Raw genomic sequence first — 144,179 nt, 5'->3', positions numbered from 1 at the left:
TCTATATGCCAAATGTCATTTATCTAAGCGAGTTCCCGAGTTTTGTCATTTGCATATTCGCAGCTTGACAGACGATTAACCATTTCGTGGATTGGTCACAGAATTTAATACAAATCAACAGTTCCATCTAATTTATATATAATTTCCTTCATCTGGATGAATGTTTTTGAGTTATTGTGTTTATACAGGGGGGGGGGGACATTTTAACGACGGAATTGTCAAACAGTTGACAACAATCTGCAATGTGTGGATTATTGCGTTTTTGTTCAAAGTTGTCATTGTTTTTTCATGAATATTTTATGTAATCTATAAACATACATGGTTTTGTTAGCACACATGTTTTTCGACATTGGGGACATCCAAAATATCAAGCTGCTTCAACTAGTTAAATGTTTCGATCTCTTCGGAAAATGCGTATCTAAATTTTGTCGCAAAAATTGAGCGATGACGAGTACTCTCGTCAAACACAGAGTATGTGTAACATGAAATTATGTTGTCATTAAATGACTTTTATTTTTTTAAATTCAATAATCACATTTATTTAAACTAATCTACAACTTTTGCATAGAAACAAAATACACATAAATTTATTTTAATTTGCTGTTAGAAAATGGTACTGAGAAAAACATGGTTCAACGCATAATCATTTATTTGTTCCTTTGATTTCGACTTGCCCTCAAAATATGTTTGCCATCTTGAAATTTACGAATATATTTGTTTTTGCTGACCGCGGTGGCCTGGTATTAAGGTCTCGGCTTCGGAACCGGAGGATTTTTAGGTTCGAGACCAGATTCCATCGAAAAACCATCGTGTACGCTAATCTGTTGCACATAAAATCCATCGGAGTCAAACGTCCTCCACTGGTGTGAAAGTTTGGTGAGGGGATGCTAGCTCGGGTGTGGTCCTCGTCATCTGACAGCGGTTTGAAATGACGAGGTCCATCCCAAAATAGCCCTAGTGTTGCTTTAATACGTGACGTTAATATGACTAATCTAAACTAAAAACTGGAGTTTAAACTAAAATTGTAATTCAAATTACTTATTACTCCTGACGAATCAACTCGTCTTAAGCAAAATATTTTACTTTTTCCCATGATCAGGATACTTATCAAAAACAGTTAACTGGTCGATGTGAACTGTCTTGACGATTGCAATACTCCGTATGAGAGAAAGTAAAGCATGATTGATCGTAGCTGAGTAATTGACAAAACAGTTATTGTCTCAATTATTTCAATTTGAATGCATTCAAATCATATGAAATGGAATTTAAATAAGTACTGAGCACTCTTGTTCGACTTCAAACCAGACGTTTCGCAAATTTTTAATTGGTTATCGAAAAGGAAAGCAAACTCGTCCAATCCCATTCAACATAAGCACTTAATTTCTCCTACAAAAAGGGATTGAATCTAAATAGACAGAAATGTATTTACTCTGGCTTCTTAACGATTTGCTGTCCCAATTTGTTTTCTGCAAAGAGCAGGACGTGAATAATAGGCGCTCTGGAAAAGACGTGAAACAAAGGATGTAAAGGGAAGTAATTAACTGACTCCAGTTTCTCCGCAAAGTTTGGACCCTCTTCTCCACTTTCGAAAAGAAGACGACTTCTCTTTAGCAGTTAATTAAGCGCCATTAATGATTTATACTTCTGAAAAAATGGTTCACGGACAAGACATCTTTTCATTTCGAGAGTATAAAAAAACCGTCACTAATTGAGTGTACTTAGTAACTGTTCCTTGTGGCTGATATAGAGCTCGAGCAATTTAGTTTTAACGTTAAAAATGGAAAATGGGACTTTCGGGCCGTGTTGTGTTTTGGGATTTCAAAGTAATTAGTTTAAGAATTTGATTAAAAAAATAGATTGTGTGTGTGGAGGGGAGGGGAGTGCTTGAGGTTAATCACCCGTGGAAAGTTGTCGTTGGCACTGTTGTATTTTAGAATGATTTTTTTTTTAAATTCCAAAACCATTTTTACAGCCGTAAACGTATGAAATTAAATTTTAACTTTGTGAAAATCCGCTAACGTTTAGTGATGCGCTAATGAGTTTGGGAATTATAAAAGGTAACATTTTCACCGTTACATTTTTATCTAAAAGTTTGGCGTTTAGTTATCAACAAGTCCGTCATTTGACGATGGAAAAATGATTTTGCATTTTTATAATGCCCATAAACTTGTTGTGTTTAAAATTCGGGTCATATTTTGTTCATCTTAAAGTTTGTTCAAACTGTTTTGAGCACTTTTGAAGTAATAAAGAGTCTAGATTGAACTCTGAAATGCTCATTTTTCCGATCCATTTTTCATTAATTTAGGCAAGTGTTGTTTATTAACATTTTACGATTAAACATTTAGATAAGTTTCAGAGTTCTGTATGCATTAAAAATGTTTTTATTTCTTCATTTAAAATATTTAAAAATCATACTTTAAAAATATGGAAAGTTACAAACCTTCCGTGATATGAGCTGATATGTTGGAAATTTTAAAAATGTTCTTTAATCTGAAATTTTAATAATTTACCCATTAATCTGACAATTATCGAAGAATTATTATATTTTGGTATTTATAAAAACTTCATACACAAACATGTGCTCTACAAAATCGTTTAATTTCTTTAATATTAAATGTAAATTAAAGGACTCTGGAAAATTTTCCATTTTTAAATTTCTAAGAGCATTGCAAATATTATAATTAGGGAGGTGATTCCTCATTTCAAGTCTATGTAAAATTAAAGTTCGAACCTTTTCAAATTAGGAACATATATAAGTGAAGCATTAATATAACCAGTTTAAGTTCAGACACTGTTATATTCTGTGAATTATCTTCAGATGGATCGATTCAATTTAACTTTATATCTAAATACTTAAGTCCAAATTCCATCTTTCTTTTCTCTTTTGTAAATCGATTTGATAGCTATTTATCTAAATATTGAATATAAGAGCAGTAGTATACTTCTTGGTTCCAGACATGCTTTAAATTTCTATGTTTATAAAGAAAATTGCCTTCCCAGACTGAGTTCTTGAAATTGAGAATTTTATGCTAATACTATTCTTTCCTATTCAATTAAGTTAACGCCTGTGTTTATTTTGCATAGAATACTTTTCATCTTTGCAGTGTCATGTTTAATGATTTCCAATAATTTAGCGTGACACACCCGAGCTACCATTATGATAGCTTGAATGAGCAATTGCTTGTTATTCAATACTCGGTTGACACATTTGAGGTTATTTTATTTGGTTAAATTTAGCAAACAACTTGCAAGATCGTATCACGTTAATATTAAGTTATTTTTTGGTGTGGCAGCTATTATTTCTGTCAACTGCACTGCGAATTAGAATACCCTAACCAAAATGTAATAACTGTATTACATTTTAGTCTAAGTTTGCAGTTTGTTATTCTATTTTCTTATATATGAAGTATAAAAATAAAAATTATTGTAATCGCTGAACAATTCACTCTAGAAATTTCGGTGAATCTATGAAGTTCACCATGAATAATATAAAATCATTTTCGGAAATATGTCTGTCGATTTGAGAACCATGAATCAATTAAAAACCAGTGGCTGTGGCCTTCTCAAGACTTTATTGCATACCCTCTAATAAAGGTTATATTCTTCCCCACTCTCGCATAAAATCGTGAATCCTTAACTAGGCAATGAAATTTGAGTTTTCAGATTTTTATTTTTAGAAGTTATAATCATGCTTTTAGTATGTAGTGTTTATATCAAAATTGTAAATCCTAACAAAATTTTAACAATCCATTTACTTGGAATATCTGTCCATTCATGTACATGTACGTACATTACTCAAAAACGCAGTGAGCACGATGAGCGAAAGTCGGGTGAGAATTAAATATGGCGAAAGTCGAATTCTACTATAAACAAAATAAAAAAATGTAATCTGCTTTTTTCTGCTTTTGTATAAATTTGTATAATTTTTCTGCTTTTGTATAAATTTGTATAATTTTTCTGCTTTTGTATAAATTTTTTGCTAAATACATCGAATTCTTTCAATTTACTCGTGGGTACGGGATCATCATAATTCGAAAATGCATATACCTAGAAGAATGGAAATGAGTTTGTCGTCTTGCCTTCATATTTGTATGTGGTCTACAAAAGGAAAGTTATTTAGCAGCCAAAAGGATTCCTTTTAATGTATTTGGAAAAAAATGCGCTGTTTTCTAAAAAAAATATATACAAGAAATTAAAAGTTTTTATTAAATAGCAAAGGAGTTTGCGAGAAAGATTTATTCAATATCAACGATTTAGAAAATATGCCAGTAAATAATAATAATAATAAAAAAAGACATATTAGCTTCAGAATTATGCATTCTAAGTTTATTCTCACCTGCAGGAAGTTTTTGGCAACCAGAAAAATGTGTCAATAGAATACCATTTCACGCCTTTTTTTCTTTTTCTACGTAGCTTTATTTTTGAGGGATGGCTTAGAATTCCAAAATGGAAGAAAGGATATTAAGAATATTTTGCTGGAAAAAGAAAATTTCTTCAAAAATTTATAGCTTTCAAAAGTGACAAATGGCTCGACTTAAAGCATTTTCAATTTCTTTTTAGCTCTCTGTATACTTCCAACAAATACATTCTTCTCGCAACAAAATAATATAAATGTGTTACAAAATAATCAGTTAAGGATTGTAAAATGTTTTACATTATGAAGGACATTTTGGAACGTTACCTGTCTGATGGGAAAAATGATTCCAAAATCCAAGGTAAATATCGGATAAGAACGTGCGTAAAATGAAATATTTTACAAGCCAGCAAGCACTGAATTTTTATCACTTTTATTTGAAAAAGATAGAACATAAAATTCCATTTCTAAAACAATCATTCTCGGTATAATAATACTTGGTTTCATTGCAAAAGCATCAGTTAAAAAAATATTCAATTCGATTGTTTTTGAATTATATAAAGCTTTTTAAACGTATGTTTTAAAAAAAGCGTAAAAGTAATATTTGCATAAGTATAGAAAGTTCAAATGAGTCATGATCCAAGAACAGAAGCATTAACATTTTTTAATTCTCTAACTTCTATGATTTATTTAATAGCGTTCAGTTTTTTATTTGAATAGATCTTCATTGGATTAAAGAGAGAATTAATGAGAGCCTGGACTAGTCTATGACATCGGTTTATGTTGATAAAGTGAAACAATGCAATAAATCTATTTTTCGGTAATGTTTTTTCGTCATCTGACCGTGGTTCAAAATGACGAGGTCCTTCCCAAAATAGCCCTAGTGTTGCTTTAAAACGAGACGTTAATATAACTAAACCAAACTAAACATTAATGTTTTTTTAGAATTTATAACATATATAATTTTTATTTGAATCGTTGCTTTTTACGACATGTCAATTAATAGATTACGCGTGTTTGTAATTATTATTAGTAACAATATTATAAATTTATCTAAAAGAACATTAAGCAGATTATGAAGGTGTGAAAGGCATCCTTCGAATTTTTTTGGTCCCAGTTATTCAAAACTCTGAATTAAGTTGATGCTTGTTCTGGTACTGTAAAGTCGCACCGATTCTCATTTTTTAAGCAGTTGGATTTTAAAGTGAAACCAGCATCAGTAGTCTTTTCGAAAATTTCTCGCTTACTTCCTCATAAATTCGTTATTCCATTACCACCGTATAAAAAATGTGCACACACATGGCGAACAAGGAATTGCTAATATTTTTATTGTGCATTTTGGAAGTATTTTTTTGTATTGATTGAAATTAATATTAAGTATAATATAGAACTGTAATTAAACAATATTAAGTATAATATAGAACTGTAATTAAACAATATTAAGTATAATATAGAACTGTAATTAAACAATATTAAGTATAATATAGAACTGTAATTAAACAATATTAAGTATAATATAGAACTGTAATTAAACAATATTAAGTATAATATAGAACTGTAATTAAACAATATTAAGTATAATATAGAACTGTAATTAAACAATATTAAGTATAATATAGAACTGTAATTAAACAATATTAAGTATAATATAGAACTGTAATTAAACAATATTAAGTATAATATAGAACTGTAATTTTAGTAACATAATCGCATACCAAATTTTATTCATCGAAATCTTCGTGTTTTTGAATTACCGCATTGACATGCATCCGAATATTGATCACTCTTCAACGGATTGATTGATCAATCCGTTGATGGAATAGGTTCTAAATCTTATATATATTTACACTTTAAAATGCTGAAACTGTATATGAAATTTTATACATCCAGATCATTACTTTTGTAATTATGTTCTTGTTCTGCCTGATAGATTCTTGTCATGCGACTCCTATTGCAACGAATGTACGGATTTGGTGTAAAGGCCAAATGCAAATTTCATTCATCTAGTTTTTCTGAATCGATCAGATATAATTCCAAAAGTGTTTTCGTATTCAGAGAAGCTGAAACGTGAAGATTCGTCAAAATCTTGAGTTCAAATATTTACAAAATATTCTTGTGTACTTCGTATACGAAAAAATAAAAATGAATAATTCTAAGCTACAACATTACCAATGAATAGCCATTTATTATGACTTTTTAAAAGTCGGCATGATCTGTCTTGCTGGAGTAACTAAGAGAAAATTAAACATATTCTTTTGAAAGGATGCACTACATAAAGGCGTTCCAATAAATACGTGTGGTGGATTGAAGAGCATTATGATCCGTGCAGTGGAAGCAAGAGGACGTATGTTTTCGAAAATGTTTCTTTAATGACCGCATTTCACACAAAGACAAGACGTGCGCATATCTTTATAGAATAAAATCTCATCTTCTTTTAATAACAATCGCAGTGCATTATGGGATGCATACCTAATAAAGATCCCCATCTATTATCCAAAAGAGAAGACAGTTATGCAACTGCTACATAAGTCTTGAAAGATGTTTTTTTTTTAGAAAACAGAAAAAATCGAGTATTGCTTTTCTGAAAATCTCATTATAAATCTGATATGGAATGCAAAAAAAAAGTGTTCAGTAAGCATTATACACTTGGGATCTAATTTCAGTAACCAAACTACTTGAGATTGTGATTAATAAAGTTTGCTTCCAAATATAGTACTTAATATATAAAATCCGTTAAGTATCGGAGACAAATAATCGGCTTGGTTTCAAAATCATCCAAGTCTAAAAATGAAATGTTTTGGGAGAAACTAATATTTATTTCAAATGTGAATGAATTGAATCTTGAAGGTTTTTAAATATTTCTCAGTTTTTTCTATTAAAATCCAAGTGAATCACATTTTCATAAAGATTTTAACTTACAAAATTTTTCAAGCAAGTGGATTAAATATTAAACTTTATTTGCAAACATAAGGCTTATATATGTTTAAATAAGAATTTGGGAAAGGGAAGAAAAGGATATTGAAAATAGAAAGTCCCCGGATCCATGATTTGTTGTCATCTTTTTTAGGAATTTGTTCACAATAAACGATTAGAATAACATTCTCTGGAGTAAAATCTAAAAGCTTTCTGAACGAGAAGACCGAAATATTTTGAGGCCGAACACAAAAACCGCTTTTACGACACACGAGGACGATAGCTTTGAAACCACGAGATAGTTAATGTCAAGATAACTGGGGAAGATCCATTTCTGTCGGAATAAAAAATTACGCTGGCTCGCTAGGATTGCCTGAAGTGCTAAAATTTTTCTGTATTTGAAACGATAAATGGAAGACCATAAGCCACGGTCTTTGAATGGGAAGAGATATATGCTACCTCTTTCATAAATCAAGAATGGCGAAATAAATTTTCTGAAAAGAGGCTCTGTTCACATGCGAGTGTTATTAGAGACTAGTGAGTAATGTGGGGACTTTTGCGTTATCCATCCATAGTCGTGACAAGGTAGCTAACGGAATTTTATTTTGAAAAATGTTGTCAATTGTATTTTCTTGGAAAGAAAAGAAATATTTTGATTGCAAAAACAGTTGTTTTTTTGTGCTTTTAATGTCTGCCGACTACGTTTCAGGATTAATCTTTCGAAAAATTATATAAAATATACAATATTTTATAGAATTTTGTACACGAATAAAATGTACAGTTCTTTTTTTTTAATTTTTGCATAAAATGGAATTGAAAAAACACCTATAAACCAAATAGCTATTAAAAACTTCATAATGTTTTGAAAAATAGAGGGAAAAAATGTTTTTGCAAATATTGGGAAAAAAGGTACACTGCAAATAAATATTTTATCATATTATTTGTTCAAAGTTAAGGCGGTAATTTGAAAAAATCAATATATTTTTATAAATTAAGAAAAAGCTGTATTGTTGTTGTACCATCTTTAAATACTTGAATTGAAGTAATAAATAACATGAGATTTTTTTTTATGCTTTATAAAATATTTATATACTGTTAAATATTTCTAAACGGGAAAAAATGTTTATTATGTAGTTAAAGATCTGCAAAGTATTTTGAAAAGTTATAAAAATTTAGCATATTTAAAGCTTTTCGTAATAAAGTTTTTAATCAAAATTTTAGCTTAGAAAGTAGTATTTAAAGATTATAATACATGTTTTAATACTATTGTAAGTAAAGAAATGAATGTAACTTAGTATGAAACATAAAATTCAAAGGCTTTGGTAAAGAAAATTGGCCAAAGGTTAAGAAAGAGTAACCAAGAAAAATACTCCATATTTAAATTGAAAAATACACTTTTGAATGCAATCGCCTATTTTAAAGTATAAAATCAAAAATAAAATCCTTATTTATATTGCTTATTAACAATGGAAACCGGCAAAAAGTGCTCCTCTTTTTTCCTCCTTTGTAAACAAAACATGAAAACCGGAAAAGAGTGTTCTCTTCTTTTTCTTCCTTTGCAAACAAACAAAACAAAGCCTTAAAGAATTTTTTTAGACATTAAGGGGAATCAAATACAAATTTTTGGTCATCTCCAAATTTGATTTAGGTATGTAATTTTGTTGTCTAAAGCCAACTAAAATTTTGTGTATTCATTCAGTTAGCTTGCTGTGTTTACGAATTGTATTTATCACTTTGTAAGCTACCATTTAGAATGTTGCATTCACAAAGTCTGCCTATTAACAAACACATATGAAATTAGATCCTGATATGGTTTTAATGTGATATTTTAAACTAAAATTGACTTCTCCAGCTTGAGTTATCTTTTTAATATACACAGATATACAAACAGTGAAACCTTTGACGCATTTCGCCCGAAATGTAATAAAGATCTTCAATTTTGGTTTTCAGAACACAATAGGCTGCGGTGTTTTGGTGGTAAGGTATCGGCTTCGGAACCGGAGGATTTCATGTTCGAGACTCGATTCCATCAAAGAATCGTGTGTAAGCGCATGTAGTGCATGTTAAACCTGTTGGGGCCAAACGTCCTCCCCGCTGGTGTGGCGTGGAAATTTGTAGAAGTGGGGAGAGTGTCAGCTCAAGTGTCGTCCTCGTCATTTGGCCACGGCTCAAAATTACGAGGTCTGTCCCAAAATAGCCCTAGTGTTACTTTAAAACGAGACGTTAATATAACTAAATAAAACTAAACTTAAGAACCAAATATCGCTCGTATTTCTGAAAATAAGTTTTTTCAGTTTCAGGATAATCTTAAATTTTAAATTCCGTCAAAATATTTCGATCTTGTATTGTGACGCAATCCTAAAGGTTTTTCTGGAGGGGTTGTCTGAATCTATTGCGTGAATAGAATAAATATGTAAGAATTCTATACATATTTGTAATATGAAACATCACCTCCCTCCTCATTTAATGAAAAAAGAGAATTAAAAAGTGAAGTTGGCAGTTTATAAATATAAATATATTGTCATGAAGACTATTTGTGTCGATTATTTAATTCTTTAGATTATCTGGGCTCCGATAAGACCAAAAATTTACTCTCCCCCCCCCTTGGAAATGTATCTTACTAATACCATTAATTATTCTTCATACTAATACGTTAATGACGGTATGCTTTAGAAAGCATACGATCGTAGGTCTCATCTTTTTAAGTCATGAAGATTAGTCAAAAGCATATTTTAAAGGCATTAAATTTTAGTATAATAAAATTCTAATTAATCGGCGCGTGTAATTGTATGTTAATGAAAAACAATACAAAGTTTAATTCTGGTATACAAAGATATTAATTCTAATTTTTTCTTAAAACATGCAAATTTTATATTCGGTGTGTTATGTAACTTTAAAATGATTTCAACTTGCTCTTTATAATGCGCATAGAATTTTTACTCGATTTTTCCATTGAAATATTTAAAAGGATATTGTTCACGCTGTAATGCTTCAGATTCTACAAAAACTGCTTAGAACAGCCTTAATTTATTGGGAGACATTTTAAACTTAAAGTATTTTTTATATTCTTTTATAACTAAGTAGAGAAAACAAGTTTTTTTTCTTCTTTGTCTACTCTCTTGTGAAAGGAAGTTCTTTGACCACCGTTGCGTGAATTCCACCAAATTATACCTCCCCATCGTTTTTCAGATGCGTGTCAGACTAAAGCATTAATTTTGCTGTTAAATTTTACGGATTAATGATCTCACTACGTTTTCATTCTACTGAATATTCCTAACACACTACTTAATTTCAGGACTTTTTTATATACTACACATTTTGGCAAGGATCTAACGGAATCGCCCATTACGTATGCTATATGTATAGGCTGTGTACTACGGAGAAGCATTTAAAAATCTTTGTATGCAAAGTTTATAACGTATTGGAATTCTTTACCCTACTTTTGTAATCGTTAAGAGAGACTACTTCTACAAAGACAATCTTTTGATGAGAAGTTTAGGCTTTTTTATTTAAGTAAGATAAATGGAAATGCTGAGAAGCCTTGTTAATACTTCTTTCTGCTTTTTGTCTCTATTAAATGAAGTAAAATCTTCACAAACATCTGATAATTCGAACTATAGGAAAAAACAGCGGGCATGGTGTCCTGAGAACTTCTTCTCTTTAATAAATTAATAAATATCAATTAAACTTGTAGCATTATTAATTGCATATTGTTGCCATCAGCGGTAGTTTTCATATGTTTGGCGGATAAACAGCGAGTTGTTGAAGCACTTAGAGCATGAAATGTTTATTTCTAATTCTTTTTCCGTTCGATTAAAACAAAATCCGGACAGAACTACAACTATAGTCACAAAATCACATACCAAATTTCAAGTCATTGCGTCTTTGAGTTATGACATTATAGACAGACAGACGATCAACCCCTTGACAGATTTGATAAATTCGACAGGATCACAATTTAGATCGTAAATCTATGTTCCAAATTTTTACCCATCTTGCTCTCTCCGTTTTCTTACTATCGCGTTAGTTTATGCTCGAATAACCGGAAAAATAACTTCCTCTGAATACGTTTCTTTCTAAGCTTCATAGACTTCTACGAATTAAGTATAAAGATCTTATACTAAATTTCGTACGTCGAGCACAAACCGTTTTTGAGTTGCCATGCTCATAGACAGTTATTGCCCTAAAAATGGTTTCTCAGGCTTGAATCTAAAATGTTAAAAGATTCGTCAAATTTTCGAGTTCGAATTTTTTGACAACTACAATATTTTGTCTTTTGTATACTTTTATATGCGGAAAAAAATAACGTGTAACAGCATTAATTCGTTTTGCATTATCATAATCCAAATTCAAAGTGCACGACATTCCAAAATAACACGATAGATAATCAGAAGCTGAGTGTTTCATTGTAAATTTCGCTTTGAAGTTGAAGGTTTCCAGTTTGGAGATGATTTTGCAGAAGGCCCACCATAATTGCTTACATGATACATTCTGAATGTAACATTATTAAATGTGATATTTCTCCGAAGTGGACGATTGGAAAGGATTGGCTCGATTGAGAAATTTGATTCTTATTTCCGAGTTCGGGATTCAAGCAAATGGCTGCTTGAAAATGAGAATTTTAAATTCAGTAACTTATTAAAATTACCTTGAAATGAAACTTTATATTTGACCATAGGCAATCATTTTGTCACTCTTTGTTTTCCACATTCATTATATTCTCGATAATGAAGGCTTATCATTTAAAATAAGTATTCTGCTGAATAAATGAGAAGTAAATTAAGTATTAAATAAGCATCCAACTGTAATTCTTCCTCTGGTATCTTTGGTTTCCTTTCAAGAAAGAGCAATTCGATGGTCATAATTGCTTCCGAAGAATTATTCCGTTTTTGTAATCCGGTTTCCAGCTTTAATCACGGCAAATCACTTCACCAATCCTGGAATGGATCAAAATTGTATTAATCTTTTTCTCCGAAATAATTGTGCCCACGAACTTTAATTGCGAGGAAACCGACTTGAGTCCTCAAACGAAACGAGATTGTTTCGACTTCCATCAAATCGCTTCGCCAATCTAATCTTGCCCATTTTCAGTCATTAACCCACAGTTCGGACTACACCATCCCCCGCATTCAAAAGGTAGAGTCCCATTAAAATAAAATTTGGAGCGAGTGATCCGAGGTGGATCGTCTGCAAACTGATGGTTAATATCGTTTGATGGCCACGTTAAAGGAGGCGGTGGATTTCCATAAATTTGCATGGATAAGCTCCTCCTCTTAGAGGAGACGAGGACTTTAATGAATTCCGCCCAATTTCCGCCGTGTCGGGATTTACGACAAACAACATTTTCCAGGATTTGCGAGAAAAGTTTAATTTATTTTCAGAGCAAGTACCTGGAAGTGGGATGGAATTCCATTTCTAATTTAGAAGATGGGAGACACAACCAAAAACGAACACGTTTCCCAGGGTTTAAAAGGGCGATGATAAGGTAATCGGGAAATATGTCAGAAAACGTTTGCCATCAATGATGATGACTTTTTGTGTTAAATTTTCTAGCCCTAAAGTAATTTTCTTTAATTTTGACATATAAAACAATTTTATTTACTGGTAAGATTATGATGCATTCCTGTATTATCCAACAATTGATCCAAATAGGTTTTATTCTCTAATCTATACTTATAATAAAGCTCAGTGTGTGTGTGTGTGTGTTGGCGCTCTACAGGCCAGGTCATTTGACATACAGCTATCAAATTTGGTACATGTATACCTTAGAGGTCGGGAATGTGCACCTGGGGTCCCTTTTTTTTGAAATTTTAATTATTAATTAAAAACTAACTTTCCCGCCAAAAAATCTTCCATTTCCCCCACCGCCAACTTTTCCGCCAAAAAAATCTTCCATTTTCCCCACCGCCAAATGAGTAAGGCTTCAATTTTTTTTTTTTTCTCCGAACAGCAATGAGACTAGGGTTAACATTTTTCGGCGGATTATTTCAAACGATTCTGTTTATTTTCTTAATGTTTGATGCCTTTAAAATTAAACATTGTTAATTAATCCATGTTTCAGATTCATTCTGAAGTACTTTTGAATTAAAATAACACAGAATAAAGGAAATCAAAAATGTATAATCTGCATAGCGTTACCCCAACTGGTTTAGAAAAATTCACGCATTTGCGTTACCGGAGCTGGCGAAGAAAATTCACGCATGCGCATTCGGATTGTTGCCATGACAACCGTTAACAACGGATGATTTAAATTATTTTTAGGTTAGTTGCATGCTTTTGTAAATAAATTGTATTTATGTTAGTTATATATTTTTTTGTATATGCTTATAGTTTTAAGTACATCGTTTTTTAAGTAGTTTTTTAAACCTGTTTTCGACCTATTATTTTAAACGATTCTATTTATTTTCTTAAAGTTTGATGCATTTAAAATTAAACATTGTTAATTAATCCATCTGTTCATGACGAATCTGAGAAAATTTTGTTGACAAACTCTTGAGATATTACATAAATTAAAAAAGATATTCTTTAGTGCCCATAAAGTTTAAACGCTCAGTGACTCTATTATCAGTAATCATATTATTAAAAAAAAATGCTTTGTTTCAGTAAAAAATATTATTATATTAATTGCAGTTTAGTCATTTCCATTTTAATTTTAAGCATAAATTCTACCGGAACTAACAGAAAATTAGAGAGATACATATTATGTTATGGCTGAAGGACTTTATATTATTATGAGTGAATTACATGACTATCAAAATTTGAAGCTTTAAAATATTTGAAGAAGCTATTAAATTAGGAATTACATAAAATATTTAATTATTAAAATTTTAATGAGCATTAAGATTGGCGAACCGGCTGTTCGCCAAAGGCGGCTAGTTATTAATATTTAAAAAATCATTTTTTATTTGTAAATGTTGACGAAACTCGGTTCTGTTCAAACTATTTTTTAGCAAAAATATTGAAAAATAAAGCCTTCATGATGATTATATATTCATTCATTTTCTTGCATTCTGATATGCATTTGTTCTATATTTAATACGTCCACTGCCATGAATTAAGCCGGTGATTCGGATCATCTAATATTTTTTATCTCAACTACAGTAGAAAAGTTGTCTTCCAAAAAGTAGGTGTGAACTTAAATGTGTAAATTGCAAACGAGTCGCCCCACGCAATAAATTCGATGTAAATTTCAATATAAAGCAGTCAATATAAATTTCCCATGTTAAAATATGATTTAAAAATATAATGATTAAGAAAGATTTAACTTATAATATTGCTTAGGGCTGTTATCAATGCGCCAAGTTGGCGATCTTCCATTCTAAAGTTGCTCCTTTTTGTAACTGATTGGGTAATGATCTGCCAGAACTAGATTCGAAGATCGAAAGCGATGTCCTTTCCATAACTCCATGTCTTTGCTCATAGTGCAATTTATAGAAGCATTGTATTCATCATTTTTAGCTATACGTCAATCTTAGCATCATTTTGATTAGCTATACCGCAATTACAGTTTATCTTCATTAGTATTTGTAGAGCCATCATCGGCCTCTACACTTAACTATTCTTTACAATAATGTTAATGTCCACATTAATTAGCAGAAAAAAGGAAGAGACAGTGAATACTGCATTTTTAAATGTTCAATGCGTGCAAGGAAAAAATGAAATCCTAAGTATTTATATCAGAATTACATAATTTAATCCATTCTTCAGCTGCGCCAAAATCTAGAAACAAGATATACGAATATTCTGGAGAACAAAGACAAAAATAAACAAAAAATTCAAATCCCATATCTTATCGAAGACCCACATTATTAATTAAATAGGCGTTGGAATTAAAAGAAACTTTTAATTAGTTTTCTTTTTCAACAAGAGAACAGTTTTCACCGGATACGATGAAAGGAAGGGAGAAAAGATGAAAATAAAAAAAGTAGAAAGAAATGCATAAAATAAATTAAACTTCAAATTCAATTTGTTCGTCGTGTTAGCAGCGTGTTTCATTGATCTAATTTGATGATTTTTTTTTTCCTTGAAAGAACAACAATGGCGAACCTGCAAGAGGATTTTCTTCAAACCAAGGATACCTTTTTTAAAGAATGGTCGCAATTCCGCTGAGATGGGACCTCGGTGAATTAAGTAGAATTATGGGAAGAATGACTACACGGTTCTGAAATGTTTTGTTTTAGGCAGTATTGTCTTCATCTTAAAGAAATATTCGTACAATATTTTTCGGAGATTCTTTTTTTTATTCTTAATATTGTGTTTGCTGTAAAAATTTTGAGATTTATTTAACAGAAAGATCCAAGAGATACAAAGACAATAAAAAAACAAAAACATTTACAATTTTGGGATAAAATTAGGTCTTATTTACATTATAAAAGTATTCTTTGTTGTCATCACTACAATATACTTATATTTTGGATTATTTTCATCATTGTTCATAATTAATAACTATGCATCTTCTCTATTATCAAATCCTATTCCAAAATATTTATGAAAATTCTTGGCTGAATTTTATCGTTTTCTTTTTTAAAATTCATGATCCTATATTATCTGCTTTTGCCTATAGTACTGCTTTTTATTTATCCTTTTTCATTCTGCAGTAATTATACTTGGAATTCTAAAATTAAAGCTTTTGTCTAGTTAGCGTTCGGAATTCAATTAATGGTTAAGAAATATTGATAAAGTCGAAAACTTAATGGAACTGAGCAGACATTAAGTTTCGTGTTGAAGATTTATTTTACAAAGTAAAAGAATGACTTGCAAAATTAATCTTAGATTCTACTATTTCTGTAATCCTTACTTAGATAAGTTTCAAAAGAGTGAAGTTTTAAAGCAATTATGCGATGAATATGGATTTTTTATCAACTCAATATAAAAGTCGATCCATTCGTTGTTTATGATGCTCTTTCAGTACTTTGCAGGCACGACTTGAATTTTTTTTTTTCAGTTTCATTTAATTTTAATCTGAAGTAGTAGGCAAAATAGAACATCTTTATTTCAAAACTTCACGTGCATAAATTTACCACGATATGTCTCTTTAAACCACAATGAATTAATTTAATTAAAATTGCTGAATTTATGAATTTTCTGTTTTATATTAATAATGTTTTAAGGTTTATGAACTAACATATGAATGATATCTAAAAAGTTAAATATACATATTTTATTTTCGTATGAAGTAATTAAATCCTTTATGAAACACAACTTCCTATAAATATCATTAACTATAAATGTTTATTCATTTAAATATTTCTATTTTGCGCAGTTTAGAACTAATTTTAGTCTGTTAGAGACATAGCTTAATTTTTGCATGTACGGAGTTTGAAAGTGTTTAAAGTGTCTTGCTTAAATCCTCATCATCAGAAAATTTCAATAAATTCTACGCTAACCTTTCATATATTCCTGTAAATATTCTTTTTCTGTTCACTTTCACTTCTTCGGAATGCAAACGGGGATGGCTGCTGATAAATTTTGGAATTAAGAATACCTCCCAAACTCAAAAGTGACGATCGCCTCAGTATCCCTCTATTTAACTAATCGATTTTCGCATTTTCTCATCGTTATCCCTTGAATAATATGCGAGGACGCAGGAAAAAGGAAAAAAACATCGTTTGCATTGAGTAGCGTTGCCATTCGCCTTGGGCTAAAAAACAAAAAGCAAGTTTTCCAATACTTTCCAAACTCTTTTCGCGGGTATCGTCTGTCGGTAATGTCAACATTCGGAAAGATCGACCTTCAAAGATATTACGTTTCCTTGCTTTCGCCCTCTGGGTTGAAATGAATTTTGTGTTGTTCTTAAAAATAAATTCTGAACGGACTTTTCGATATACAGCAGCGCATGGAGAATTTCAATTTATGGTGTTTCTAAACTCTTGTCGCATCATTTTTTCGTTTTTTTTTTCGAACGTTTCGTTGTTTACAATATGATTTAGGACAGTTATTGTCCTTCTCTAAAGTGGCTGGATTATTTGGTTTCCTAAAACGAATCGTAAAGAGACGATTTTATTAATTCTATAAACAACTTCTTTTTCGTCAACTTCTTAAGTTTCGCTTCCGTCTCCCGTTTTCTAAAATTTGAGCTTATGTGGCAAAGAAAATATTCTGCGGAACGAATTTCGATATAGAAGCTTTCTATAATTTTATGCAAGTGTCGAATATATCTGTATTTGCAAACGAACTATAATTTTTTTTATGCAAGTGTCGAATATATCTGTATTTGCAAACGAACTATAATTTTTTTTATGCAAGTGTCGAATATGTCAGTATTTGCGAACGAACTATAATTTTTTTTTATGCATGTGTCGAATATGTCAGTATTTGCGAACGAACTATAATTTTTTTTTATGCATGTGTCGAATATGTCAGTATTTGCGAACGAACTATAATTTTATGCAAGTGTCGAATATGTCGGTATTTGCGAACGAACTATAATTTTATGCAAGTGTCGAATATGTCGGTATTTGCGAACGAACTATAATTTTATGCAAGTGTCGAATATGTCAGTATTTGCGAACGAACTATAATTTTATGCAAGTGTCGAATATGTCAGTATTTGCGAACGAACTATAATTTTATGCAAGTGTCGAATATGTCAGTATTTGCGAACGAACTATAATTTTATGCAAGTGTCGAATATGTCGGTATTTGCGAACGAACTATAATTTTATGCAAGTGTCGAATATGTCGGTATTTGCGAACGAACTATAATTTTATGCAAGTGTCGAATATGTCGGTATTTGCGAACGAACTATAATTTTATGCAAGTGTCGAATATGTCAGTATTTGCGAACGAACTATAATTTTATGCAAGTGTCGAATATGTCAGTATTTGCGAACGAACTATAATTTTATGCAAGTGTCGAATATGTCAGTATTTGCGAACGAATTATAATTTTATGCAAGTGTCGAATATGTCAGTAATTGCGAACGGATGAATAATTTTTGCAACACCATTGCCACATTTAAAAGTACGTCATCCAACACCTAACACATCATGAAATCGAATCTTTTTTTTTTTTTTAATGTTCGATTCATTCCAGAATTAGTCCAGTTTATTTGATGTCTTATGTAAATGGGATTTCATTATAATATCTGGTGATATAAAAGAATAAGATTCGGCGTTTACAAAGATCCGATTATACATTTTTTAATAAAGCGATGAAATGTCTAGCAAGTGGTTTTTAAATATCCAAGTAAGGATTTTCATGTCATATAATGAGAAGTCAGATCTTATGCTTCACCAAGTTCTTAGGGATGACAAAATATTCTTTCACTTGAATAAATGTCTGAGATTCATTCAGATTAAGTACGATCGTTTTTGCTGTCTGATAATTAATAGAATTATTCTGCCGCATGATGATGCAACTAATCGTTGTGAGGTTAGCTGGTCATTATAAATCCCATGGAACCTTTTTAAATCTAATGTAGAGTGAATAAGATAGTAGTCTTGAGAAATTAACTTTTTATTTTTCTCTCAATATAACAAAATTAAACATTGTTTCAGGAATGTGCTGTCTTAATGATTTAATTGAATATCCATAAAATACTTCAGATGTTTGTGGATTTTTTTTTGCAATGAATTATAGCGTCTGTGAATGATTTTATTTCATTTATAAAGGCAGGAGAAAAGCTAACTCAATATCCAAATGACGCACGATAATGATAATAAAAAGGTTGATTAAAAAGTCCCTTTTATTATATAATCAAATCCATGTGTTGTCATGTTTTCAAAATAAAATTCTCTTAAACATCTTGTTTGGATCTATTTTGTTTTTATTTATAAAATTAAAAACTTTGAAGTGTTGTATATCTAAATTATTTTCCGTTTAGAAATATTTAAAATTGTGCATTATTTACTTTTATAATTCTAATTATTTTACTACAAATAATATTTGATAGTCTATATATTTCATGTTTAGCTCCACTGTATATTTAAGTAGCTGTAAATACACTAGCAATTTCCAGTAATCTTTGCGACTATATTTTCTAGAATTGACAGATTACTACTGTTTTTTCTTCTTTTTTTTGGGGGGGGGGATATTGGATTAATGTCCTTTTCTTTCGTAGAATTCAGGACTTTAAACAAATCCCAGAAAGAGACTTTTTAACAGACGTTCATTCTGAAAATTTCCCTGAAAAACATGGAACATGGCTAATTGTCCAATTGACAATTTTTTTATAAACATTTTGAAGTACTAGCAAATTAAAAACTCGTGCCAAAAATATGGCACAGTTATCTTCTAAAATTAAAGGAAAAAATAAAGCAAATACATCCAATAATGTAACATAATACTGTTAGAGAAATGAAAAAAACTATTTTAATAGCTCTCATGTTACAAAATAAATATTTTTGAAATTCAGTGTTAAAATTTTCCCCTTTTCTAGCATAATGTAATATTATTACTTGATAAATATCAATTTTAGGGTAAAGATTTTATTCACGAAATGCAAAACAAATAAACGGTAAAGTTGAAATTTAAAAAAAAATAATAAAACATAGGTCAGAGTACTAAAATGCACGCTTGAATTCATTTAAATTGTTGAAGATTTGGCAATTTTAAGAATGAACACATTTTTTCCAATAAAATTTACAATAATTTCAAAACAACATAAGTAATTAAACAGAAGTTCTGTACATTTGCCTTTTTATCTATTATTCTAATAATGGCAGATTTAATTGGATATCTTATATAAGTAAAAAATAGATAACTAAATTGTTTTAATTGGTAAATTTTAAATAATAGTTACATGCAATTGTTTTATTAAAACTAGTATTTAAGCGATTTCAAAAAACACTGCCGATTGGCATTTGTTCTAGTTCCAAAGCAAAATCAATAGCTGATCAGGTAACGACCGTCACATGGCCGCCGAACTAAATTAGAATGAGATTCTTGTGTCTATACGAGACGTTTCCTTGTAACTATGGCAACAGCCATACGTTTGGCATATTGGAAATTCAGAAAAAATGTAAACAGAATTTTTTTATCGATCGCCCTTATTAATTCTGTCATTTTATTGAATTATTTTTTCTTTAGCTAATATCTCGTTCAATGTTATCTCCTGTTACTTCGGTACCTTTTTTTTCCTCTTGTGTTTAAGAGATTATGTAAAATGAAGCCGCATCTTGGCAGGTCTTCGTTTCATTAATGTTGTAAAGCTTCTGTTGTTTACAGTTAGGCTACTTTACTTTCCAATACCTTTGATAAAATTCAATACATTTTAAAATAAATGCATTATTAATGCGGGTAATTCTTGCAAAAGAACTTCTATTTTATGGAATCACAGTGTTAATTTAATAACTTTCAAGTTAACTAAAATCATTCTAAAGATGGTATTTTTTATGAACTGACATGACGTTCGCTATTTAGTTTGAAAAGTGGTTGCTAATATTTTAATAATTTGCTATTTTAATTATTTGTAAGGAATTCAAGATAATTTGTTTTGGGGGTATCTTAAACCGCCTTAGCATATCTTGTGCAAAGAATCGGGAAATCTTTTGATTTTTATAAATTCCCTTTCTTAGAGACCAAGAGCATTCCATGAGAAAACACTAGGCTTTTTAAGTAAATTTCAATATTTTTGGAAGTGTCTCAATATTTGTTGATGGGAATTGCAAAGACTATGCTTTGAAAATGTATTTTTGAAAATACAATTACACTTTATGTAAAATATCTTGGATCTTTTTTTTTCTCTTAATAGAATTATGCAGACCAGGCAAATGTTTTCGTATCTTTCACATAACTGAACTCTATCCTAGCATTCAGGTTAAGATTATTTGATGAATCATTATTTGATGAACTGTTTTAACCTGGAAATATATTTTCTAATTACTTACATCAGCATCAGTTGAGAGCTCTTTCATTTCGGATAAGAATTTTTGTCTCTGGTAAGCAACATAGAAAATTTGATTATTGAAATTTGTTGATTAAATTATTTGGTTATCTTTGTATCAAATATTAGAACTTTACGAGGATGATGAGGGATATAACGACATAAAATAATCTATCAAATATCATTCAAATAAATCCTACAGTGGTGCAAGAAAATCTATGAATTGTGTGTTTCAGGTTAGCGAGATGATCACTTTTCGACGTTTGAATATCGGTAAGGGTTCGAACGCAGATAAGTAATTATTACTCCTAAATTTGTGATCATCTGAGTTTGCAGTATTAATAAAAGTAAATATATCTTCATATTTTCTCTCACACGCCTTTTTTTACGAAATAAACGCCTGGTGACGTATGTGCCAAAGCGAGGAGGGTTTTCGAATCCAAAAATGAGTAGTACATTTTTTATTTAATTCGTGAATACCTTAGTGCCTAGTAATATTATGTCGTCTTCGACACTGGAAGATAGCGAGTTCGAGATCCAGTTCGATCGAAGTCCTACAGTGCTTCTTATAACCTGATGTGCTTTAAAACAGTTTTTATAGGTTAAAGTCTTCATAAAGAAATGTTCTAAAAATCTGAAAAGGGAGTTACAGCTTGGGTGTGGTCTTTGTCATTGGCTAATCATGTTTAGGATGACAAAGGCAACGCAAAATAGCTATCGTGCAATTTCAAAATGGTTAATAGTGATTAATGCAAGTTATTAAAAGTGTTTAAGGCAAGTTATTAAAAGTGTTTAAGGCAAGTTATTAAAAGTGTTTAAGGCAAGTTATTAAAAGTGTTTAAGGCAAGTTATTAAAAGTGTTTAAGGCAAGTTATTAAAAGTGTTTAAGGCAAGTTATTAAAAGTGTTTAAGGCAAGTTATTAAAAGTGTTTAAGGCAAGTTATTAAAAGTGTTTAAGGCAAGTTATTAAAAGTGTTTAAGGCAAGTTATTAAAAGTGTTTAAGGCAAGTTATTAAAAGTGTTTAAGGCAAGTTATTAAAAGTGTTTAAGGCAAGTTATTAAAAGTGTTTAAGGCAAGTTATTAAAAGTGTTTAAGGCAAGTTATTAAAAGTGTTTAAGGCAAGTTATTAAAAGTGTTTAAGGCAAGTTATTAAAAGTGTTTAAGGCAAGTTATTAAAAGTGTTTAAGGCAAGTTATTAAAAGTGTTTAAGGCAAGTTATTAAAAGTGTTTAAGGCAAGTTATTAAAAGTGTTTAAGGCAAGTTATTAAAAGTGTTTAAGGCAAGTTATTAAAAGTGTTTAAGGCAAGTTATTAAAAGTGTTTAAGGCAAGTTATTAAAAGTGTTTAAGGCAAGTTATTAAAAGTGTTTAAGGCAAGTTATTAAAAGTGTTTAAGGCAAGTTATTAAAAGTGTTTAAGGCAAGTTATTAAAAGTGTTTAAGGCAAGTTATTAAAAGTGATTAAGGCAAGTTATTAAAAGTGTTTAAGGCAAGTTATTAAAAGTGATTAAGGCAAGTTATTAAAAGTGATTAAGGCAAGTTATTAAAGTAAAATCATTTCATACTTCAGCCGAAGAACTTATTTTATCGAATTCCTCATTTCATGATTTTATTTATTGGCAATTTATCCTGTATGTTTTATTATTTGTATATATGCATGTTTTGGTTTTGAAAAGAAAACGTAAATATTTGAAAATTTTTTAGCAAATTTGCAATGTTGCCCTCGACTAAAGTAATCGTTAAAAAGTATGCCTGGTTATTTGTTGATAATAGTAAAGTATTCTATCCAATCGTGAGATTTTCTTGCTCACAATGTACAATTCAAAGTTCAAATTAGTTAAGAATCTCGATAACGGGTAATCTATACTTATATAAAGCTCAGTGTGTGTGTGTGTTGGCGCTCTACAGAAAAGACCATTTGACCTACAGCTACCAAATTTAGTACATGTATACCTTGGAGGTCTGGAATGTGCACCTGGGGTACCTTTTTTGAATTTTTAATTAGAATTTTAATTATTAATTAAAAACTAACTTTCCCGCCAAAAAAATCTTTTCGTTTTCCCCACCGCCAAATGAGTAAGTCTTCAGTTTTTTTCCCACGCTAATGAGGCTAAGCTTAAGATTTTTCGGCCGATTATTTCCAACGATTCTATTTATTTTCTTAATGTTTAATGCATTTAAAATTAAACATTGTTAATGAATCGATCTTTCAGATTCCTTATGAAGTACTTTTGAATTAAAATAAAACAGAATAAAGGAAATTTAAAAATTTCTAATCTGCATGGCGTTACCCCAACTGGAGTAGAAAAACTCACGCATTTGCGTTACCGTAACTGGCGTTGAAAATTCAACGCCTAGTTAATAATAAAGCTGTGAAACAGAACTATCGACTTTGCCGAAATTCCATGAATTTGGGTTAAGTACATATAAAGTAATCATTTTGCTAGTATGCAATATAGACACAATGTCTCTAAACAGTTAAAATTTTCCTTTATACTATTAATCTGGTTTTTAATTAATGATAGTTATACTCCCTGATAACTAATTGTTGATAGTTATTCTCTTCTTTTCTATGTAGAGACTAGAAATACATGATTAGTTTACTCTGAAGGCAGTCGCAAGGACAGCAAATCAAATCCTCTAATACATTGCCTTTTTTTTTCTCCTGTTTTCATTCTTGTTTCTTCATCTGTATTCCCGTTTAAAAAGAAATTTGATTCATCAACTATTTGTAATATAGAGGTTAAATTTATATTTGGTAGTCTATGTTGATGTCACATATAAATTGAAATCTCAGGTTATTATCAAATTATTTGGAAAATATAATTGAATTACACTCCATTCAGACGGGATTTAAAATATTCCAATGGTAGTCCTAATTACCAAATGTTGAACTGTAAGCTAATTGAATTACTGCACAAGTTGCAGTTGATCAATAGCATCAAAGCGCACCACAGTGCACAACTTAAATAAAAACAATATCTGATAATTAAATTATCTAACCGTCATTGAATTAATTTACATTCTGGAGCGTTCCAAACAAAATAGTTCTCAAAAGCTGTCATTCCGATTGTATAATTCATCGGCTCACTCAGTTAGAATTAGCGTCTCTTGTTATTCTGTTTCGTATCTAAATATTTGCTTCTCACTTAAGTAAAATTAATTAAATAATCAAAATAAATATAAATTCATATTCGTTGATGCGTCAAAATGAATGCTGTATTATCTCGAGAATAAATACAAGATTCTTCTTCAGATTTTAAGAATTTCAAGATTATGGTATGCGTTGATTAATATCAGAAATATTAATGAAATAATAAATGTTTTTTGATTTTTTTTTTAAAAAATGCTTTATTATCCATCAGAATATTTACATAAAGAATAGGATTTTTTTTTTCATTTGGAGGTATAAATGAATAAATTATTTTCGAAATGCTATAGCTTTTTGCATTTTATTTTCATTTTTTTCATTCTTATTTGTTCATTAAGTCGTATCTATTGTATGTTCACAAATTGAAATTTTCATATTTGCTTACTAGTTAAATATAGTACATACATTTTGTACTGCACTTGACTACAAATACATAGCGTTTATTCCAAATGTTTAAAATGAATTGTTTGAAATATTTCGAATATTAATTCTATATAAATGAATATAAAATATACAGAAAAAAATATTTTAAGTTAAATTTCAAATGCTTTCACTGCCCAACTCGGATCAAATTTAAAATGTGCTCCTTAAGTTCTAAATGTTTAATTATAGCAATAACCTCGCATTTGTTTCCCATTTGTTTGTTGTTTTTAAACATAACTGTATATATAGATTTTAACAAATACTAATCCTAAATAAATTTTGAATTTGATTTAAAAATAAATAGAATTGTACAGTTTGAATTTACTTGATCCTAATTAGCTGACGTATCCTATTTTGGATATTTATTATTTTGATTCTTTTAAAAATATAAGGACATTTTAAATATTGAAGCGTTTCTAAGTGATTTTTTTTTCCGTTTTTAAATACTTAATTCTGTCGCTTAATTGCAGATTTAAAAATTCAGTAATTCTATGTTACATTGTATTTTCAGATACATTGCTTGCGAAGGGGTTAAAATGTGCATAAGATGTCCAAGTTAAATGTGGAACAAACATTTTATTAACTATCAATTTAAGAAAGGTGAAAATGTGAATAACTCGTGTGCATTAATGGAATCGTTTCAAAATTAAATTTATCTTTTAGAAGTAAGACATTTTAACCATTTAGTAAAAGAATATGAAATTAAATTCAGACGTTCAAATGGTCCGAAAACTCCCAATATTCCAAACTGTACTCATGGGTATTGCTATCCAATACTTCTTTCCTTTCTTCCTTTTAATTCAAGTAAATAAATACATGTCTCGATTGTCTGAAGTACATCCATTCCTTAGAAAGAAAAATCGAGTTTGTAAACCGTTTTAATGGTCCGCTGCTCCGATTCCATTTTCAGATACTGAGAAAGGAAATATGAAAATGGAATGCTTCAGTTGTCTTGTTTGTCGAAATAGTGACGGAAAATTGGGCTCACCGTATCTCGTGCGTTTGATTTTCGGAAGTGTTCTTCTGTTTCGAAGTTCTATTTTTGTGTATTAATTCCTGTTGTTCGCTGATAATTCTTTGTTGTTTTCCGTCAAATTTTCCTCTCAGTTAGTCAGCGAGTCCTCTCAGTTAGTTGACTTTGAAAAATGAAAGAAACTTATGATTTTTAACTATATTCGCGTTTAATGTTTTTGATTTTATTCTATAGCTGTGCCACTTCTTATGAAAGATTACTTAACTCTTAAATACCAAGTTGTCTTTAAGCATCGTGCCCACTTCTAAAATGTTATGAGAATAGAATTGAGGCTCTAATGTTTATTGTTGAAAATATGATACATACTGAAAATGTTATTAAATCATTTTGTAACATGTGCATACAATAGAAAATAAATACATGAACTGATGTTTCTTATAATTGCATGTCACTTTTCTGTTTGCGCGATCAAAAATACCCATACTTTATCCTGTAATGTCAATTCAAATTGGTTCCTTGAAAAATAAAGCATTTAAATCTATACGTGTCACTCTTCAATTATTTTTCTCAAAAAAAAACAAAAACACAGCCGACTGTTATTAATTGACAAGATGTGTCTAGCCATAAACAATACTTAAAATAAAATGATTTTTCTGTCGTTAAGCCATTCTTAATATGGTTTTTAATCGTATATTTTTCAAAAAAAAAAAAATGTGAAGTCAAATTATTTTAAAAACAATTTAAAATAATCCGTCATTTAATGATTATGTAAGTTAGCTTATCGGGAACTCGCTTTAGCTTTTATGTATTACTTTATCTAAATATTAACACTATTTATTTCAGCTATAAATAAATGAAAACAAAAAGGGGTCGTACTGTTTATCGAATTTTAGGGCAAAAGCCCTTCATGTTTAAAAAAAATTGATGCGCCGTCTTTAACATTGATCAATCTTGTCAGTTTAGTATGGTAACTCCAATAGTGTGAACATTGTGATTGGTCTAGCATTTCTTGTTTAATACGTTTGTGAAAAATTCATAAAAGGGGAGAGGTGGAATGTAGCATCTTTTTGTGTTAAAAGAAATTTTGGATCATCTAGAAATCGCCAATAGTAGAAGTCTGACATGCCTCCAATATGTAGAGGTAAGTTGCATTGGAAGACTTTCCGGAAAATGTATTGGCATTTTGAATTTGAATAGAGGGGAAAAAAAACTAGCGCATATTCTCTAATAACAGTGTCACATCAGAAAACACTTTGAATGTCATTGACTTACAATAGTTGCGAAATACTTTTTGGCTTGAATTTAACATTTTTATTGAACCTATGTTTTTTTGCGATTAACTCTTGACATGTGGTTAATAGAACCCCGAAACACGAATTTGTGCTTTAGAACCGCTTTTCCCAACCGATTGAAATAAAAACTGATACAAAACTGCACTTTGGTCACAAAATCGCATACCAAATTTGATATATTTAAGTCAATGTATTTTTGAATTATTGTGTTCACACGTTTCTGAAAGCCCAGACCGACAGATGGTCAACTCCTTGTTGGATTTGGCTCAGAATTTGATGTGTGTCTACAGTATGGACATTGAAGCTGTATACCGAATTTTATACATATACTTCTTTTCGTTATGTAATTATCGTGTTGACTTCTATTCAAAGAATGTCAGCTATTCGAATATATTTGCTCAAAATTTGATAGAAATCTACAAATTTGGTGTAACGGCCACATACCAAATTTCATCCGTGCAGCTCAAAGTACGAGTATTTTTGTCACAGACAAACCTAATGCCAAAAATCTGTTTTTCGAAATTGGGAAGATATAAAACGTGGATTCATCAAAATCTCGATTGCAAATTTTTTGACGATTGCAATATTTTCTCTATTTTCTTCGTATATTGTAAAATAACAAACCTGCAGCCCCCCCCCTCTCCCGATTTCAGTTAAATGATAAATAGTTAAATCAGTTTTTGAATTATTTTTTGCTACAGAACAGCAAAACAAATGAATAGCACTTTTCTTCCATTTTACGTACCACAAACTTACTTCATCTTAAACCATTAGATCATCGGTGTTCCATTCTGTGTCTTCCGTTTAAACTTGAATTTAATCTTTTTAATTGAGCATCCGAAGTTTTATTAAATAAATCTCCTAGGCAATAGGCGTATAACAGATTTACATTTAATTACTGAATTGCAAAATCCTCTCAAGACTTCTCGTCCCATTAAAATAGGATTCGCGAAACGAATGTCACTTTAAAAGTTCGCCTCACTTTTCGATCACGTTCTACACATCGCTTTTAAGTGAGCATTTAAAGATTTCCGATGATCACATAAATGCGCATCAAGACCGAAATGCCGACTTCGTCTTTTAAAGCAGAACAGCTGACGTTCAAGAAACGGATAAAATCTCTCTGCGTAGCGGAGAAAGGTCGGTCACATAAGACGATTTTGGATTTTTCTTTATTGCAGTGAAGTGAAATCCTCTTTGATGCTGGCTTATCCTAAGTCTTAACCTTTCCTGAAAAATATTACTTCAAAATTTTGCCGTGGAAGCGATACTAAATTGGAAATTCAGGTACTTGATACAGTTAGAATATTTTATAATCAATGTATTCTTGGGAATTAAATGGCATTTAATAGGATGGTAATGTTGCGTTGAATGGTCGATCTCATTTGATTTAAAATTGGCTTTCACATTAACTTTGTTGTGCATGAGGTTTTTGGCATATAAAACCAGAGGTAATAGTCTCTACGAAATGTTCTCGCATATTCTCATAGGTTTTATCCTTCCCGGATAAAATTTTCAATGTAATTTTAAAACGGAACAAATATAATTAACTGATAAAAAAACGGAACATATCTTTAGTTCAAAAATAACTTAAAATTGGATTATTTCAATCTTGCTGCTATTTCATTTTATTTAAAGGAAAACTCTTTAGTAAGGAGAATAACTATGGCATTCTATTTTTCTTAATACAATGATAAAGTTTTCATGCATAATAGGCAAAATGCTTAAAACCTTTAGATAAATTTATATAAATATTTTTCTCTATTAAATCATTGTGTTAATGCTGTGTCTGTTGTGTTGCCAACGGTGGCTAACTGAAGTAAAGAGGCTGTTATTACCTTTGCAACTATTTAAAGAAGACTAAAGGTAACATTAAAATTACTACCAGAATATTGTAAAGAAAATCAAATGGCAGCACAGTATATTTTGCTCGGAAGGGGCATTTTGAATAAAATAAAAGCAAAAAAGTTGGTTATTTTGTAGTACTTTTAAGAAAATATTTATGAAAAAAAAACTGTTTTTAAATCGGAATTGACTTAACTATTGAAAGAATATATTTGATTCAAAGACTTTACAAGAATAATTCATTTTCTTTTTATGAGGTTTAACGACATAAACACAAAATAAACTTTTAACATTTCAGTTAAATTATTGTTGCAATATTTCATTTGAATAATATACATGCCTTTACGAATCTTTAAGAAGTTATTTATATGAATGTTTTAGGCAGTATCATTTCAGAGGTTTGTTGAAGAAAAAAATTGATCTTGAAGCAGTTGCATTAATCTGTCTTCTCTTTTGGCTAATAAATAGCACTTCCACTGCACGGATCGTAATGGTCTTCATTCCACCACATTTGGCCCCAAGAGGACGCATGTTTTCGGGATTTTTTAATGATTATATTTCACACAAAACAAACACAATAGATGTGCACGCGTTTATGTCTTGTCTCATCTCATTATTTTCAATCGCGATGCAGTGTGGGATGTGTACCTAATCAGGCATCGCCATCCAAAAGAGAAGATAGAGTACAGCAACTGCTGCACTCTTTTATTAATAATCACTGTAAGATAATCTATAAGGTAATCACTTCACCAGATAAGTTTTTAACCAAAGTTGATACCAATTGAAGGAAGTCAGTGATCCTATTTATGATTTGAATGTCCAATTCACCAAAAGAAATATATAATATATGATTAAATACTGCCGTACATTGTGCCACTTCTGTTTTAGAAAACATTCCACCTCCAGAAACATTGTTTATAAGACATTTACCTCCACCAACTACTTTCTTCTAATGTGTGGGGTTTTTTTATCTCATTTCTGTCATCTTCATACTGTTCGAACAGGTTATGGAAGGGTTTTCCGAATGAATGTTATCTCTTATGTTGACTCCTTTCTTAGAAATGGGGAAGTTTCCTTTTTCTCATCATTCCATTCAGTAGGCATGAATATAATTCCTTGGAGATTCCAAAGATCGAAACAAACAGGAAGTTTACACGTTTATCTGTGAAGTGGGTGGCTTATGTGCAAGTTGCAAAGATAAATGTTGGTTAGAATTTATTTTTAAGATATCTCGTCCTAAATAAAATATAAATACAATTTTAGTTTCAAATGCGGTTATTTTCCTTACGATAATTGTGATTTAATTGTTTTATTTGAATAATATTCATTATGAAATTGCAGGAAGAATGTACTTTCGTATTATAAAGAGTGGATTACAAGTTTACTTAGTAGAAGTATAGTAATTAGAGTTGTTGACCTTTATTTCTCTGAACAAGACAACAACGCAAACAATTAAATCTGATGTGTGATCTTTACTTTAAGATATGTATATAGATCTGTATTCGATACTGATTATAAACTTGTATCGACTCTTTTTAACAAAAATCCATCAACGAATAGAATTTTTTAAAAAATGTATTTTTATGTGCATGTGAACTGAATATTCCAAAAAGTAACAAACTAGATATATTGAATCGAATATGTATTATTGATATCAAAATTGATAAATCTGTATTTATTATAAGGGCTTAACAATTCAAAGGGAAAGCATATAAAATGCGTATTCAAATTCATTACTGCATGCAGAATCTTAACACAAAACACACATTAACAATGTATGTTATATTTAACAAAACATGTGAATATCAATTTCGAGAAATAATAACTTTCTGGGGTTTTTTTTTTTTTTTTTGGTTTTTTTTTTAAGGAGGGGTATTCTATTCATTGGCACGTTTGTGCCATGATTCATGCCTGCGATTCGAGCCTTAGATGATTACATTTTCACTTTTTTCAATTAAGTGCCTGTGATTTATATCTAATTATTAACCTATGATTCATATCTAATTAGATGCGACTCACTGGCGATTCAGACGGTAAACAACATATTAAAACAAAGAGATATAAACTAACCATAGGTGTATTCTTTTCACATCAAATTTTACATAACTTTTGCTATCACTCGAATATAAATGGCATGGAAGTCAGCTTGTTAAGCACTAAGCTGTTCTTTGATTGTTTTGTAAATAGCAACAGTACAGTGAAAGCTTTGTATGATTACGCTTAGTAATATAGTCAAAAAACTATGCTGGTATTTTAAAACTCAATAAATACATGTGAATATAGTTTTAAGATAAATAATGGGCAATCTAAAAAAATATATTATAAAATTGATTTATTTACATAAACAAAGGGGGGGGCATGCATGCGATCCCGCAGCATTTCGTATTATCCTGCTTATAACGTAAATCAAATACTATTCATCAACAAAAGTCCTAAATTAATTTTGAACCATACTAAAGAATTTCTGTAACTTATTTCAAAGTGCTTGAGTCATTTTGTATCTCTAGCACAGACAAAACCGGATCTTCACATAGATAAAATAGGAAATTGCTTAGAGACGTCGAGCGATTTTAATCAGTTGTTTTCAGAACGAACAATTTTTATGATTTAGTTTCATTCATAATAATTGCATACCCGATTTTTTAAAAAATTAAATCCAAGAGTCGTTTAAATTTTATAACACTATTCTTAGGATCTCCTTCTTTCATGTCTCCAAATTCAGCTACGATGTAGTCTTATTTTTGTTTGTTTATTTGATGATTCACTCGCAACTCAACAATTCCGGCAAACCCTGCACTATAGAATTATGTGTTAAATTTTATAATTGTTTCAGTGTTTAATTTAAAATTACTTAAATTTAGATTCTTTTCATGCGAGCATTACTTATAAATTTAAATTATTTTCATGCATTTCATCCCGTTCAACTCTTTTGAAGGTGACCTGAGATTCAGTTTTATTATTTACTATAAAATTTGAATTAAATTTGTTTTTATAAGGATTAAATTAAAACCAATTTAGAATGAGATTTTAAATGCTGATAGTTTAATTATATCAACGCCTCGTTTTGAAGTAACACTAGGACTATTTTGGGACGGACCTCGTCATTTTGAACCGTGGTCAGATGACGAGGACGACACTTGAGCTGGCACCTCCTCTTCAAGCTTTTACACTAAACCAGTGGAAAGACGTGCAACTCCGATGGATAACGTGCACCAGACCCGCTTACACGACGGTTCTTTGGTGGAATAGGGTCTCGCACCTGAAAACCTCTTATTCCGAAACCGAGACTTTACTCCCAAGCCATCGAAGCCTTTTAAATGCTGAGAAGGGCAAAGTGGGAACTCGAAGGTTACACTTCTTAAGGGCCCTTACAAAATGTTTAATCCGGCTTCTGGATACATAGAAATATATTCTTAGCATTAAATTAACTATTTCTAAAATACAATAAGCATTATGTGCATGTTAAATTACAAGTATAATTTGCCTTTTTCAGAACAACCATTAAATTATTCGAATCGAAACTCTAATCCACAATGTAACCGCGTATTTAATCGAAACGGAAGCTGTGCAAACCAGCCTTTATAATGCTCCACTGCGGTCAGTCTTCAATTCAATGCAAGACCCTTCGAAATGAATAAATTCTTGAACTAAACGACATCGAGACAAAGGGATGTGGGACAAAGGAGGGATGGAAGTCCTTCAACTTCCTTTAGAACTCGGAAATCGTGTGCGTCATTCGAGTGGAGTTGAGTCGAAATCGAACACAAAGAGAAAAGGAATTCCTTCGGAAGGTCGCGAACTGACAACCAGGGCGTGACCAAACTTGCAAGTTTTGTTCCATCCACTGCTCTGCGTACAAGAAAGAAAAAATCGTTTGCGGCTAGTAGTGTCACGCCTGGTTTACTTGTTTTGTTCCGGATTTAACCGACTGGCACTTTCGGTTTCGGAATCTTCTATAGTCTGGTTTGTAACTTTCGAATCGGAGAAACCAATTGTTGCATGATGAGCGCAACTGAATTGTTCAGATTAGCGAGATTAATGATTTTGCTGAACAATATAAATTTTTATTTCATAGAAAATTCAAATATAAATTATCAGATTTAAGAAAAAATCTTTAACAATCTGTCAAGTTTAAATTTTTTTTTTTTTTCGAATATGTATCTTAATTTGTGAATTTATGGATTGGCTTTATAAAATTCATGAGTGGAAGCCAATCTAATATTTATGGATAATTTTATGATGGGATTTAGTCTTCAGTGTTTCACTTCACTCATTAATAAATCCTATTTTAGTGAAAAAAATTTTTAATTTAAAATAAAAACAGCTAAAATAATTTTATATGATTATTTTTGTGATCCTATACTAGTAATTTAGCTGATGAATTTTCTTACGTTATTATACAATTCATGATTTCAAAGATATTGAAATCATGAATTGTATAATTTTTTTTATTTTACCTATTCATTTCATGTTGTATATATATAAAAAAAATCTAATCCAATTCACTATTGTAGCATATGAAATGCTTAATTAATTTAATATTCTTGAAGAAGATTTACTTCAACTGTATACGGAAATATTACATTTACAATGATATAGTCACTTGTCTTCAGCCTTAATATTTAGTCCGTTGCTAAAATCCTACATCATTTACTTAGTCAATCCTCATTATAAAGAAATTTTACCAATAAAAAAAAATTCTTTTTTCAATTAAGAATTAAAACATTTTGACTAAAGAGTGGTGTAAATATATAGTTTCGGGTTTTTTTTTTTTTTTTTTTTTTTTTTTTTTTGTAAAAAAAAGATATATTAAACAGTGCCCACATAATCAAGTTTTCTATATATTCGATATTGGTATTGATCTTTTTTAATACTATTTTTTTTTCTTGTTTTTGTAATAATAATTATATATAATTATAATATATGTTGATTTTAATCGCTTTTGTTATTTTTATTCTTGTTTATAATAATTATGATTCTAAAATAAAATCTATCTGGTGATATTAAAGGCCGTGGTAGCCTGGTGGTAAGATCCCGGCTTCAGAACCGGAGGGTTTCAGGTTCGAGATCAGATTCCACCGAAAAATCGGCGTGTAAGCAGTTCAACTGCATGTTAAATCCGTCCAGCCAAATATGCTTTCGCTAGTGTGGTGTGAAAGTTTGGAGGGGAGGTTGTCAGCTCGAGTATCGGATCATCGGATCGCAGTTCAAAATGACGAGGTCCGCCCCAAAATATCCCTAGTGTTGCTTTAAAACGAGACGTTGATATAACTGAACCGGTTTCTGGTGATATTTTTATTTTTCCTTCATTATATTCATTATGATATATATATATATATATATATATATATATATATATATATATATATATATATATATATATATATATATATATATATATATATATATATATATATATATATATAGTATCAGAGTTTGAAACTTTTATTGCTTTATGACAGTGATGTCGAAACCTTAAAATAATAATTCTTGGAACTATTTTCCCAGTAAAAACTGTAGATAAAAGGGTAAATTGCAACAGATTCGTAGATGAATTCAACGTGACTTAATTGAGCATTCGGAGAAATGGATTGGAATTTATTAGCCACTTCCGCTAAATGCTTCATTTTATTCGATCACGGAGATTTTTATTTTCAACTCTCATAATTCATAATAAATCTAGCTATTTGATTAAATGTTTTTTTAAAAATATACTGTTAGATTATTGGAAACATTTGAAAGCTAATATTTGAGAAAGAGAAGTTGCACAATTGTTCATTATAAGGCAGCGCCTACCATTCCAGCATTAATTTTTTTTTTCGCCTAGCCTGAAAAAAAAATTAGGGCAAAACAGAAATGCTATTAAAAGATTTACTTATCTTTAACAGTATGTCAGCTTATAATTGACCTATAATCCGTGTTGCGTTCATTCGAAATAAATTTAATCCTCTGAGCTTTCATAAATTGATAATAGAAATATTTGTAGCCCACTTGAAATTGTTTACAAGTCTCCTTGCATTCATTTTAAATTTTTAAATTTCGTATTTTGATTCAAACCAAAGGGGAATCGCTTTTTCTTTATTTACCGACAAGCGGAAAAATGTTTCTTCCCATATTAATTTAGTAGAATCTTTCAAAGATTTAAAAAGTAAAGCAAAATTAAGTAAAATTTTAACGTCCACTCGCCTACTTAGTATTTATAAAGATGTTTCAGATTCATGTACAGTAAGTTAATGCTTTACTGTCTGCTGATGGAGATTTGCCACTTATATTTTTTAATTTAAAAATGAGCTAGAATTAAGTTTTTAATTGGATCATGATATTTACAGAAGTATAACAGCTTGCCTTTCAAGAATCTTAATCTAATATTTCCCCACTTTATTTAGCTTGAATTAAGAAAAATTACTTGTGTAATGATTCACAGATGGATTAACAAAACTAAAAAAAAGGAATGGTAATCAGTTTCAATGTACTAATATATATATATATATATATATATATATATATATATATATATATATATATATATATATATATATATATATATGTGGTAATATTATTATTTATGTAATACAAGTCTCCTTGTATTACATAATATCTATATGAATTATTACATATTATGTAATAATTCATATAGATTAAGAAAAACAAAACAAAGGAAAGGAATGGTAATCTTCTTCATTGTGTAAACCTTGTAATAATTTTCAGATTTTTCTGTGATAAACTTTACAGATTTCGATCTAGCGTACATTTCTTAAAAATCTGTCATGTTTTCCTAATTTTTCTTATTATTCAAGTGAAAACTTGATTCTTATTTGATTAGATCCGATTCAAATGAATGCAAATATTTTATCACAGAATCATACTGAAAAGATCTAGGATTTTCATGTCTTATACGAAATATGATTATGAATGTGTAAAGAATGCGGAAAAATATATATCGTATAAATTTGGCAAAATTTGGAAGTTTAAAACTGCATTCTAAAAGCATTTTGCAATCCTTTCATTCCTTTTGGATATCTTCTAGCGATTTCAGTGCATTTGTCCAATTGAGCTATTTATAGCTTAGTGCTAATTATGTTTATAATCAGTCCTACACAGATGAATTGATAATAATTAAATTCAGTGATTCTGTAATTGTATCACAATAACATACTCCAGAGAAATATCTCCACCACTAAAGCGACCTCTGCATGCCCTCAATTAACACTGTTCCTGCCGGCAATAATTACATAATCCATTGTGTGCCCATGCACCAACCTGTTGTCTGCAAATCCCGACAATCACCCAAATGACAATCCCAGTGGGCCCGGTGAATGATTTGCCCATGCACTGCTCATTAAATCGCCCTTTGAAGGGGCAGCTGCTCTTCTGAATAATTGATGTCCAGCTTCTGTTTCGGGAGAAACTGCTTCCACTGTAACCGTGCCATTGTATCCTTTGATGTTTAGAAAGTATTCCATAAAAGGAAACTGGAAATGGAATTCGGAATTTGAAGTGAAATATTTCATGTTTGAAAGTTTTTTTTCTTCTTCCTACGATAGCACTAATAAAGATTACAGTTATAATTATATCAGTGCATTTCTAATTGTTGATTTAATTTCTTTGTGGAATAATATTTCCTTTTCTGTTGTGCACATGCAGTAAATCTTGTAATGTAATATTATGTTACAATTTACTAGCTGGAAAAATGTCAATTTCTTATCAATGCTTCAAAATATATTTTCGTGCCTTTTCTCCTCGAACAAGATTCCTAATTTTAAAGCCATGAAGCTGTGTTTTTTTTAAATTAGATGAAAATAAATTTTGTTTTCAGATTCTTTTAAAATATGTACGTAATTATTTTTCACTATATATAACTATAATAACTGACGACTAGCACATAAGCTACCGTGTTATTCGCTTGTATTTCAAACTTACTATCTATAATTATTTCATACCAACTAATGAGATGCCTCCTTTTCTACTGCTATCAATAGATAGCAAAGAAGTATGTATTTAATTAGATTAACCGAATGACAGCCGTAAACCGTGATTGCGAACATATTAAAAATACTCTACATATTTGATGCAAAATGAAGACGCCTGAAAACATGATAAATGCGATTCAAACTGTTTTTTTTAATGAGAAAAAATATGCATAAATCTAGGACTATTTTAGATTGGTAGACTTCCGGTTTGCGGGAGGGTGAGTGGAGTTCTTCAACTGAAGGTTCTTAACCTCCTGATATTGGCTTTGAATGCGGTAATTATTTGGCAGTGAAATTACTTAGCAAATGGTTGCATATAAAAATTTCAATTTTCATTAATTTTATTTATGAAATGGAATTAAGGAAGAAAAAAATAAGATAAATTTTGCGTAAGATTTTTATCAGAAACATTTCTTTCAAAATCACACTGGGGTGGTGGTTAAAGCTGTTGAAATGTTTTTATCGTATATATGTTGGGAAGGTCTCTTTAAGCCCTTGGGGAGCTTGAGGTTGTATGTTTCAATTTCCTTTATTGACATGTTATTGCTTTGTCTGATTTTTCAAAAAAAATCATGTGAACAATTTCTTATGAAATTCGTTGAGATTTAAATGGTAAATGTCTTTTCTAATTTCATTGTTCCAGACAAACTGAAGCATATTATTGATTTGGCTAATGGTCTTTTTTTGTAGCCTTTCTGGTATAGCTATGCAAAATTTTGCTGCAGTCGTCTAGATGGGGAAACGTTAGACATTAATGGCTACAATATTTTCCCTTGAATTGGTTATGGAGTTGGGTATTCTATAAAGTTTCGTTTTTCTTCCTTCGTAGTTTTTTTTTTTTTTTTTTTTTTTAATATGCTTTCTGAAAGTAAGAAGATTGTACATTTGTTTGAGAATTTAACGCGTGAAGATTTATTGTCACTAGATGAATGAGCAGATAAATTATTACTATGAAGACCCTTATCATTATATTAGAAGAGTTTTTACGAGAAGAATTCTTTTAATTTAGAAATTCAAGTTTTGCTAGTATTTAGAAATATTGATGATATTTTTTTGGTCCCCTGAGGTTTCTTCTATACAAGGTTTTAAAATGGTGGATAGATGTTAAAGGACATTTAATAACATTCTGATTCATACAATGTTGTAGTGGAGTGAAAAAATAATAAGGATTGGTTAAGAAATATTTTTAGGTTTATTTATTTACGTTTCCCTATTTTTAATGCAGAATGTTGTTAGCATAAGTCAGCTCTTGTATGTTGATGAAAAATTGCTGCCCCACTTTTAAGGCAGGCTTCACTTTTCTTGCTGACACTCCTAATTCCGGAAATCATTTATTGCCCTTTCGCTGCCATTTCCATAGCAGAACGCAGATGAGGCATATTCCATTCTCCAAAAGAAAAAATTGTGAAAGAAAAATTTTTTTCTTTTTCAAAAAAAAAAAAAAAAAAAATGAAGATGCAAGCCTTTCCACCTCCTCACTTGAAGGACCTCATTAATTCTTTACGGACACCATCATTTTCCATCCTTTTTACACAGCTCTTTTGAGCGGCATACTTTCCCCTCCCCTCTTCCAAATGACATCGGTTCCATTATCAAGTCGAAAGAGGGAGGGGGGTTGGAGTCTCCAACTCCGACCGTCTTTTGTTCCATTTTTTTCGTCTCCGAAAAGATGTCTTTTGGATCCATCTCTTCTGCAGATGAGGCAGGTGAAAAGGAAATGATGGATTGTTAACTCGGAGGTTTATTTTGGGGGCAGTTGAGGTGAAAGGGATATTTAAATGATGAAGCGTTAGATCGTCATCAACAGCACGTGAGTGCTGAAAGCGTAGCAGATAACTTAATTTCTTGACCACTTTTTAATGCATCCATGGGGCATGAGCAATTTAATCCTAACAACCAATTAGTTATAATTTAAATATGTATGGGCACCGTAGAGAATCTAACGGGAGTGGTCTCCCCGAAACTTTCTCGTATGTTCTCTAATAAAGTTATCATTCTGTATAAAATTGTGGATCGTGGGACAGATCGTAAATTCTGCGAATACGCATATTTTTATTTTCAGTGTCCCATACATGAGTTTTATACTTTACAGGCAGAGTTAAAAAAAATAAAAATATGCACCCTAAAAGCTTTCTTTTTTCGAACAATTCTAACCAAAATTTGAAGGAGAGCTACAATTTCAATTAAACAAAAAAAAAAAAAAAAATCATTTAAGTTGTTGCGTTTCTTAGTTACTGCGCTTGCGTGTAACGATAGAGTAATCATTTGAAGGTTTTTATTCAAAATTTGAAGATTATTCTTTAGTCGCTACCAAATTTTTTCTATTTTGTTACATTTTGCAGTGTACTCAGACATACGGTCTGAGTACACTGCAATACTTCCAATATATTCGAATAATTACAATATACTTTAGTGGATTTCTTACAAAATTTGATAGATATCTATAAATTTCTCCTTAAAACAAATTTCATCCATCTAGTGCAAAGCGTTCTTCATTAATCGTTCAAAGACAGATAGAAAAACAGATATAATTCCAAAAATGTGTTTTTCGGATTCGAAAAAATCTGAAACGCGGAAGTTCGTCAAAATTTTGAATTTGAATCTCTTTGGTTACAATACTTTCTCTTAGTACAATACGTACATGAGACAGAAAAAAACAACTAATGGTTATAAAAACACTAAATCGTACTGGGAATATAAAAAATGCAACAATAAAAAAATTCAGATGAATGTGTTGAATTTTATCCTTTATAAACGATTACCATTTTTATTTTCTTTTATAAAGGATAAAATTTTATTTCTGGCAAAGTTGAGATTTCGATGGAACACTTCACATCGCTCCGAATTCGACAAAAACGTATTAGAAATTATATTTCTCTGAAAACCTAACCAGGGCCACGATGGCCTGGTGGAACGATCTCAACTTCGGCGCCGGAAAGTTCCAATTTCGAGACCCGGATTCCACCGAAGAACCGTCGTGTAACGATGGGTCTGGTGCACATTAAATTAGTCAGGGCAAAATGCCCTCCTTCTGGTGGGTGGTGCGGAAGTTTGGAGGTGGGCGGGTGCCATCTCTGGTGTCGTCCTCGTCATTTGATAGCGGTTCAAAATTACGTCCGTTTCAAAATAGCCCTAGTGTTATTTAAAAGAAGTTAATATAACTAAACTGAAAACAACTTTTGAACATAGTATATATATGAATTTTTTAATGTGGTCTTTACATCCCCTTTGTATCGAATTTTGGTTGAAATATATCGATCCGTCTGACGTATTTTAATCTGATAAATCAATCCATCCACAAAAAAAAAAAAAAATTACTCAATAACCCAACGAATTAAAATTCAATTTTAACACATAAATATATCTGTATTAATTATTGGAACGAATCTATCAATACACTGTCTATTGATCTTTTTGTTCGTGAACATGGGAACGAAATAGCTAGAACTCCATTCGTGACAGCTTGAATGATGATATAAATATAATTTATCATGTAGGTTTGAAACAAATTATAGACATATTTCAAATATTCGATCTAATTGGTCAAAGAAAATAGCTCAAAAAATGCTTAGAGAATAATTTAACAAAGTGTAAGTCTGCCAATCTCTCTGCAATGAACGAAACCTCAGACATTGTTTTTCGTCGATTATTTGATTATTTGTAGCAGGCTTGTTAACAAAGCTTAAGATTAATTATGAATCTTGCTTATAACTACTGAGACAAGAGTGCGGAAGTTAAGCTGCATTTTTATGCCAAGGTTGAAGTTTCGCCATTCTGGAAGGACAAAGTAATAACCTCGCAGATTAAAATTTTTTTGAATATCCATTTCTGATGCTTGGATGCAATTGCGTAATTAATCACTGGTATTTCTTTTGTTTATTTATGGATAATTTGTGGATACATTGTTATAATAAAATGCTCATAATGTGTTCAACTGCTTGTTTTAAAAGTCCCAACTTTGAAAACTAATAAATTAATCTACTTTCAGTTTTTCATTATTCTGTAGGAAATAATTTCAAGACTTCTTAAGAATTTACTGAAAGAATGAGAAAGGATTAAATCGTTTGAACTTCAAATTTGAAAAATTTTATAGTCAGGTTTAAAACTATGTAATGTTTCATTATGACACAATTTCACATTTTTTTATAATAAAAGTAAAAAAAAAAATGGCAATAAAATTAATTGGTATTTTTATTCTAATACTTCATTTCTTCATATTTGTTTAAATTGTAATCCAATCAACATACTTGCAGATGATCGATCATATAGAAGCTATTATTTAAAAAAATATATATTTGAATGGGAGCGACTCACTACAATCTAGGAATTAAAAATACGCATTAAATCAATAACATAGCAGTACAATTTTAAATACGATATAGACCTTTTAAAAAAATATCGTTAAATTGAAATGAAAGGAACTCGCTGCATATTAGGAACCAAGTTTTCTTTTTAAAAGAATGGATTAAGCCATTTAAAGACAGTGTATTTCTGCTTTTGCATCGTCTATAACTGCCGGTCGATTGCAAAACAATTTTAAGGACATGTTTATGTAACATAAGCTGTTTACAAAATTCCAACTATGCTAAACAGTTGTTGAGTCAAACTCTAAATCTGAGAAAAGATTACAATAGACATTTTACAAATTCGTCAAAACAAATTATTGATGCAAGTAGTTTTTATAAGCTACTTTCATCTCCTGTCAAATTGTGATCGCTTGACGCATGTTGTCAAAAATGGCATGACTTTGATTGTTCCAGCCATTGCATTAATATTTAGTGTTCTATGAGCTGAGTAGATTTTGATAAATTTTGATGTAGCAATGAAGATATTAATTTTCGAACATGTTTTCTTTGATTTCAAATTCAAAATGATCTTAATATTACAGAGAACCAAGGGGATTGCTCCCTCCCCCCCCCTAAATATTCTCGCATACTTTGTAATAATTTTTTTTGTTTGTGTTTCCACATCCCTCCTCGCATAAAAATAGTGGTCCATGGATACAGGGACAGAGCTGTGAACGCTTTAAGTGCTCCGATTTTTTTCAAGTTTATTACTGTACCACTCGTGAATCTTGAGCGTTTTGTGTTTCATAATATAGAGGAAAACTGAGAATACTTTTTCCCTCTTTATTAAAATCAAAATTGGACATGGAACTAAAATTTTAATTACAAGATAACATCAAATTTCATTTAACCCTTTAAAGGGCCATTTTTTCTAGTCGTATTATGTTACAATATTTTTAGGCTTGAAATTAGAATAAGAAAAGGGATTCATTTAGCTTATTAGATAAATTTAATTAATTAATTTGGTTAATCAATAATTAAGTGACAAACCAAGACATCATTTTGTATGAGATAAAGAACTGAAGCATCTAAGTTTCTGTCTTTCTAAAAAAAAATGTGTCATAACTTATTCCAAACTTCATAATTTCATACAAAGATTGATAAATTTGGTGGGAAGCGTACTTTCCACGGCCTAGAAAGGGTTAACCAAGTTATTGCATTTTTGAGTGGTCACGATTTCTTGCACTGGATTGTACAGACTGACAGACGATCACCATACTGACGGATTTGATGACAAACTGGTCATGAATATATGCTTTAGATGCTAAAAATGTGTACCAAACTTTATCTTTTTCGCTTATAACGTTTTGTCTTCATGTGTCTACTTGCATTCGGACGGACAGACGGATTTTTTAATGGATTTCGCTCAAATTTTTATCTAAAGCGCCTTCCAATCATCGTGTTCAGAAACAGTGGCATACAGATGTAATTTCAGCGAGCGGGAATCCCCCTGCATAAAATTGTGTGCCTTTGGTAAGGCCTGCATGATATTAGTAAATAATTGTGAATAAAGCAACACACACGCATATACTTTATCATCTTCATTATTTGCAGAGATTTATTGCTGATTTATAAATCAAATCCAAATGCTTTCACCGATCGCGCAATCAATGTTCAGCAAATCGAACTTAAAATCCCAATCAATGTAAGCAACTCACTTCCGCGCGGAAGTCTGCAAATTGAAATCTCAGGAACAGTTCACCAGACGTGGATACTTTGACAGCACTTGTTGCAGTAAATAACACTAGATCGATAACCTTTCCTGCGACTTCCACAAAACCTATTAATCAGACTGCATCCTAACCTATTAATGCCCCTTCCAATAAATTCGCGCCGCCGACTGAACCAGACGGTTCAATTTTGCGTGTGCTCCAGCTTCTCGATTCCCGACGCGTTTCATCCTTATTTATCACCTGGCGTTTCCTCATTGTTCTGAATCGGTCACCAACCTCAGGTTCCGATTTTGTCCGCAACTGATGTATGTATATAAGTTAGAAGAAATGTAAGTGTTCATTTTTCTATGGACTTTCAATTTTTTTTTAATTTAATGGAACTCTTTTTAAGTAGATTCCTATAAGAAGACTACCTATTGCATTATTATTTTTATTTCAAGAAAAAGTGCTTCAGTTCTTCACCAATCATGGTCCCTAGAACCCAAAATCACTCTTTGATTAAAGTTTTATGTATGCGCTTTGCCCATGTTATTGCTCATTATTACATATTATTGCCCTATGTTATTGAGTATTATTATCCATTTTATATATGCGCTTTGCCATGTTATTATATGCGCTTTGCCCATATTATCTTGTGAACAGTATAACTAGAGTAATTTTGCTTTATGTTGTTAGAAATGTAAAAAATCGCGGACGAGTTCGTAAATAGGCCATTTAGCTCAAAGGGGGTGGAAATGGTAGCGGGATGAAATTTTCATATTGCTATAACTTCCATAGTATAGAATATATATAGATAGAAATTAATTTATACGGATAGAATTAGCCAAATTTGCGCCTTATTAAGACGAATAACTTTTGTATTGAATGTTTTTCGTTTTTTGTGCTTAAAATTTTTTAAAGTTCACCTGCATTGTTAGGGGCTAAAAAGTTATTTACAAACCCTAACTTAGATGAGAAGAAATCTACCTTTTGCCTTTCAGTTTGCAAGGAGGAATTTTTATTTAATTTGGACTTCGGCTAATATCAGAAAAAGTAATAGAAGTTAATTTTGTATAATTTAGCTTTCGTGACAATATAACAAATTTATGCAGTAAAGTTGGATTTATTCGAAAATGAAAGGACTATTATAAAAATTGAATAAATGAGAAAAATTCGACTGAAAGAAATTGAGTCTGTAAGGAGAAATAGAAAATATTGGTCTAAAGGGTGGAAAAAAAAGAATTTTTGTACTAAATATGGCAATATAGATTTTAAATATTAATTTTAATGTATAATATGTTTAAAAATTTCAATAAGTAATTATAAATTCGCATATTAAATTTGAAAATTAGCTTTAATAAATAAATATATAGTATATAACACTTTCACGTTCGAAATATTTTAATTAAATGTAACACTGACTTTTTTTTAATTGAATGTTTTTAATCACCAAGAAACTTTCGAATAAATCACGAACTTTAATATTAAAATTACACACATAGTTACTGAGAACGCCAGGTACCAGCATATTTAACTAACAAATGCAATTCAAATAAAAAGAAAACTATTTTGAATTTTGATCACTAAAATCTTTCTAAATTATAGAGGATGTTACCCTTATGCTAATAGCAAGTTTCAGAAGCAGGAAAGATTGGATTTAATAATGATTTATGATTAATCTAATTCTAGAAACTTATAATTTACGACTTCTCATAAGTTATCTTTATATATTGATCATAACGAAGCACGAAGGAAATGGGAAACTCCTCGTAAGAACAGTCACAAATTTAATTCTTTCAATTATATGAAAGGAGAAACATCATTACTGGAATAGAAGTTTCACGGCTAATTTCTATTTCTTAATTGAAAATAACAGTAAGTAATAAGGTTCAACGGGCTTCTTTGCATAAAGTATTGTTTAAAAGTCTGAAAGAATGAATGGATGGATAGGACTAAGAAACTTTTTCCTTTCTAGTTCAGAGACAGCTTTTTTGTTCTGCAATTGAATGAATAAAAATTGCTCATTTGTCTTTTGTTAGTATACAGAAACTCAATCTAATTTTTGAAATAGTGAGATTAACTTTTTTCATAGAAAACTATGCACATTAAAATATTTTATTAGATTTGAAATGGTCATCTGCAATTGTATCATTCCGATCTTTACTAAAGAAATGTTACATTACTTTGTTTTTTTAAAAGCAAGAAATGTTGCAATCTTGTACTAAATAAATATTAATTCCAAATGACATTGAAGCAAATGCTATGTACCCGATTTAAATGTTTTGTATTTAAAGAAGCGTTACTTTTTTTGTAATGTGTGTATTTTGTGTGCTTAAAATAACTCCTACTAAAATGTTGGAAATACTAAAACATTATGTTGCACAAAAAATGCAGTTGTTAATGCTTTTAAAATATTCTAATTTGTTTCTTAAGCGACTTTAAAATAAAATAGCATTTTTTATCTGCTCTTTATTCTATAAATATAACATCATTTATTGTACTTTAAAACTCATCCTATTCAGTAAATTTTCTTTTATAGAATATTTATTACTACAAATGCAAGTAAATTTTATGCAAGTTCTACTCATTACTGCATATATTTAATACCGAAAGCAAATATTAATTTGCTTTGATTTTGCATTATCTTTCTAAACCTTGTTTTGATGGAATTTCCCAAATGTTAGTAATACATCTTAATATTTAACCTATGTTAATATAATATCAAATAATTTAAACGATATGATGAAAGATTGAAGTACAAAAAATCTCGCTTCTTGAATTCAATTCACAAATTCTCTCCTAGGTCTAAGCCATTCATAAATGTTATACCCTTGTAGAATACAAATAGTGTACAATATTGTATGACATTGATTATATTCGCAATATTGTACAATATTGTATGACATTGATTATATTCGCAATATTGTACAATATTGTATGACATTGATTATATTCGCAATATTGTATGACATTGATTATATTCGCAATATTGTATGACATTGATTATATTCGCAATATTGTATGACATTGATTATATTCGCAATATTGTATGACATTGATTATATTCGCAATATTGTGCAATATTGTATGACATTGTTTAATGTCATATAAACAATATTGAACAATATTGTGCGACAGGTTGTACTGCATGGATATTAAAGACAACTATCATAAAACCCTGTGATGAAGCAAACTATGAACCTACTGTAAATGAATTTGCTACTGATTGATTGATTCCCCTATTAAACTGCAGGAAATCTTCCTTTTCGCCATGGGGACTCATCAGATGCTGTTGAATTAGCCTCTCAGAGGCACAATGTAGCAGATTTACAGATTTCACGCGAAAACCCAACTTATGCTATACCTCAGGTAGTTGTTAAGGGTAAGTTCAGTACTTATAAACTCTGCTAATAACTCTTTGCTAGAATACTCTGCGAAAAAAATAATACTCTGCTAGAGCATAGCATATACAGCTTTAAATCAGATTTGGAACAATCGCAATGAATAATTTTAATTGAAATAATTTAAAAATATTCTCTAAAATGGCTTCAGTACTTCTTTTTACCATCTTTAAAATTCTAGGCATGGTTTTTCTTCTGTATTCTATGCATTGATAGATAAGCCTTATATATCTAATATTCTCGAATAAGAATATTTTATTAATTTTTTATCATTTGCTTTCAATTTTTACTAACATTATTAAAAGGCAGCTAATACAATAAAAAGCGGTAAAATGCACCTAATATTAAGTATTTTAAATAGTTTATTTAATTTTATTTATTTTTTATTTATTTTAAGCTGCTTTTCATACACTGTTTATAAAATACTTAACAAATTATGGAATCTTTTGTTAAAAAAAAGTTTTATTTTGAGATTGTTAAAAAGTACTTTTACACTGTGCTTTTATACTTTTTAATTTGAATTTAAAATATTTCAATAAAAAAAAAGCCTTTTTGGTTTACAAAATCTTCAACTCTTATAATTTCAATGCTGCTGTAAAAATTGTATTCTAAGTGTTTTCTATTAAAATTTGGAAAAATAAGTAAATTTAAGTGTAATACTTTTTTCGATTTCAATTACACTTAATTACTAAATGTAATTAAAATTGATTTTTTTTTAATTCTGCATCCTTTAATTTAAATGACAGGCATGCAGAATCTAAAAATTCCATCTTCTTTACTAATACCATTTCTGCAAAATAATTATTGTATAAGTAATCTGGATACAATAGACGTAAAAGTGTCATCATTAATTAGAACAGCTGCATCGTGATCAAATGAACTGATTCGATGACATCATTTATAATTTGCGGTCAAAATATCATCCGATGATTTGTATAAATCTGGCATATCTAAATGTATGATTAAATGAATTTATTCGATGACATCATTAATAGTTTGCAATCAAAAATTCATCCGATGGATTTTTATAAATCTGGCATATCTAAATGTATGATTAAATGAATTTATTCGATGACATCATTAATAGTTTGCAATCAAAAATTCATCCGATGGATTTTTATAAATCTGGCATATCTAAATGTATGATTAAATGAATTTATTCGATGACATCATTAATAGTTTGCAATCAAAAATTCATCAGATGGATTTTTATAAATCTGGCATATCTAAATGCATGATCAAATTATCTTATTCGATTACATCATTAATAATTTCCAATCAAAAATTATTTCGATGATTTGTCTAAATCTTGCAAATCAAAGTGTAATAGAATTTTGAGGGAGGAAAAAAAAATTCCTTTAACCGTCTATAACCTACACCTTTGAGCGAGTATTCCATTTCATAAAATTGAATAAAAAACAATTTTGTCACATACATTTATTTTTCCATGTTTTCTCACTTCTAGACAAAATTCTCCGAAAACGGCCTGTATAAGTAGTAGCGAAAAAAGAGAAATATGGCAACTGTTTTTTCTTTTTATCCGCTATGTTAGCATGACCAAATGGTGTAAATTTATTCCGTCTCATCCAGTAAATCAGAAAACAAACTGCGTGCTACTTTGAGAGACCACAAAAAATATTTTGTGTCTTTTAAAGTGGTTTTTCTGGGTTCTTGGAAATCGGTTGCCCGAGTGTGAATCGGAAGAAATTCTAATAAAGCGTGACTTCTCTGTATTTTTCACTATATCAGTTGGTAAAAATATGAAAGTTTAGCTCATTGTATATTTCTATTTTTATGGAAATATCTTTATATATTGTACATTTATTTTTTCAAGATGCCTTAAGTTTAGGAAAACATACTAAAGCAAATGTTATCATGTTCCTTTTTTTATATATTATTAGGGAATGGGGTGGGAGGTGGGTATCTTATATATAGGTATATTTAACAATGCTACTAATTATTTTGTACTGCCTAATTTCATCAATTGAAAGTAATATTGTCAAAAAAAAGTCGGCTATCGCAAATTTCAAATTATTCTGATTTTTTTTTTTCTACAATATAAATTTTGAACTAATGAGAATCGAATTTTTAATCTACAGTTGATCATATGAGATATATAGATGATCTGAAATATTTTGTAAAAAACAGACTAAGCTTCTTATTGTAAATTCTCAGCAGAAGTATTTTGATTAGAAATAAAAAATAATGGTAATTTAGAATCTAAACTGAAATGTTTTGAAGTTGAACTGTTTTCTGGTATTTTGTTTACTTTGGTCCCATTTTAAAATCCATTCCTATAGTCGATAATCTACAATGACCCATGGTCTTTCTATCTAACCATTTCTTTTCGATATCACCAACCCATTTCCAAAGGAATAAATTCTCATATAAGATAGTTTTTATGAAAGACACAGGTGTATTAATAATTAATAAAAACAACTCTGTTGAAATACTATCAAATTTTTATGAAAATACTTAAAAGTAGGATGTTTTACATATATTTATTTTTGAAATTTAATATTCAATTTATTATTATTAAATATTATGAAATATTGAATGCAATTCTTTCTCAAATTCATTTATAGATGGCGTTCTACTAATCATGAAATTCTTTTCTTGAAAATGTTTAACATATTATGACTTTATTTATTAAACGAGTTGGGAGGGCAAGATTGAGCTTGATCGATTATAAATTGATATACCGATAATAAATAAAAGATTATGATAAATTGATTCGTATCACTTATCTGGAAGTCAGTGCAGACTAATAAGAAACATGATGAAAGGAATAAAAATGGCAGATGTAATTAAATCAGAATAAATATCATACGAGAATTTTTAGCTATTCATAAGTAGTACAATAAATTCTTCTTAATTAATTTATTCATAAAATATTTCTTTAAAATTTTTATTTCGTAATTTTTATAATTTCTACGCTGTATAAATTAAGAATACAAAATGAAATGCTTATTTGTTTTTTTTATAGTTAATTTTTTTTTTCTTTAAATTTTTTTGTCTGAAACTTTAACATTATAGCCATCGTAATTTAACTGTCCGAAAATGTTATTAATTTTATGAGCATTTTTTATAAGACAATATGAATTATTTACAAGACTTTTTGCTTGATTTCAAGACTCTAAAACATATAACTTCAGGCTTTCAAATATATGGCATGCATTTGTATGACAAAGAATAAGTATTTCAATAAGTAATTGTTTAGTAATTCAAAAGTATATCAAAACTCGATGTCAAAAGAAAATGCCACTGTAAAAATAAAATTTCTTCTAGTGGAAGTTGTTGCTGTTGTTGGAAAAATAGATTTCTATCTTTTTTATGACAACAAAGAAAAATTGCATTGCAAGGAATACCATATCTGCGAATACAAACATAAATCTATATTTTAAAATAAATTTCAAAAGGTTATATTCCTGAATACGATGTTTGAACGTATATCCTATGAGATTAAATGCACAAGAGAATCCAATGCTATTAAATATAAACGAAACTTAAATATAGCTATATTTCAGGATTTTAACAAACCACAGAGCAAAGAAACGTTAAAAGCCATTTTCTTTCAAGCAAGGTATAGTTGTTTCACTGTAACTTTTCTACTAAAATCGTCGGTAACAAATATTTAAAAAAAATGAACAGTATTTGTATTGTAAAAAACAGTATTGTTTTTTTATTCATGTAAAAACAGTCGGGTAAAATTCATTTATTTCGTCATTTAAAATCGTTTGATTTCTCCTATCCTTTCGTATTCAAAATTTTTTTAATATCTGTCTAGATTAGTTTTATTATAAAATAATGCTAAATTAACTTTACAAAATAGACAAATTGCTTCCATGAGTTAGGAAAAACTGGATTAATACTGAAATTTACCATTGTTTTTTCCTTTATCTGAATAAGTTTATATAAAAATTCATGAAATAATTTATATTGACGAATAAATAGAATTTTTACGGTAACTTATGTGATGTAAAATATAATTTTCTATTGTATGTCCTCTAGCATGTAATAAATTCATTAATTTAACAAATAAGCGTTTCATGAAATTGATTTATTATCAATAGGTATTTGGCGCACAGTTAAAATAGGTTTTTAAGCATCAAAACCCTGATAATGGTTTTCATACTCTCGAGATTCGGATATTCTGAGAAAATGACTAGTAACTTCGAAACCGATTAGCTCAGGAAATACTCAAACATGAAAAGTTTTTTTATTAAAATATAGAATTAAGAATAATTGCGTAATTCGCTTCAATTAATTTTTGATCAAAAAAGTTTTAATTGGGTTAGTTTTGAACTTTAAATTGAATCGATTTCCAGGTATAATTTTCTTTTCCCTTTCTCTTTACCCCCCCCCTTCAAAAATTAATTCTTTCACTTATTTAAGATCTCTTTTAGATTAATTGAATTTTAAGGATTACTGGAAAACGATAAGAAAGAAACTGATGTAAAAAAGATCCAATAGATGCACAAAAAATTAAATACTTGATAGCATTGAAAAATTAGCATTTATGACAAAATTTCCTTTAATGTGTTAAATTTTGGAGTATTTTTTAAATTATTGTTTGAAAAAAAGGCAAGAAAATGTCATGCATTCTCGCTTATGGTTTTCGAGGTTTTCTTCTCAAAAATGACTTCAGTAAACAGTTTCGAATTGAATCAAATTCTTTTATTCATGATGTATCCCCCCCCCTCTTTAAAAAGACCATTCTTTGCTATAAAGATAATTGGGCTTGCATTTTTTATTGAGCAACATTATCGTAGAGTTCTTACGAATATTCATTTCTTTCGACTGAAATTGTGGAGGCTTGCATTATCACTGACCAGCGTTAGTGGTAGAGAATGACTCATCGGATAATATTTACAAACAACTCAATAGAATATACATAACACATATATTACCGACATGAAATCTGTTATTAAAATATCACAATAACATCAATATATTTCATAAGAATGGAATATAATCTAAATATGTGTAATTTAGACAGATGCCCACAAAGATTGACATATGAATGATCCTCTACATATTTGGCCTTAAAAATTTGAATTTACGCTTCAACCCTTTCTACAGCCACGAAAAGTATGCTTCCCACTAAATTACCAATCCTTGTCTGAAGTTTTGTAGATTGACGCAAGTTCTGAAGCATTTTGCAATAAGAAGCTTAGAAGCTTCAGTTCTCACAAAATGATGTCTTAATTTGTTGCTTAATTATTAATTAAATTTATCTAAATAACTAAAAAAAATTTCTTACGCCAATTTCAATCTTAAAAATATTTTAATATACCATGACTAGGAAAAAAAGGGCCTTTTAAAGAGTTAATATTGGTAACTACTCTGAGAACACAACAGCATCTAGAATGAAATTGATTAAAATATTCAGAGATTGGAACAAAATGGAAACACGAATAGAATGCCTCCAAATCCATTAATATTAGAGTAAAATCATCACAAAGGATACGTTTTCTTTTTATAAACATTATATGCTTGCATTATCTATTTGAAATTATAGAAAACATCTGTCTTTCCATGCGAAAGAATATCCTTAATGTTGCTCCAAATCACATAACTAAACTCGACTCGCGAATGTTTTGAAAGAAGCTTCTATCTGGTAAATGAAAAGTGACTAGTATTCACTACCCTGTACATATTTGACATTAAAAATAAATAAAGTCGTTAATATTTTGCCTTTGCTTCACCTCTAATAAAATGTCCCCTTCCAAGAGTCACTGATTTCGGGGTGAAATTATCAGATCGGACATGATAATCTTTTGTAGTAAACATTACGCATGCATTATCTAGTAGAATTTATCCAAAGTATCTTTGTCTAGACCCGACGAATAATCCTAGCATCGCTTCAAAACGGGACGTTAATGTTTTGAACGGGACCTGGCTAATGTTTTGAAAGAGGTGCCACCAGGTAAATAAGGAGTTTGACAAATGGATCAAGAAGCCATTAAATAAGGTTTTCTTAGTTTTCTCTAAATCCCAAGAGGAACTTAACGAGGAAACAAAAGACAGATCGGCTTGATTTAGAATTTCGTAACTAAAAATATTCTTTACACGTACAAGCCTGGAGGTCAAACAAAACGGTTGCCATGGGTTACTTGCTGACAACAGGTCAATTTTCAGTTAGTCAACGCTGTGGCTTCAGTGGGGGAAGGGGACTTTTCAAATCCCAGTCACGCATGCGTATTTTATCCTACCAATCCGACCGAAATCCTAGCTTCTAGGGTTTTAGTTATCTGTTTGCAAATTTTTGTCTCTCCAAAAACTTGGTTGGAATTTTTGATGAGGTAACTCTGTTAGGGTGATTGGCGCTTGCAAAGAATGATCTAATTTTAAATTTTATGGAAGAGCCTCCATTCTGAATTCGAATGGAAGTTTTTATCCTATTTGGGGGGAATTTTTCCACTGCTAACCCATTCTTCTGACTTCTTTAAACGCATTTCGATGCGTTTATCACTTTTCAGAGTGGTTTGTGATTTTTTTTTTCTTTGAGAGAGAACGAATAGTGAATTTTTATATCTGGATTTACTGTTAGGACACGTATTTATAAAAAAAATGATGGAACAAATGATTTTGTCTTATTTATTTCGCAGGAGGAACGTGATAGAAAACGATAAAATTTTGTGCTTGAATTTGGGAAATATACTTACAGGAGCATTTTTTTAAATTTGATTTCGGGTGTGGAGATTTATTGCTTCGGGGTTTAAGGACGCGTTACACTCATCTTAAATAGATTTTGAATATTATTTTGACAACTCCTAAATCTAATTGTATGTAGAGACTTTGCAATATTCTAGAATTTATGCATTCCCTCTTTATATCAGCGAATACGGCTAAATTTTAATTCATATAAATACAGACTATTCAAAAATGTGTAATACTCATTGCATGCAGTATTAATAATACCCATTCATTCGTAACTCTACATGTATCCCGTTGTTGACCGCAAACGTCAGACAATGTCTTTCGATAAACATGCTTTGTCGACAGGCGACGTAGTGTAACGTTTTTTGATACACATGCTTTGTCGACAGGCGACGTCGTGTAACGTTTTTTGATAAACATGCTTTGTCGACTGGCGACGTCGTGTAACGTTTTTTGATAAACATGCTTTGTCGACTGGCGACGTCGTGTAACGTTTTTTGATAAACATGCTTTGTCGACTGGCGACGTCGTGTCTTTTCATAAATACATTGTATTAAGGAAATTTATGTGATCACGTGCTATGGAATTTCATTTTGGTTAAACAGTATTTGAATTTGTGGTACGAACATCCTCACTTTGTGAAAAGACATGAGTTAAGTAAATTTAAAATGTCTTAGAATGCACGAAGCGGACAATTAATCAATATTTTCAAAAACTGATGTCTTAGTAAAGAAAATTTTTTGTTAAATTTCGCTTTATTTTTTCTGACGGACCAAACAATATACATTCTAGTTATTCAGAAGTTACTAGTTATTTTGAATGATTTTTATTCGAATGATATGAATATCAGACCGACAAAATGACAGAAATATTCTCACTTATAGTGACACTGAAAAGAAAGACAACGTCCATGATACTGAAGAAAATTCTTTTTACCTTTAAAGGATTGGGTTGAAAGCAATATTTTACGAACCTTTAAAATTTTTACATAAGAAGTGCTGATATAATACCCTCAAAGTATAATTGTCTGTTGTACTTTGAGGGGTTATATTAAATATAACCACTCAGTGTTGGTGAAGTAGAAAAAATTATTTCAGAAAATGACATTATCGCCCCTTGTTTGTTTTGCCAATAAACGTATACCATTAACAGCCTGGAAAATCTTATGATCAAGATTTTAAATTGTACTAAAGTTATTAAGAGTGATATTAGAATTTCTGGGATTAAATTACTTTAAAAATGTTTGCTAAAAATTTTAAATAAATAAATTACGAATAAGAAAGTAGTTTGAATTTAACTCTTTCGGGCTACGTGGCTTAAAACTATCCCAGCTTTTGCTTAGCTATTTATGCGTGCTGGGAAGTATTTTAACCCGTCTCGAAAAGTTGAAGTTATTCATAGTCATGCAATTTAATATTTTATTTAAAATTCTTCATTCTGTTGGCAATGTTTTGGTCAATGATAAATGCGTAAATAAGAGGAAAATAACTACAAATCAAAACGTATCAGTAAGTTGTATGCTGTTGTGATTAAGGTTAACACATTGTATGATTTAATGACTTATTTATCATTCATAATGGTATGTGTTGTTTTGAGTGAGTAAATTGATTTATTACAAAAACATTTTTTGATCATTTATACCAATTTTGAGATGTGAATTGGTGAAATTATATATGTCCCACCTTATAACAACGGACTAATGAAACCTTTTTTTCTTATTTTGTGTACTTAATTTTTCATTTTATAAAAATTTTTGTTCAGCTAGGGTTTTTTTTCCGCATGTTCTTGAAATAAAATGTTACTAATGCTTTACTCAAAAAGCTTATGATACGTTATTAAAATAATATCCATCCCAAAATCCACTAAATTATTATACCCTACCTTTATTATATATTGCAATTTAACAATTATAAGGTTCGGAATATTTGATTTTGAACTGTAGTTAAATGGAGAATTTTTTTTAAAGAAGTAATTTAGTATTCGAACTGCCTTCAGAGAAAAAAATTTTAAAGCTGTAGAAAGAATGATTTATTGAAATGTAACTATTTTTTTGTTGTTGTTTTTGTCTTAAATAATTTGTTAAATAACCGAAAAACAGTTTTTTTTTAATAATAAACAATTTTGTGCAAATAGGCTTTTTATTTTCTTTAAAATCGTATGCCTTAATACTCGGATTCTTCCTTCTTTGCTTGTCGGAAAAATCGCAGGCCAGTTTCTACAACATTGTCTGTGACAGCTATAATGTGCTTGCTGGAAAAGTTTTCCCATCAGACTGCAGTGTCTTGCCTTCAAAGACACGCGCGAGTTGCATAAGCTTGGTGTTCCTAAAATTAGCTTTGATTAAAGACAGTAGGTTTTGCACATAACGTGCGAACTAATGCATTAAAATGCTGTCAGAATTAATATATCAATTAAATCTGAAGCTGAATTAAATGCAGATCTATCTTTCTGTTTATATATGGCACATTTAAAAAGTCCTATAAATAGCGCAAGAGGGATTAAAGCATTAACAATAATATTTTTCATTGTGCAAGTAATATTTAATCAACTTAACTTAATGTAAAGCTGTTTTCGGTTAAAGTTAAGAATGATCGCAGTATCTAATAAATCATTCGTACCAAAACAGAGCTGACCACCTCATTTGTAGAACAATTAAGTACAGTTATTTATAACTAAATAACTATTCTATTCTGTTCTAACTATTTAATTAAAGATATGTGCTACGAATTTTTAATGTAACCAAGGAATAAATATATATCTTTACGATGAGAGGCTTTTATTTTTGTATGGTATGTATTTCTAAATGGATTAATGAAAAGACAGAATTTGTCTAAATTTAATACATACTAAGGATTAGTTCGTCGTTTATCTACAATTTTATTTTAATGAAAAAAATGAGACTATCGACTCTTAAGGATTTTTGAACTTCATATCTCCTTCCCTTTTCTTCGGGTTATTAAATCAATTAACTCCTATGCCCCCTTCATTTGCATTTTCTTACGCATATCGAGAGCAATTAATCTAATCTTATTCATCTAGTTAAAAATGGGCATGAAAAAGACAAATGATATGTCATATCGGAAACTAAACATTTCAGAGTTCTAAAATACGAAACATTAAAGCAATGTTTCTGAAATATCTCGGTATTCAAAATCAATACGAAACATAATACTGAAAATCTGGAGGCGTATTAAAAATACCTTAACGTATTTAAATTTTCTGAAATCAGGTTTGTTATTTTGTTTTTGAAAAATTCCTATAATCTTGAGCAAAAAGACATTCAACACTTATGGTATAAAATGTACTTAGCTCTGTAGATACTATTTAAGCCAGGCATATGATCGAGATAGGCATATGATTCCAATTGGAATAAAAAAGCTTTAAACAAAATAACGATTAATTTTTATATTTGTTGAGTCAATAAATGTACTACTGAATATATAATAATTTTGTCTTGTTAATCATATTGTCCAGTATTTTTGGTTCACTAACGCTTTAAACAATTTTCCCATACTCCTGCAATCAAAACTGACCGAATTATCCGTTTCAACGGTTGTCTCATACAAATATCTCCAGTCATAGGATTTTTTTTTCCGAGGCAACAATTGGTTACTTAAGATATTGAATCACTGTGTTTCATAATTCCGTCAGGCAGTAGAAGCGTAGAACTAGGAATAAAATTAGGAAACTGCGAAGAATTGAGGTTATTATTATTTTGTAATTAGCTATTTGGCTACTTTCGTAGTAGGTATCCTGCATGCACAGATTATCCAATGCAACTGCTTTGAAATCATAAAACTCGGAGGTTAGACTGAGTATTGGATTTGTGAATTTAATAAACTCCCCTTTCATCGTTTCATTTCTACTTGTATCAATTTCAACAAAAGTTATAAGCATACATGCATATCTTTTGCATAAAACATGCTCTTTCTTTCTGGAGAATCTGCAGCCAATTAAATAACTTCCATCTATTCATCGTTTCCTCATTTGCTTACCGAAACTTCGATCCAGTCTAATAAAAGCCTTTACAAACGCAGTTCGAATTTTGTCCAATACTTTCCGCAACAAAATGCAGTTGCAGCTTTGAGAATTATAAGAGAGCAAATATTTGGTTCGAGAGCACCAGCCGTATGCAATAGCTCCTGCGCTCTCGAGAAATATATTTATCCAAGACTTCATTTCGAGCGGAGATTTCCAAAAATGCTGTTTTCTCGCAATCCCTGGTGCTCTCGATGCATCGGATCTCTGCTCTCCTTTGAATTCATTTGGAAATACGCGTGGGTAAATACATTTGGAGGCGAGTATTGGAATGTTGAAGATATCGTCGAAAGTGATTTTTTTTAAAAAAAAAGTATTGAGGATTTAGAAGAAAATTCGAAACTATTGTGAAAAATTATATTGTTATTTTCTTAATATAATTCATACGTCTTTTATAGTCGATATAAAAAATGTTTGGGTCAGCGGTTCTCCACTGTTAACATCTCAGCTTTGGGGTCTAAAATTCCAGATTCGAAGCCTGATTCCACCGAAGAGCTGCCGTGTAAAAGGGTCTGGGGCATGTTAAATCTATCAGGGCCAAATCCCATCTGGTGTGATTCTAATGGTTGCTAGTTCAGACCTCGATTAGAACCTCGGTTAGATCTTCGTTATCTAACCGAGGTTCAAAATTATTAGGTCCAGCCCAAAATAGTCCTAGTGTTGCTTTAAAAGGGTACGTTAATATAACTATACCAAAACAAACCCAGTCGTTTTTGGATGTGCAAACTGTCTGTTTTGTAAAAGAAAGGGACGACAAATCATCCAGGGATCTCCAGAGAGAATCCTATTGTTATCAAATCCTACATGACTATTCAATTTTTGGTGAAGTAATAACTAAATGGATGGGACAAGAATACTTAAACAAATGGTGACTATGGGTTCAACTTACAGAGAATGAGATTACTAACTGAAAAGAAGAAAAAAAAAGATAAATTACATTGTGAGCATCTGTATGAGATGTATAAGCATATAAACAAACATTGTAGAGTCAGAAATCTGTAGCATCCGTCTGGGTCCTATGTTTTTATTTCCTTCGTGAGAACTGCACTTTTTTTTCTTCCTTCCCTCCTGTGCTCATCCAATTGGTTAGATAACTTAGTGTTATAGGCACTGGGGCACAGGATGACGTTATGTTACGTTATATATATAGTAAGAAAATGTTTACTAAGTATACCAGTTTAAAAAATGCACACACATTTAATACTTGCATTTATATATTTTATGTGCTTGTAATTAATAAAGCATATTTTAAAAAGATTAAAATATACTGTTTATAAAGAAAAAAACTTATTTTATTTAGCTGTCATTAAAAAATTCAACAGCAAATGGTCAAGACTCAAAAAATTTTAAAAATTATTTTTTAATTTGTTTCCAACTAGATATTTCTATTAAACCTTGACTGCTGTAAGATCAACTCGCTTTCTATATTTACTTTGTTTGATTTTTTTAAAGTTGACAAAGAATGTTAATACAAGAAATAGAGGGAAAACTCGCATCGAATGTTTCAGTGCCAGTTTGACAACCGCTGAACGTTTAGCAGATTAGGAATATTGTTCTAAAGGACGATTTTAATGTCTGGTCACCGGGTAGTTCAAATTAACGAGTATTCTTCTCATTTCATGGTATTTTCTTTCTTTATGTAGGTTGCTTTTGAAGGATTTCTGGGCCATTGGTTCTAGGCTCAATTTTCCAAAAGGAATAAATAGGAAATAGCTGTTCTGCGACTCACAGATTGGGAATTGCTTTTTTAGCCTACTATTGCATTTTATAAATCTCTTGAAAATCTTTCGAAGTGGACTACAACATTCTGAGCCATTTTGAGGTAGCAAAGGTACTTTTGGAGCAAACAAGAATATTTTTACGTGATTATAAATTTTAAATCCCCCATGTCGAGAAATTCTGGTTTTTTATTTATCTGTTGCGATGTTTTTGAACATTTTAATTCAAAAACGTAGTAGTTTAGAAGAATGAAATTTGGTGCTCGGTCTCCTGATGAAAAGTGTAAACGTGTGACAAATCCTGGGCGTAGTTGAAAGAAAGACGTGCAAATTACACCCTTTGTTTTTTCGTGCGGATTTTAATTCTGACATATAGAAATTCATAATAGCGCCGTATTGTAATTGTATATCAGAAAGTTGTAGGGAGAATACTTCTGCTGACGTCATAATCCCCCCCCCCTCATACTCGTTTCGACTGACAGGTTTGTCAATATAAAACTACTTTGAAAAATCGATTTTTGATGAAAATGCACAATACATTTTTACATTCCATATTCTTTATTTCTGAATATTTTTCTTTAAAACCTTTTAAATGTTTCTTTTTTAGGAAGTTGCATTGATTTCTAATATCTGCATAAGTAATGTTTTAATGTTATTTTACATCTCTATATACTGCTTTTTTGAATTCTAAATTTTAATAAAATCATCATTCAAAAACTTTCACAAATCAAAATTTAATACAAATTTTTATTTAAATTCGGCGTAATAATTTACCAATATGTTCTGCAGTTCTTGAACTATGAATAATACATGCATTAAAATGATTTTTCTCTGATTTTAAAGTTTTATAAGGTGGAAACAATTGAAATTTCTTATTTATCAGTTGAATTCCAGTATTTACAGTTTTATTGATTTGAAATACAGCTTAGTTTTCAGTTCAAGAACTAGGTATTAAGTTATCTTCAAGACTTTAGAATTTTACCAAATGATTTGTAAGTAGATTTTTTTTTTTGTCTCTTTTAGCTTTAAAATTATTCTTTTAATTTTTCTAGACACTTCCGTTTTTAATTGATATTAGATGATTTTATAGTTTATTTTATACAAAAATTCAAATATATTTTTTATTTTTCTTCAAAACCTTCATTTCTAATGTAATCATATATTTTGGTATTTAGCAATGACGGTATCTTTTATGCTTATTTTTATGCAGATTTCTAACCTTGCATAATTATGCACATTTATTCAGTTTTACAGTAACAAGGAAATGCAACACGCATAAACAACTATAAGAACTGAAAAAAAAATGTTTTAGTTACCGCTTACTTTCGTTAATTTAATTTTAGAGTGCACGTTTTTATTTAATGGATAATTTTAGTCTATGTAAATTCGTGAGAGCATACACTGGTTGCATCTACTTACCTAGTAAAAACATTTAAAGATGAAGTACGTATTTTCCTATCCTCCGAATATTTACATTCAGTGTTGCTCATATGCATTGCAGTATCGCACCAGTTTTCCTGAAATCAGTCGTTTCTCTACAATGATAAGAAAGCAGAAATCTTCCTCTAGACACAGTGATTTTTCACTTTCTTTTACAGTTCGTGTGACGGGTTTCTTGAAGAAAAGCTGGCTCAAATATCCACAGGGACTGGAATTTTTATGCTTTCTGTTTTTCAATAGATTCCTAGATTCCGTCTCCTACCTTCGATTTCATTTGAAATGTGATCTAATCAGTATTTCGCTTGGAGATGGACTTTTTATATGCATTTTTAAAAGTGTCACTCCTTTAAAAAAAAAATAGTTTTCATCCTTTATATATTTTTTCCTCATAAAGAATTCTCGAATATTTCGTATCTGGTTTGAAATATGGTTAAGGCTTGTGTTATAAAATTGTTTCCTGTCGGAGTATATGCGATGGTACATCAATAGAACTGAATGAATTTTCTACCTACGTTGAAAAATGCACTATTTTTTTCGACTTAGAAGAAATATTATCTTCAGAAATGTTCCATCATGTGAGAACATGCTGTTGTTTTGGTTTGGGGGGTTTTAAAGTCTCAAAATGCACGGGTAGAAAAATTGGTGATTTATCCCTTTTGAGGCATCAATTTTTCTCTTAGGTTTTTCAGAAAATAATAAAGAAGGTTGTCACATTTGTCGACTTATTTCCAACAAGAAGTTGCAACTTGACGTGAATGTCCATGTACCCGATTCTCTTGTCTGGCCAATAAGTCGTAGGGTTGTAAGAAATTTCTGCCCTAGGAAGCACGGAGAAGAAAATGGGAATTAACGCGGAACAGCGAGGAGAGGTATCGAAATATATATATTTCAATTTTTCTAGCTGGCAAAAAGTTTTGGAGCTCAAACGATTTTGAGATGGCGCGGGGGGGGGGGGGACATCGTTTTCTAAATATTGACGGAAACATAATCTGATGTGCTCACGTGATTTTTTAAAACTGGTTTAAACTGGTTTTTCACGAAAAATTCTGGTATCGAGAAAAAAATTTTTAAACTCGATTGATTTTTATACGGTTTGATAAAACTTGATGTCAAACTTAATGATTGAATCAATTTTCTAAATGTTGGTGATTATGAAATAAGAGTCATGTAAGAACATGTTTTTCTGTCCGATTGATACCACGTGACTTGAAATAAGGTTCTCACATGATAACTTGAAATTTGCGATAGCCTACTTCATTTATTTTTTTTAATTTTATATTAGGATTTAAGATAAAACGTCGAGTTTTAAAGCGCATTTTTAAAAGCGTAATCTCTTTCGCGAAGAATAATGATTTCATTTGCTCAATTATTCTCAGAGATTGTTCTTTTGCTTAATTTTTGTCTGATATTTCCGGCGTTTATTGAAGATGAAATTAACTTTGAGTTGCTAATAAAGTCTATTCTTATAGTTCAGTTTCCAAACCCGGAGAAAATTTAAAGGGAGAGAAGGGAAAACTGTTTTCTAAACGTCCTTCAATGTGCATCAAAACGACATTCGCGATGGATTGTTAGGGGAACCAATGTCGACCCTACAGGGATTTGACCACAAAATTGTGAATAAAGCTCTCCGCTTCTCGAATTGAATATATGCACATGTTAAGAATGACATTCCTCGTATATGAAAAGATGACTAACTTTTCAATTGATAGAAATGTCAGTACTAAATATTTGTTAAAATAATTCAATAAAATAACATGTATTCTAATGGAAAGCATTGCAAATACTTGAAGAAACTGTATTAATATAGTAAATTATTTTCACATAGTGTATATATATACTTAAATTTATCTTTTTATAAGTTTTAAATTTGTATTTTTTTTTAAATTGGTGCTATATTTTTATTATATATTTTTTAAATTGTACTAATAGCTAATGTATTAAATAAAGCAAGAAATCCTTTAACTTATATGTTTATGTTCTCAATGAGATAACAAAATCAAATTGGAATATTTATAGTTTCACAAATCTAATGGAAAATGCAAGATGGTTATAATACTTAAGTTTATTCAAACTGTCTTTGTCATTTCCACTTTCTGGTAATAAAGATTTAAAGATTAGATTTAAAAATTCTATGTATGAATAGTACGACATGTATGTGGAAAAGATGACAGTAGCTTTAATATTGAAATGCGATTATCATTTTTCACATTTTCATTTAGTATATCGAAATGCATGATGCAAAACTCCTGAATTTTTATTTCCTTGCATGCGAAATATATAAAGGAAAAAGTATTGTGTTAGTTAAAAAATTCGAACTCAAGATTTTAACAAATCTGCATGTTCTAGATACGTTTCCGATATTTGGAAAACTTTTTGAGCTATATATGAAATTAGATATATTGTCTTCACACCACTTTCATAGATTCTATAAAATTTTGAGCGAAATCCATTCAGAGTAAAAGTGCTTGGCTGTCCGAATATAAATTAACACGTTAACTGCAAAACAAAGATCTGATTAATATAAAATTTGGTATCACATAAATTGCCACTTTATGTTATTACAAATAACATAAAGTGGCTAAATAAAATTTGGTATATAATGGTAATTGGTATGGTAATAATGGTAATTTGGTATATAAAATTTGGTATAACATATTCAGATATGTATACCAAAATTATTATACATATAAAATTATATATGTATAATTTAAAAATAAAATTGTATAAAATTTGGTACACACATTCAGGATCTTCATTGTAAATATACAACACATTTCAAACAAAATCTTTTAATAACTTGATCGTCTATCGATCTGTGTTTTTACATTTACATAAACGCGATAATCGAAAATACAGTGACTTAAATAACTATAATTTTATTTTGTGCCAAATTTTGGTTTCAATTGGCTGCTTCACATTTTTAGGTTCTGGTTTGCTTCGTATTCTTAGTGTTATGTCTGTTTGTGAAGCCGACAAATACCTTTTGAGCTAGTTGGATGAAAATTGAGATGTGAACTTAACTTCAGTTTCGCATCCCACGTGAGAGCACATCGTAATTGAAGATAAGCTTCTGGCATGGTTGTTGGTTCTCGCCACTCTTGTGGCTGTACGAAAAGGTGGGGGTCTGGCTCCTTCTATGGATGAGGGGACATACTTACTTAGGGAAGGGTTGTACCGTGGCTGGTGATGGCCCTTAGGACACAACCACAGTTCCGCCAATGTTGCTGTCGCAACGGTTCGGTCATTCTAGTTTTTTCATGTGTCTACTTCAGATTCATAGATGTCTATTAAATTTTAGACAAATATATGTACAGGAAATTTTACCATTTTGTACTTTTTACATATATGTAAACCTAATAACTCAAAATGTGATTTAATGAATAGAATTTAATACATGAGCTGGTTACTTATAGTTCTGTACATAATTTTGTTTCAATCGGATGAAAAAGTATCCCTAATGCATCTTAGATTATCGTTACTATACTTTGAAGTACAAAACGCTCATGTATGGGAGCCTAAAAATCCTCGTGGATAGTAGGAAGGAAATAACACCTTTATTAGAGAATATGCTTGGAAAATTTCGAGGAGAGCTCTTTGGCTGATTTGAGTTTGTACTTAAATATAACTCTCAAGTAGTTTTCCTCCAGCATAATATATATAGATAATATACGAGAAAATTCGCTTAGTTCCAGAACAAATCATCCACTTAAATATACTGAATTCTTTGTTGTTTTTATGTCTGTGGATTAGAAACAAGATATAGCAATATTAATTTTGTCAATTTAAAAACTTCAAATATGATTTACAAATTATTTTATGTCTCGAATTGTTAAAAATGACAAACGATACAATATGGTAGATTAAATGTCGGTTATAATAGTAATTTTAAGTTCTATTTGGCAATCTTGACTCACACTCGGCTCACTCTATTTCTCATATCCATTTATCAAAAAACCTCAGCAAAATTTTCTCTCCCGCCAATATTTACATAATACAGAGTTCATAGCCTTTTCTCATACCTCACCAATATTCCTCAAACCAGTCACTCCTCTCAAATATTAAGCGAGTCGAGATTTTTCCGCAGACTTCATGATTTTTTTTTTTTCTTTATCCTTTTTTGAATTCGAGTGACAGGTTTCGGCGAAGCAATGTTTGTCCAAATATATCTACGGGGACTGGATATTTTATGCCTTTTTCTACCAACTTCCTGCGAAATATGATCTAATCAGCATTTCGCTTGGAGGTGGAGTATTTCTTTTATAGATATTTTTTTTTTCAGTTTTGTGTTTGTTTTATATCGTTTTCGTGCCTCTTGTTTCTGATGTGTGAAAGTTGAGAGATTTTACATTTGATATGAAATACAGTTATTGCTTTTGTTACAAGATCCTCCATCTCATGCCGTTGAATACGTGTTTCCAACTGCATTTCATATACTTCTTATTTTTGCACAAATATGTATTTTAATGTTCAAATTTTAAAAAATGAAAAATTTGATTTTTTTTTTTAATCTAGATCTGTATATATGTTAAATTCTGAAATAGGAATTTTCTTTAAAATTATTAGATTCTTTCAGTGTATATACACTACACTCCTGAGCATCCGGTTCGCGACTATCCGGCTTCCGTATTATCCGGACTATTTTTGTCATAATTAAATGAGGAAGGCAAGGCATTGCAGAAGCAGTGATCTATTAAGGAATTTTTCAAAAACTAAAAGCAGTAAATTGTGACTCTAATCATAGGGTTACCTATTCATATCTGTGTAATCATTTGTCAGTGAAAAATAAAATAAGTTTAAGCCAATTTTTTTAAGAATAAGGCCTACGATTTACTTTAAGATTTGTTTATTTCCTGCGTTTAAGTTACGCATTACAGAATTTGTGATAAAATGTGAAGTTTATATTCTTTAACTTATTTCTTCTCTAATAAATTCTTGAATAATGCAGTGCAGTATATAAATATATATAAATTACCGGTATAGAGCTTTCTATTTTAACTCGACACGTTACCGGCAACTGCTTTTGTGATTCACCGGGCCGCTGCTACGCTCACATTAAGATAAATGGAGAGTTTAGTACTCAATAAGAAGTTAGAAAATACTTATTGTGAAATTTGGTACAAAAACTTTGTCTTCTGGTATTGATGGGCAAAGAGATGAATTCATAGAACTCCGGCCTATCCGGCTTCTTTGGTGTCCGGCTTGCCCTTCCGCCACATTTGGCAGGATATTTGCAAGTTTACTCTACTTTAAAATATGATACGGATTTTGTATAAAATATATATGCCAGGGCTGTAACCTAATAATTATCAGACTCTATACAGCGCATGTGGCGTCATTACGTCATGATTGTTTCGCGCCTAAATTGGCAGCCGAGAGTTCGACTCTGAGACTGTAAGATATGCCACTCACATTCATTAACCTTTTTATGTTAGTTATATTTTGTCCCTGTATTTATATATCGTTTCCTAATGTTAAGTATAAATGCTTGACGCTGCCTTTCCCCACATTTTGGGGGGTTGCTATGGAACAGATTTTGAATATGTATAAAGAAAACGTTAAAATCTTGAATATATATATTTTTCACAGTCGGCAAAAATGTAGTAGGAGCTTATCCTTTATTAAATTACATGTATAAAATGTAATTTAAAATCACATTTAATAATATATGCTTTTTTTTTCTTTACAAAAGTACCTTTTAGCCCATAAAAATATCATGTTTCTCAACACATTTTTCCCCCATAAAACATGTGGGAAAAATAAAAAGCGTGTGGCATCATCTGAATTGAATGCATCGAGTCGTTATAGAATTGGTTTTTAAAATGATCTTTTTTTAGTGTAGAAAAACCTAAATTGTCGAAAATTTCTTTATTTTGTAAATGGCAAAAAAAAAAAAAAAGTTATCCGTAATAAATACTTAAAAGAAAGCCGATCAGAAAATTACTATAACCAACAATTGGTCAACTTCTTGTATGGATATTTTTACATAGCCATTCTTTTTTTTGTTAATGGATTATTTTAAATTGAATCTTTAAACTTTACTCAAAAAATATATTTTCATACAAATAGTAATTGTATTTAATTTGTGTTGTTCAAAGGGTATGAAGGAAAGGAAAGGAAATAAATAGCGATTTTAATAGAAAGTATGGACTACATCGTGAAACTTCATTGAAATACTTGTATACGTATATGTATATCGCGTATTTTATATAATACATAAAATGTATATAATACATGTTTCATTGTATGGTACTTCGTAAAACTCGACAGGATATTCTTTTGGTGCTAAAAATCTCGTTAAATATTACTTGGAGACCGTATAAAGAGTAGCAAAGTATCTAATACATCAACATAATTACTCAAATTTTATCTTATTTTGATACATACTTATATGATTCATTATTTTGATACAAATTTCATCTTATTTTTAATATGATTAAAAAAACAAATTTAAAAGTGGGGTGAGCACTTGAATTTGCAAAAGGAATTTTCATAAACAAAGTTTGAGATTTTCAAAGGCTTTTGAATGGTTTAAATGTAAAGAATGTATTTGTCTATGTCATTAAAAAAAGTAAAAGTTCGAAACTTTTTCTCAAGACTTTTATTTTTGCATCCTGCGAGAGCTCTAACAATGAACAAAATATAACAGGAACGTTTTATCAGAAGTTTTTCGGAAATGCTTTAAACGAAAGAGATCTTTTCACTATGGGAGTTTCTTCATGAAATTCTTTTGAATCAAAGCTGGTGGGAGAAAAACCTTTCAGTCGTGCATTTCTTTCCTTTCAGTAAATTTCTTTTAGAGTGAATTTCAAAGAAGGCTGTCATAGTAAGTGTGTGTGCTATTTTGTATGTATTTTCCTCCTCAAGAAATTAAATGTTGCAGAGAAGTCTTTAATAAGGTAAAATTACTTAACTTATTACAGTTTTAATATAAAACTTTTTAAATAAATGTTGGGACCCTTTAAACCTCTTTTACAGAATCAACTTTATGGGCTAGTATTTACTTAATGTAACTGCATTTCATTGAATGAACTAACAATCGATTTAACACAGAACTGGCTTAGTCACACTAAGTTCTCGGGTGTCCTCTCCTTTCTAATATGGTTTGAAATAAGGAATCTGTAAAATAAAATAACCTGTAATTGTGAAGAATTCATAGATCAAGGTGTTAATTTATAGTTTTTTGAAAAAATAACTCGATTATTTATTTTATATTTATCTGAATTAGGAGTACGTTCTAATGCTTTGGATAGCCCGAATTTCATCCTTTAAGAATTTGAATCACAAAATAAAAAAAAATAAAAATCTGGGGAAAGTGAAAAAGATTGGTACTTATATATTAACTGCATATTAATGAAAAATCGTCTGATAAATTGCCAAAGATCTAATGAGTTCGTTTATAATTAAAATTTGTCTAGATTCGTCAATGGCATGCGGTTAATACTATAGCATCAACAATGACATGCAATTAACATAAAAGTGCTAAAAAATGCCTGTATTGCGCTTGATATTTCGTATCGAATATAATTTTACTAAATCTTTCCTGAATTTTCTTAATCATATGTAGTACAATGGATCATAATAAGGTTTGGTACATTGATTGCAAAATCTGAATCTAATAATTGGAAATTTACATGCCATGTAATCAGCGAGTATTTGACTTGTTGGGTTGTCGATTTGTGTTTTCTACTAAAAAAATGTTATGTATAAACCTGATGCTTTATTAATTATGATAAGGTTGTTATTGATCAAATCTAATTGGATCTATATTGTTATGGAAAGACTCCCAGTGGATGTCGGAGATTAAATTCCAGTTAAGTTGAATTGTGGAACACGAAGCTTTTTTCTGTCAGAAGCACTGATAACAAAAACACGGCTGAAACAGAGCTTATAGAAACTCTTAACAAAAACCAACAGGTCGCTAATTTAAAGAAACGATAACAGAGCTTAGAGTGCACAGCTGGAGAGTTTTCTCCGAAAACGCACAATTCCAGGGCAAATGTGCTCCTTCCTCCACTTATATTATTTTTCGATAGGTACTAGCATCGCATGGAATTTTCTTGAAGTATTTACAAATCTCGATTCCTATTAGAGACGATGCCTTAACTCTTCTACTTTCGACAACTCATTTTTCTCTCCAAAGTTGTTGAGTTCGAAGGAGGTCATTGGATCATTCGACAAGAATATTTATAAATATTTTCCTAACAATACTATTTGCTACGAAGGTGAAAAATATTGCAGAATTTTAACAATATGGTATCGAATTTATAGAGCTCACCTGAGCGTGGATTTGGTACAGTTTAAATATGTCAACGGAAGCAAAATATTCTAAGGATGATGGAAGAATAAGACAGCACATCTTATCTTTTCTCAAATGGAAAATCCTCAAGCAGTTGTCTTAAAACCTTTTAAAGAAATTTTATAAAAGGTATCCTTTGCTGATTTGTTTCATATTATCAAAAGATTTTAATTAACCCTCTTCCGAGGAATGATGTGTTTGACTCGTGCATTGAATGGCTGAATTCTTTTGTATTTTAGTACATTAAATCAGAGTTGCAATTTAATAAACAAACTGAAGAGTTTAAGAGTTCCTTACGTTTTTATATGAATCCACATAATAATAAATATCTAAAAAGATGTGCTTCATTTAATTACTAAGTTGCATAAATTTATATGCCAAGTGCGGAAAATTCTTAAAGGGTTTTTTTTTTTTTTTTGCAAATTACTGAATCTGGTTGCCATGCAAATTTTAGAAATTCACATTTTGTGTGCAAGGTTTGAAATTTTTAAGAAACATAAGTGACTTGAATGTTAAGTTTGCGTGCGTTATTTCATTAAAAGTGCGAACTCGAAATGTTTTCACCGATTCAGACATTTCTTTCTGTCTCTGTAAAATAAACTCTGGCAAACAGCGAAATATAATGAGTTTTATTAGAAGTGTCTTGGAAATGCTTTAAACGAAAGTGAACCTTCCACGACTGTTTTTTTAGGGGTATTATCCGATTCGATGTTTACCGGGACAAAAAAGAAGATAAAATCTGTTTTGTTGGGCTTTTTCTGGACTGAAAAATATCCTGTCCCCCTCCCCCTTTCTTTTCAGTATATTTCTTAAGAGCAAAAGGGTTAAAAAGGAATTTTATTTCTAAAAATTGTGAGCGTTCTCCTCTTTTTTTAGATAATAGCAATTCTCCGTGTTAACAGATCAATATTAAGCACTGGGTTGCTGCAGCGGAATTATTTATTATTTTTACGCAATCTGTAAGTAATTAGGAAATAGAGAATACGAAAGTTACACTTTAAAAGTTGATAAAATTACCAATAGTTCCAGCACTCTGTATTACAACAACTTGGATCAATCATACATCTCTGTCCACTTCTAATCATAACGTATAACCTCAAAATTTATGTCCCACATTTAGCTCTATATTTATGACAATGCCTTGTCAGAGCTTAACGGACGTTTAATCCCCACAATGAATGGCACAAGACCATGCTTCTCGGCAAAATAAAAAGTATGACAACTCTTATTATTCGATAATGCCGCTCTCGTAGAATTACTAACTCTTAATGCACCATTCGCGGGCTTACATAAACAACCAATTATTCTTCATTTGACATAAGAGAAGGCTTTTGTGATTGTCCATGCATCACCCTGGTGTCATGTGCCCGGCCGAGGTTTTTCTTATCCCTTTAAGGGATGATTGCCCCACTTTTCTGTGCCTCGCTGAAATCGATAAATTATGGGTTGAGGGTCGTGTAGGGCTAGGGGGAAGATGGAAATATTTTCAAGCTATAAATTTTAGCCTTTCATGAAGGGATGAAGGTGGCAGTATTCCAAATTTCTCAGTTGAGCTTATGATTATGTAGTGGTTGGTATTGATGGGTGGGGTTTTCTTTTTATGTCCTTGATGGTTGTTTAATTTTTTTGATAGCTTTCGGTTTTTAAATAAAGAGGCGGTATTTAAATTTTGTAATGAAAACGTATTATCGTCTACTAACCATAGCAATGATTTCCCATATTTTAATTACATTTTTTTCGTAGCAAAATTAGAATTTGGATTATTTATATATGAATTTAGATGGTTTTACATCTGTATTTTCTCACTACATCAGAATAATTTTGGAGTAATTGAGAATGGTTAAGTGGGAATTACCTGCTATCCTCAATTTCCGAAACAATTGAAAAATCTTCCCTTAAATAATTGCCCTTTGTCTTTATAAAGGATGAATAAAAAGTTGAAACGAGTTTCATAATTCTTTTATATCATGTGAAATATAAGAGTAATTCAAATAAAAATGTGCTTACTTAATTTTTTCACCAGTATTATAAAATTCCTTGTAAATATTTTTTATCCTTGATAAGTATCATATATATTAACTGAATAAGCTGTTATTAATTATTTGAGTTGTGACATTAATAATGTATCAGACTCAAATATCATGAACAAAAATTGACAACAATGTCATAATTAATTTTTTGATCAATCCAGTAGTTGAAAATTTTCTATTTTCAAAAGCATTTATATCTTAATGTGCATTTTTGGATAGACTCTCAGTTTTAGAAATACTCCCAAATATCTTTTCTGTTGGATATTTTTCACAGAAAACGCCGGACATTAAATAAGCAAAATAGATGATGCCTAACGGCTACTGGGTCACGACTTTTTTTTTCGCTATTCTAAGAACATTTAATTTTGTGCTTTCATTTTTCTTTACAATGATTATATAAGCGAACTTATTTAAATTAAGTACCAATTTAAGTTTACAGCATTATTCTTACGATTTCTTTCGCGTTTTTCACTGTCATGCAATTAAGTTTGGCCATTGTTTATTACAAACTTTGTATTACAGTGTTTGAATAGTTTTTTTTACAATTGTTTGATCATCGTTATCGAAATTACTTAATAAGCGCGAAAATAAATCTCAATTTTTGACATGCAATCAAAAATTTTATTATTTCAATTTTCCCCAATATTTTTCACTGAAAAGCGGTTAAAATAAAGATTAAAGATCAACCACAAAAAAAAGCCGCTTTTAAATGCTGGTGGGAAGGGGCCTCAAATATGCATTACCTAAGACCTCGTATAGAATTGAATCCAGGACTGTCCATTGAGAAAAGTTATTAATTATTAAAATATATCTATTTCAATCAAAATTCTGAATATTAGTCAAACTATTTCATTAACTTTTCCGTTATTTATTTGAATAGCAAATAAATAAGGAAATACGTCTGTGCTTATTTCGCAATCTATTTTTCATCCAGGAAATTTATATAATTTAGGATAAATTATATGATTGTATAACTTATATCTATTTTATCGCAAACAATTCTTTATTCTGTTTTTCAATTTTATGTTCTTTAATATACGTCCTTCAATATTTGTTACTGTGGAAGACCGATATCTAAAAAACGTTCGTACTTTCTGGTGAGTATTAGTATTCTCGTAATCGCTTGGTATATGTCATAAATATTTGCCTTTCACCATTATTTCGTCTGCAGATGTCGACATTCAGTATTTAGTAATATTGAATCTTGAATAAGAATGTCTTTCTTATGTTAAAGCAAAGCTGCGACTTTTTAAATCTACTTTATTATCAAAACATATATATTGAAATAGGAGCAAGTTCATGTAATAGCATAAGTAAATGAAATATTGAACCTAAAACTAATAATTCGAAATGAATAAAAAAAATATCAATAATAAACTTACAAAATAATTATAAGATTAGCCTTATTCAAGCTTATGTTCTCGTCTGTGCTTTCTCGGCTTCTGGTTTTTCCTCTCACCAGAATTATGACATACCCCGATGATGGTTCGATCATATAAGAACATAACAAAACATTCGGTCTTTGACTGACCTATTTGGTCTGTGTAGACATTCACAGGAGATATTGATATTCCCTAAATTTCGGTGTTTCGCTTTCACTAATCCAATCGAGTAAAACATAAAGCTAAAGTAACACGGCATTAATTGCCTACCATTCTATGTTCACTATATTAAGAGTAAACAAAGCGAACAATATTTCGTGCATCTCTTGTCAATACAAGTTCTTAAGCCGGATTAACCTAGTGTGATCCGTTCATACTTCTATTGGTTAGATGATTAACCCTGGTCCCCAATTGTCTTTTTTCAAGCCATTACTAGAAGCAATTTCTTTCCATTGTTGCCGTTGGGGATCATATTTTTATGGATCTTATATCACGTTGTGAAATAAAATGTGGATCAGTTCTATTTATACAAAAATAAGCAGTCATTAACACATTGATTGCCGCGCTATATTTCTTGCAATGTAATTTAAACTGGCCCGTCGGTCGCCGGTGATCCCCATTGCAGTCAAAGTGTTAAAATGATTGATTCAATAATGCTGTTTATTACATTATATCTATAAAATTCAACGCGATGTTATTTCTTGTTCGTGACGTTAACCCTTTCTAAGGTCGTGGGAAGTATGCTTCCCACCAAATTTATTAATCTTTGTATGAAATTATGTAAGTTGACATAAGTTCTGACACATTTTTTAGAAAGACAGAAACTTAGATGCTTCAGTTCTTTATCTCACACAAAATGATGTGTCTTGATTTGTTACTTAATTATTAATTAACCAAATTAATGAATTAATCAAATGAAATTTATCTAATAACCTAAATGAATCCCTTTTCTTATTCTAATTTCAAGCCTAAAAATATTTTAACATTATATGACTAGAAAAAATGGCACTTTAAAGGGTTAACTGACATACTTAACGAGAATCTAAGTAATCATCTTTTTTCAGAACATAGTGGATTTGAAATCTTCGCGTAATCTCTTCAGTAAATTTTGTCTTCTTTAAGCATTCTTTCCTTTTGATCTTATTTTTGGCTAGATGTTTATTAAATTGGGATTATTTTGACAATTATTGTAACTTATAAAAAATATTGTCTTTGTTTTACTTAAAAACAATTTTAGAAATTTCGTGAATTAAAGATTTTTATTTCATATTGGTAATTAGGAAAATTTTCTTTAATACTGTGTTTTTTAATATACTTTTTAAAACTAATAAAAATTTATTCTAAACTATCTGCTGTTTTCTATTTAAAAAGCTAATTAGAATATACTAAAAATTACAATTTTAACAGATTTTTAGGCCTAAATTCTGATATCGTTTAGTCTTAATTTTACTTATATATTCAAAGTGTTCATTTTATAGATCTTCAAATATTGGTTCATATAGAAAAATGTGTATTTGTTTCAACTGAAGCAAATTAAGACATTTAAATTTGCAGGGATTAATTCAATCAATATATTAAGTCTTTACATAATATGTGTATTTGATATGAAAAGCTTTCTCTTCTGATCTTGTATAAGAATTATAATTTCCTCATGAAAAATTTAATAACTAAATTCAAATATTTCTATTTCGAAAATCAATTGCATGGGTTTATTACATTAACGGAACAATTTCCACAAAGTTAATGAAAATTAGCGTCTCGTCCAAACCCCGTGTTGTCTTACATGTGGGTTTTATTCCATTTAAATTAAAAGCATCTCGCTTTCACAAGGGTCTTCAAAGACGCTGTCGATATTTGTGCAAAAGCGAAGTAAATATTTGTTGGTTTCATTATACATATGAGCTGCCGTCTCACACAGCTTAGTAATTATCGCACTAGAGCTATAAGCTGCTGTTCCTGTTACAGTTCTTAGAGATCCTTTTCACACAGATTGTCCTTATGTATTTTCTTCTTGATTAATTTTAAATTCTTTATTCTTAGCGGTTAAACACGTATTACGTTTGGTGTGCCTGGCACACTTTACTAAATATACTTATTTTTAAGATCACTTAAAATCTTCAAGAAGTAGATAAGAGATTTATAGCTTTATATATTAATTACGTAAGCTTAGGATTAATTCTAAGTCAACTTCTCAAACAAACTATGAACTAATTCTCTTTTATTCCAAGGTATCTGTATATATCGAGATAAGGATTTCTTGGTTTTTTTTCTGATGTTCCTGAGGTATTAAATAAGTCTTAAGACAAAGTATTATCCTTTTCCAGCATCTGGAATTTTGTTCTGGTAAATTATCTACCATCGGCAGTTTCACTAATTTCTTGTTAATTTTGCTTCCAATGTAAATGCTTACTGTTATTTGGATAATCTGTCTCCATTCTAATTATTTTATGTATTGTTTAAGTCCCTATGCTGCTGCATTACTCAGTGTAATTAGACATGTCTCTAAATAAATAACTCCTGAGATTATTCAAAAATAAAATTACTCTTTCCTATCAATCTGTATAATCATCTATCGCCATCTCTTAACGCTGGCGAGGCCTTTAAAAATATCCCCCTCTTTTTGGTCTACGTCATTATTAGGTGCATAAACCCCTTCTTCTGTTTTGGCGTCAAGGAACTTGAAATTATTTTTAATGTTTTACTTGACTTATTTAAAATGATATGCCAGTAAGGCTAACCGTAATCAAGGTTAATGAAAGGATCTTAAACTTCACATTTTATTTCCATTCTTCTTTATTTTGGATTGTAGCAAAGCTTAATTAACTGAAATCTGCAATTTCTATAATTTTATATTTATGCTCATACATCCTGTTTTCCTCTCACAGACGAGTTGGAATTAATACTTTCGGTATTTTTTATTTTATATTGAGAATTGCATTTTTTCTGTTAATGAATCCCTACTTATTTCGATCCATTTTTAGTGAGTATACGTGAAGTTTTTTAGTTCGTAAAATTCTGGGCCTTACTTGTTTAAATTTAAATGTCATAGCATCAAAAGTAAAATGAGTTACAATTTTTTTATTAATTTCTTAAATTCTCTGCCATGATGTGCATGAGATTTTCAACTTTCATTAATCTGTGAAAATCAGATCTGAAATGTTAATACCATAATAGCCCAACTGGACGAGCACATCTTAATTTGATAAAGATACTATGAGCATCCAGAATATCGGTTTTAAAAGTACATTTTGAGATTTCATCTTCCCATAACCTATATGTCTGAAGACTTTCACTGCATCCTCAATCAAAAGGAAAGCCATTATTTTAGAAATGTTAAGAGCTAGTCACTTATTAAGTCATTTTTTAAGAAAGTTAGTTAATGGATATCGCAATAGAAGAATATAGTATCCAGTGAAACTTGAATGGGATCGACATTTTCAAAAGCTTCAATCCCTTATTTATATTGGATAATAACTTTCCTAGTTAAATTTTCCCGAACATATCAAATCTGACCAGATTCAATTTAAAGCGATTGAAACTTAATGAATGAAAATAACGGTTATAACATTTGTCTTCTGAAGAAAAGAAGTTTCGCCTGATTTATCTTATTGCTATGATGGTCATACGAATTTAATGTTCGAATGTGACACTGATAAGTGGGAAATTTTTACACCTTTTTTTTTTTTTTTTTTTTTTTTTTTAGCACTGTGTGTTTAATTCATAACTGAGTTGCAGGGGCAAAGATTGCAAATAAAATCACTTTCACAAATAAAATCAATTGAGTAAATTTGGTTGGTGTTAGAAATTATAAAATAGCAGAACAATGTATTCTACCAGAAAAGGCTAACTAGGACAGTGCAGTAATATATTTGATATCTCGTGGGATTTTTCTACATATCTTTATTTCCTTAATCACAAACAGGAGCTTGAGTTTTATAAATATTTGTGAATTATTTACGTAAAAACTTTAGCTACTACATTAACAATATTATCTATCGAAAACCATAATTCTGACTTAACTTAGTCTGAATTAGCAACCAAAATGTGAAATATTGACGCAGTCATATTGCTTATAATTTGCAAAATAGAACTTGCTTGGCTTGCAATGGTGAGAAAGTAAAGACAAGTCTAAATATAGCGAAAGTTCAATCTTTTTCAATTCTTACTATTAGTTTACACTCTCCCTATATATTGGCCTGGTGGTAAGATCTCAGCTTCGGAACCGGAGGGTTTCAGGTTCGAGACCCGATTCCACCGAAGAACCGTCGTGTAAGGGGGTCTGTTCCACGTTAAATCCGTCCAGACCAAACGTCCTCCCGCTGGTGTGGTGTGGTGTGGTGTGGTGTGGAGAGGGGGGTGCCAGCTCAGGTGTCGTCCTTGTCATTTGACCGCGGTTCAAAATTACGAGGTCCGTTCCAAAATAGCCCTAGTGTTGCTTCAAACGGGACGTTAATATAACTAAACTAACTCTCCCTGTATATATTTATATATGTTGTTCAAATTTTCAATCGTTAATAAAATACATTTTATTCCTTCACTCAAGTCCAAATACGTTTTTTTAAACTTGTAGTGGATGACACTTGATATTAATACAGTTTTTTCAAATATTAATTCATTAATTATTAAATTTAATTAATTTTTAATACTTTAAATAGAGTTTTAGCAGTTTGTAATGAAAATTGAAATCAACAGGCAGTAGCTCAAATGTGAGTTCAATTCTTGTGAAAGTAGGAATTGACTTAAAAAATTTTTTTATGTTACTTGTTCTATTTAAATTATTTAAGTATTTTTTTTTTTTTGATGCAATACATTTCTTTGGGAATTTAGTGTTGTACCAGTCAGAAGGGAAAGGGATTGTAATGACAGGCGATAACTAGCGGATGTGGTCTCCCCAAAACTTTCTCGCATACTCTCTAATAAAGCTGTTATTCTCTCCCCTAGCAGAGAATGCCTTGCATAGCATTGGCGTGCAGTAGTTACGAAATATTAACGTTTGGCATTAATTTCACATTTGCATTGAATCTTCCGTGTGATCCTTGGCGAGCTTTTTGGCGATTAATCCCTGGTATGGGGATTAAATTAAATTAAATTTGTGCTTCACTTATTTGAGCCAGAACTGCAATTGTAATTTCCAAATCATATAGCAAATTTTATATATTTTGAATTATATCGTATGCATATTTCTGAAAGTACAGATCAACAGACAATCCACCCCTTTTAAGATTTGGCTCATCATCTAAAATAGAGATGTTAATTCTTTTTATCTAATTTTATCCGTCTTTTATTCATCGTTTTTATTTATCTTATAAACTTATATTCAAACAGCCGGAACTGATAGACTTCATCAGAATATAGTTTGCATAAAATTTGATAATAAACTTCAGATTTGATGTAAGAACCTTATATCAAATTCCATCCATCTTTCTCAAAACTTTTTTGAATTATTTTTGCCGCAGACAGACGAACATCTATTTTTTAAACTCAGAGAGGCCCAAAACGTGAAGCTTTGTTACAATCTGTAGTTCGAATTTTTTGACTATTACAATACTTCCTCTACGCTTCGTATACGCGAAAGTAAAAAAGCATAACAAAAGATCCGATCAAAAGCTGTGTAAGTATGAGCAACAATCCATCAAACACCATTTCCTGTATTGTTACAATTGTATTATCATTTTCTGTATTCTGAAAAAATATTTTAAATTTAATTCTTTTGTATATTTATAAAAGAAATACTATGTAAATGAAACTCGTCTAATGCACGCAATAATCAATGCTTCAGCTCACCATTAAAATCGAACATAATGGCCTTTCACTATCCCCTTTGCATGTCGCAGATGACATTTCGTTCTTTGGAACGCTACCAAAAGAAGACACGCACAGAAATACCCGCTGTATTGTTCCAACACGATACCACACGTACATACCGCAGACAAGAAAACAAAATGCCCTTTAGTGTTTATTCTTTTAGTGCTTTCTGAAAAGTTGACCAACGAAGGTCGTGTGAAAAAAGAAAACAATAACCTTTCTCCTTCAATAGCAAAGTAAGATAAAAACACCATTAGAGGCGACCTACAATTGTGCTATGAGAAATAATGTCGATTGTGCTTTGGAAAATTATTCGTGGCATGGTTGTTTCTTCTTTAATAATTTTCTTTGCGGAATTTTCCCGAGTTTGAGCAGTTGTGTCAAAGCTCACAACCTGTGCTACATCGGAAAACTGGTTTATTGTATAGGTTGAAAATCAAGCATCAGTAGCTACTTGAAAAATCCTTGGAATTGTACGGTTTTTACATAAGGCTTGTTTATTTAGATATGTAGGTCGGCTATCTAACCTTGTGGAGCAACCTTTTTTTTTTTTTTTTTTTGTTCATTTATTTTTGTAAAAGCTGAAGCACGTGGATACTTTTCAAAACATCTGCATTTGTTTTGTTTATTTCTTAATTATAATGTAATGCAAAACCAATACCTTATCAGATTTTGATTCGGTTACCTCTTATGCTAATACAGCGTGAACAGAGCAAAATAAAACGGTTTATCTTACATTGAACTTATTTATTGAAATTTGTTTTTTCCTTTACAGATGCCGCTTAAAGTGAAACGAATTCTTTACTAAAACATTTCCTTTTATTCGCTAAATTCAATCTTCGTACAAGTAGATCTATTTTTAAAGAAGATTAGCTAGTCGCGAAAACCTGGCTTGTAGCACATTAATCATTTGACACCTAGTTCATTTTTTAAATTTTATTTATAATATATATAAAGTGTGTGTGCGTGAGAATTTTATGTAATTCAATCTATAAAAAATAATCTATAGTTTAACAATTGAAATGATCTACCAAATAATTAAAATATTAATAGTTTGAATATAGTATAATCCGTAAGCTCGCGCATTAATTTTCGTGTATTCAATTTCCGTCATGGCCGCACCCAAAAACGTTTTAGGATTTTGATATTAGTCATCGAAATGCACTCTATTATTTCAGTTTGTAATTTATTATTTCGTAGAATATTTCATGAAATAACAAAAAATATTCTATGGAATGACATTATTAATCATGATCAGTAATTTCATGAAATAATTCAGAATTCAATAAAATAACTGAATTACGCACTTTAATGGTAACATATTTACATATGACAGTTTTTTGATGATAGCATTTTCAATTCCCCTTGCATACAATATCTAATGTTAAATGTAATAATCTTCAGTTATTTATGTAAATGTAATCAAGTCAATCTTTTAAATAGGCTACGCAAATTGATTTCTAAACGTTAACATTTAAAATTGCAAAAAAAAAAAAAAAAATTCTGAAGAAACTGCGTATGCATGATAATTGAGATTTTCAAAAAATGACCGCAGGAGATATTTTATTATTAATGTTGATTCTCAAATTACCGTGAATAGATAACATAACTTTCGTATATCACTCGCGCAGATCTGATGTGGAGAGAGTTTGAAAGAGGAGTTTGTCGACTCAGGTGTCGTCCTCGTTTTCTGTTTGTTGCTCAAAATTGCGAGATCCGCTCTTTTTGGGATGGATCTCGCAATTCTTGTTGCTTAGTCATGTTTCTTCAAAATGCGATGTAGATATAATTGAATTAACGTATGCAGACGAAATCTGACGTTAATCGTAAAACTTGCAAATTGGATTGAGGAAGCTGCACCTTGATGATTCTGATTTGTACTTGCATAAAGCCGTTTAGCATTAGATAGTTGTTTCATCATAACATTTCTGATATCTTAATATTTAACAAATTGTTTGGAACAGAAAGTGGGTATGAAATAATAATAGGCTTGAATTAACTTTCTCTAATCGCCAAAAAATGAATTAAAACAGGCTCTTTGTCCCAAACATCGAAAACTGCTGCAGTACCAGTCGTAACAAATACTTTATCAAGAATATTACGTGATCTTATAAGTAATGAGTTTCTCGATAATAAGCACTGACATATGATTTGCACTCATCTGTTGCTATAGAAACGAGACTTTGTCTATTTTATTCATGATACTAGAATTACTTAGTACTGTTACATTAAATGATAATAAGAAATTTTCCTCTATATCCCTACCCTGCCAACGAGTTCATTTACGCGCGAATGATATACTGACTAATTCGATGATACAAGTTATTTTAGGAAAGTCTCATTATTTGGATTTAGATGAAATAATTTATAATAAGCGACATAAATATTCTTTGAATTTGCTTCTTATATCTATATAGAAATGGTTTGTTGACAATTTTGCAATTTAGATATGCAATTTCCGTAGATTTAATTTCAAACATTAGATATTCACACTAGACATTCAACATTACATTACTTGTTAAACAATACAAGTTTAACAAACTTATATTAAATTTTATACCTAGTATGTATAAATCAAATAGTCAATTAAGTCATTTCATCTGTTTGCATAAATCTAGCAACGATGTGTGTGGAAAGGTAGCTTGATTGTTGCGGTTTTGAGTTATATGAAATTTGATATCTGGCTTTGCCTCCAAATTGTATATTTTAATGAAATTTCGGACACTATTGGTCAGTGAAAAAAAAAACGCATAATGTGAAGGATGTCTCAAAATAAGGCAGGATTCGAATTTGCGACCATTCGTGCAGTTAAGTATTGGCAACCCTATTAACCATTTCTAATGCCGTGGGAAGTATGCTTCCCAACAAATTTATCAATCTTTGTATGAAATTATGTAGGTTGGGATAAGTTCTGACAAATTTTTTTTTAGTAAGTCAGAAACTTAGATGCTTAAGTTCTTTATCTCAAAATGATGTGTCTTGATTTGTTACTTAATTATTAATTAACAAAATTAATTAATCAAATTAAATTTATCTAATAAGCTAAATGAATCCCTTTTCTTATTCTAATTTCAAGCTTAAAAATATTTTAATATAATATGACTAGAAAAAAATGGCCCTTTTTAAAAGGTTAAAATACTTCCCTGATGAAATCCAATGATGTTAAATCGTCCAATCTAGGGGTGCAGTTTCTCAGATGTTCGAATTGCCACCACCAGACTTTCATTATTTCTAAAATATTGTTCAACAATGAAATTTAGTGCTCTATCGTGTAAAGCTCCATTTTTATTAACTCTGAACTATCAGCTATCAAATGGTTTTTTTAATAGGGTTGCCAACACTTTTGTGCCCGAATGGTGGCAAATTCAAATCTTGCATTAATTTTGGAACACCTTTTAGAAAACCACATTGTATAGTGTAGATTAACACAAAACACGCTGTATTGTGTAAATAAGGAATTAAGTCAAGAGAATACTTGTGCTGGTTTGTAGGAGCCATTGACCGTCTTTTTTTAGGGCATCATTAAGTTGGCTTATAAAAACAAAAGGATAACTCTTAGCATATTCGCATATCTGTAAAAGGAAAATCAGATTAGATGAATATTCGAATAATGAAATACCGTTTTACGTAATTAATGCACTTGGGGATTACAATTGTTTGAAATGTGATGAAACAAACCTTTGTTGCACGCAATTCCAGGTAATTAAATGCATTAGTATTCAAGTTGTGATTTTGTCCAGGTTTGTTTAAAACGTCGCTTTACATGCAATAATACAAGTGGGCTCTTTTAAATTGCTTTTGTTTCGCCAGTTCATTCAACTCTCGTATGTTTCGTCAAGCAACTCTGAGTTAAATGAAACTTAAACACCACGCTGTTCATCAGTGCGTGGTGTGTGCTAATTTTTATCCATTTCATAAGCTTTCTGGGTTTTTAAAGTTTTGTTTGTTTCAGCGAAATTTTGCTCAGTTACCTTTAGGGTAGTGTACCATTAAGTAATCGAGCTTGAAAAGAGAATTTATCTCCTTTCCTTGAATGACACTTGTACAATGTTTCTCAGAAATATTAAGGGGTGATTATAAAATTTTAACCTTCAAAATTGTTTGGAATGGAAGAGCGGGATTGTTTTATTGTTATTTGGATGATACAATTGCCTCGTTCATTGTAGTTACAGTGTAATCACGAGTAATTAATCACAGTGTAGACATCACTCCTTTGTCTTTGTGTCATTTTATGCCCTTGCTACATTTGTTTTCAACAGTATATACAAAATTAACCTTACTAACCATCTACAATCGATGGTTATTAAGGGAGATCTAAAAAACACTTTCTTGATATTCTCCAGAATTCTCATGCCAAAAGAATGTTCTAAAATTCCATCGATACGTAATCCAAAGAGCAAATTTCTCATTACTCCGAATGAAAGGGATAATAACCTGACGCTTTCTCCTTTCGACTTTTTCATATACTCATTGAAATGGGCCGCAGTGGCCTGGTGGTAAGGTCTAGGCTTCGGAACCGGAGGGTTTCAGGTTCGAGACCCAATTCCATCAAGGAACCATCGTGTAAGCGGGTTTGGTACCTGTTAAATTCGTCGGGGCCAAACGCCCTACCGCTTGTGCTGGTTGAAAGTTTCGAGTAGTGGTGTAGATGTCGTCCTCGTCATCTGACCGCGATTCAAAATTTCGAGGTCCGCCCCAAAATAGTCCTAGTATTGCTTTAAAACAGGGCGTTAATATAACTAACCTAACTACTCTTCCAATAAAAAACTTTTGGGACATAGTCTTATGGTGAAGAGATGAATATATAGTTTGGACCTCTTTTTGTCGTCTATAGAATTTGATGCATGTTTACAGTTTTAACATTAAGATTATGTTAATATTTTTATTAAGGTCGGAAAATTTCATTTATCTAGCTGGTTTCATCATTGAATTATCTCGTTTCCACATCCAGGAGCGGATTCTTCGTAGCATGATTTAGTCTAAATCAATTACGATTTACAACTGCAACTTTAGCTAGATCAACAGATTTTGTGAGAAATTGTATACCAAATTGCAATCCATGCTTTTTAAAAAAATTATACCCCATAGCTTAATAAATTTTACCAAAGCTTATTAGAAAATTATTCCAAAGCTTCGAAGACTCGGTGAAGGAAATTCGTCATTTTTGGAGGTCGAATTTCTTGTCATTTACGAAATGTTTATTACTTCTTGTTTATCATTTTCGCATCATTTTCTTATTTCTATGTAATGTATAGATTTAAATGGACAAAATTGTACTCGCAACCGAACCACGAAATGAGAATTAAAAGTGGTAAATGCTATTCGTAAAAAAGTTATTCACAGAAATTGGAATAATGTTCAAACTAGTGACATTTTTTACATACTTTTTTAACTAATTATATGGCTGCTAAGCATATTTTACGTTTGCCATATTAGTAAGCATTGATGATTTTACATGGTAATGTGAAAAATTATCCTTGAATTAGTTTAATAATTGCAGCATATACAACTTTTTTTAGTTTTCAGTGACATTGGTTTCATAGTGCATTAATTTATAATTTTATTCTGTATAAACCTATTTTTTCACCCTCCCCAATTAATTTGTTCTTTAAAAGTTAAAAATCACATTGAGGAAGAAATTCAGTATCATTTACAGATTTTATACACTGTCTTTTCTTTATATAAATGAGAACTCTTCTCTCACAGTCTAATATCATTCGGGTCAATCGAGTGTGAAAGTTTTCCCAGGCATTTACCTCGCTGAGTGAGTTATTCGAATTGCAAATAGAATATCCGATACGGTTGATTACGCTCAACAAGATAATTCAGAAAAAATATATGAAATCATCCATTTTAAAAACAACTAATACAAACTCGCATTGCGGTTCCACTGTAAGATTACACATTTGGTTGATGTTGCTTGAATTCCAATTAAGCGGGATTGTAACATTCAGATTTCTATTTAAGTTATTTGTTATTCGCCATATCATTATTCATATAGGATTGTTCTGATTCATGCTTATGTTTTTGAAGTAAATATGATTATTCTTAATCTTGTATTTATTTTTGAATTAAACTTTTTTACTCTAATTAAATCTGCTACTGAATCATAAGATAATTAATCTTATGATTCAGTATTCAATTAATCTACTGAATCATAAGATAACATTTTTTTATTTCTCGTCTATGAACCAGATATTTTTTATCTGTACCGAGATTTTTAAAGCTCTCCTCATTAAGGCAGTTAAAATTTATTTGTCAGAATGCGAGCTTAATTCGAAAACGAAATCAACTTGATGAATGAAATGAATTTATGTTTATTCAATTAAATGGAACCGCGGTGACCTGCTGGTAATGTCTCGAGTCCAGAATTGGAAGGTTCCATGTTCGAGACTCGGTTCCACCGAAGAGCCGTCGTTTAAGTGATTCTGGTGCACGTTAAATCCGTCGGGGCAAACGTCCTTCCGCTGGTGTGATGGGGAAGCTTGGAAAGGCGGGGGGATACTAGCTCAGGTATCGTACCCATCATCTGACCGTGGTTCAAAATTACGAGATCCTTCCCAAAATAGCCCTAGTATTGCTTTAAAACGGGCGTTAATATAACTAAAACTAAACTCACAGTATTATGGAGTTAATCATAAAGCGCACCGTTTGCATAAGCATACCAAAAAGTAGAGAGGAAAAAACACTGCTTCTAATTTACGTTTAAAATAGTAAATGTTTATAAAAATCATGAAATTTATTAAGAAATCATGATTCACTTGATATCTTTCAAATTCAATAGAAATCCGAATTCTACAAGTGTAAACATTCTACGGCTTTGCTATTGCAAAAGTGTTTAGTTGTTCAGATTTCCTTGTTTATAGAACTTTTAAGGTATTAGTTTTGCAAAGCGTGTTTTGCACATTTTAGCTAAACTTGAATTTAAATCCACCAACCGACCATCTATATATTTTCGAGTTTTAGAATGACTTTTTTTTTTATCGCAGGAATAAAATACGGTTAGAAATCTTGTAAAGAATGTCGAATGTTATTGCGTTCTTCCTCACAGGAAATATCCTCATTTCCACAAAGAGATAGTTTTTCTTTTTCCTTCGGATAAAACCCATTTCGTTACTTTGTAGTCGATGGCCAGAAATTTCGCAAGAGGTTTCTTGCACTCCAAACATTGCCACATTCGGTGGTCTGGAAAAGTACTCTCCAATCGAGGTATTTTGAAATTCTATGTGGCAACAAAACCGTAATGTCTCGGATGTTCTATCATTTGTTTTCTGAAGTTTAGTTTTCGATAGCCGTTTCGTGAGATGTATGAAAAAAAATTTTTTCGTTTTCTTTTAATTTTTGCTTTGATAAATTGCTTCATTTCCTTTTTGGACTTAATAGCAAATAGTCCATAACCGATTTTGAAAATCCAATAATATATATGTTTGGGAGGAGGTCGCTCTACGAGTCAAACTGTTTGATTCTACTGCTACAAAATTGGCATATATATACTTTGGAAGGTTGGCACCTCAAAACAATTTTTTTTAAAAAATTAAGATAAATTTTGCTTTTTTTTACGAAAACTTTTAAAATATAATTGCACAAAAATAAATTTCATAGCATTCTAAAATTTAAAAAAAAAATTGTTTGATGCCATCTGAAATTTTCCTGAGTTTTGCCAGTTTTGAAAGATTTTTTTTTTACCTTATTTCAGTAATATATTACATTATTGCCTTAAAATTCAAACCATTATCAGATAATTGCTTGACTTTTTTCTGTTATTGAAAGTTAAAGTTCTCTGTTTAATGTGAGTGTAGTTTATAAAACAAATAGAAAAGGGAAGTTACACTATCGGAAATTTGGAAGATACATGAACTGATTTGTTTTTTTTATAATGTTAAATTTTGAAAGTTATTTCCATTAGGAAGATCCACGTACGCAATGATTTATATACACAATTTACTATTAGAAAAATCCATGTACACAATACAACTTCAGTAAGAATACTAAAGTAACACAGGGTTTAATGTTGGACAATTTGGCAGAATCATGAACATGAAGTTATACCTAAACGATTTGTAAAATAAGATCAATATTCCTGGTGGACCATCTGTCACCAAAGCTGATTAGTATTTAATATTAAATTTTACGCGCATGTTGGATTTTAATACGTTGAATTCCAAGCTTACTTTTGTTCGTTCTACGTAGCTCACGATGCAATATTTTTCAATACGCTGAAATGCATATAAAGTAATTATAAGAGGTAATTATAGGATGCATTATTTTTTGTTCTCCAGATTAAAATTTATTAAGAGAATATAGCTTTTTTAATGTAACGAAGATTAACACAGCCTCAACGAAAATTATGCTGTCTGTAAACAGTGATTGTGGCCTGTACGAAAACTATGTTGTCGGCCAGATGCGACTGGGCCCTGGATGAGAATTGTATTGTCACTCAGTGATTGTGGCCTGGACGAGAATTGTGTTGTCACTCAACAGGGACTGTGGCCTGGACGAGAATTGTGTTGTCACTCAACAGGGACTGTGGCCTGGACGAGAATTGTGTTGTCACTCAACAGGGACTGTGGCCTGGACGAGAATTGTGTTGTCACTCAACAGGGACTGTGGCCTGGACGAGAATTGTGTTGTCACTCAACAGGGACTGTGGCCTGGACGAGAATTGTGTTGTCACTCAACAGGGACTGTGGCCTGGACGAGAATTGTGTTGTCACTCAACAGGGACTGTGGCCTGGACGAGAATTTTGTTGTCACTCAACAGTGATCGACATGATACAAACTCGAAGAATATTATCAGTCACTAGTGACGAATCCGAAAGGAAAGTTCAGTATTAATCACTGACATGGCACTTAACCTGTTAAAATTTCATGTAGATTTCAAATATTGAATGTAATAAATATGGAAAACGTAACAGGCTGAGTAAATTATATTTTAAAAAAAAACCTCTTGATTTCTAGAAATGATTTCTATTATTGTGAATAAAATGCGATGTTGTTCCATAATTAGCGATTAATTTTTATTCGAAAATTTATCTTGTAAGATAATCTCATATTTACGTATAAGAAAATATTTCAGTGCATGAACGGTATTTAGAAACGTAGGCCATTTTTATCATTTAAGGGAGAAAAGGTTGATATATGATTTGAAAAAAAAGCGTTAAGCGAAATATAGCCTATATAGGAGAGTTTTACTCTGACATAACATTGTTCTAATTATAAAAAAAAAAAAAAAAAAAAAAAAAAAAAAAAAAAAAAAAAAAAATCCCAAGGCTAGTAAGAATCCACATTTTTCTTTTCCCATTATAAATTTCCTCTGAAGGATTGCTGCTCAATCATTTTTATTGCTCTTTACTTTTTCACTTCAAATCATCCACGGGCCTTCTGTTGATCAGCGCGAAACTGCCCAATGGGCAGTTCTCCATCATTGGGATATAGGCAAGCGAAAACAAATGACCAGCGGCGAGTTGCTCTTGACAACCAATCATCCGAATTGGTGTTTTTGGCTCATTTTATCGTAATTCGATAAGTGTTCGTGTAACTGGGTATAGGTACGAAGAAAAGTCAGACGGCCACGGGGTAAGTGTGGCACTGGTACACGCCCCTAGAAAACACCTGCTCCTTTCTACCCAACCGATAGGCAGAACTCGCTTCAAGCAATTTGTAAATGTGGAGCTAATGTATTAGATTGGGAGTTCAGAGAATAAATGTGTACTTGGTCTTAATTGATAACATCGCTTCCGTAAAATTTGGATTCCGTGTTTTGAATACTAATGAGAAATTAACAGTCAGTTACAGTCAACTCCTACAACATGGAATTATGCTTATTAAGCTTTGCATTTTTTCCCCCCTTTCATTTTCTTTCTTTCTTTGCCTTTTTCATTTTTATTCTTTCAAGAATGACAATGCCCAATTTTGATTCGTTAGTTTTCTTGACTTTTATGGATCATCCTTTAAATAAATTTTTGAATTCCCAGAATTTGGCATTTTAAAGTGTAAATATGAAGATTTCTATTTCCTGCTAGCGAGTTTGGAATGCCGTGATTAAATAAATCTTAACTGTGTTGATAATGAAGTGTAAAAAAAAAATACCGATTCAATAACAAGATTTAAATTAATTTAATTCATGGTAAGCTTACATAAATTTGCAAAAGAATAATTTTTTTATACTTCAAAAGTGCATGCCGGGGCGGATTATTAAGTAAGCAAAGTTGGTAGACTCCTAATCCACGAGATTTGTTTGCGATATTAATTAAAAATTCATTTAGTTATGTAGAACGCTCACTCGAACTTATTCAGATTAAAAGCCCAGCATTGTTTAATTTTGGAACATTATAATAATATTCCTAATTAGTCATTTTTGTTCATTCTTAATTACATTTGTCATTTTTTATTTTATAATTCGAAAAAAATGAAGTTTTATAATTTTTTAAAAAATTGAATTCTATTATTAAATATTTTTCTTGATTGTGTGAAGGAATAATTAGGAATTCCTTAATATTTCGTCTAAAATTACTTTAAAATTTCAATTGTGCATTTTTTTTTTCATATACGATATACTGAAACCAAATTTAAAGTGATCTGCTGTTAAGAGTTCATTTATTTCAATTTGCTAAAATTTATCGTTTAAAATTATTTAAATAAAAATTAAAATCTATAAAAAGTGTTTGATTTTGAATGTTTAGAGAAAAGAAAAATGACTCGAGATTTTAATTGCCTAAGTGCCTTTAGAAATCTAGGCCCTAAGAGCACGACTTTGAGAGACTTGGTTATTGAAGAAACTTTTTAAGTTACCACAAGATTGATCATAAGTCAGAACACCAGCTATTAGCGTTATTTCGTTTTATATAAAATAGAACTTTTACATCGTAGTTTATAAATGGGCATTATATTAAGCTTACTTTTTCGCTATTTCAGCAGTTTTTACTTTAAAGTTGGCTACTGGAATATTGGTGTTTTCATTACTTGCTGTTTACGTTGATGTATTGTGCGATCACGCCCAAGAAGTTTTGATCGTAAATTTAATATTTTTATAGATTAATTTTTACAATATTCCTTACTGCCTTATCGATCGAAGCTCTAATGGAATTTATTTTTAGAGCTTGATGTAATTTAACATAAGCTTATTTTTGGAAAACCACTACTGTGGCATGTTTTTATTGAAAATGTTTTCTTCTTTCTCTCATAACATTTTTAATATCAAGGATGACCACTTTTGAAGATGAGTTTGTTAAAAATTTATTTCCTTTTAGAAATTTTATGTAGGTCGCTGGATTACCTTGAATAACTCCTTGCGAAACTAGAATTTTCCCAAGTTATTTTTCATTCTCTTGAATAATTGGTCTTGTAAGATTTTCCTCGAAAATCTGTCTGGTGGAACTGTCCTCGGGACGATTTTTTCTCTTTCGATACATGACCTTTAACGTAACAACTGAAAATTTTCTCGATATTTTTTAAGTCTTGGACAATGGGAAAGGATAAATTTGTTACATGTTTTCATAATCTTATCTCATTTAAAAGTCCCCATTTTTAATATTTTATAATATATTACATTCATTTTAATTTTATTGTACATTTCTAACATAATTGTTATTCGAATATAATTTCAAGTGAGCGCGTAGCAAACATAATTTGTACAATGACGATATCTGTTAACTGATGATCGATTATCAAAATTATATAACTTTGGTAATAATTGATAGATGAGTGAACGAGTTTTTTCACCGATCTTTGATATATCGAAGCAAATATGATAATCAATTAATTTAACCGGTTATTTCGTCTGTTCGTATAGGATAAATTATAAACATCCGTCCATATAAAATATTTGAAAACTACGTACATTAACTTATCACCGGATTATTTATTTTATTAATTCGGTTTTTTTAAACGTAATTTCTTTCTTGGAATGGTTAAAAACAGGAACACATATTTGTTCTTTAAATGGTGAGAGCAATTCTTTATTTAAATCCATGATTATATGGGAGAGTTTATAGGAATTTGACAGCTGCATTTATGTCTAAATAAACGATCGGAATCTATGTCTAAGATCTTCATTAGGTAGAGCATCCGTAGTCCCTTGCTTGATCCTAATTGTGACATCAGTTATAATATTATTTGTATTTAACACAGAAAGCTCATTTTTATACTTCAGAACTGCATACTAATTCTTATTTTATCAACAATTTTTTTCAGTCTTATTATTTGTAAAATAAGTATTTAAAATGTATAATAAACTCAAAAATACAGTGTTTACAAGCTAAGTTAAATTAAGCTTAAACATATCGTGTTTTATGTGATATCATTTTAAAAGAAAATTCTGCATAGGAAGGAATGTGACATGACCTACTACATTTAAATACACTTTTTGAATAGCTAAATATGCTAACGATTAAAGTTTTTAATTTTTCTTATTGTTTAATAAAATTAATTGTTGGGGTGTTGCAATACAATAGTAATTTGAGGATTTTACATTTATTAAAATAAGTTGATATGCATTATTATGTCGTAATAGTATATATGAAATAATATAAAGCAATAACGTACAATATAAAAAAGCTGAGTTTCTATTAGCCAAAACAAAAAGCATAAAATAAAATTACACACTTATTCATAAAATCTTTACTTAAGAACACAAGTGTCTCTAAACATGTTTTTTATTCTTTTATTTTTATTAATTATATCATATAAAGTATAAATGCATACTGCAGATCCTTCTTTATACTTTAACATAAAAAAAAATTTCTACCTAAAATCATATTTATTAAATTTTAGTTTAGGGAAATTTTACTGTATATTTAATAAATTTAACAAGTATTATAATACGTATGAAATAATGAAAAAAATTAAGCTAAATTATGAAAGTTATTAAAACTTTTGTCACTCTAAATTTAGAAGAATTGCTAATTTTATATTTTTTACTTAAAAATGCCATTTATATGAAAGAAAAAGCATTCAGAAAGAAAAATATTGTATTATATAATAACATATTGCATTAATTGGAAATAGCTGTAAAAAAGTTTTCAAGATGTGGCAGCAGCAATCAGCTCTTGTTTGGCATGACCAAAACTATAAATCATTGAATGAAATTGGTATCAGAATACATTATTTATTCATTTTAATTTTTTTAAACATTGTCCCATACCTCTCTCCATATAAGGGAGACGTGAAACAAAAATGTTGCAATTTTTAATTTTGCTAATAAAAACTAATTGTTTGTATTTTGTTATTTTTGTAATTTTTAAAAATTATGAAAATCTAACAATGTTTTTTTTTTAAACTGAACTCTTAAGTCTAAACTAGTGAATTAAAAAATGTTTTGTGAATTCTGTCGTACTCCACCCAATTCTCCCCAGTTAGTATTTAAATGAAAAGTTTTGATAAACAATAATAAAAAATAATCAATGTACATAATTAAGTAGGCCTAAAATCCATTTTCAATTAAAATATTATACATGCAAAAGTGAATGTCTGTTCAAAAATCGCTTATCGTTCGTTTGGTTTGTTTTCTACTTTAAATTTTGGTTTCTATCGATTGGAAGAAATGTGTCCAAAATACATATTCTTAAAATAGATTCTCTAAAATTGCTCGGTCCATGCAAAAATCTATATTTCGTATTTATTGTTCATCAATGCCAAACAAGACATTCGTGGAGGGAGGGGATAAGATCGATATTGGGGTGTTACTAGAAAGTTTAGGAAAGACTGCTCCCAATGATTTGAAATGTTAATTAATTCTTTTGACATTTTCTAAAAAATTCAGTGCTATTTTATTTTGGTAATCCTATTATACAAATACATATCAGGATATGATCACAAATTTGTTAACGTTGTGTCAAGTATTTTGACTTGTAATGCGACGCGGACAGACAGAAAATGGGTGCATATATTTCCGCTTTCACTATTGGCTGAAATAACAGAACATTTAGAATTAAATACAATCGGTTCTTTCATTTAATAAAACTCATAACGAATATAAAAACGTTTAGTTTTTTTTTAATTGAATATTTCCAGTTTTTAATAAAATTTTCTAAATTAAATATTTTGTTTTTAAATTAAACAATGCTTATGTATTCTGATGATCGTGCTAGGACTTGGAAGAAAAATTGTGTCTCGGTCATGTTATTTTGATTTCGGATTAGTTAGCCTCTGAAATAATAACATAATATGGATTTTGATTTGTTAAAATTATGTTTTAAAATATGATGACTGTGTTTTTATACATTTAACTATATTTATGTTAATAATTATTTTTGACTGTTATATGTTTGTTATTTATATTTAGTTTAATTCATCTTTTGAATAATAAGATGAATAGATAAGATAGAAGTCCAAATATTGTTACTCATAAGGAATAAGTACAAGATAAATGAAAACAATATTAGAAATGATAGCTTATTGCCTCACCAGATGGCAGTACAAGTCATACAGAAAATTGTTTTCCTAACGGCCATTTCCTCTGATGCAACTTTCCCCTCCTCACAACAATAGATCTGCGTACGAATTACGTGCTACTGATGCCGCTCATGTCATTACCGATTTGATCATCCATCAAATTATATTAAACAATAATAGGAAAACTTTTTGGAACACGAATGATGTTTTGTCTCTTGAGTAAATAGTTATTTGAAAACTAATAGCAGCCATTAAAGTAAATGGAAAACTCAAGAAGTAATTTATTTTTATCGCTACTTTCCATTTATCTTTCAATCAATCGTAGACAAGTTTGAAATGAGAAATTTTCTTTTGTGAAACTGATGATTTAAAGTGATTGTCTACAAAACTAATTTTTTTAGAAATGAAACATTACAAGAAGTTTGAGATATTCAAATTCGTATCTCAGTGATTTGTTAAGCTCTATTTTCTATGATTTGTAAAATAATTTGTTTTCCATCCTATGACATATTAGTATTTATCTCGTTAAAATGCGCTCCTGTATTACAATAATTTTGCAAAATTGCAAATTTACTTATTTAGTATATTTTAATTAAATATTTTATTTTAAATATAAATGTCATTTTATATTATGGATTGTTGAAATCATTTTTTTTTCTGAAATTCAGTACCAAATGTACCTACCGCATGTTATAGAAATTTAATTAAATTAATGGATTAATTACTAATTAAGTTTCAAAAAATTAAAATGGCGTATTTTTATCGCGAATGCACAAGTGTATAAAGTATCTAAACTAACACATCAGGAAGTGATGGAAACATTTATTATACAAAATTCCATATTTACAAACCTGAATCTTCACATGCCAAATAAAAATATATGGAAATAAACATTCAGCACAAAGCTACGTTAAAAAGCAAGAAAGAAGACAAATTACCTTGATTAACTTTTTCAAAAAATTTAATTCCAAATAGGTTCATTAATAAGTAATTCTATGTAGTTTATTAATTATGTAATTAATTTTAGAGTGGTATTCTTTGGGCTGGGATGGCAATTTTTTTTTCTAATAACCTAAAACATTTTTCTATGTTACTTTACTCATTTGAATTATATTTCAAAGTAATTTGGAAACTTGAATTGATGAAGTTAGTTAAGATTTTATGCATGGAAATTTGAAGAATCGAGGATATTTAAACATGATAATCTTAATACATTGGATATTATCTGCTAGTTGCGCAATTTCAAATACTTGATGCTAAAATAGCTTTAAATGCTTTGCAATTAAGTGTAGATTTATGTAATCTAGCATATAATTACTTCTTTAGACTGAGCTCATTAAGAAGAGATTTTGTCTTAAAATTCTAATTAGATTTTTAATTAAAAATCAATCGGAATTTTAAAATTGTTCATCTGTAACTTTGTAGCATATTACTGTACAAAACTCATTTTTACACGAAATAGAAATTCCGCGCGTTCTTGAGCTTTTTATGCGATACCAATTTTATTTTCGTATAGGATTTTTGTAATTTTATAAATAATTGTAAGCATTTTACAACATAATTTTGGCGATTGTAGTTATGCAGTTATACTCGCATGTATTAAAGTGACATTAAGATGAGTCGATAGATGACCGAAGTGAACTAAACCCAACACCTTAGTACACAACTAAGTGTTTGTACAGCACAGTGCATTCCATTTGATAAAATTAAAATGCCGTTTCTAATTCAAAGTGTAAGAAAATAACATAGAATGAATAGAAAATAACATAGAAGAAAATACAAAAACAAATGCAAGAAATACACAAAAGAAATATAGAAAATACAAACGTACACAAAATAGAAGAAATATACAAAAACAATTGTAACTATCCTGCAGGAATATGAATATGCTATTTTTTCATATAAACAAATATCCTTGCTTTTTGATGTAGTTATTTTAGCTCTAACAGTTTTTTTTTAGATTTACCACCTTTTCCTTCAATCAAAACTTTAGTGCATTCGGTTTTTTTTCCACATATTTGATATGGGGTTTATGTACGTTGAGTGCACTGACAACGTTAAGTATCACGGGAAATAAAAAATATATATATTATTCCAAATGTTAGCATCACTGTACTATTGCATCCTTTTTTCTTTCTTTTTTTTAAAAATGAGATGGAATGAAAATGATGTTTGCTTTTCATACTGGTTGATAATGAATTAGAAACTCGATTCCATTAACTGTCAAATGTGTATGTGGCCACAATGAACATAAAACATATTATTAAGTATCTCGTATTCAAATGTTTGTGTGATTTAAGAACTGGTAATATGGTAATGAAACTTGATCTATCCTCAAGCAGACTGAATGGCTGAGTGGTAGAATGCTATGAACTGAAAGCGAAAGTTCGCAAGTTCGTATCTGACTGCAGGCAAGTTGCCTAAAAATTGTTTTGTTATTGATTTCTTTCTGTTATTTCTCTTTTCTAGAATGTTCTTATAATTTCTGTATCTTTCTAAATCTGGAAGTTTCATGTTATTTCGTTTTGTGGATAAAAACAGATTTGAGCTTTAGTTCCTTGAATAAAGTCTCGAGCTGAGCTTAGCGAGTGTTATCTTGGACTTTAGTTAACACATGGTTTATATGTGCTAACTTCATCTAGGCGACAATATTCAGGTGTTATGCATCGTTTTCTCTGCTTAAAGTTGAGGCCTGAGCTCAATAGTTAAAATAATATCGTGAAACTAAACGATATTACATTTTGAAAAAAAGTTGTAAGGTACTTGTTACATATAAAATTATTTTTATTTATTCAAAATAATTTATTGAAACTTCTGTGTCGAATGAACGATAAATCAAAATACCTTATCTTCTTTCCAAGTCCTAGAAATTCTTTTAACCACTTAACTGTTTTATTTTCTGCACTATCTAATAAGATGACACCTTCTATTTTGGAAATATCTTCTTATTTTGATTCAAGTGGAAATCCATTGAATACTTGACTTATCTATGCATTCGAAGCCATTTTAATATTGAATTATAATCTTTGTGATTGATTTATTTTTTTGTTTAAAATTATCGAAATTCGATAAATCGATGCACATATGGCATATGACAAAACAGTTAAGCCGTTAAGCTTTATTATCCTTAACCACAAAATGGTCTCATTTCGAATCTTTTATTTGGCAGTAGTGTTTCAATGGTATCTTCTTAAATTCTACTATCCTCAATCACAAAATCCCCATTTCTTCTGAAAATCCTCAGTTGGCAGACCCACTAGTTGGATTCCTTTCTTTTATTCCAGTTCTTTTCCTCTGGTGCGGAAATTCCACAATCTCCCCATTTCGGTTCCTCTTTCCCATAGAAATATTTATTCATGACCACTGCGGGGGCTTCCGCGAGATTAGTTGGTGGCTCCTCTGCTTTTATTATGATGGATGCGTTGAATAAAAGAAGAGATGGTGTTCGAGACCCCTCGAGTGTGAATTCGCTGATTGAAGGAGTTCCTTACCTTAAAGCAAATACTGGGGCATGACATGTCGGCTCTTTTTGAAAAGTATGTTTAGTGCAAGATCTGTTTTTGGATGCGGGCTGGCTGTAGTCAAAAGTGGTGTTGTTTTTAAATGTTCGGACTTAGAAACAGTTCTTAACTTTGTTTCCACAAATTCTGGGGGAAGAATTTGGGTTTTAGATAAGTTGTTTTGGTGACTTCATTTTCATGATCGAAACATATTTTTTAACTCTTGAGTCAGATTTTTACTTTTTAGCTGTAAAGTTAACTAAGTTTAAGCAATTATGATAAATCTCGACTTCGAAATGTTTGTCAGTTTCGATGTTTCAGATATCCACGACACCCATAAAACCCATTTTTGGATTTATGTGTGTATGTATAAGAACACGGTGACTCAAAAATCAGACTATGAAATTTTGCATGACCTATTTGCACCAAATGTGTAGTTCTGTGTCGAATTTTAAAAGAAATCCGATTAATTGTGAAAAATTTCATCAGTTTCTGTACTAAGTTACAAATCTAGTTTATGTCACATAAGTTACTTTGGTTCCATATCTAAGGAAACAAAGTAACTTATGTGACATAAAGTAGATTAATGGAATTTTTTTGTTAAGTAGTTTTGATTTCAAAGTTGACAATGTTTCTTAAATGTTATCTAAAGTACTTCAAAAATAAGTAATTCAACTTTTTACAGTACGAGGCAATTTAAAACCAAAATAGGCTATGTAGTACATATGTATATTAGAAAATTAAGAAGAAACGAGTCTGTTGGATTCGTGTGGCATCATATAATGATTATTCATCCCATAGTTCATAATTTTTTTATAAATAATTTTATTTATTATGTCTCAAATCATTTGGTGGGCCGAATAAATAATGAATATAGCCCAACAAGCTGAAGAATAGAAAACGTCTTTTAATTCCATGATTATTCTAGGATATACAAAAAAAGGCTACAAAGGGGAGAAAAAACAGACAAAATATGTTCAAGGAAATGCACGTTTAGAAAGTAACAAGCAATAAATAGCTAATTAAACAGAAATAGAGCTTCAACAAGGATCATATCTGACCAACTTCCAGTTGCCCCAACGAATAAACTTATCTATACTGTACTACTGACTTCAGCTTGGATGGCTGAAGTCAGTAGGTTCTCGAACAGTTAAGCATAATTCGCTAGCTATTTTTAACTATCGCCAAAATTCTTGAAGATTTTAGTATAGTTCAGCAACGGATTGTAAAACCCTCCGCGCTTTTGCGCATGCGTTAGGATGGGTTTAATTGGTCAAAATAGGGGCGAAAGGAAAGATGAAAGGAGGAGATGTTTACATTTACTAGTATCTAATAGGGGAAATCCAAGGTCAAAGGGAATACCGGAAATGCATTCATCGTTCCGCGTTTCGCCCCTTAATGAGATGGAGTCGTCGAAATGCGGTCGTCGCAGAATCCGTTGACGAACTATATCATCCATTTTCTTAATCAAATTCGTAGCGAAGTCGCCAAACTCGGGGGTAATTGATCCGACATCTGATCATCCTCCAATAGAGCTCATTGTAAAGCCATCTTCCTGCGTGGGAACTAACTGTGCTGGGAAGCAAATTTACAGATTTTCGGCAATATAAATTTACAAAAAGATGCTAGTTATATGAAAAGATTCTGTTGAAGCAACAGAAAATTGAGATAAAATATCTTCTGCTACTGTTTATATTGATATATATATATATATATATATATTATTGTTTTTATAGAAAACCTTATGGATATTTCTTTTATATTAGGACTGAAAAGTAAAAAATCTTTGCATGGTGAATGGGAGAAAAAAATCTCAACTCAAATTTATATTTTATTTTAATGAGAAATTAGCATTTTTGTCATGGTGCCTTTAATTTTTAAAATACCCACTTTCTTCTTTAAAAAGTCTGTCAAAATAATTCGTTAGAATTGAAATTTTTTTTTTTTTTTTTTTTTTTTTTTTTTTTTTGGAGCTATTTGCATTTGTTTGGTAACTTTGAGAAAACATTAATGGGACTAAAAAAATAGTTCTATATTAATTTCCCCCACTTTCAATAAAAACACCGTTAATCATACTCATTAACTAAGGATAGTAAATTTTGTTCATGTTATTTGAAATGTGAGCTCATTTTCGAAAAATAAAAAGTCATATTCATTTCTGGTGAAAAGTTTGTGACAATTTTTCTGGAGAAATTAATTTAACACGAGACATTCTTATGCAATTTTTCATTTTTAGAATATTATTCCAGATATTTTTCCTTTTTAAAATATTTTTCAAGCAAAATAATAATAATAAAGTAGTCTTTAAAATATTTCATTTATTCGTTTAACGTCGTTGTGATTTAAAGATTTACTACTAGAGAAAGTAATGTGAACTATGTTCTGCTACGAATTGCTATTTTTTTAATATAGTATTTGAAATTGCCTCCTCATTTCGTTGCCAAGTACGTACTTAAATTGTAATCGTAAGCGATTCCAACCTAAATAAAAACCTTGTTAATGATTCAAATCTTATTTTTTCTTTTCAATTGCAAAATGTTTGCTGCCATAAAATAGAAACAAATTTGGAATGCCATCACATGAAACGAAAAATACCATTTTTAACGAGGATCTTTCAAATTCGAAAGAATACTGCATTATTGAAAAGCCAAAAAGTGAAAGATCTTTTATAGTTTATTTCAGTAAAACATATGAATTTTTGTTATTTGTTTATGTTAAAATTTCTCAAATTATAACATACTGTCTGAAAGAATGCACAACTAATTGAAAATAATATGAAAGTTTTGCGAACTTATTTTTATGAAATTGCCATTTTATTTTTGTCTTGGTCCTTCAAACTATATTAATCCACAGTGAAACAACACTTTCAATCATTAATTTGATCATCAGTTTCAGTGTTGTAGTTTTTAAAAAGTGTTAAAATGTATGCTTACTTTATAAATTGATATCTGAAACAGATTAGCTACATTAAACATTATGATTAATTCGGAACTTTTGATTCGATTTTTTATCTGATCTTTTTAATTTTCTGGTACCCTAATGTTAAAATATATTTTATAATTAGAATTAACCAAAATAAATTCTAAGTCAAATTTAGAAATTTTGATTTTTAAATTATTTCTATTTGTAAAATGAGTTTTCAACCATATATAAAAATTCAAATATATGTTCTATTCGAAGTTCTGTATACTAATTATTTATCAAAATTGCTTATAACTCTTTTAAAATATTGTTTTTGAAATTATAATTACACTGTATTTATTACTATTTTATTAACCACGAACTGTTAACCAAGACTATTAAGTGTTAAAAAAAATGTTATTGCTTTTTTAACTTAAAAATATTAACGTTTTCTTTTGCCCTAATTATATCGAAATCCAATTTTCCTTTACTCAAATTGTTGCATAATTCAAATTATTCTACCATCAGCTTCGAATCTGTTACGTTTCTTTTTATTAATTCTATCAAGTTTTGCAAGCTCCAGAAATTAAAAACTGATGAAACCGTATCCAATATAAAGGTATTACAAGTCTGAAGATAATTTTGAATAACAAAAGTATTGCCTCTATGTATAGTTACAACTGCATTCCATTGGTGTCTTCAGTTTATAGGAAACGAGAAATTCAAAGAGATTAGAGAGAAATCGAAAGAGATTAAAATCAGAAATTTAAAATTTTTACAATGCATTTGTACTAAACTATTTTGGACAGTTTTTAAATGAAACACATTTCTTTGAAACCGATTTTGATTCTGCTATGCATGTTTCATTCATAAGCATATTTTTATCAGGCATGCATAGTGCATCTGATGTTATGAATTGATCACCATGAATATCTCTTCTCTTTGCAGAGCAATTTTAAAACTTCGCAAGTGACACTTTCAGATCAAATTGGATTTTATTTTTAATGCCTACAGTAGTAGCAGCAAACAATAAAATTTGAAGCACAGAAATCATTTTTTTTTTATTTCTTGAAGAAAGATAGAAAGCAATTTCAATTTCCAGAACCTCTTTTCTATGTACGAAGAAATCCTTAAAGATTTGAAAAAGGACAACAAAACTGAAATATCCTATAATTTTTTTTTTCCGTTTGGATGTTTGGTTTGAGCTAGAAAACAGGAAAGCATTTACCATTTTCAATATTTTGGTCGTTTTCTCAAGAAGTCGTAGATAAAATTTTTGCTCCCAGAATATTCATAGTTCCTCTTATTTATTCTTCTTTCTTTTTGAGTAAAGCAATCTTTTTTCAGAATTTCTCATCTTTTCCAAATCGTTTTTTGTTATGCTTTCTGAATATGTACTGAAAAAAAATAGAAGATTGGAAAAGTAATTGTATTTTTGTTGATATAGAGGCTAACTTGAAACGCTTTATGCTGTATTAAAGTATGCTAAAAAGTATAAAAGAAAACTGATATTTTTGGTATATCGCAGATTAATTTTTTTACTAAATTTAATTAAAATAGGAATAAAAACATTTTAACAAATAACGTTTATCATCAGCAGCGAAATAGTTCAAATTTTCTTTTGCACGCTTTTATGTTTCATTTTTGTAAAGTGGAACTTTGTAAGGAATTAAAATTTTTAACTGATTTGTAGCTTATAGATTAATGTACAAAAATTTTAAAATTTTGGACTTGAATTACTATAATTGAAATTCTATTACACATAAAGGACACAATCTGACAGTGAGCTTTAGAGAAATTGATTTTAGGATTCCTTAATATTTATAAAAACAAATATATTTAAAATAGCAAATATTAAAATTTTAAATACGCTTTATTTATTAAATAATGAAAAAATAAAAATATTTATTTGAATAATATTTAAATGATAAATTTAAAAACAAAATTTAATAAAAAAATTTAAACAAATAATAAATGAATAAATTTAATAAAAAATAATAATAAATTAATTTAAAATAATAAAAATTAAATACATGCTTAAAATAAAAAAAATTAATAAAAAATAATTTTTTTTAATTTAAGTCACGCTTTTATTTATGAATGAAAACAGTGCTATTAAATGTAATTAAAATTAATATAATAAAAGTATAAATTAAGATTATTAATGCAATAAAAGTATGTGTTTATTTTTTTATTTAAAATAACATGAATACTCTTTATAGTAGACATTTATTGACGAACTATACCACTAGCCATTGGATTAATTGAATACATTTATAATTTTTTAAATTGATAATCAAGCTGCTCCTTTATAGAAACACGAATACAACTTTTCCTCTTTTATAATTGATTAATTTGAATTTCAATGTATCAAGAAATAAAATCAGTAGAATAAGAATGTTACAATATTTTAGAATCAGCCTTTCGTTTCTGCAAGGAAATTTGTTTCGGCGAAGGAAAGATAAAAATGCACTGCTGAAATAATGAGGGATTTTTTTTTCTTCTCTTATTTCTGTTTCTATAGTCTATTGAAGACGTGTCTGAAAACAGTTCTTTATACATTTGCTGAAAATAGAAAAGAAAAACAAACTAAAATTTCTCCGGTGCAGTTGAAAATCTTTTGAGCTGAAGGCTCAAGTGATCCTGGCAACTGTAAAAAGGAAGCAGATCAGTGATCTGTCACTAATACTTTTCGTTCCAAATAAAGCAAGTTTTTTTTTTTTTTGGTTGTCTCCTTCGTATTATTTATTCGTTGTCATTTGTTAAAAGCACGAGAGAGAGAGAGAGGCTTTATTAGGTTATTTTTTTATAATTAAACATTCTCCTTGCTGGAAGTTATTCTCAGAACTTTTTCGATCTGATTGGTAAGATTTGGAGGTTTGCACTTGTAAGAATTGCATTATTGTTTTTTAGCTTTAAAGTCAGAAATATAAAATGGGAGTAATACATTATTTATTTCACTTTCTCATTCTTAATTTTTACAAAGTTACAAGTAGTTTTATTTCTTTGTTGCAAATCTGTTTAAAACTCTTTTTTTAACATGAATGTTTTAATCGCATGTCGTCATGGATCTAATTAAGGAATCAAACTACATTTATGGATTTATGTAAGAAACTGTACGTGTTTCTACGCATAACCAGATGAAATAATGTCTATTTAACCCTTTCTAGAGCCGTGGGAAGTATGCTTCCCACCAAATTTATCAATCTTTGTATGAATTTATGTAGGTTGGCATAAGTTCTGACACATTTTTTTAGAAAGACAGAAACTTAGATGCTTCAGTTCTTTATCTCAGACAAAATGTGTCTTGATTTGTACTTAATTATTAATTAACCAAACTAATTAATCAAATTAAATTTATCTAATAAATTAAATGAATCATTTTCCTTATTCTAATTTCAAGCCTAAAAATATTTTACCATAATATGACTAGAAAAAAATGGCCCTTTAAAGGGTTAATGTCAGATATATTTAATACAATATATCTAATTATTTTGAAATGTAAGTAAATATATATACATTAGCGCATATAAAGTTATTGGACTTTTGTATTTTTATATTCTTGAAGAAATATGATTAATATAGGAGAAAAGTTTTGCCAAATTTTTATTTTCTCAGTATAAACGATTGAAGTATATTTACTCTAAATAAATTCAAACAAAAACTGAGGCTAAATTGTTATTATTTTTTTTCTGAAATGTATAAACTAAATACTATTCTTAATAAGGATTGTTCTTTTTCAGGCATTGTATTGTTTGTTTCTGGGGAATCAACTGTACCTCCTACTGCAGAAGAAAAAACGCCCAATTCAGTCACACCCTTGATTTTATCGACAACAGAAAATAGATCTTCAGAGATAAGTAGCAGTTCAGTAGCTTCTAATGATGAAGAAGAACCTGAAAAAGTGGCGTCAACTGCATCTAATATTGAGCTTGATGAGGCGTCAAAGACATCAGAGCCAATAAATGGCAACAAAACTCATAGTATTGTAAACTCCGAAGTATTATCGACAGAAGTCCTTACAACATTATTGTCGACCGATCCGACAAGTGAAGATTCGGAACATGCAAGTTCTACTGAAAAATATCAGGATCGAAAGGAAATGACTTCGACTTCTAAGGATAACTTGATCTCTGATAAAGAATATGAAACTAGGATTGATCTTCATTTTGCAGAAGATGCTTCTGATAAGTCGCTTCTTTCTCCGTCGAATGATATATCTGAGACTTCTACAAACATTGTGAGCACAACAAATGAAATACATAGTAAAAAAGATTCTTTTGCAACAATGAGCAGCGAAGAAATATCTCATCAAACTGAATATTCCATGTCACCGACGTCAATGACAGCATTTACAAGTGCAAGCAGTCCAGCGGACGATGCACTGGTAGAAGGAAGTACACCAGTTAAGACATTTGAAGGGAAGACAACAGAAGTCAGAAATACTGAAGAATACTCAGAAAAGCAGTCACCAAACCATGTTGATAATGTTCATTTATCAGAAGAAAAAACAGCAGGATCTACTTTGGCGGTATCTGAATCTACCATGTATTTAGAGACTGAAACTGTAGAGATGACAGATAATACAGGTAGAATGACATCTGAAGATCAATCTACTGAAAATTCATTGAGCTTACATAAAACAACTCCTAAAAGTGCTACTAAAAAGAGAAGTTTAAACAACACTGGCGATACCATATTACATCGCGAAACCACTGCAGCCTCGGATTCTTTCAGTTCATCTTTTGGACCTGAAGTGACAACGTTACTAGAACATGGCGATTCATCTGTTGATGGAATGATAATCTTAACAAATCCGAATACTACGAAGAAAGAAAACAATATGCAGAATGAAAACGAAAATTCAGCAGAGACATTATCGCCTATTGCAGCCCCGAGTATTTCTTCTGGATTTGGGAGTATTGGGAATGTGGAGGAAAAGGAAGAAAAGTTTGTTATGCCACACTCGAATCCGGAAAAGAGTAACGAAAATTATTCGACGCTGTCTGTGAAAGAACAAGATAATTTGAGTGATAAGAAAACCCCTGACTTTAAAATGGAAACTGCAAGTGTGAATCCTACGCTCCATTCTGAAGCTTCTGTGATGATTCCAAAAGCATCAGATGATTATAGCCACTTGAATAACTTGGATAATGTTGACCATACCTTTTCCGGAGTGACATTTGACCCAGATGGCATGAAGAACAGCGAACCTCAAGATCCAGACTCGGTTGTATTTTTCGTTCCGTCTACAAATTTCGATAAGATGTCGACACCTGAAAACACTTATCCCTCTACCACTTTCACAGCATATGGTAGTTCTGAATCTGAAAGAGAATTCGAGTTTGTAACACATAAAAACTTAAATGAAGGAAGTGATTCTGGAAATGGTACTGGAGAGTCAGAAAAAATGGAGCATATACCATTGGATAAAAATATAAATATTCCTCCTCAGCCACCGCATAATCCAGAGGATTCATCTGAAATATTGACCTTCGAAACTGCTAATAATTCTAGTTCTTCAAGCAATTTTGTTTTTTGGGACCCATCAAACGGTGGCTGGATATTGCCAAAAACCACAACGGATACTCAAATCAAACGAATCGATACGGCATTGAACGATGAAAGTGAGGAGATGCTTCAAGATGCCCCTCAATTTTTTGACACTGATCATGCACAGAACAAATCACCCTCTTCAAATCTGAAAATAGACCCGAAAGAAAAAGATGAAATAAAAACAACCATTGGAGATCGTACTTCAAGTTTTAGCAAAGAGCTTGAAACTGAAACAGTTACTGAAGCTGGGTTTATAGGATTCTCCAATTCTTTTGTACCACATCAAACTGATCAGTCAGTAATCCGTCCAGTTAAAATTAAACTAACAAGCCCAGATGACAAATCTGTCTCTACCTCTGTCCTGCCTGGATCATTTTCAACATTAGCGCCTGAACAACCTCCTGGGTTGAAACTATCCGAACCAGTTGCAGGAACCAAGATTGAGAAAATAGAAACTAGCTCAATGAACACATCAAGCCCAAATATCCTGCCTGATTCAACACCTAGTGTAATTACAGAGATAATTAAAAATCCGGAGCTTTCAACCATAGTCATTCAGCCAGAGCTTGTCCCATTTTCTCTAGATCAAAAGAGCCCTGCAAATACTACTTCTGCTGCCAATTCGACCATAGCGGGTATTGCAGTGAAGACTTCAGTATCGGTATCGTTGCCTTTGTCGAAGTCGAAAAATGATAGCCAAGCACTTCAACCAATGATTGAAGAACTTATGGAAAAAATGAATTCTACATCTTTGTTAGTAAACGGATCCTCTATTTCTGTGAAACCTGAAACGAGTGGTGAGTTAACCCTTAATTTAATGTGTGAGCATCTTCCTTATAGTAGTGTCAATTGTTTTGCATTCAAATATATTTATCAGCAATTATTTTTAATTTTAATTTACTTGTGATATTGTATTTAAGGACAATATGTAGGATATATTCACCCAAGATTTCTTTATCTGAAAATTTTAAAATCTTCAGAAAATTTCCATGCATTATCTTTTTAAGTTGATTTTCAATTATCAAATGCCTTTTCCTTTATGTGATCATATTTTTTTATTGTTTCGTATGAAGTTCTAAATTGTTATTAAAAATCGACTTCTAGAACTAATTCTGCAGAAAGGAATAAAATTAATTTGAATATATATATTTTAAAGATTGATAGGTTTTGATATTCACGAGATAAAATGTGCCTTTTTTAGCACTTAGTGATGTTTAATTATATCAAAGTAACTTGTTGGAACATGTAATTTTTGATTAGCATTGTGATCTGTTAAAACAAAAATTACAACAATTATATTTCTGATTTTTAGTAATAGCAATAAATAAATAAATAAATAAAATTGGTTCACTATTTCAGTTTTATAGCATTCTGTTTAAGTATGTTACTGTTTTTTTTATATATATAAATTTGACTTACTTAATAAGTAATATTTTGCCTGCTAAAGTAAATCATGGGTTTTACTGTTCTCGGTACATTTTCCCGTTGATTTTCAGAGCCAAGCACGCCAACTCCTTCTGATACTTCCACTGATGGCCTTACTATCACATCTGACCAAACCACCACGGCAACTGGCTTCAAAATCCGGAAACCCAAGATAAAAATCCCTGGTACGGACTCTGGCCCTAATACTCCCAGGCCTTACAGACCCTTCACTCCGGGCCTCAAGAAACCCACAACCACGGCTGGACCACCCATCTCCATCTTCAGGAAACAGAAAACACGAATAGCCTCAATCACTTCGTCCACTACAGCTAGACCATATCGCCCCTTCAATGGCAATTTTGCTACAGTCAAGATACAGTTTGCTAGCGATATTCCCGGATTGTTGCCTCAAGAGTTTTTGATTTCTACTCGTAAGACTGCCTTTATATTAATACTTTCCCAATTCTAAACTTGATCATCCCAGCAATCATGGTTATCCAATAGTAGATTTAAAATTCCAGGATAAATACATCAAATATGAGAATTCATGAAATGTCACCATGTATTTCCAATTTTCAATTTGGTGTTGGAAACTATAATATTGTAATTAGGGATTGCAATACCGGTATACCGGGATACCGAATACCGGTATTTTGAGCCATTTGTACAATTTTGTAATACCGGTATTCACAAGTTTGAATACCGGTTTTTCGGTATTTGCTATAAATTTTTAAAATTGTCTCCAATATATGTTCAGGTATCGCGAACATAGCAATATAGTATACGTTTTTGTTTTTATGTCTCCCTAACAGGCGAAATTAATTAGCTAATGAATGGCTTAATTAATTGCTTAAATCTAAATTAGCGAAACATCCTGAAAGAAAATATAGTATCCATAACGACTGATGGAGCAACAATTATGAAAAAAAGTTGGAAAGTTGATTGGTGCAAATCAGCAGTTGTGCTATGCACATGGAATTCAATTAGGAGTAATAGATGTATTATACCAAATAAAGAACAGAAGAATCGAAATACTGTGGATATAGAAACTTCGGATTCCAACTTTGAAAAGAGTAAGAGTGAGAGTGATATTGACAATGAAGATGATGACAATGTAATTGTTGAAGAAGATATTGCTAATGAGGATGAAATATTAACCTATCAAGAATTGCTTACTCTAATTTATAAAGTTCGAAAAATAGTTAAAATATTTAAACGTTTCCCTATAAAAAGGATATATTACTAAAATATATACTAACTGAAAATAAAACAGAATATATGTTAATATTAGATTCTAAAACACGTTGAAACAATTTACTCCTACTGATGGAACGATTTTTGAAACTGGGAAATCCAATCCAAAAAGCAATAATTGACTTAAACCTATAAATTAATTTTTCAGATAGTGAATTCGACTTAATATCCAGAACTATATCAGCTCTACTTCTAATAAAACTGATTATTGAGACATTATGTCGGAGAGATTATAATTTATTAACAGCTAATGCAACAGTAAATTTCATGTTGCAGTCACTGAAAGAACAGCATACATCATTATCTGAAGAATTATATATTACATTGAAAAATCGCACAGAAGAAAGGCATACCGAAACAGAAAATGTCTTATGGTATTTACATAATTATAATGATTTTAAAAATGAAAATGAAAAAGAAGAAAAGAAAATAATCAATTCAAATCTGATTAAGTTTATAGTAAATTTTCTTAAAATTTTTTACCCACAAACCTATCCACATTCAGAAGAATTCGGTTGAGGTATCGAAGATTATGATGTCACTACTGTCAAAAGTGAAAAGGAATTGTCTCTTCAACAAAAATTAGAATTAGCGATAAATAAAAAAATTTCAATGAACCAAAATACAATACAGAAATGAGCTATATCCAAAATCATCCGACGAGAAATCGATTTATTTGATGATGAGGGATTTAGAGGTAAATACTTGAAAAAAGTATATCGCGCATTGCTAACAGTACCACCAACTAGCGTAGACGCTGAAAGAGCGTTTTCGACAGCTGGTAATTTTTACACAAAATTACTTTTCAGGTTTAATTACAGCACAATTGATGCATTATGTTTTTTTAGATCATATTTCAAAAATTTGTAATAGTACCACAAACTGAATAGTGATATTTATACTTTTTTTGATTTAAATACTTAATTACTTAAATACATAATTACTTTTTTGTGATTATATACTGTTATAATTTATAAGTTACAAATTATTTTTTGTGATATTTACACTCTCTGACAAAACTGGAAAAAGAAACACCTGTGTTTTCTTTCTTTTTCCAAAATTTCTAATACCGGTATTAAAACCGGTATCCCGGTATTAAGATCTAAAAAATACCGAATACCGGTATTGAAATTTTGGTCCGGTATTGCAATCCCTAAATGTAATATTTTTACAGTTCTTATATAGTTCTTATATAGTTTTAAAATTAGACTTTAATCTCAGGAAATATTCTTGTAAAAACATAACTATCTCACAAGAAACGTAATGATTCAGAAATAATAAATACAGATATTTTATTATTTCAATTCGAAATTTATATCAGTTTATTCGCAACAGACTTGCTTTTTATGCTTATTTTATTGATTTCAACAAATCGGGCAACGTGCTTATTTTTTCCTATCTTTTCTCACTTAAGCTTACTTTGTTTTGATATGTAAATTGTCTATCATTAATTATGCTATAACTTTTACTATAATATTTGACTCAAAGACATCTGTTTTTAAACATTGAGTTTTCACTATGCTAAATTTCTTTGAAAGATGTTGCTAGAAAGAGAAAATCGAGTGTTAAAAAATGAATAAGTAATATGAAATGATTTACTAATCGAAATTTTTGAATCGATAATTACAATAAATGTATGAAACCATTTCTTGGTGCATTGTTAAGCGGAATAGAATAAGTTAAATCAAAACGACCATTTTATTTCACACTTGTAGAATTAATATTTTTATCTATAAGTTTTCTATAAGTATTTTAATCGATTAAGTTATAAGTATTTTAATCGATAAGAAATTTCAAATGAATGTGAGAGAGAGAGATGCATATTTGGTTTGCCTTTTAATTATTACTTTTTAATTTTGAGTATCTAAGAAATTAAAGATACCTAAAACTAAGGTATTTTTAGCAACATTCTTTGAACAGATATGTTAAATTTTGTAAACCCTTTCCATTCCAGAACCCGTTACGACAACCACCACCGAACCAACAACAACCGAGGAACCGATTTCCGAAGTGCCATTCACAGACCAGACGCACATTCCCACTGTGGCAAACGAAGATGACGTCACCCTGGTCAAGGTGGCAGGATACGTTGCGATTGACAGGGGATTGAGATGGAACGACCTCCTCCACAACAGACATTCCCCTGAATACAAAAAGGATGCCGAAGCGATGCACTTATATGTAAGTAATCTGTTCTTTCTTATCTGGTAAATGGAAGCAGTATTGACATCCAAGGTTTTCTCGCCAATTTGTCGTTATATATAGAAAATAAAAAAAATAAAAAATGGCGTACCTTTTCATTCAAAAAATGTTTTAATAATATGTTGTAATGTCTTTATCTAGATTGATCAAATAACGAAGCAGAATTTCCAGACAATTCTTTATTTTACATCCCTATATATACAAAAGAACAACTTGTTCTAATCTTGGTTAAATATATAGTTATTTACACCTGTAGTAGTAGATACAACAGTCGAAATTGAAGGGTTTTCTTGAAACTCAGTTGGTTTTCGGACTGCGAACTCGTGGACGTAGTCCAAGAGTCTCCTACAATTCGTTTCTTCTCTTCTCCCTAAGAAAAAAATCTCCGCAATTTATTTCGGCGACAATCTCCGCCTCTTAATTTACATTGGTCATTTGAGCTCTCTTTCGGCCAATCGGGGTTCAGCAATACGCTCCCTGTTCGGTCTCCAGTCGGTCCTTGGAAGGTCCTTTTAGTGACGCACCTTTCATAACTGACTATTCGGGAACACGGAGTTATCATAGTCCGTTCAGAATGAGAAACATTTAGCATCCAGATGTTTGGACCCCCTTTCTCTTTGAAGGTACTCTCAATTTCTCTTGGACGAGGAATTCCCACATGTGGTCTTTCACTGTAGTCGCTAATGAACAGATGTTGAGACCACCCATGTGAAAAGATCCACCGTCTAGCTTCCTCGAGGAGTTTAGTAATTAACAGCGACACAGCTGGCTGTAAATGTCTTATCAGTACTGGAAACGGAGAATGTTACAAGGTACATATATAATGTGTAATAGCTACATATATAATAGTTAATGTAATTACTCTTTTGATAACTATATGTGCGAGTTCTGACAAGCTGTTATCTTTTTCTTTTCTTCCTTAATGCATTTCTCTATCTTGCTAACCTTTGTTTCTTTGCAGTAGAGAATTTCTCTATGTATAATGTTCATGAATACTCAAATTAAAACTAATCACTAAAATCGAATTGAAAAAGATAGATCCACTAACAGAAAAAAGATGCATTGAAAAATATAAAATAAAGAAATATTGAAAGGAAATATTAGCAATCATTTTTGACTTACCATAAAATGAAAATATAATGACTTAGCACAATATTGCGGATTTCAGCTCATTGACTTTTGCTAAAATCCTGCATAAAACATTTAAACAGAATAGGAAGTTTACAATCTCATATCTAATTTTGGTTCATACTTCACTTAATAATTAATGAACGAAAACTATACATTTTCACAAAAAAAGATATTAAAAAATGAAAAAATATATCACCATATCTCTAGTTAAGAAATGAATTGAAATGTAATACAATTTTACTACGTTATAGACAGAGGGATCCGTAATAATCTTTCCCGTAAAATACCTAAATCTGCCACAATATATCAAACAAAAAGACGAATGTATTAATTTCTGATAATAAATGGAATTTCTTTGTAACATTGCTTTGAATTGCATTATAAATGAAATATCCCAGCTTAGCAGAGTTATTAAAAGGAAGCAAAACAAAATACAACCTTGTTGTTCATCCGAAATTACAAATAACATTTGATAGTTTAAATTCAACACAGTTATAAGTATTCGTTGTTAACCTCTCCAAAAATACAAACAGTCTTGAAACGATACGATAACGATACCATATTTTTTTCCACATCTTGGATGTAATGCTTTGAAGTCCTGAGGATATACATGTCTCAAATTCGTCAACGTGTGTTGATGGCAATGAAACAAATTCTTGTTTGATGTAGCTTTAAAAAAAAAGTATAAAATATTTCTATATACATTCAATACAGGCTTGCAGAAAAAAAATTGTAGAATAAATTATCGTATTGCCTTGATATCGTTTCTATTTTTTGGAGAACCCCCAACCCCCACATTGAACATTTCAATTGTGTTTAAATTCAACTTGTAACTGTTATTTTTGATTTACGATTATCAATAAAGATGTACTTTGTTTTATTTGATTTTAATGAACCTGCAGAATCCAAATACTCATTCATAAATACCTTGTATAACATTCATCATTTTTATTCATCATTTTTCATAGCATTTATGGTAAATATTTCTTTTACTCCCCTTTAGCTGGAACGTATGTTCCGATCCTCACCGATAGCCTCTCGCCTGTGGAAGATCGAAATCGACGGTTTCAGGTAAGTGTATAGCTTATCTCTTTCGCAATCGACCCATTTATTATATTCGACCTCTCCATCCGTGCTTAATATAGATAAGGGATAAAATACTTTTTATCCTTTGAAGTGCGAAACTTTATGCTCCATCAAAGATAATGAGATAACGCTTCTTCTTTACATGAAAGGTAAAATAAACTTCTCTTAATAATCTTCGTCCAAGCAGAAAATGAGTTCTTGGCTTCAAAGGCGAGCGAGTGATTGATTGCTGTCATTCGACGTTTTGTCGACACCTTTACTTTAAGACTTTGCTTTTCATCACGGGTCTTTAGTCTTCCTGAATATTTTATATGCTTATTTTATTAATGATACAGGACTGTTTTTGGTATTTCATTGTTCACTGTGCAATTTGAACAGCATGGTTAATTCTAGATGTAGAATTCAAAGATCTCGACTTAATCGATTAATCGGGAGTTTAACTTTAATTGGATTAAATGGACTATACAGTATGTTTCACTTTCTAAAGTGAATCTTGAAATTAAATATTTATTTCCATAAATTGCATGGTATATCCTATGAAATGGCTAAAAACGAGATTTTTTACTGTTCTGAAAAACATCCACCCGTTTTTATATTTTCTTGATTAGTATCTTAAATTTTACCAGAAATGAAATGGTTTGTTTTATTTCAAGAAATGCCGGTGTTTGAAATCTCTGCTTGTGAGAAATCATATCGGAAAACAGTCTTTTATATGTTGTTTCTAATGGCACTTGTCATAGACAAGCCCGCTGACGAAGGCAGCGATTTTGAGCCGAGAAAGAGTCTCTTGTTTTTCAGTAATGCCATCTAGGGCCAAGAGTACGTCTTAGCTACTCAAGCGTCATAACCCATTTTAAGGAGCGGACTTCATTCATGCATTTTATTCACATATCGTAATTTAGACCTGAAACAGAGACGATTACCTCTGAACCAGTACCCCCAGTGGTATTACTCCCGACATGGAGGCCTTTGTGACCACGACAGATTTATACGTGTGCCAGCCACCACACATGCGGAGAGTCTTCGGCCGGTGGGGTTCGAACTCGCAACGCAAGGGATACCAATCCAGCGCCCTACCAACCAGGCTATCCTGGCCTCAGTATTTTTATATTTTCCATTTAAGAGATCATTTAAATTTTTTTAACATCATTGCCAAGGGACATTTATAAATATTCTTACATTTTAGCCTTTTTCGATATGGTTATGAAATGAGAAATAATACAGCTTTATAACATCTTTTCTCAAAAAAATGATTAGTCGGGTCCTTATTTATTTACACATATTTTAAATGTTTTTGTCAGGGATTTATTTGTATGATTTTTCACATCAGAATAACAAATTTTGAATACGATTACAAAATCGTCAAAAAAAAATTAGAACTCGATATTTGGAAACACGTAATTTTCTACGAGCTCCTTCCTCAAGGTGAAACTAGATATTCTACGAAATACTGCTTTTAAATGAATCGACTAAAAGCTGCCATAGCAAAAAAATGTCCAGAATTAATGAAACGATGAAGTGTTGTTTTTCATTATGACAACTCGAGACCACATATTGCATTAGTCGTAAGAGAGAAGAACTTAGTTTGATTGGGACTTCCTGCATACTTTCCAGATCTCGCTCCATCTGATTATTACTTCTTTCTGTTCTTAAAAATTATCTTCGCGATAAGCGCTTTAAATCCATCAGCGAAATAAAAGCGCACCTCGAGGATTATTTCCTGTCCAAAACACAACAGTTTTGGAAAGAAAGCATGATGAGGTTTCCCAAGAGATGGAAGAAGGTAATAGAGCAAAAGGGTACATATAACAAAATAAATAACATCTTAACAGTAAATATTGTATATTCATTTCATATTAGAAATGGGAAAGAAACTTATGAGACACCCTAATACATCAAATTTGGTATGGGATTTTGTGACTATAATTGTAATTCTGTGTTGTACTTTTGATTCCAATTGGTTGGGGGCAAATGCATCTTAAATAGATATTATTAGAGAGAATGTGAGAAAATGTTAATGACCAACTCCCCCTGGTATACTCGACTTTTTCTACTTCTAGGATAATCGCCTTGTCAGAAATGCTCCCACTCTCATCCCTGACCGTTGGTGCAGATATCGACATATGTTTACTGATGCCAAGAGTAATAAAAACCGTTCATGAGTCATAACTGGGAATGGCGTCATAAAAACTGCGAGAGACGATCTGGCTCGCTTTGTTGGCGAGGCACTTACGAATGATCCTTTGGGATCAAACGAGACTTAACCCCCATCTCTAAACGGTTTTTACAGGAATTTTGTAGATACGAACTCGAAGCTCAAGTAGATCGTGAGCATTTTCTTAATATGGTTAATGGTTAATTTTATGTCTCAAAAGTTGTTTTTATTGTATCTGGTTCCCATAGCGATAGATTCTGGAGGCGAATAACTATTCGCTAAATAATTTGAAAGCCTTTGTACAGAAAGAATAGATTATTATTAACAGAGAAAAATGTTGTGTAATATTATTTAGAAGTATTCAAATAATAGCTGAAGCATAAACAATGTGAGAAAAATAAAATGTAATGTTTTTTATAATATAAAATAAATATTAAGTCGTTAGATTTCTGCTTTCTTTCTTCACGTAAGGTGATGTCTAATGAAAAAATCTTAAATTTTTCATCAGATATTTTATCTGAAGTAACCATTTTACGTTACACGAATCAGCTTAAATAATAAGCACCCCGAAATGGAGCTATTCTGTTAAGGAAAGTCTGGATTAATTTTTTTATTCGAACCGATTATTTTTGAAAACTATTCCATTTTCATACAGTGAAATTTTTAGAAAACAGTTTTAAAATTAAAGATGTATTTCTATGATTTTGCTGTGTGATAAAAATTGAAACTCACATAACCGCTTGAATCGACCAAATTTGTTTATATACAGGGTGTTCATTAATTATTGTCGGGGTTTCCGTACCTCATAACTTTCGAATAAAAAATATTACGCAAAAACCGATTACGTATTCGTAAATTACAACTGAAAGAATTTTATTAATGATATTAAAGTGTAAAGCTTGCACAATTTGCACTTTGTATGCACTCAGCTGACGGCGATTATGTATTCGTAAATTACGACTCGAAGAATTTTATTAATTATATTAAAAAGATTAATGAATTTGCACATGGCTGCCCTTCGGGGCGCGTAACACATCGAGATAAAATTCGATTTCCCTCCAAGTGTCCGAATTTTCCGAAGGAGGATCTTTTTTGTACCTGGCCCTGAAGCGACGTTGAGTAGTTACGACTGATTTAGTTTCGAAAAACCACAATACACACATTGCTTTTTCTTTCACGGTCACCAATTTTATTTCTGACGTCATAATTACCCAGACTGAATGCGCTAAGATCGTATTGTTGCCACGTAAAATTCTTTGAGTTGTAATTTACGAATACATAATAGCCTTCATGCCTACAAGGTGCAAATTGTGCAAGCTTACACTTTAATATCATTAATAAAATTCTTTGAGTTCCAATTTACGAATACGTAATCGGTTTTTGCGTAATATTTTTTATTCGAAAGTTATGAAGTACGGAAACCCCGACAATAATTAATGAACACCCTGTATGTTATCTGGTTCAGCAAAGGTAGATTAAAAAAAACTAATTCTATCGAAGGTTATGTTTTATGGTTTTCAATGTTTACGTAGCAATAAATTTCAATGTTGCCATCCGGGTTTTGGATTTATTTTACTATCTGCCTAAATTTAGTGTATAGTCTATTGCAATAAAGCCCACATCAAATTCATACGGTTGATTGCTTTTAAGTATATTTAGGAACGATTCATCAATTTACCAACTTGTATTCAGCTGGTTTCAGAGTTTCGTCTTCAGAATATTTCATTAACTGAACTGTTGGAAACAAAATCGGATAAAATTTAATGTTCACCATAAGTGTTTGCCATGTAATTGAATAACAGAAATGTTAAGTAGAATTTTTTTATCATTCAGAATAATAATAAACTGATCGCATTCTACTTACTTGCCATTCCTTACTATTATACTAACGTGCAAAATGCTATTTATATCATATTAAATTAATTGATGAGTAACCCAGCTGACATTTAGCCTTACTGGAATATTAATTGTCAATTGTTGGTCATCTGTTAACAGATGATTGTCAGTTTAATTTATGAAATTACAATTTTTAAATCTATTAGAGAATAATGAATTTCAAAGATATTTATGACAAATAGTCGTCTGTTATGATATGGGATATTTTAATAAAATATCTCCCATAAAAGCCGATTCCACCGAAGAACCGACGTGTAAGGGGGTCTGTTGCACGTTAAATCAGTCATTCCAAGCGTCCTCCCGCTGGTGTGGTGTGGTGTGGTGTGGCGTGGAGAGGAAGCTCAGGTGTCGTCCTCGTCATCTGACCGCGGTTCAAAATTACGAGGTCCGTTCCAAAATAGCGTTACGGGAAGTTGTGTGCCCTAGTGTTGCTTTACAACAGGACGTTAAAATTACTAAACTAAACTAAACTCCCATAAAAGCATTAAAATAATTATTTAAAAATCTTGGTTATAGAAAAAAAAAATTCGCCAATATTTTTCGAAGAATGTAGGAGTATCATTAGTGAAGAAAGAACTTTAAATCATCTCTATTCATTAACGAATAATTACCTGAAGCTCATAAAAAATAAATATAAATATTTTTGACATCTATACCAGCATTGTGTCTCTTAATATATTTCCTGCTTAATAATGAGGACGAGTGTGTTTAACTAAATGGTTATTTAGTTAACACACTCATTATTAGTTAACACAAGTGTGTTTAACTAAATGATGTTTAGTTAACCGAAGATCAAAAGGGATATTTTAATTCCAACCACCCAGCAGGTTCATGATTACCTCTTAGTAACGTCTTGACTTACTGATTAATCAAAAAATATTTTCTTTTTACTTTCACTTGTGCGAATGTATACAGAAGTATTCTAAACGTCAAAAATTCGATCTCGAGAATATTTGACGAATCTGTACGTTTTTGACCTCCCGAGAACTTTTTTTGCCGTTATGTCTGTCCGTCTGTCTGAAAGATAAATCAAACGCTTTGAGCTAAATGGATGAAATTTTACTATAATGTCTCTGTTCGCGTGTCTGTGACAAAACGCAAAATCACGCCGAGATAGGTGAATGAAATTTGGTATATGGTCTTTGCACTAAATTGGTAGATTTCTGTCAAATTTTGCGCAAACTCCAATCAAAGGAAGCCCGGTTGTTCGGATATAGATAATACGGTTACTACAGAACGGAGAGTTACACGGATAAATTTCGTACACAGATTATGCATCCATAGCGTAGACATATAAAAGTTTAAGCTAAATGCAATTAGGGTTGGCCACCTGTTGGTCTGTACTTTCAGAAGCATGTAAATGCGGTAACTCAAAAACTCAGTGACTTAAACATCAAATTTGGTATGTGATTTTGTGACTACAAGCGTAGTTTTGTGTCAGATTGTGGTTTCAATCGGTTGGGAAAAACGCATCTAAAAAAAAAAATTAACCTTTATTAGAGAGTATGCGAGAAAATTTTGCGGAGACCACTCCGACTAATTTAGTTGAATAACTGATATATCCTCGAAAGAGATGTAGTGTACCGATTGCATTAACTCAATATCTTGAGAATATTCCTTTCAGGGAATGAAACGTGTCCATAGAACAATACCTTTAATTTTCGAGAAGAGTGTACTCAAATACGAAGGTTTCGCATCCGATCACAAAGTAACTTTATTTGAAACCAGAAAATGAGCGTTATGTTTTTGAAGCATGACATTTCTGGCTAATATTCGAAATGGTCATTTTGTATAACACTCTAGGATTGTCTGTGTCTTGAAATTCAACTCGGTTTAGTAAACATAGTTGAACAACCCCAACTCTTCTGAAGGCATATGTTTTAATAGAATGATCAGGATGCCGCTATAGAAATAGGCGGAAATTATAAATCAGTCCTAACGTGCACGGCCATGGTACAATCTCTCCTGTAGGAGGCATGTAAGCATCAAAGTCGGCATAAGTAACTCCACCCTACACCGTTACTATATCCACCGGGACAGAGAGAACCAAACATCATACCGGAAATTTCTTTGCCCCATAATTGAGGTGCATCCCAGTGTGGTAGCGCCATCTAGTAACGATATGTTTACAAATAGTATAAATAGTGCTTTAACTATTTATTACTATTGTAAACAACTCTTTTTGTAGTAGATTTGATGTACTGTTTAATATGAATGACCCATAAGAAACATAATGCTTCGTTAAGATTTCAGTTATGAAGATATTAGTTATAATTCTCAAGCTACAAATAAGATTACTTTAAGTGGAATCGGATGTGACGCCATCGTTTTTGAGTGCAATGTAAAGTTTGTAAAGGTCACTTCATTTAAAAAAAAAAATAATAATAATTTTGAGCTCAATTTGTGTTGTCATCGCGGGATTCTGTAAATAATATAATTCTGCTATTCTTTCATTCTTCATGTAAAAATCCCGATGTCCTGTAATTTCGAAAATGCTTCTTTCGAAATTTCAAGGTAGATTACAATTAATAAATGGAATCACAAATTCAATGCATGTGTAAATATTTTTGTACTAATCCATAGTATTCTTTTTTTTATATCTAATATCACTTGGATGAGAAATTTTGCAAAAAATCGTAATCGATTTTCAAAAAAGCATTTATTACTAAATAAAAAATTCGAGGGTTTTGTCTTCAGTTCTTCATTGTCATACTCGCACAGTTTTATGATGTACTTTTATGCTGTTCATTTCTACAACAAACGATTCTTACCTCAATTTCTTTTTTCATTTTTAGTGGCAACAAGAAGACTCGTCCTGTCGGCGTCGACTTCTTTCTATATCTCATAAAGACCAGAGAGAACATTCCCACGGAACATCTGGCGACGGTGTTCCACGGGAAATTATCGGCCAACAATACGTTCGGCACGTTCCGAGTAGATCCCAGCAAGACGGCTTTCGAAAGTAAGGTTTTATTTTATTTTATTTACTTTTTCTTAATCATCTGATGGCAGCAGATGTTTTTTTTTTCTTTTTTTTTTTGTCGCCAGTTTTTTGCTTCCGAAATACTTCAACTCGAAAGTCGTGGGCATGTCTTTTGTTCGAAGAAGCTTTTAAAATGTATCCGAAGCTAAGATGTTTATTATCTTTTCTTTTTTTTAGAGGAGAAGAGTTATCTGGTTTCTTTCTGATGATAAAGCATCCTACAAGAATTTAAAAAAATTATATTGTGGCTTGAAAAACCTTGAAGTGTGGGATTCGATCTTTTAGAAAGTTTGGTTGGTTTATGGCTGGAATATGTTCTTGAATTTTTGACACGACAAATAGATGTTTTGTGTTCTAAATCCAATTTCTAGTATTTTTTCTACTATTTTTGACAAATATTTTTATTTGTTGTGTTACAAAGCACATAAAAAGAAAATATTGCATTCGTCAATAAATAAATTCCGTGATAAATTTTAATGTTTCTTCCACGTTCTAGAACTTAAGAGTACAAAAAAAAAAAACCATTCTGGTATGATTTCAATTTCTTCCTCCGCTTGTCAGTAGATTCAAGCCAAAAATCTATTTTTCGTAAATTTCGTTCACCTAATGCCATGCAGGGTATTCGCATTTTATGTGGCGGAGGAAGAATAAAGCTTCTATTGGGGGGGGGGGATGAGTTGCAAGACAGGTTTTAATAGATCGCAACATGATCTTGAACGTATATGCATCTTTCCACAGTGTGCTAAAATGTGACATGAACTTAGAATGAAAATCAAACCAAAGATTAGAAATATGTTTTTAATAACTATACATAATAGTTAATTTTTTTCCCTCCCAAAACAAGTTTTTTTGGGCCCATAAAACCTCTTTCAGAAAAGACTGTACTTTTCCTGCCTGAAAAATGTCAGTGAAGTGGGTCGCTGTAGTTTCTATTTCTGGAAAATCGATTATAATAAAAACTTGAGACTTCCCGATCCTACAGGAACCTATTTATCTTCATTGTTGATATTCCTTCTTTAGGAAACTGAAATAAGAAATTCAGAGGCAAGTCGCACTCTTTCTGAAAGAGCGCATACTTCTCCCCAAATTATCAGTGAACCAGGGATCAAGTGGGTTACTGTAGTTTCTATTTCTAAAAAATAGGCTATAATATTTAAAAGCTTAAGACGCCCTTATCTTGTATAAACAGTACTTTATTAAATATCAGCAATGAAGATAAATTAATTCTTTCTTTAGGAGCCTTAAATAAGAAATTCAGTAGTAGCTTACGCTCTTTCAGAAAAGGAGCGTGCACTTTTTATCACTGAAAATGTTAAGTAGCTGTCTGTAGTTTCTATTTTTAGAAAATAGATTATAATGTTAAAAGCTTAGGATTCCCTGATTCCGTATATAGAGAACTTCATTTATCTTCATTGCTGACATTCAGTGAATTCTATTTTTAGGAATCTTAAATAAAAAATTCGCTGGAAAAATTCTTTCCTACTCTTTTAGAAAGAGCGTGTGTTTTTTGTCATTAAAAAAATGTCAGTGACCACAGATGAAGTGGGTCGCTGTAGCTTCTATTTCTAGAAAATAGATTATAATGTTAAAAGCTTGAGACTTCCTGATCCCGTATCTACAGTACTTAATTTATCTTCATTGCTGACATTCAATGAATTCCTTCTTTAGAAGCCTTAAACAAGAAAATCGCTAGTAGAAAAGAACGTAGAATTAGCTTTTCAATTCAGTTAGTTATACCAAAGGGGTTTACTTGCGATTTCGTTAGCTTGAGCAGGGATCAATGGAAGGAAGAATTTCTTTCCCTAAGCATAGAAGTTTTCTGCGGAATATTTTCTTTTCACGAAATTGGATTATACCATTGATCCTTTCCGGACTTTCCGTTTTATTTCTTCATTTGGGCATCGGCTCGGCACATAATTGAGAGTGGATCCATTTTTTTATTGTTATTATTGATCTGGGAGGAACAACTTCGCCAAAACTGAATCAAATAATACCATCTTAAGACTTTGGGCTTCTGTTATTGTTTGCGGTTGGTTTTTCTACAAATCTTTCTCTATCTATATTAATTTTAGATTTCTTATAAGATATCTTTCCGTTATATAATGAGAAAAGACCTCTACTTAAAAATTCTTACTTTTATTCCACGTTTTTTTATTTCCAACGTGCATTTCTCCTTGTTAACAAAGAGATCTTGTTGTAAGGTTAAAGTATTGAAATTGATCAAAGGCTCGATTTTAAGATATTGATGAGACTTCCTTGAGTCCGATAAAAAAAAAATATGTATGCATGTCTGTCGGTCTATCTGTGAACGCTAACACTCAAACCCGTTGAGCAAAAGAGATTAAATTTGCTTTCTTAAATTGCATCACTAATAAATTCTGAACGAAATTTTTTCGAAGGATATGTCATTCCTGTTTCTGAGTACAAGTGAATAAGATTATTACAAAATATAAAGAATTGGATAAATAAAATTTGGTGCACAAGTTTAACATCTAAAATGTAGATTCTTATCGATAACTAGATTTGAACCAAATATTTTTTGATTTGTTTGTACATTTTGAACCAAATTTGTCAAAGCGGTGATCGTCTGTCGTTTGGTATTTTCACATGCATGTAAACACGGTAGCTTAAAAACGCGCAATGTTTTAAACAAATTCAATTTGATATGTGATCGTGTGACTACAGTTGTAGTTCTGTGGTTTCTATTCTATTGGTTTCAATCGGTCTGAAAAAATGTAACACATAAATTTGATTTTCGGGTACTTGTATGTTAATCATATGCCAGAGATTAAAATCGATCGATCAAGCAAAAAAAAAAAAAAAAGCCATAATCACCAGATCAGATGATATGTTCAGTAGAAATGCTGGATTCACACCGAAGATTAATATTTATTAATTATTGTTCGCCAATGCCATGCAAAACTTTTGCGGTTTTGTCCAGGGTGGAAAATAATGCCGTTAATTAGAGAGTAAACAATGAAGTTCTGGGTGAAAACAAGCATAATCGCTTTTACTATTTTTAAAATATATTACTAATCTTTCTGCTTAAAATGTCAATAATTTAATGTTGTATTGAAATTTTATAACAACGACAACAACAACAAAAAAAAAAAAAAAACAACATCGGGAGTGGTTTCCCAAAACTTCCTTACATACACTCTAATAAAGATCCCAGGGAGCGCTTTGCATAGCATTGGCGTACAATAGTTACGAAATATTAATTTTTGGCGTGTATTGAGCATTTTTGTTGAATCTATCGTGTCCTACTTGGCAATATTTTTTGGCTTTTAATAACTGGCAAGTCGTTAATAGTAACCGAAAATTTATGTTTTAGTCGCGTTTTTACAGTCGACTGAAAACGCAACTTGACATAGAATTGCAATTATTGTCACAAAATCAGATACCAAATTTTAATTATTCAAGTCATTACATTATTGAGTTATCGCGTATTTCTGAAAGTACAGCCAAAGACCAACCCCTTATTGGATTTAGCTCAAAATTTGATTGGTGTATAGAATATAGATGTTAATTCTGTGTATCGAATTTTACTTATTTAGCTCACCTCGTTTTGTAGTTATCTTGTTAAATTATATGTGAACAACAGGACAGACAGACTTTGTGTAAGCGGATTTTGCAGAAAATTTGATAGAAATCTACAAATTTGGTATAATGACCGCCAACTTTCATCCATTTAGCTTAAAACGTTTTTACAATATCTTTGTCATAGACAGACTGACGGATATTTTTCAAAAATGTTTTTTTTTTCAAACTCGGAGAGATTTGAAATGTAGATTCTTCAAAATTTTGAGTTCCGATGTTTTGATCATTACTGTACTTTTCTTGTACTATGTATACGAGAAAGTAAATAAAAAACAAATTCTTAAGTTATTTTCATTGAATCTTTTGATAGCAGATTTGGAGTTATATTTACCAATTCGTAAATAACTTTGATTTCAGAATATTACAGGGTGGTTTTTGTGTGCAAAAGTTTTTTATAATAACTCCATTTATCTGTTGATTCAACGAATGTCTGTGAGCTTTCCGCCACTTTTAAATTCAAAGAATTGCAAATAAAGGCATTCCTATCAATGCAGAATTCCGCTGGTGAATGAATTTTTTTGATGTAGCCCATAAATTTAATTCTTGAAGTATTTAAAAAATGAATCAATTAAAAATAGTCTTTATTCTTACTTCTGATTTCCTAGCGAAACATTTCCACAACTTGAAAACATTGCAAATTAGTTCCTATTTTAAGTAATAACTACCTGATTTGCTAATTATTTTATTAGCATGTAGTTTACATCAAAAGAATTTAAGCAGCAGCTTTCAGTTTTTTATATGAAAATGTCCTTCAGGCATAATTTATCCGGAATTTGCTGATGTGAAAGAATAGAAAGATATATAAATCGCTGTCAACACAAGACTCATTTCAAAAAAGTTTGCAAGATTTCCTTATTTTTCTTAATTATTTTATTTATTGCATTTAAATTGATTTTTCTTGCTGCAGTCGATGAACTCTTTCTATTTTTCAAAAAAATCATAAATTGCCTATTGTTACTGATGTCATCTTACTAGTCTCTATCCAAAATTATGAGGTAGTGAAGTCACTGTCAAGTAATAAAATCAATTACAAATGCTATCATACGTATAACTGATCATTGTCCGTAATACTGTAACTTTATCCATTTTTTTTCAAATACATGTAGAAACTCAATTGTATTTAAACTTTTGTCTTGTGAACAAATTGATCCTAATACTCCTTTCTCTATTCTTTTGAACTTCTTTTCATTTTCTTTTTCTCCTACAGTGATTCAGGAGGAGCCCTTGAAGCCGCCGACCCCACCCCCGGAGGAAGAGAACGTGGAACCCCCCATTCCTCAGTGGGCGATTGCTGTCATCGTTATCGGAGCTGCTTCTCTCATTTTCATCGTTCTCTTCGCTGCAGTCACAGTGAGTAATTCCCAACGATGTTACATTTCTCAGATATTGCCTCTTTTACTTCTCGCCGATATAAAACTGTTTGTCTTTAATGTCATCGCCACTCAGTTGACTCGTATGATTTTTAATATTTTTTTAATTATTCTCATTACCATGAAAACTGTGTTATTATAAAAAGTATAAATTACATTTGTTTTCGGCAGCTTTTTTTACATCAGACCAATAAATATAGCTTTTATAATTTTAGAAATAAATTATTCCAGGATATATACAATGTATTTACATAATATGTTGTTTATAAAGTTTATCATTCAGATAAACTATTTCTTCGCCATTTCTTCTTTAAAAGTGGAAATGGTTTAAATCCTTTATGGTGTGCTTTTTCTTTTGAAAATCGTCGTGCAATCGCTTTTATAATTTCAGTAGCAAACATTACATTCTTTTTCTCTATAAGATAATGTTTCGACTAATGGGCTATATTTTGTTCTGCTCAGATCTACGGCCGTCACCATATGAGGCGACGATACAGCAGCAAGCTGAATGAGGAGGACATGGAACGATCTTCTGGCGAGTGGGAGAGCAAGATGGCGGCCGCCTACGAAAATATGGCAGCTGACACCATCTACGACGCTGAGGATCTGCACAGCGACTCTTACAAGAAAGTGAGTCCGTGTCTCTATGGAAATTTGTTTATAGATGAATGAAATATATTCATATGTAATTTCTAATGTATCTACATTCAAAAAATAATTTTCTAATCCCTGGAATTCAGGCTTCAGTGTAACTTTAATTTCTTAGTTGCGCGGGCTATTATTATTTGCTTGGAATGGAAAGGCTAAATCCGCAAATTCTTTTCTGAAATTATATAAGCTACGAATACTTCTTCCTTTTTCTCCTGCTTTCTACCATCTATTTGGTACATGACACCGTAATTGTATGACAACTGAAAATTGAATTATTTCAATGAAATCATAATGAATAAAAATCATTAAAAAAATTCATTAATGTTTTTAAAATCCTGCTTTACATATGTATAATGTATACATAATTTATCATATGTGTCGCTGAAAATAAGTTTCTGAAATTGTAAACTTAGATTCATTTCACCATGTATTCAAAATTTGTACAGGAGATGATGTACTAAAGTCTTTTTACCACGCAATTCAAGAGCAAAGTAGAAATTTTTTCCTTCAGTAATGTTAAGATTCTGATAGGAACTTCTTTTCCATATGTAGACTTAAGAAAGGGAATCTTGGGTACATTTAAAAGAATGTTGCAAGTATTAGGAATTTTTATCCCTTCGCTCGAAGCGTGTGAAAATGCTAAAGTCATGAGATTTTCTACAACACGTATTAAAAATAATTAAATAAAAAGTGTGAACTGGGTAAGGAAATAAGAGAACATTTTAGAATGAATTAATATATACTAATTTAAGAAAAAAATTAGGAAATTAAGTTTTAAATTATATTTTTAAATATCAGAGAGAGGGGGAGAGATTAAAGTTTTCTTTTTATAATGTTTGATTTATGTCAGAAAATCAATTTTTCTAATTGATATTTAATTTTAAATTATGAATACTTTAATCCGAAAAACTAGCAAAGCTCTTATTTTTATTCAACTTGAAACCGTATATAATACCTTTAATGTCCTTTTCTCGTTTATTTTATTCTTTTTTTCTTTGTTTGTGAGGTTTTTCACTTTCAATTAATGAGAAGCTGTATTGATAAAAACTATTCTTTGGGTTATTCTTCTCCTTCAAGATATATGTGAAATGGATTAAACCATTTTAAACAACGGTTTCTGGTTCAAGTTAAGAAATTATGAACAACAACAAAAAAAAATCTCCTTCCTTTATCTTTCAATTGTTTTAAGAAATTATGTAAGTTGTTGCCAATATTTTCTTCCCTGAGCATACACTAGCATATTTTGATGCTTACATTTTACAGCGAAAGAAATGGTCTTTTAATGATTTTTGCAATGATTATATATGCTTGCTTTTTAAATGAAACCTAGTGCTTCCTTTTAAAAATGATTCCATAAACCCCATTTACATCTTTGCAATGAAAAAGCTGCTTATTTTAATGTTTTATAGAGTTGAAATTATGATGCTGTCCAATCAAAATAACAATGCAAATTTGGTTAATCTTTTTTTTTTTTTTTTTTTTTTTTGCTCTATATTTCCCTACAAATTTATTTGATATATTGTATTTTGTTGTATTTTGCGCCAGTATTGTTGTTCAAAATCACGTGAGAAGTGATTATGCATAACTCGGATCATTGTGTAACAATTGTTGTATCCTTTGGTTTTCATTAGTCAAAAGCATGGAAAAAATAATTAGTTTGTTTCTTTATTTCGTCGTTTACTTTTAAAATATCCCTCTTATTATAGAATTCAAATTCTGTATTTTATGAACATATAGTGAAGCTGAAATTTCAAACTGTATTAATATATGGCTTATGAAACTTTCTTGGTAAATGTTTCATTTATGAGGTGGGGCAACTGACTTTGAGAAATGTAGAATTAAACCTCGTGTAGGATTTCAAAATGCCGTTGCCATTCATTTCAACATTAATCCGCTGTGACATTCTGTCATTTCGTTGCCATGCAATGAAACAGAAATGTGATAAATTACCCAGAATATCCGTTAACTTATGTCTCTTCACATTGATTTATGCAAGTTTCAAGCGATTAATATTAATTTTCCAACGTGCAGATATTCTGATAAGCATACATTTACACATGATTAATTATGAAAGCGCTATTCTTTGATATTTAAAAGAAAAACCAGAATGTTTTACTAACAAGAAAGCTGATCGAAATTTTTCATTGCGATTGCGTTTTAAAGCACTAAAACAGTCATTTAATGGGATATTCTAAAATGATTAAAGCCATGATGGAATATTAAAACTAATAATGAATGTTTAAAACTATTTCAAGTCAATTGTATGCCAAAATAGTATTTTTACTTTTTGCACTCGTAACGATAATTCGATGCATAACTATTCACTTAATGCACGGGCCTGCTTATTACACCAAAAAATAAATGCACCCAACTGCTTTATGTTGAGTTTCCGTGAAAAATGAATTGACATATTTTTTAACATTCTGTAAGTATTTTTAACAATTAAAATTTAAAAATTAATAAATAGTCAAAATCTTGAACCTTCTTGAATGGCGACCGAGAGAAGCGGTTCGAGTGCAAAGAGTGAACTTTGTCTTGCTAGTGCATTTCCCTTAACCATTAATTCGTTAGTTTCCCCTTCCTTACGTACTCTAGTAGCATACTTATACAGCACAATATTGTATGATATTAAACAGTATTCGCAATATTGTACAATATTACTAAAAGTAGCATGCTTATACAGCACAATATTGTATGATATTAAACAGTATTCGCAATATTGTACAATATTACTAAAAGTAGCATACTTATACAGCACAATATTGTATGATATTAAACAGTATTCGCAATATTTTACAATATTACTAAATATTGAGTGATATCATACCTCACAGTATTGTGCAGCAGGCTACGCTACCTGGGGAATTAATCTTCAGGATCTTCAATTCGCCTATAGACAGCTTAATTCCTTTATTTTATTCTTTCGCTACGTGTATGGTGAACAAGTTTATTATTTTTGAGGGAAGGCAAGAATACATACCCTGTCAAATTTTTAAAATTAATGGGGGATCTAAGTCTACAGTAACGAAATTTGCTATCTCGCATGTATAATACGCTGTAATGTCTTGATTTAGACTGATCAAATAACGAAACAGAATTTCCAGACAATTCTTTATTTTACAGCCCTATATATACAAAGAACAACTTCTTCTAATCTTGGTTAAATAAATAGTTATTTACATCTGTAGTAGGAGACACAACAGTCGAAGTCGAAGGTTTATCTTGAAACTCAGTTCTTCATCAATACGGAGAAACAACACCACAGGATAGTCAACACGACCACTCCAGGGGTAACTCTCGGACTCCGAACTCGTGGGCGTAGTCCAACAGCCTCCCTACAATTCGTTTCTTCTCCTCTCCCTAAAAAAATTCTCTGCACTTTATTTCGACGACAATCTCCGCCTCTTAATTTACATTGGTCATTTGAGCTCTCTTTCGGCCAATCGGGTTGCAGCAATACGCTCCCTCAGCGGCGCCAGTAGGTCGTAAAAAGGTCCTTTTAGTGATGCACTTTTCATAACTGATGATTCTGGAACACGGAGTTATCATAGTCCTTTCACGATGAGAAATAATTAGCATCCAGATGTTTGGACACCCCCTTTCTCTTTGAAGGTATCAATCTCTTCGACGAGGAATCCCCACATGTGGTCTTTTACTGTAGTCGGTAATGAACAGATGCGAGACCACCAGGTGAAAAGATATACCATCTGGCTATCTCGAGGAGTTTAGTAAATAACAGCGACGACACAGCTTGCTGTAAATGTCTTATTAGTACTGGGAAACGGGGAATGTTACAACGCCTTTACTATTTATTGGGATACTTCCAAAATCTCTGTGCATATGTTTTCTATCTCAAATGCGGATGTTCTTTAGAAAAAAAATTATGTTGAATTTTTATGATATAATAAAAAGCTGTAATTAATTTTCATAGAAAATGTAAGAAAAAATGCCAGCGAAACATACTATTTAATGAAGCTTTTTGGGACGACAGTTTTCTTATTGCACAAACGTTTCTTGGATGGGAAAAAATACTTTCAAATATGATAAACCAAGTTAATCAAGAATAGCAGTGATTCTTAGTAAACCGTTGCTGGGCATTAAGGAGAATAATGGGAATCTTTTAACATCAACAAAGAAAAGATTTGAACAATCCTGCATAAAGATGTAGGCAAAACAAAAGTCTGTACTAAATTTCCGATGTAAAATGTTGCTTAATGTGAAATGTAATAAATTCTAGCTATTAAAAAAATTTACATTTGTTTCGAAAACAATAGCTGGTGTTTTGAAATATTATACCATTTATAAAATCAAATTTCTTTAAAGCAAAAGAGCATTATGTATGGTTTTGCTTTTTACAGAAAATGCACAGCTTCTATCATACGCTCTAACATCATTTCAATAATACTTCTTAGAATCACCATATTTTACTTGGATATCATCACTGTAAAACTGAACAGATGCCCCCCACCCCTTCTCCAATAGTAATAAAATTGTTTTCCCCGAAAGATTTTGCAATTTCTATCCCTTAGGTTTCAAATGCTGACTATTTCCATAATGACGAAGGAAATAAAAAAAACCAAATAAGTAATAAATAATAAAAACATTTGTTTATACCTCGAATTTTATGGTTTTCGGTGAAGCTAAACGAAATGGTTTGTTCCTTTCAGTTTTACGAAAAAAAAATTTTATTCTTTCTTTACTTCCATTGCTCTATGCTTATAAATGAATTCCTAATTATGCTTGAATTCCCAAATGTTCCGAATTGTAAAATTTTTTATTTTTTTTCTTCCAACATACCACTTTCTGTAACTATATATTCTTTAACGCTGCAACTCAAAGTTTTAAGCTAGACGATGGAATTCGATATGTTGTTTTTACACAGAATTTATAGGTCTGTACAAAATTTTGAACAAAATCCATTAGCAGGAAATATGTCTGTTTTAGTATTGTGGGACACAATAACTAAAAATAAGAATCTAAATAGATAAAATTGGCACAAAGATTTAGCTTTTATTCTGGATAATTTTTATCCGTCAACGGTTTGATCACCTTATGTAAAATCAAAAAATCAAGAACATAGATAACTGAAATTTGGTATGTGAAGATTTTACTCAAATCGTACATTTGTGGTTTTAATTGGTCGTAAAAACGATATCGAAAATGTGTACTCGGTTTTTTTCCCCCATTATACCAAGGAGCACAAAACCCTTTTTTTTTTTTTTTTTTTTTTTGGAACACTAAAAATAAAAAATAAATTATTTTAAAAATCTGAGAATTCAAGGTGTTTACGGATTCACAATTTTTATACGGAGGGAGGGAGATAACATTTTTATTAGAGAATATCCAAGAAAATCAAACTTTCTTGGATACCATTTTATAATATGATTAAAAATCAACCATTTTATAACTATAGCCAGGAAGAGTCTGAGTGACTACTCGCTGGTTTAAAAGGAGTTTCAAACCATCATATTCAATGGAAGGTTTTAATTTTATTGTTAAAAATTGGTTCTGCATTGTTGAATTTGAATCGAATAGAATGGGTCTCTCTTCAAATAATAGTTATTATAAATGATTTTCTAATGCGTGTTATCGTTTGTTGCTTTATTCACATTATTCTCCGTATATTATTCCTTTCATTTTTTTAAGTTATTGAAGAGTTTGTTTTACAAAAGGAGACAAAAGGTCATTACTTTTAAAAATAGTATATAGCTTTTTATTTGTATGCATGAAAAATAATTTAATTTGTTAAATGGCAACTACATTATTTAGAAGCATACTTCAAACTTATATTTATTGCTTTTTAATGTGTTATTAATTTATGGAAATTAATTTTTTTAAATGTATTTGCATAATCTTTGTAATGTGAATAAATAGATTTTATAACATGATTAATTTTTCTCAATTCTTTTGCACGCAGTCTTATATTCTGGACTAAGGTTTGTTTACAATTTTTATTACTTTTCTACATAAAAACCGTATTCTGTGATTTTATATTTATTTAATATTTATTTTTAATATTTATTATTATTATTTAATATTAATATTTATTTCATAAATAAAATATGGTGTAAAATTAGAAGTTATGGACTAACAATTAAGTTTTTAGTAGTGTAAGTCGTAACTTCTTTTCTTTCCAGAAATTAAGATAACGAAAAGGTATTGCACTAAATTTGGGAACAAATATGTTGTGATGTTATTATTTCATAATGTCCTCTGAATCTAAATTTAATATAGCTGTTGATTTAAAATAAATCTGACAGTAATTACATTTTTAAACCTTATTATTTATGGCTTGATTTATTTTTCAAAAAAGTGTTTTTCATCCCTGTAATTTTAGACATACTATATTTTTCCTCGTTTGGATTTTCTATCATACAGATGTTTATAAAAATACCTTGAACATATTTAAATTCAAGGACAAAATTTCGTCGTAAAATGTGTGTAATTAGGAATATTATGAAAATACGTTCAGTTAACATTATATAGCGTTATCTCACCTACCCTATTAGCGCAAAATGTCTCATAATTTTGTTACGATATCTTCACAATATTGTTCAGCTTTCAGAATATTGATCGACATCGTACAAATGTCGTACAATATCTTGTGCTAATACAGTACTTATTGATTGATTGATTGATTGATCTTCTGCATCCGTGTCTAATTCTGACTTGATCGATAACCAAATCGTATTCAATTTTAATAAATATTATATAATATTGTTGAATACAATACAATATAATATTGCTGAACACAGTATCGTTTTTAATTACTGTTCAGTACAGCTTAATATTATTGTACTACTTTGTACTATATAGCAACGTACAAAGTAAAATATTGTGCAAACCATTAAGATAGATGTCACAGGCCGATTATTACGATTTTCACAACAATCCAAATTCTCTTATCTCTATTATCTATACTTTTCAATCTGTATTAAACCTTTCTAGCGACGTGGAAAGTATGCTTCCCACCAAATTTATTAATCTTTGTATGAAATGATGTAGGTTGGTATCAGTTCTGACGCATTTTTTTTAGTAAGTCAGAAACTTAGATGCTTCAGTTCTTTATCTCAGACAAAATGATGTCTTGATTTGTTACTTAATTATTAATTAACCAAATTAATAAATCAAATTAAATTGATCTAATAAGCTAAATGAATCCCTTTTCTTATTCTAATTTCAAGCCTAAAATTATTTTAACATAATATGACTGGAAAAAAAAATGGCCCTTTAAAGGGTTAACTCAAGACATCACTGTATTTCCACAATGTTAATTGATTTTTTAAACGCCATACAGTCTCTTAAAAATATTGACAATATTGTTGAGCATTTTATGAGGGTAGACGTTTGCTCATCTTCATCTGCGAATGCTGAGATTATAAACGAAGCGGTAAATTTCAATCCAAAAATATATATGAATGATTGGAATAGGGGTCACATTCCGGTGCTGGGATTCTGGTTGTCAGAATGGATTTCATAAGTATTCTAAATAATACTTTCTTTTTTTTTATACCTAATACATTTTTTGTCGTTGCAGAATAATCGTATTGCCACTTTTCACGGCATCCCATCGACCTTGAAGCGCTGCGACAGTTGGTCAAGCAACGGCTGGACGACACCACCGAAGAGGAAGAGGCCCCACGTCCACTGAACAACACGCCCCCATCCCCCCAACTGCATGCACTAAATCACATACAAGACGCAGCACACATCACAGATTCGAAATTTATTTTTTATGCCTCAAAAGACATCATATCGTGCAACTATGAGGTGTCCCGCGATGATGGGACTTTTGTATTGATAATATTTTAGTATATATTTATATATTTCTTTTTGCTTTTCTCAAATCCCTTAATACTATGCAGCCAACATATGTTAGAAGTTATTACATTATTGCTCTTTTGCAATACCAACTAATCACAGTTGGAGTTAAAAGTGGAAATAGTTTTTTAATTCGTTTGTACTAATTTCAATAATTCTGGTGAATTGGTTTTGATCGTTCCATTTGAAGGTCAAAAAACTCTTGTAATTCAAAACAGAAGAAAATATTAATCGGTTACTAATACAATTCTGCTTTTGTTTTTTACAAATAGTCAAAAGTTTTTGAGACTCCTTGATTTTTATTTCGGTATTCCAGAAGTACTTATCCATTCAACCAAAATTTTTCTAATATGTAGAGAGTTTGTTTTATTGAATTTTATTTTTTGTCAAGAACTTTTGCATTGTGTATTTCTGATATCTCTTTCTATTTATAAAATGGCCTAGTGATTAAAATTTCCTAAAAATGCAGGGATTACCTGAAATGGGTAAATAAAATCATTTCACCATTTTGAATTCGATTATTTTATTTTTAATTTTGATCGTATTATGCAATTATATATGTACCATAATTTCAAAAAAAATTCCACTTTATGAAACTGAAAAATAATTTAATTAGAATAGTTAGCATTTTGCTTGCTTTGAACTGTTAATGTTATATATTTAAGAAGTTTCATGTCAGTACCAAATCTATGAGTAATTAAGAATTTTTACTTTGAGTTATTTAAAATATCATTTCCAACATAAAAAAAAAGACTGGCCAATATCGCAAGGGACACCTCGCACGTTTATTTGTATGTATTGTAAATATAATTAGGTTAGCATTTGAGATTTTGCAAAGCTTAAATTCTGACTGCATGACATGCACCGCCATCTATCGGAAAATACCACCATTTCTTACAAACTGTTTATAGTTCACAACAGTTTCGCTTATATGAATGGTTTTACACGCCGTCAAATGATTCAGTTGTTTGGTCCATTTTGTTAGATCAGCAGGATGTATTTTAAAGGTGTTATTTATTATGAGTGTTACTTGTTTTATACAAGACAATGCTGCAAAAATGTTCGAAGTTATTCTTACTTTTATGAAAAGTATTTATGAATACATTCAACATAAATTTTGGACTAAATATTTACATAGTGATGACAATTAAAAATTTTTAGAATCAGACATGAATAAAATTGACAATAAAATTCTAAATTTACCATAAATAATATATTGCATTTTCATTTTTTAGTATTTATGGCGACAAAGCATATGTCTGTTTAAAACGAAGTGGCACTTTTATTCTAGTCACAAGACTGCGTTATTGTCGATATTTATCGCAGCATTTTTCGAGTTTTGTTGGTGTAATTCTATTCATTTTTGTATGTTTTTCTAGTATGCTGATAAATTAATCAAAGTTGCAAGAGTGAAGAAAGTTATCACCTTATGATAGTATTATCACATCACTTGAATATTTATTGTATTTTTGACGCATCACTCAATGGCATAGTTTTTAATTACTTGTATAAAATTAAAATAAACAAAACAATATGAAATTTTTAAATTATACTACAAAAAATGCATGAACTGTCTTCATACATGAATCGTATTTGAACGTTAATATAAAGTATTTGCATTGAAGTATTATCAAAGATTGTTATTTTGGTATTAGGCATCTGATGTTTATTAATTCACTGTTGAAAAGCTGTGTTATTGGTAATTATATATGACTAAGCAACTTCTGAAAGTTGTAATTTTAATGTGACATTGTAAAATATTGACATTGGAGGTGTTTTTCCGTTATTAGTTAAATGCTTGAGAATTTTAACTCTATAAAACAAAAACTTAGACATTTCTGAACAACTAAAAAAACTTGTTAAAATTTATGAGATTCTATTTTAATTGTTACTGGATTAACTGCGTTTTGCATACTTAAATAAAAAATGACACTGTTTCAATCTACAAAATTAGCATTTTAGAATTTTTTTTTTTTGTAGGATTTCTAGTGTATTCTAGCGTGCATTCTTTGCACAGTTGAAGGTGCTAGTTATCAATTGGTTAGAAAGCAAATAATTAGTGATTTATTGGTTAGAAAGCAAGAATTTATAAAATTAATCCCGAGACTAAATATATAAGCTTATTCTTAAAAACACTATTAATTTAAACATTTACAAGAATAATTGTCATGCCAGTTAGTAACATGTACAAACAGTAATTCAATGAGTACAAAATAATCTTTTAAATCTGTAACAACAATGTTGTAAATAACTTTTGTTTTTGTTTCATGGTGTTTTTTAGAAATTCAATGAAAGCTAATTAATTTTAATTTTGCAGAAGCTGCGTTTGCAAAACAGATATAAAACTAATAGCTTAAGCTTTTGATACATAAAGTAATCGAAAGCAATTTCTAACACTTAAATTTAAAAATTCAAAAGTCACACCAGAAAATTTACAAATTTTCGAATACATGGGAAATAGCATTCATGCCCAAAAATATTTTTTACGATCTTAAAATATAGTTTTAATAACTGAAAGATATTGTAGATTGTAAATGTAGGAGTATCTGAAACTGTTTCTGAGCCTTACATTTTTCATAGAAAAAAGTATAGGTTATATAAGTAATGAAAGTATAAGTAAAAATTGCGGTGCTAATAATGCTTATCGAGCTAGTATACTGATGAATTAAATCATTTTTTTTGTGATTTTTTTTTTTTTTCGTTCCGTAATCAAATTTTTTTATCCTGTCGTCGATGACACACAGAAATGTTGGAGTAGCTGTAATATTGATGTATATCATTTGTGTTAATATCTATTTGGCAGTTATTCTTTATTTTGAAGCACGTTATTTAAAACTTGAAATATTAATATTTGATTTCTTTTAATAATTTAGGTAAGCTCCATTTCAAGAATATTAATTTCTTTTATATCCGTTACTTACATTCAAATTCTCAGATGCAAGACTCTTTGATTGGACATAGTGGCACACTTTGTAGATATTCTGTCCTTTCCGCTCTAATTCTTTATAATTATACTTTCGTGATCATATTCTTATGTATTTATTTAACTATTTTAATAGTATATTCCATTTAGAAAGCTAAAAAATGAATGTAATAAACTTTATTATATATTTATTGTCTTAATGATAATTATTGCTAGTTATTTATTGTGTGGGATCTCCTAATTATCAATTTGTTTTTTTTTATTATTTTAATAATGAGTTTCGTTTCGAAAACTAAAAACAATGTACCGAATAATTTTATTCTATATTTATTTTCTACTCGATAATGACTACGAGTCGTTATATTTATGGAGTCAAATTGAATCTCTTAATTTCCAAACGCTCAGTAGCCTTTAGCTGAGCATTTGTGCATTTACTGAAGCATTTATGTAAAAATCCAGATCATGCCTAATGTGCATGTTTTAATGGACACTGCATTGACCTGTGCTCAGTATCTTACCAGCTTTAGTGGTTTGTTATCGATAGCTATATAACTGTAAGTGCTATCTCCTCCCATGCATTTACGATGTAACAGGATATTCGAACATTCCATTGAAACCAAGGTTATTTGTGCTCTACTTCTCATTATCCTGAGGAATATATTCATATTGTATTGTTAATACTTTTAAGAGAGCCTCTTGTGATATTTAAATTTCTGTAACTTTGCTTCTTTGTTTGAATAAAGTTTGCACTACTAGTTTATGAAAGCATTTGTGTTATTTCTTAATTCGACTTTATTTCTTTTTTTAAAGGTTAATTTTTCCTCTAATGATGACATAATGTCTATGAATAGATAATGCCCGAAAGTATTGCAGCAATACCTTCACAATATGTATCGACATTCAGAATATCTAACGATCCTTATGAACACAAAATGGCCAACAACATATTCCAATATATTCCGAATTTCACAGAGCATTGTGGAGAATGTCCTATGAGCATCTTGGATATATTATACCCTTAGCCAATACGGATAATACCCAAGAAATAACATGAAAATCAATTAACTAAACAGAATCGGCATTGGATTTTCATTTGGTCAAAGTTATTAATAGTTATACAAGTTCACTGGATTGAAGGTCAATTAAAAATATTTTTAGCTTTGTTACCACATTAATGAGTTGTAAAAAACACAAATTTCATGGATTATTAAATATCAGGATTTCGATGCATGATTGCAGTTATTTAATAACGGTAATTCGAGATATAAATCATTATTTTTAAAAATATATGTTAGAATAACAATTATTCATTAATTGGTTGTCATATTTCACCTTTACATCTCTTGTAAAATTATTTAACGGAAAGAAAGGAAATCGGTAATAATGTAGTAGCTTATAGCTATTTTTCTAAATTTTATTTTTAAATAAATTATTTAAAAATAATTAATCGAACTACATTGACCCCCCCCCAAAAAAAAAGAGGGGCTTTATGATACACATTGCTGGCGCCACAAAATGCTTAAATATGCCAAAGAATCCAAAACTGATAAAATTATATATATATTTATGAAAATGCTCGAAACTGATATCATTTCAGAAAAAAAAAGCAGAGATTATTCCAGTTAGATTGTTACAAAGTGAGGAAGTCACAGAGCCTTTAGTCCACCCCAAGCTAGGATTCAACTTTTCACTAAGCCTGGAATAGGTTAGTTAATTTTTGGATGGTGGCTTGTGGAATCCTGACCAAATTATCTCAAACCATCGGTCTAAATTTTTTTCAGGCATTTGGGATGCTAGCAGTTATCGTGTCCCATATATGATCTAATAAAGATGTCATGTAACCTCTGAAACAGCAGGACAGATGGCCAGATAAGATATATAATAAATCATATTGAAGACATGCTGTGTGTAGTTTGACACTATATAAAGGTTGGCATACTATAACAGAGGGCAACTCAACGGACCGCAGAATTTTACATGTGCACCATTGGTCTGAAATATATCAGAAATAACATGTAAGAAAATCCGACTTTGAAAAGAATTGCCACTTCCACACGACAGGATATTCAGGGCCTATGTTGTTTCCTAAATAAGGAAGGGATTCCTGCGTTGCTTTGGATAGTTTCAGATAAGCCTGTGTTGGTTATCAAGACATATTTGGAAGAGGTACTAGTAATTACCCATTTTTCTATGGTACATTATCCACTACATCAGCGTTGTTTCAAACTAAACGATCACAGCAATCTGAATCGTAGTATTCAAAGTAGTAACGGTTGGCATCATTGTAGTAAATTCAAAATTGTCTGGAAGGAATTACCAATCAAAGTAAGTTACTATCTAGGAACCAAGATTTTTTGTGGCAATTTCAGGATAACTTAGTTTGACATTTTCATTTGTTTTAAAAGGCCATAAACTCGTAGATATACAAACTAAAATCGAGCATTATTTCAATAACACAGCAGTTTTCTTATTCTTCTGACAGAGAACCACCAGATGGCAACAACCTCGGCAACTTTGTGTATTTAGAACGTTTTGATTTTTTACCACTTATTTTGTTAAAATTATTTTTAGATTCAAATTTTATATTTAAGATATTGAAATCAACTCCCTTGAAGGTGATAATTAATGTTTTATTATTTCAGTCTGCAGATGTATTTGTTATTTAAAAACTGCTTTTAGGAATGTTAAATTAAAACCAATTTAAAAAAGAAACTTGTTTTAGAAATATGGAATGGGAAAGGGGCTTCGAAAATCGCCTTACCTAATTGTCTTCGAATTTTATGGCTTTCTCAATTATCTTCTTCATAACTGTTTATTGGCTACATATCAGGTAGCTGATGCGACGAATCTAGTGCTGTGACATTTGGATTTTGTTCAAATTAATGTTAATGTGACAGCCGATCGGGCAGTAGCTTTATATCTCCATTCTGCTGCGGCGGCAAATCGATAATTACCATTCTGGTGATAAAATCTGTCGTTCTTACACTCTGGTTAATATCGTCTAAAAGCCACATCACCAAATATTGAAAAATTCTTCCATAGGTCCATCCAAATTCTTTCAATGTAATGGCCCGACTTCTTTCAGAAAGAGATAATTATATAAGCACAGTACCATTGCAATAGTATTACAGTTAAGTAATATCCAGTCGAAATCCTGCAAACTTTATCCAATAATTCAAAAATAGATTTCTTACAAATTTTATCCAATAATTCAAAAATGGGTTTCTTACAAACTTTATCCAATAATTCAAAAATAGGTTTCTTACAAATTTTATCCAATAATTCAAAAATAGGTTTCTTACAAATTTTATCCAATAATTCAAAAATAGGTTTCTTACAAATTTTATGCAATAATTCAAAAATAGGTTTCTTACAAATTTTATCCAATAATTCAAAAATAGGTTTCTGACCAAATTTATCCAATAATTCAAAAATAGGTTTCTGACAAATTTTATCCAATAATCCAAAAATAGGTTTCTTACAAATTTTATCCAATAATCCAAAAATAGGTTTCTTACAAATTTTATTCAATAATTCAAAAATAGGTTTCTTACAAACTTTATCCAATAATTCAAAAATAAGTTTCTTACAAATTTTATCCAATAATTCAAAAATAAGTTTCTGACCAATTTTATCTAATAATTCAAAAATAGGTTTCTGACGAATTTTATGCAATAATTCAAAAATAGGTTTCTTACAAATTTTATCCAAAAATTCACAAATAGGTTTCTTACAAATTTTATCCAAAAATACAAAAATAGGTTTCTTACAAATTTTATCCAATAATTCAAAAATAGGTCGAAAAATTCATTTATTCAACACAAAATTTTGATAATTGTTTCATGTTTAATCGAAACAAAGGTGTAAACAATTTATTTATAATCAAGATTTTTTTTCCAGTGTTCTGTGTTTTTTATGAGGTTTTGTATATTGGGATTTGTGAAACATGTAAGAAATGCATTTTCCTTTTTAGATGCGATAGGTTAATTTAATTATTTATTAATAAACCAGATATTTCTTCATTGTATGAAATAAGAAATTGAAATAATTGGGTCTTTTATTTTCAAACGAAAATATTTCAAGAGATTCCATCAGTTTTTTTTTTTTTTTTAAGTATCATTACTTTGTACCTACCGATCTCAAAAAAAAAAATGATTTCAATAGTAAAAATCAGTTGATAAATAATTTAGCGACGTTAACGTGAGAATATGATCATATAATTTAAACTACATTATTCGATTGTACAAACGTAAAATCTTTTGTGGCTTTTGAAGTTATTAAAGACAACAATTCTAATGAAAGGTGATAAAATGGCTATAATGGGCTTTAACAATTCATTAATTAAGTAAGCACTAAGCAAATTTCCCGCATCCATAAGAAAGCTAAATCGGGCACTGCTAACATTTATGTAAATTTGCCCATAGGACCTTTTTGTTTTGCATCCATACTTTGCGATATATAAGAATAGTAAACTTTTAGAAAGAATGTTCTTACAAATAAAAAGAAGAACAGTTTTTAAAAGCACACTTTTATTCACTTTATTAGGTTCAGAACTCTGTCCGAGGAGGGCATCTCAAATATGAGGAGAGAAGCTTTCGATATGTTGGTTGGTTCTCCCACATTCGGTGGGTACAGAATGGTGCGGGGTCGTTTACCTTCTATCAATGACAGGACGTGATTCTCACGGAAGGGATTGTGCCGTTGCCGGGAATGACCCATAGGACTCAACCTCATTGATAAGAAAACAATTATTCATCTAGATTTATCTACGTGCCTTAGGGGGGTCGGAGTAGACAACTTGTTATTATCAGGTTCAGCCTTTTCTACCTATAACGTGGTGCATTTTCCACATTCATTGTCTCTATTAAGGTGTAATTAGTGTATTAAAAACGGTGGTTTTCCTTTTATTTATTTATTTACTTTGAGATCTATCGTTTCTGGGGTTTGCTATGCGATAACGTAGCTGAAGTAAAAGCGAAATTAAATTTATAATTAACAGTTATATTAAACAAATGTATGAAAATCCGAAACGTTAGTGTATCAGAAAGTGAACGAAAAATTGATTACAAAATAATTATTCAATTAACAAAAATAATGACTCATATAATTGATTATAAAACAATGACGCAATTAACCACGCAAAATTCAAAGTCTTATTTAACAGAAAATTAGAAATGCATATACTCATTAAAAATCAGTTTGAAGTATGCCGCCTATTTACCTCGTTTTCAAGGTCTAAAAATCTTTGTTTTATGCCCCCCGAAAAATAAAATAAATAAATAAATAAAGTAAAATAAAAAATAATCATAGAAAAAGTTACTTTAAGAAGTGACCGAACACCACCAACACTTTGTGTGGGAATAAAATGTGGTTAAATAATTTACTTCGGAAAAAAAGTGATAAAAATTAAATCTGGGAAAAAACTTTCTATCGGTTGATTCCTGAGAGTAACTACCGTCAAATAAAGTGCGTTGAGGCTTAACAATTGAATAAAAATAATGTTCAAATTTAATTTTCTACACTTTTTTCAGAAAACCAACCATTATGATACCAGCTGAAATCGTTCGATCAACATTTTTGAAATAGGATATTTTTATGCCAATTATTTCTTTCCATGCAACTTTTAATTTAAATAAAATTACAAAAAAATAACTCCAAACTGAAAAAATACTTAAAAATATTTTTTATATCAATTTGCGGTTTTTTAAAAAATTTACTCATGGTTTAATTAAACTATCTTGATGCGTAATAGCTCATTACACAGGTCGTTTACTTCTTGGAATTCTCTGTACCCAATTGTGCACTTTTGTAAAATGAATGTTTAACCACTTAACTGTTTTGCCCGAGTGCCATACGTGCATCAATTTATCGAATTTTGATAGTTGTAAGCAAAAACTAAACCATTCACAACGATCATAATACATTTAGTGCCAGCTCAGGTGTCGTCCTCGTTATCTGACCGTGGTTCAAAATGACGAGGTCTGTCCCCAAATAGTCGTAGTGTTGCTTTACAACGGGAAGTTAATGAAACTCAACTAAATTAAACTTGTTAGAATTTTTATTTATAAGGTTACATTTTTTGAGAACATTCAATTGATGATTTATTCAAATAATATTAAAATATTTTTTATTTAAAGAAATACATTTTAGAATTCAAAATAGCTTATCTCTCTTAAATTAGCATTATTTTTTCATTGAAAGTCTTCGTTTCACACTCGATAGAAGAATCGGAAAAAGGAATGATTATATTTCCATTATTTTCGGCAATATTGTAATCCGTGATTAGAGACTACTGTTTCTTTAGGGTTTATAAAAAGGTAAAAACAATTTTTGTGATTTTTTTTTTTTTTTTTTTTTTGGAATGTTAAATTTTACATCCATATGATTTCTTCAAATCTTATCTATATAATGTAACTTTAACGTACGTGGCGCAGAAATTATAATGCATTTTCGAGTAGCAACAGTACAATGTAAACAAAATTGCCCTAAGAATTATTATATAGACTGCTTATATTTAAAGGATCACTGGCAAAGCCTTGTTTCTCCAAATGACACAAGCCAGTAAACTTCAATTTACTAGACTGCTTTATTGCAAGTTTATACAGCTGCAGTGAATTCGATGCTACGTTTAGCTAATTAACGGAACTTCGAAATAATATTAAAAATATTCTGGAGATGGTTCAGGGTGCCAACAAAAAGTGCATTCAATCAGAAGGAAAACAATATAAAAGATATAAAGAAATGTCCTTCAAACAGAACTTTTAATCAACCTCAAAAATAGGCTTAGCAGTTGTCAGGTAAGTAATTATTATAATTTGCTTATAGAAATAGATGTATAATAGATGCATGTAAGACAATTATCTTGCAAAAAGAATCTTTGTATTATCTGTAGACACAAAAATTATCTTTTTTAGATATACCAATTTTATTTCTGTATAATCTTTTATTTTTCTGTATAACCCTTAGTTTTAACATTATTTTCAATTCAATTTGATACGCTATTTGTAATGTCTTTAACTGCTATGGTGGAATTCATACTAATCCATCAAAATGTTCAATCCTGTGTTTTTGCCAATCATTGTCGAAGAAGTACAATTTTCCCTTCCACTTTTATTTCGTATTGTATACATTTTTTTTTTTAATTTGCAGAAAATTGATTCAATTGAATTCATGTTTATTCGTATCAAATAATGTGAAAAGTTTTTTAAAAAAATTTTTTCCTTATTAATTATTCTAAAAGCATAAAATGTAAATAATCCAGGCGAACAAACTTGTCGCCAAGGATGGCTAGTTAATATATATTTTTCTTTTAGCGATTTAATCTGGAATTTGATATAGCGCATGGACGTTATCCCTTTCATATATTACCTTAAGTTTTTTTATTCGGTATCCTCGATTCACAATGGAAATAGGTGAAAGCAATGGTCATATTACAATCGATCATGCGTTCGACCCTATTTTACTAAGCATCTCTATTAGTCATAGATTCGAATCCTACACATTTTTTTGTTGTTGTTTTGTTTATAATTTGAGAAGTAATTTTTGTCATATTATTTCGGACCTTTAAATTTCCCATCCGTATGATTCTTTTTTCAAACCTTATTGAAATGTTTTTTTTTTGAAGGAATACATCTATAATTTGAAAACGTGCATGTTCACAATACCTTTTTGAAAGTTTGTATTCTGCTCTTATGCAAGGTTCTTGTTTCAGTCTGAATAGGAGAATTTTATATTAATTCTGACTAGATTGTCCGCAATAATTCAGTCTAATTATAGTGCCACATTAAACAGTTTCTTTCCGCCGATTCGAATCTGACATTTGATAATTTTTTCCTTTCTTTTTTATATTAATGTTAAAAATCAGTGTTCCCTCTTTTCTTCGAAACCATAAATTTGACATTCATGTCTTTTCGAGCCATAACAAAGCATCTTTTTAAATATACTTCTATAAAGAGTATATCAGGAATTCGAAATTGCGAATGTTCACAATCCTTCTCATACATTCACTGGTGTAGTGTGAAAGTTTGGAGGTGGCAGCTCAGGTGTCATCCTCATCATCTGACAGCGGTTCAAAATTGCAAGGTCCTTCCCAAAATAGCCCTAGTGTTCCTTTAAAAACGGGACGTTAATATAACTAAACTAAACCAAATCTTCTCAGACATTAGCATTGTACCTTTATACAAGATTCTCAGTTCATGGTCTCGAAAGTAGGCAATGTTCCCCACGAGTAATTAGTGACTCGTTACACCATAAACAATTCTCGTGCTTTCGGTTCGAATATGAGATCTAACACAATAATTTTCGTTCTTTTTGTTCTTAAAGATTAATATTTTCCTCATTTTGAAAAACCATAATTAGTACGTGTAATTTTTTCGAACCAGTGTTTCAGCAAAACCATGAATTTTATCTGACCTAAAACCATAAACCTGAATATTTCAAATTTATTTTAAAATGTCTTTCTAAAATCATATCTTGAAGAAATACATCCAGAATTCGAGCATGCTCAATATTCCTCTTGCACATTAGTATTGAGCTTTATTCAAAATCTTATATTCAGTGTGCATAGGTGTCTGGTAAACAAGTTATTACGGTACAAGTGTCTGGAATATTGTTAAAACTCTTGTTTACTGCTAAGAGATAAGTATTACTTTACACGTGTTTTCCGTGTGTGTGTGATTTTGGATCGAATACCACACCTAATACAATTATTTTCATTAAGTTTTTTAATACTAATAATTAATTTGCTTCCTTTTTTACGAAACTATACGATTTTTTACAGTTCATAAAAATTATTTTTTTAATGCATACTTTTAAGAAATATATCAGGAATTTGAAATTTTGTATCTTCATATTCCTGAAATTTTCAGTCAGAATTTTTAAAGAATATTTTTTTATTGTTAAAAAGGTAAAAACTTTTTTGATTATGTTCTAAAAATGTTTAGTTAGCAATCGGATATGTATAATTAATTTATTAATATTCTTTAATGCATTATTGATTAATTTTAAATGATTGGAAGAATAGATATGTGAATATGATTTTTGAAAATTATCTTCGTTTGATTTGAATCTTGTTGTACTGTTTACAGAAGAGTTTTATATTTAAAAAGCTGGCATTCCCCTTTTATTGGCTTATTTACTGTTAAATACTTTTAAGTGCTTGTTGAAATTTACATTTTTTATCATTACTGAAGTTATTTGCAAAACTTTACGTAGTCAGTGTTCTTTTATTTATTTTTTATCTTGTATTTGCGTATTTGGAGTTTTTCTTTAAATTACATTCTTAATAAGTTTGGTATAACTCTTTCTCAACATAAAGCTTTTAATTTATTCATTTATAAACTTTAATTTGGCAAATTATCAAAGGAAAAAATGTGTAATTTTATCAGCGTACTATCTGTAAATTCATTGATAATAAAAGCAAAATTTGTTGCCTGAAAAGAAATGACAGAAAGAAAATAGTAGGTACTAAAAATAATTGTGGAAGTCAGACAAACGGACGGACAGACAGAAAAGTAGCCATGCATGTATACATCAATTTTGCAAATTTGCATGATGTTCAAAATAAAGAGAACCAATCGACTCAATACATATCCCTAGTAGGACACAAATAGCGTACGGTATTGTATGTCATAGATCAATATTCGTAATATTGTTTAATATTGTACAATGTTGTTTAATATCATATAATATCGAATAATATTGTAAGATGTTGTTTAATATCATATAATATCGAATAATATTGTAAGATGTTGTTTAATATCATATAATATCGAATAATATTGTAAGATGTTGTTTAATATCACATAATATCGAATAA

At 30.4% G+C, this 144,179-nt stretch overlaps 1 protein-coding gene across 1 annotated transcript; it reads left to right on the top strand.

Annotated features, from left to right (window-relative positions):
- Positions 1–26,761: 26,761 nt before the first annotated feature.
- On the top strand, positions 26,762–135,127 carry LOC129975560 (mucin-2-like). The gene is made up of 10 exons (XM_056088622.1): positions 26,762–26,780; positions 45,998–46,126; positions 102,053–104,662; positions 105,362–105,721; positions 108,499–108,725; positions 110,881–110,948; positions 117,810–117,976; positions 122,805–122,947; positions 123,430–123,597; positions 131,156–135,127. Exons 1-10 carry the CDS (start codon positions 26,762–26,764, stop codon positions 131,267–131,269), a joined length of 4,005 nt encoding a protein of 1,334 aa, XP_055944597.1. The 3' UTR covers positions 131,270–135,127.
- The last annotated feature ends 9,052 nt before the right edge of the window (positions 135,128–144,179 follow it).

The sequence above is a fragment of the Argiope bruennichi genome, chromosome 7 (genome assembly GCF_947563725.1).
Source record: "Argiope bruennichi chromosome 7, qqArgBrue1.1, whole genome shotgun sequence".
Lineage (NCBI taxonomy): Eukaryota > Metazoa > Arthropoda > Arachnida > Araneae > Araneidae > Argiope > Argiope bruennichi.
Note: the sequence above shows the minus strand (reverse complement) of the source record. Positions and strands in the feature narration are given on the sequence as shown.

Excerpts from the sequence above, each read along its gene's own strand:
- LOC129975560 (XM_056088622.1), top strand. Across the intron at positions 105,722-108,498 it reads AGAGTTTTTGATTTCTACTC|AACCCGTTACGACAACCACC; the intron begins GTAAGACTGCCT and ends TTTCCATTCCAG. Across the intron at positions 123,598-131,155 it reads ACAGCGACTCTTACAAGAAA|AATAATCGTATTGCCACTTT; the intron begins GTGAGTCCGTGT and ends TTGTCGTTGCAG.